The sequence below is a fragment of the Globicephala melas genome, chromosome 21 (genome assembly GCF_963455315.2).
Source record: "Globicephala melas chromosome 21, mGloMel1.2, whole genome shotgun sequence".
Classification (NCBI taxonomy): Eukaryota; Metazoa; Chordata; class Mammalia; order Artiodactyla; family Delphinidae; genus Globicephala; species Globicephala melas.
In genome coordinates, this window is record NC_083334.1 from 6535060 (window position 1) to 6656955 (window position 121896).

The 121896-nt window shown below is 45.3% G+C and overlaps 1 protein-coding gene across 2 annotated transcripts; it reads left to right on the forward strand.

Annotated features, from left to right (window-relative positions):
• The first annotated feature begins 58766 nt into the window (after positions 1-58766).
• On the forward strand, positions 58767-116221 carry ANGPT2 (angiopoietin 2). 2 transcript variants are annotated; one of them, XM_030830184.2, is made up of 9 exons: positions 58767-59624; positions 87988-88143; positions 91333-91454; positions 96237-96469; positions 98399-98529; positions 103634-103735; positions 104289-104455; positions 108824-108954; positions 112157-116221. In XM_030830184.2, exons 1-9 carry the CDS (start codon positions 59337-59339, stop codon positions 112315-112317), a joined length of 1491 nt encoding a protein of 496 aa, XP_030686044.1. In that variant the 5' UTR covers positions 58767-59336; the 3' UTR covers positions 112318-116221. The 2 variants fall into 2 exon arrangements, with proteins under 2 accessions (XP_030686044.1, XP_030686051.1); XM_030830191.2 differs by having other exon boundaries at positions 98402-98529.
• The last annotated feature ends 5675 nt before the right edge of the window (positions 116222-121896 follow it).

Here is a 121896-nt window from a genome sequence, read left to right on the forward strand (position 1 = left end):
TTCTCCCCGTGGGGTACCTTCGTTCACGCTGTCACTTACTCTCAACATCCCTGAGATGCAGGGAGTGGAAAGGGTCATTCCTTTAATTTTTGCAGATGAAGACACTGAGGCAGAAGAGATTTGCTTTGGTTCAACGTGACTCGAGCTGCAAGGAAAAACCCACCATCTGTAAACTCAGTGAATCACTGGGCCACCCTGCCCTGAAGCTGGGGATCAAGAATCTTACTAAAGTTGGATATAGTCACACGTCCTAAAAAGTAGTTGCAGAGGTTGATAACTGAAACAATACCGAAAGGAATACAGTAAGCTGAGTGTCCCTGGGCTTTCTGTTACTCAAATCCACTCCTGTCTTTTCCTCCTTAACGGCAAGGCGTGGTGGTTTTTTGGGTGCTGACCTCTGCAGGGCCATGTGTTCAAGATAGGGGTCCCTTCCCAGCCCAAGGGGAAGACTCAGGCTGGGTCCAGGCCAACCACAGGGATCCCCTTTCCCTTTCGAAGGACAGGGTCAAGCGTGGGCTGGACCCGATCCCGGCCAGTGGGACCTGAGAGTGAGCCTGCTGGGGGCAGTTTTTCCTCACCTACTAACATAAGCAACTTTGTCTTGTCGACAAAGGACACCCAGAATTCCTGAAGCCACCCGAGGACCCTGGACACCCTGAGAACAAGCAAGTGGGAAGAGGGGAAGCCCTGGATCCCAGATAACAAATGCTTCTAAGCCACTGGCCTGACCAAACTGGGAATTGGCCTCCTCTTGTCCTTTTAATGTCAGGGGAAAAAAAAAAATCTTCATTTTTAAGCTACTCTTTGTTGAGGTTTTTGTTTGCAGAAGCCCAAGCAACCGAATGCTGCAGTTCTCATGACCCTGCCCCTTACCAGAGGTGAGAGTTTGCTGTATATTTTTCTAAATTCTGTACAACACACATATACTTGGGATACAGTTTTTCTTGATCAAGGATGTATCTTGGTACACAGAAGAGCAGTAACTCAAACCTGTTTTAATCCAGCAGAAAGGACGTAAGTGAGCCTTTCTCATGTTTAGAATGAGCCTTCGGAAGCTAATCGGATGCTTCCTTCTTCTCCCGCCCACATTTATTGAACACTTACTCTCTACCAGGCACGTGCAAAGTGCCAGGAAGCAAAGCTGATTGAGATGCAGTCCTTGACTTCAGTTTAAAGCACATACTGCGAAAGTCAATAAATGAAAACGCTTCCCTTTATTTATTTATTCAGCTTGCAATCAGAGGAAGTAAAGAATTACAAGGATCTGATTCTTCACTCAAAATAATTGAGACTAGGTGCGTGCTGACTTTCTGATCCTAAGTAAAATAATTTCTGGGGAAGTTTAATCAAGATTTAGTTTACTTAAAATTAAATTTAGGAATTTATCCTCCAAATACACTCCCCGATGTATGTAAGGACATGTGTGTAGAGGAGTTCATTGCCACAGAAACAGCGATGATTGGCAGGTTTTTTATAAATATAATAGGACACCTGATTCTTCTTACTGCTGAGTTTTAGTTAAAACCTTCCGCTTACTGAAATGAGTTAAATATGGGATACTCCCCCAATACTCCCTTTACTGTCCTCAGTCCCCGTGCTTTTGCTTCCTGGGTCCTCGTGACTGATGGGCCTCAGATGTACCAGTGCAGCCTTACCCTGGAGCCCAGGCTCTGCTCTGAAGGCACAGATCATAAAATTGCTTTGCTACTGCCCTTGACCTTGCCTTAAGGGTTCTGACTGCGGCAGTCAACTTTCCTGTCTAGCAAAGCATCATTCTGTCCCCACGGGTACGTTGTAAACAATGAGAATTGTGAGGCTGCGAGCAGCCCAGGTTAACAGAGCGGCCGAGGGAGCTCTACACGCCCTCTGACACGTACCTCCATCCAGCTTCCCCCCGACAGGCCTGCTTTCACTGCAAGCCTTTTGGTACAACAATGCATGGCCATTTGCTCTAACCCCTAATTTCATTTCAAGCTTTTCGACACACATACACCTGCCACCAACTGCCAGGAAAAGGAGTCTGGGCGGGGCATGTGGGCATTATTACAGGGTGATGGAGGGTGGTGTGTTATTGTTTCCCTCTAAGGTGACCTCAGAAACCAGGTTTATCCATGTGGACTTAGAAGGTTCTGGCTAAAAATGATTAAAAGACAAGTTAAAAAAATCATAACTCATATCACTGTAAAAGGAACATTTAAGATGTGTTCATTTTATTTAACTCTGACAGACGCTATACTGGTTCAAAGGAGAAACAGATAACACATTTATAGATTAGAAATACTGAAATGAAGTTGCACATGGGCCAAAATATTGGCTTTTCCGTGGGGTAGGGGGATATTCCCTTCACCAGACAGATTTCACTTCTAGCCCACAGACAAGAATCGTGTGCACTGACAGTAGGTCTTTACGGCCTAGGGTTGTGAAACAGCTCAAAGGCAATGAAAGCTGGAAGCAGACAACCTGGGGATGGTGTGGGGTGCGTGGGCTATGAAGTGTAGTTTTCCAGTGAGGCTCAACTTTTTCCCCACAGAGCCCAGGACGCTTGTTTACCAAAGGAGATCGTGGAAGGAAGGAGGATCAAGTGGAATTTACTGACAGCTCTGGACTAAAGGAGCCTCCAAAGTAACAGGCCAGGCCAGGAGTCTGGGTGAATCTGGGGTGCAGCTCCCACTTTTCTCTGTGAGTGGCGGCATAAGATGATCATCACGCAGATGTGTATGTGGATGCAGGTGTACATACATGACAGGGAGGCAGCCGGAAGGAGGCAGAAATCTCTCTCTGTCATGAGATCTTCGTTTGAACCCTTGGTTGCAGAGGATCAGTACTACTGAAGGGTCTCAGTTAAGGCCAAAGAGCCACTGGCTCTGCTTTATAGAACGTGGCCTTTGCGTTTGTGCCTTCATTAAAAAAGCTATACTGACTTAACAGGTTAGCTCAGAACCTTCCAGCCTCTTCACACAGAAGTCAGTCAAGGGGGACCACACTGTTTACAGAGCAAAGCTGAGGGGAACCGCCCCCTGCCAACCCTGTGCTTCTAGCTTCAGTGACCCCCGGGTATTCGTCCCCGACCCAGACGTCTCCCCACCCTGAACCCCAAACAGGGGAGGGTGCTGACGGTTCATTTACTCCGGACGTGGGTGTTAGAGTTCACTAGCGATTCTGCTTTTCCCCCTGGGGAGAGTGCACCTTGAGTGTTAGTTTCCGCAGGTAGTTTTGAGCCATATGGGGAAAAGGAGGTACACATCCTTCACTGTGGAATTCTCATGGCAAACTATTTCCCGTGTTTGGGACCCGCAGCTCAGGGAGGCTGGCTTCTTCTGTTTTGCCTGAGATCACACACCACAGATTTGAGGGGCCAGGCCCCAAAGCCCTGGCCCTTCCCAGAACTTCACATGATCTCTGCTCCTTGTGGCAACAGAGGGACAGGAATACCCAGCTGTGAAATGATGCCACACCTCTTCAGAGCTAAGACGCACTCTCCCACATTTTAGCAACCATAACCTAAGGACGGGGCTGACACCGCACCATGGGGTGTGGTTCCGATTGGCCAAATGTACCACAGAACTCTCTAATTTGTGCCTTGGTGTTTTTCAATTCCCTGTGCTTAGGGTGGTTATACAAATCTATGTATGTTAAAACTTATCTGTACACCAAAAAGCCTCAATTTTTACGGTTAACTTAAAAGACAGAATAACAGTTAAGAAGTACGCTTTTTTAGCATTATGTTTGTCTACATCTCATTTTTCTTTCAAGGACAATTTAAGTGCTTCGTCTGTGGAGGCTTTTCTGAAGGGCACTGCTCTAAAATCCTATCAAGTGCAGACTGGTCCACTGAACTGGAACTCAGCACGTACCAGTGGCCATAATCCAGTGGTGCAGAGAGGCCAGGCTCGCAGTGACGACAGTCAATAGGGCATCTGTAGCTGCTGTGGCTGCGGAGGTTTCGAGGGAGAGAAAATGCGTGACTGATGTGATGGTTAACGTGTCAGCTTGGCGGGGGGGGGGGGGGGGGGGCGGGGGCTCAGGGATGCCCAGAGGGCTGGTGAAACATGATTTCTGGGTGTGTATGTGAGGATGTCTCTGAAACTTCCAAGGCTTTAAGGGTCTAAATAGAACAAAAAGGCAAGGGAAGGGTGAATTTGTTTTCTCTGCTTGAGCTGGGCCATCGGAGCTCCTGGCATTGGGCCTTTGGACCTGGGCTGAACCTTCCTGGTTCTCCGGGCTGCAGACAGCAGGTCCTGCGAGTTCTCAGCCCCCGGAATCATGCGAGCCCACTCCTATAATCCATCTCCTCCTGCATGTCTCCGTGTGTGTATCTGTCTCTCGAGAACCCTTGTGAACACAGCTGAGTCAAGGAGGAGTGGGGCGGGCCAGGCAGAAGGATGCCTGCCGGAGGAGACGCGTCACATGGGAGGGTGATTCTGGGATCTTTTCCTTCATACTTTTCAATAATAAAAAGGTGACCACGTAGTTAAGAGAGCTGAAGATGCCCACCCCAGAAGACGTGGCTCACCCGCTCCCACGGAGCACACGCAGTGCCTGGCCCTGTCGCAGGGTCCAGGTAGGAGGCTGAGCTGGTGAAGTGTCCCCTCGGTGTGAGGACAGCTGCACCCGTGTCCCACGTGGCCTTGCACTTCATTGCTGAGCCCAGAGATGCACATGAGAGGGCCTGGGAGGAGAGAGGGGGCAGAGCCAGACCACGAGCCACGGTGGATGCTTTAGCTTAGCTGGGTACCTTCTGGCTGGGGGGCTGTCACAGAAGACAGCAGGGACCGTGAGTGCCGGGAAGGATCCTGGAGATGGCCTCAGCCACGGCTCAGCTCGCCTTCACAGATGAGGAACCCGAGGCCCAGGAGACGAAGTTCCTTATCTGACATCACAGCAGAGCTTGCCTGCACTGCCTAAGGTACAAATCCCTGGAACCGCTGCCCGCTACCCTACAGTCAGGGCTGGGTCCATGACGTAACCTGTTTATTCGTTTGTCTGACGGTCAGGCTACGTTACCAGGATACAGCAACGTAAGGACACAGTGTCTGCTTCCCCAGGACGTCCTAGAAATCACAGCAGGACAGGACACGTCACCTCATGGGATGGGAAACGAGAGCCGGGCAGGCTTCCCGGAGGCGGCATGTGATTTGGAGATGGGACAGGAGGATATTTGCTCAGGGAGGGGCGTGTGGGGCGGCGGTGTCTGGGATCGCACACGCTGGCACGAACAGCTCCAGATCACTGGGGGGTGAAGCGCACGGGACCAAGGGCCTGGTGGGGGAACCACCGTGACCAAAGCTCATGTTAAAAGCCTGTAAGTCTGTACCAAGGTGAGGAGGCTGAGTAAGCAGGCACCAGACGGATCGTGATTCTACTGCATGACGTATGGGTCACGGGGAGCCATGAGAACCGTGGGCACATCAGGGCACGAAATCCAGATGTTAGGAAGAGCATGCTGCAGACGGTACAGAGGGGCTGAGATCAGAGACAGACGACACCAAGGAAAGGACGGCAGTGATTTCAGCAAGAAATGAAGTCAGGTAGGGCACGGGGAGTGGGAAGGGCATGGATTCTAGATGCAATGAACCTGTTTCAAGCTTCCTATTACTATGTGGGGTTAACAGACCCATGCACGCGTTTGTAGGGGTGCTCAGCTGTTGAGGTTCTAAAGGTTCCAATAAATAATGCCTCTCTTTCTCCCCACCCCAGGTTCAATACCAGCCGGGAGACAGACACAGGTGTCTAACAGAGATCAAACCCATTTTCATCATTCATAAAGCCGGCTGGACACCTGGGCCTTAGACCTGCGGTGCGGTGAGTTTGCTGGCCCTGCCCAGAAGGAGGTACCCACAGGGCCGCAGCTGGCACTGGACCAACTGCAGGGGCTGTCAGCGTGCCCCGCTCCTCTCTGCAAACCCTGCAGTGTGAGAAGCTGGTCTTCCTCTCCTGGGGGTGGGGGGCGGCAGAGAAGGGGAGGCGACAAGAGACCATGGGAACACATAGGGCTCCTCTCTGACACCCACCCAGAAGGCAAATCTCTGAAACAGTGACTTGAGTGGCTCTCACTGTAACTCCCCCAGGCAGCTGGCCCCAGTGAAACCGCTAGCTCTGGAGGATACATCTCAGAAAACAGATCCTAGTGCTGTTTCAAAGTAGAAAAAGGTAGACCCAAAGGCAACCGTTTGGAAACACAAAATATAGTTAGAAGTTTCACCTCCTAAAAATGTCACTGCCAGGCTTCCCTGGTGGTGCAGTGGTTGAGAACCTGCCTGCCAATGCAGGGGACACAGGTTCGAGCCCTGGTCTGGGAAGTTCCCACATGCTGCGGAGCAACTAAGCCCATGCGCCACAACTACTGAAGCCCACATGTCTAGAGCCCGTGCTCCGCAACAAGAGAAGCCATCGCAGTGAGAAGCCTGTGCACCGCAACGAAGACCCAATGCAGACAAAAATAAAAATTAAAAAAAATAAAAATGTCAATGCCTACACTTGACCACATTAGGGGGACTGACTAGATCACAGGGAAAGTGAGCTGCCTGTGCCTGAGAAAGAACAAATGATGTCTGTCTGTGGTCCTGGGAAATTTTTACAAAGCCAAAGAAGCAAACGGAACACACCTTTAACAATTCTGATATTTGCCTAAATCCCATAAAGATAAAGACAAGGTCTTCAAATGAGGAAACATGATGATCCCTAAAAGGCTTAAGTTCCCACAATTTTCCATGTAAACCTGTCCTTCTCTCTGCAGCTTCCAGACCCCCCCTCCCCAGCTCGGAACCTCTCACTTCTGACCTTTTGTTTCCGGGCTCCCTGTTACCTCCATGACCTCTCCTGTCCTCTCAGTTCCTAGGACCCCTCTTTCCTGGTGACCTTGTCCACAGCCCCTCACCCGAGCCTCAGCCCCAGGAGCTGCAGACTCTCCTCCCTCCCAGGCGCATGCCCCTGTCCTTCCGGCAGCCACTGCCTTCTCACGGTCACCCCCGTGGTGCCCTCTGCCCCCCGACCCAAGGCTTAACGTCCGTGGTCAGTGGCTGTAATTATCCCCTATGACGCCAGCCTTCACCCCCAAACGCGGTCAAAGCACAGCCCTGGTTAAACCCAGCTGCCAGCTGACCCTGCCCTGCAGCAGCGTAGCTGGAGGACAGCCACCCCGGCGGAGTCCACGCCCGCCCCTAAATGCAGCCGGATGCTGCTGTCCCTCCCCACCCCCCACCCCCGCCCCGTCCCTCTCCTGGCCGGCTGCGTGCACACCTCGGCCCTGCAGCCCGGGATGGGGACGTCATGCCGGACATCCGTGGCTTCCCTGCAGCACGTGGTCCTGAGCGGATCCCGCGGCCCTCCCAGGCCGAGGCCCCGCTCACTGTGGTCCTCCACGTCCTCAGCCCGTGTCTCTGCGCCCCCCCCGCAGCGCGTGGCCCACACTGCCAGCCGTGAATCTGTCTCCTCCGCAGGCCCTCGTGCCGCTGGTGCCCCCGGCAGCTCTCCGCCGCACCTCGCGGGCGCCATCGGGACACTACACGCCCTGGGTTTCTGTCCGCTTCCCCGGCGGCTGCTGCCGCTGGGTGTCTGCCTCCTTCCCGACGCTCCACAGCAAGGGCCGGGCTCAGGGCTCGGTCCTTCTCCCCCCGCACTCACCCCACCCTCGGTGACTCGAGCAGCCGCCGCGCCGAGGGCGCCCCCGCTCCCCTGCAGACCCCAGGCCCAGCTGCCTTCTCTTCGGGGCCCCTGGACGCCGCAGACCCCGTCCCGGCCCCTCCTCCTCGCTCGGGCCTCCACCTGCGCCTTCTCCAGCTCAGCTTTGGCCGGTCCACCCTTCCAGGCACCCCGGCCGGAAGCGTGAGGTCGCCTTGACGCCTGCCACCTCCCATCACGCGATCGGGACGCCTTCAAATACACGCGGACGAGGACATTCTCGGTGCTGTGCTCTCTGCTCCAAGCCCGGCCAACGTCACCTCTTACCTGGACCAACGCCGCGTGCTTCTAAGTCAGACTCGCTTTCCACGCCAGTTAGGGAAGCCAAACTTACCCCTCTGGGGGGATCAGGGCAGCAGTGACCAGACAAAAAGGATTCCAAACAAGGGCAGCGCTCAGGGTGGGCGGGAGCCCGGAGAGAGTCCCAGCGGGTGGCAGGGCCTTCAGCCAGCCTGAAGGAGCAGGAAATGGAGAAGCACCGAGAGGAGACCGAGCATCCCAGGGGTGGGAAAGAGGGAGACATGGTGGGCAGGGGGGTGGGGCAGCGGAGCAGAGGACAGGCCGGCAGAGGACGGGCAGGGGCTGCTAGAGCAGATCCTCAGCTGAGGGAGACGGGGGTCTAGGAGTCCGGAATAGAATCTGCAGAGGATGCGTCAGAAAGGGCAGGTTCTTCTAAAAACAGCTACCATATGACCCAGCAATCCCACTACTGGGCATACACCCTGAGAAAACCATCATTCAAACAGAGTCATGTACCACAATGTTCACTGCAGCTCTATTTACAACAGCCAGGACATGGAAGCAACCTAAGTGTCCATCGACAGATGAATGGATAAAGAGGATGTGGCACATATGTACAATGGACTATTACTCAGCCATAAAAAGGAATGAAACTGAGTTATTTGTAGTGAGGTCTAGAAACTGTCATACAGAGTGAAGTAAGTCAGAAAGAGAAAGACAAATACCATATGCTAACACATATATATGGAATCTAAAAAAAAAAAGTGGTTCTGACGAACCTAGGGGCAGGAGAGGAATAAAGACGCAGACGTAGAGAATGGACTTGAGGACACGGGGAGGGGGAAGGGTAAGCTGGGACGAAGTGAGAGAGTGGCATGGACATATATACACTACCAAACGTAAAATAGATAGCTAGTGGGAAGCAGCCACATAGCACAGGGAGATCAGCTCGGTGCTTTGTGACCACCTAGAGGGGAGGGATAGGGAGGGTGGGAGGGAGATGCAAGAGAGAGGGGATATGGGGATATATGTATATGTATAGCTGATTCATTTTGTTATACAAAGTGTTATACTTTGTTATACACCAGAAACTAACGCAACATTGTAAAGCAATTATACTCCAATAAAGATGTTAAAAAAAAAAAGGGCAGGTTCTGGTGTGGAAGGTGCAGAGTGGGTGAGGGTCTGGATGAAGCGTCACAGAGCAGAGAAGTCAGTGACTCTAAGGTAGATCTCAGGAGACAAGAACTATCGATCGCAGCGTGCAGAGGATCGCAGAGGAAAGGGGAGCTCCTGATTAATTCTCTAGTCGGGCGATCCTAAGGGCAGTGATTCCACTGGGAGAACTGGGCGGCACCGGGGAGCCGGCGGGAGGGTGAGGGCTCGGTTCTAGGTACGCGGAATCGGACGGGGTGGCGCGTCACCACGTCGGGGGCTGGGAGGACGGTTCTGGAAGGTAGCTCACAACTGGAGAGCTGGTCCAGCAGCCACCTGAACGGCGGGGACAGCAGAGCCGCGAGGGGATGGGATCGTTTCCTGCTTTAGCTGGAAGTTCAGAAGTTTGAGGTTTGGATGTTGTAATTTGTAACACTGTTAGTGAAACACTTTTAAGGAGGACTAGAAAGGGTTTTTGTAAGGAAAACCCATGTCTCATGTTCTCAGATTTGGGGAACTGGGCTAAGAGATACCTTAAATGACCTCAGGAACGTAAGAAATGGGTTCTGTTGATTCCAGGCCGGCGAGACCCACGCGGAAGCTGATAAAAATCCTTCCTTCGGCTGGAAATGGTCTTAGAGGGCTGTATTTTCTAAGCAGATGATGTTAGTTTTTTGTTTTTTATCATGAAGAAAGAAGAAAGTCTTAAACCAGGGAGCTGGAAAGATGGAAGGTAGGAGCTTTCCCCTCTCTGGTTAGTTTTGTCATCACTGAGAGGAATCTGATTTAAGGAAGATTATGGCTTTGGCCAAATGTTGAACTAGTAAGGCTGTAGAGACCAGCTAACTGCGTACCATGAGCCTTGACCTTAAACTCTGGGAGCGCTGGGACACAGAAGATTTAGGGTATGTGAGGATAGTGTGTTCGAACCAGTAACCGAGAAGACGGTTTGAAAGGGTTAAGAAAAAGGTCAAAACCCGTGAATAAACACACCTAATTGTAATGAACAATTTCTTAGTTTCATTTCACCAGGGCTAGCGTTCCCCAAACCCCGTGACAGCAGAGCACAGAGCAGCCCTCGTTAGAGTAATTTTCCTGTAGGGTCTCGTATGTAGTTGTTCTGCCCTGTAATATATCTGCTTGTTTTACTATTAACATGTTTTAAATTACTTCTCAGTGAGTAAACATAACAAACACGAGAAAGACGGGGCACAGGGCTCCGTGTAAAGAGCACAGTTGCAGTAACACCTACAAGTGGTATAGTTCTCAAAGCTGCTCACGTTTACGACGAAAGACTCCAACACGAAAAGGATTATTCGAGTCCACCTTTTCATCTGACTGGTAAGCAGAGCAAGGTAGGTGCACGGGACTGCATTTGAGTAAACTAAATGGGTGTGGAACGACGGGCCCAGGACCCTGATTCCCAGGTCCCCACTGGGGTGGCGCCCGGGCTGCGGGGGAGGAAGACGACGGGGATAAAACAAGGACACCCCCACCCCCACCCCCGTCAGATCCTTCTCTGCCACCGAAGCCTCGACCCTGAGCTTCAGTCTGTGCAGCCTGGGCGACTCCAGGGCTGCCCGGGGGTGGGAACAGGAGCCCACGGCCATGGAGTTAAGGTGCTCAGAAGAGTGTCTGGCAGAAGATGCCTTCACCCTGGCTGGATTCTCAGCAGCTTTCAAGATGTCCCCGCCCTGCTCTGAACCTCCTGTCATGTCCCCTTGGCCCTGGGACCCGTCACCCCTGGTTTTCTCCCTGGGCTCGTCCCGTCTGGGCTTGTCCTCCCCACCGGGCCATTAGGTCCCGAGGACGGCTCACAGCCCAGGCAGTTAGAGCTCTCCTGGCAACAGATGGCCAGCGATTCACTTCTGTCCTCGCTGCTGACCTTCCCTGAGCTCTGGGACCAGAGCAGCGCCCCCACCCAACTCTCTCTCTGAATGACTTACAGGCGCTATACACTGCACACGTCAAACCTAACTTAACTCAGGTCTTCATTCCCCAGCCCGGTCCCATCAGATAACAGCGAACAGTGACTCAGAGCCTACTGTGCGCAGCCCCTCCAAGCGCTTGATGTGAATGAGCTCACTGAAGCCTTGTCACTGTTTCCAGTTCACAGATGAAAATAAGGTGCAGAGGGTACAGGGTCACACAATTAGCAAGTGAAGGAGCCTTGGAGTCTAACCCAGGCAAGCAGCGTTTGTGACAGTTACATCCCACGGCTTTCAGAATCTCAGGGGACGGAACCAGGAGCCATCCTGGACCTCTCTCATCCCCTCACTTTCTGTATCCAGCTCATCACAAGCCTTGTGGGTTGTAGCATTCCAAGTCCAATCATTCATCTTCACCACCACCATGAGCATCCTAGTAGAGCTTCAATAATTTCTGTTCCAGGTGACTGAAATAGCCCACGAGCTGGGTCAGGCATGCACCCCTGCATCCTTGTCACTCACCATTTTTCTTTTTTAAAACTGAGGTATTCAATGCATACAGTTAAGTCCACAAAGTACACTAATCTTAAGTCACAGCCTAAGTTTTTACGTGCGCATCTACCTGTTTAACCACGGCCACCAAGGTGGTGGTCTCCAGGCCTCAGGGGGCTGCCCCGTGCCCACCGCAGAGAACTCTGCCCCTGCTGCCTCCACGGGCATAACCTCTGTTCTGAGCCCTGTCATCATGGATGCTTCCCGTCTGCGACGTGACCACAACAGTGGACGCATGTGGCGCACACTCTTGTTTCTGGCTTCTTTTGCTCAACACGCTGTGTACACACACACACACACACACACACACACACACACTCCCTCCTTCTCTCTCTCTCTCTCTCTCTCTCTCTCAAACCCTCCAACAGCTTCCCATTACTTGGAGCAAAACCCAAAACTCCTAAATGCCTTCCATGGACCAGCCCCTACTTCTACCTGCAGCTGAATCTCCACCCTCCGCCCCGCCTCTGTTCCGTCACACCAGTCTCCTGCCAGCCTCCTTCTGGCCACGGGGCCTTTAAACACGCTGCTCTGTCCTAAATGTCTTATAAATACTAACTTTTAGAACACATACAGACAGCCAACAGGCACATGAAAAGATGCTCAATGTCGCTAATTATTAGAGAAATGCAAATCAAAACTACAGTGAGGTATCACCTCACACTGATCAGAATGGCCATCATTAAAAAGGCTACAAATCATAAATGCTGGAGAGGCTGTGGAGAAAAGGGAACTCTCCTACACTGCTGGTGGGAATGTAAATTGATACAGCCACTATGGAGAACAGTATGGGGGTTCCTTAAAAAACTAAAAATAGAGCTACCATATGACCCAGAAATCCCACTCCTGGGCTTATATCTGGAGAAGACTCTAGTTTGAAAAGATACATGCGCCCCAGTGTTCACTGCATCACTATTTACAATAGCCATGTAAATAGCCATGGAAACAAGCTAAGTGTCCATCGACAGATGAATGGATAAAGAAGATGTGGTACATATATACAATGGAATAGTAGCCATAAAAAAGAATGAAATAATGCCATTTGCAGCAACATGGATGGACCTAGAGATTATCATACTAAGTGAAGTCAGACAGAGAAAGACAAATATCATATGATATCACTTATATGTGGAATCTAAAAAAATGATACAAATGAACTTATTTACAAAACAGAAACAGACTCACAGCCGTAGAAAACAAACTTACGGTTACCAAAGGGGAAAGGGGGAGGATAAATCAGGAGGTTGGGATTAACAGATACACACTACTATATATAAAACAAGTAAACAACAAGGACCTACTGTACAGCACAGGGAACTCTACTCAGTATCTTGTAATAACCTATAATAAGAAAAGAATCTAAAAAAGAATATATAACTGAATCACTTTGCTGTGCACCTGAAACTAATACAACATTGTAAATCAACTATACTCCAATAAAAAAAATACTTTCGATCCTCATAAAAATGTGATGAGGTAGATATTATTATTATTCCTCATTTTCTATACGAGAAACCGAAGACGTGGAGAGAAAGTAAGTTGCCTGGGGTCACAAAGCTAACAGGTATGGAGCTGCTGGACCATCCACCGGCCCTCGGGGCCACACTGCTCCCCCTCGAGCTCCCCCAGGATGCGCGTACCTGTCACTCCAGGCGAGGTGCCTGGCCCAGGGGAGGCTCTCAATGAACAGCTGCATGAATGAATGGGCGTCAGCTCTTACTTTCAGATGACACAGCCCAGGTACCTTGTAGCTTACTGGTGGCCATGCGTGTGTGTGTGTGTGTACGTGTGTATAGGTACATGTGTATGTATTTATAATGCTGCAGGGGCACATTTTGTTGTTTTTGTGTGAGATGCCACTTGGAAGCTGAAGCTATAAAACTAGCCACGAGGCGACAGCTTTGCTACGAACTCACTTCTATGGGACACGTCCCCAGGCTCTGCTGCACAAGTCTGCGGACGTCTAACGTAACGCCTCTCCCATATATGTCATCTTCCTTCCGTTCCTGTTTCTCTTACTCAGTCACTCAGTCTTAAGACTTCGGGAACACCTCTGATTTCTCTCTCTACCTGCAACAACTCCTGTGTCACCTCCGTGCAGTGCCTGTCCCCGGAGGCCAAGGGACACGGGGAGGCCAGAGCAGGCCGGGCTCCAGGAAGAACCGGCTGCCAGTGAGGCTCTCGAGCGGCCTCGCGTGAGACCTGAAATCTCTGAAGTCAGCTTCTGCAAGTGTGAACGGTCATCCTGTCTACCTAGCAGAAACGCTGGAAGGCAGGGAGAAAGTCGAGCCAGCACAACGCCTGGCTCCCAAGGAGCTGCTAACAAACGCCAGCTGTCGCTCTACCACCTTAGTTCAGGCCCTGCTTCCTCTCTGGATGGTGTGTCCCCGGGAGCAGGACGCCTAGGAGTTCGGTGGGCATAACTGGCCGGCTAGTGGTCCCGTTCGTGGAGATTAGGGAGGCAGCGGTTGTTCAAACGGACAACTGAGATATTAAATGGTAATCCACGTTTGCTGAGCATTTACATACAGGACATTTGTTAAACTATTCCAGCTGTGTCCCGCAAAGCATCCCATTTTAATTGCTACAAAAATCCTGGGAGGCAGAGACCATCATGAGCCACATTCCACAGTCGGAAAACTGGGGTTCTGAGGAACGTGGCCAAGGTGCCGCGCCGGCAGGTGGAGGGACGGACATCCAAACCAGACGCGTCGTAACAGACAGAGTTCTTCACTGCATGAATGCCCTTCGCCACACCATGTACTGCTTTAAATGACACCCCTGCACCACCCAGGGAGGACCAGCAACCTCGGAAGCCCAGAGTAGGGCCGTCGTTTCACACCCATCAGTCCTTGTGATAGGAATTATCTGAGGATGCTCAGGTCTTCTATTCTAGAGCCATCTTTGTCCTTCAGATAAGTCGGAAATCATGAAATTTCCCTAGTCCAACCTGGAGCTTGATTTCCTTGCTAACGTGGGATTGGGATTTACGAAGATCGCACGCGGAGTCCCAGCTTCTCATCCCGAGGCCAGGTGACGTCTCTGTCCTTGCCCTTCTCACCGTCACACAGGAGCCTAAGAGAGTGCCTGGTACCCGACGGGCCCGCACAGCGCAAGGGCGGGGCAGGGAGCTGCCCGGGGTGCCGTGAGGGAGACGGAGGCAACTGGGGCTCGGAGCCTGCGCTCCAAGAAAATCACACCACCCCCGGGGGGTTAGAACAAGATCCATGTCCTTAAGGAACCTCGCGTTGCCCAACGTGCTGAGCGCATGGCGGAGAACGCAGTCTGCACGTGAGACGGCTGCCACGCCCTGTGCACGCGATTCCCCACGTCTGACTGGGGACGGGTGCAGTTCCTATCGGTGGGGTGAGACGACCTGGTGGCTAGTCACCCTCACGTCTGCGTCGATTTGGGAGAAGTGGAAGCAGGCAGCTGTAACAGTCTGGCAACGGGGAGATCAGAGCACCACCAAGCAAGGAGACTGAAGACCAGTAAAAACGGCGCGAATGCCTTCAGGAATCCTTAGGGTTCTTGGCAGAAAAAGCCTCGGGCAGAAGCGTGTGTTGCCAGGCATGCAGTATGGTTTCTATAAATCTCCGTTGGTTTTTGAAATTTTAGCATTATTTTCTATCCTTTTCCAGCTTTATTGAGATACAGCTGATACGCAATCAGCAGAGGTTTTCACACTACAATGTTTTAGAAAAACAGTTGAGAGAAATTCCGAAGAATTTAAACAAAAAAACCAAAACAAACAAACAAACAAACAAAAGAGAGACGAGGGTAGAGGAGAGGCATATACAGAAACCCTTGGTGTTGGCGCACCTGGCCCTGGCAGAGACGGGTGACATCTCTCGGTTGTGAAACTCCCAGTAAACATAAAATCCGAAAAGATGAAAGGAAAGGCACACCCAGCGTGAAGGCTCCACTTTCCGAAGACATTTTCCGCAAATTCTCATTTTGTGCAGACCGAGAAATAAAGTGCCCAAGGAGAATCACCCCGGCTTAGCTTTCCCCAGAGTTACACACGAATGAGCCTTCCTGTCTGCCCCTCACAACAGACCGTGGTTTAAGCAAAGGCAGAGGCATTTCCCCCTCACTTTTACTGAATTAAGACGACCGACACTGGAGCTCGGCGCATGCCAAACTTGGATTTTTTCAAAGCGTCATTTGAGTTTTCAAAGCTACATAAGTGATGGGAACATAATCGTCTAGGGAATCCACAACTAACTTTTTAAAAAGTCATAAATCTGGATTTCATGCCTCATAGTTTTCAACAACTGCAAGAAATAGGTCAAAGCTTGGAACACGGTGGGTTCCTTCCCTCCCGTGTCTGAGGGCTGGCTGCCCCGGGCCTGCTCCACACGCTTTAGTGGCGACCACATCGGCTTTCAAGCTGTACTTGGTTCTGAATTGCTTTTCATTGCTCTAACGCTCATTTAAAAGAAAAAAAATTGTACGGGGCAGTCTAACTCGGGCTGCGTGGTAGCATCACTTGGGGAGCTTTAAAATACTACTGCAAGGGCTTCACCCCATGGCAATCAGGTCAGAGCACCTGGCGGGTGGAGGCCTTGGCCTCAGGAAGTTTTAAAGCCCCCTGGGTGACTCTGGTGGGCTGCTGGGCTGAGACAGGATCATAACCCTGGTTCTTAAACTGGCCTGCATCCTACAGACCACCTGGGGAGTTTAAAAAATACCAGTGCCCGGGTCCCAATCCAGACATTCTGATTTCACTAAAGAGCTGTGGCCTGGGTAGCAGGAGTTGAAAAAAACACACACACCCCCCCCCAGGTGATCCTAATGGGTGAGAAGCACCGTATTATAATCCCAGAGGCTCTGCAGAGTGGGCGGCTTCACCCTGGACGGGCCCGTGTGCAGTTCCAGCGGCCACAGGCCGAGAAACATCTGTACTAAATGCATAGCAAGTGGGCACTAGTCGCCCTGCGTTGACCCATCGCTCAAAGAGGAATAAAATACGGTCCACGACTCAAAAAGCTTGAAGGAGGAGGCGGGAGAAATCCTGACATTAAAGCAGTTCAGCCAGTGCGATGTCCATTCCAAGGCAAATCAGCACCCGCCCAGAGATGAGCTTCCTTCTGCAGAGCTCTGTCCTCCGCTCTCGCTGGGCTGTTCTCTCTGGGTCGTCCTTCCTCTCCTGCCCAGGCGTCCTCAGGCCCGGGAGCCAGGCTCTCTGCCGGCAGCAGGCACGGTCTGGGGCTGGTCGGTCAGGGGTCCAGGGCTCTGAGCTGCTGCCCCAGCCTGGCAGGTAGGCCCGCCCTCCCTGCAGCTCCGGCCAGCCCTCACCTCCCGGGACTGCCCGACCAGGGCTGGTATCCACCTGGCTGGCCCTCCTCGTCCAGAGCCCGGCCGAAGCCCAGCTTCTTGCGGGCATACTTGGTTGCTTCCCTGCCAAGCGCATCCTGGACGGGACCCAGCTTTGTGACATGGGCCTCCTGGTTTCCCATGGCTGTCAGTCCTTTTTTGGGGTTTGTTTTGGTCTCCACGTTTTCTCCCCCCCCGAGGTAGCTGCGTGCCATGCTGCCGCTCCCTGTGGGGACAGAAGAGGTGTTTGCTTCTGTCCCCTCCCTGGGGTTGACCATCACTGGCCGTCTGACTAGGGAAGTCCTCTAACTAGAGCACCATGGCGTTTTCATAGAAAGTGACCGTGGCACCTGACGCAGGTCAGGTGTTTTAATGAAGCTTTTATTCAAAGCCATATTTTGGATTGAGATTTATGAAATGACCTACTGTGAATTTTATTTTTAGGTCAACTTATATCCACCATTCATTCTTAGTTCACTTTAAAATCCACTATTGTGAGTTTGCAGGTTTGAGTGGAGATGGATTTGTTTTCTCAAAAGGTCCCTTCCCCTCTTCTTTGAGGGTTGCTAGATGGTTTAGGTATTTTATTCCACATACAGATAAATGAAAGAACTTTGTCATTTGCAGGCTTCAAAAACCTATCTTTCCTTATGCTTACCATCAGGCATATTCTTCAGAGTATGAGAGAATATAGCAGCTTCCAGAATCTTGGAGTGCTATTGGATTTAGCAATTTGTGGGCTGCCGACAGGCACCAGTGAACTTACCAAATATTTAAAACCTTGCTTACACATTTTTTCCTATTAAAATAAAACTTACCAATCTAGATTTATTTTTTTACAAAGCAAATTAACATTTTTTATTTTATGGAAACAATTTAATTCCCAATGCTTAAAAATGAAACACGACTTCTCTATATCCTTCGAATGACGGCACAGGCCAGTGTCCACAGACCCCTTCCCTTCCAAGACACAACGTGGAAGGCAAACGTCTCCCTTCAGAGGCCAGCAGGCGCGGTCCAGCTGCTCAAAGCATAAGAGGATTGTTTCAGAAGATACTAGGGGTTTGCTGCGTTACGCCGGGGGTTTAAGCATTGTTCACATCTGTGATTTATTTGCTGCTGAGTCTCTGGTCAGAAATGCAACCCGGGCCGTAACATCTTTCTGATGATCTGCCTTGTTGTGTGGTTTCTGGGAACAAGTCACAGCAAAAGGCCAGGGGCCCCCTGCTCTTAAGTTTCAAAACAATTATCCCTGGGCTAAACAAGTTCTTCTTCAATGGATGTGAAGCCCCCAGTGGCGTAGGGGCCTAGGGAGGGAGGAGAAGAAGGGCAACTGAGAAACTCACAGGAAGGAGAGATCCCTTCAGGATGTCAACAGTTGGAAAAAGGGATAACAAATGTCCCAAACATGATGATGGTTCTAGATTTTAGGAGCCCAGGAAGAACGGGGGGCTGGGTGCCGGGAGGCCGGGCTTCCTTCTGGTTCTCTGCTCACAGCCGGCCGCAGGGTCATAATCCCGACGCTTCACCTGACCCTGCATTCCTTACGGGGGAGGGGGGCGTAAGCATGACAAGGAGTGATCGGCTTTCCAGGAAACAGCACAAGGGGCTGCAGCTGGTGGAACGACTTCTCCAGGCTTAGTTCTCACGTATAACGTGGGGCGATGGTGCCGGATAAGTTCCTAATTCTCTCTCGTGTGGCTGTTTTGGATTCGATGGTTCCTTCTGATCGACTTCTTTGCTGTTACTCCTTTGTACTTATAGCGACTCATTTCATCCCCCAGCTAATTCCAAAAGCTTCTACTGCACTTAAGTTTATAATTCTCAGAAGTTCTGTCCGGATTACAAAAATGTGCTGGGGAATTCAGGTGTTCACTGGAACGTTCCATCGTACTGTAACCCACTCAAGCTAATAGTCCTGGAGGTTTATTACAGAATTATTTTTTTTCCCTTAAATTCATCACTTGGGTACTGGAGTCCCTACACAGACCAGATTTGAACGGTCTTGTTTCTGCTGCTCTTTCAAAGGCTTTGCTTTTGGCTAAAACACTGCGGGCTAGTGGGCGCACACATCCGCTGGCCTTGGGAAGAGCTGTCACTGGGAAGCACAGTATGGCAGCCATGCGATGCCTGTGGCGCCTGCCACTGCGTGTGCGGGTGCAGCGGCAGGCAGTGGGGACGGCTGAGCTGGGGGGCCGGTCCAAGGACCAGGACGCCCAGGTCTCCAGCCCAATCATTACAAAAAGCCCACTGACTTCAATGGAGATTGAATACGAATACCTTATCACCCTGCTTTTAGTGTCCAGCAGAATCACCTGCATACGGAATAGTGACTGCGCCAAGTTCAGGAAGGAGAGTGACTCGGGACTGCGCCAAGTTCAGGAAGGAGAGTGACTCGGGACGGGTTCAGAGTTACCGGCAGCCTACTTCCCATCTGTTTGTTGGAAACCCAGCCCAACCTTGTAAATAAGTCATATCTATGTAACTTACTGAAGGTGGGAGATGTTTCCATGCCCAACCCCCCCCCCCCGGCCCAACCCCCCCCCCCCCCGCCGATGTCTTCACCATCAATTACATCTCACAATGCAAACGTCCCTGGCGCAGGGCACATGCTGCCTTAAATTCACGTGAACGCGTAAACCACCAACGGTCTCATTTTCTGGCAATGCGTACGTGCTTTATTTATTCTTTTATGATTAGCTTTTTAAAAATGGACTCTATTGAGGTATAATTTACAAAGGATAAAATGTTCCCAGCTTGGACGCACAGAGTCTGATGCTTTTGACAGGCGTACACACCCATGCAATCACAGCTCCATCAGGGTGGGCGTGTTCGCGTCATCCCCAATGTCCCCTGTGTCCCTTTGCATTCCTTGCTGCCCCCATCCCTGGACCACCACGGGCCAGCGGACTAGTGTGGCCTGTCCTTGAAGGTCACGGAAAGGGAAGGACACGGCCCACGCGCTGTGACCGCCTTCGTTGGCTCGGCACAAGTGTTTGAGATTCAACCACGTTGCTGTTTGCTCCTTTTTACGGTCGTATTTATTGTTGTGCTGTTGGATGAACATACCATAGTTTTCATGCATTCACCAGCTGATGGACATCTGGGTTTTTCCAGCTATTAGATATTATGAATAAGGCTGCTATGAACAGTTACAAATCTTTTTGTTGACAGATGCTTTCCTTTCTCTTGGGTAAATACCTAGAAGTGAAATTCCTGGGTCATTTGCTAGGTATACATTGAACTTTAGTAGGAAACTGCTGAACAGTTCTCTACAGTGTTTTACGCTCCTGTCAGCGAAGTATGAGTTCTAGTTGCTCTGCGTCTTCGCTGTAACTTGGCATTTTAGTTTTGGCGTTAATTTGTCCGTAGTGGGTGAGTGTGGCCATAGCTCACTGTGGTTTTAATTTGCATTTCCCAGATGACCGATAACGTTCAGCATCTTTTCATGTGCTTTCTTTGTCATGGATGTAACTTCTTTTGTGAGGTTCTGTTCTTACAGCTTGCCCATTTTTAAGAAATTGGATAGGCTTTAAGAATTCTTTATACATTCTGAATACAAGTTCCTTTTCAAAAACATGGACTATGAATGTTTCTTCCCTGTCTGGAGCTTGCCTTTTCATTTTCTTAATGGTGTCTTTCAAAGAACATAACTTCTCATTTTCATGAAGTCCAACTTATCAATTTTCCTTTTATGGTCAGTGCTTGTGCTTGGGTTTGTGTCCCAAGAAATACACAACCCAAAGGTCATGAAGATTTTCTCCTACATTGTTTTCTAGAAGTGTTTTCAACCAGTATTTTTTGACGGAAGTGTAAGGTATGGAAACCTCACTAGAGACCAGACATGGAACGGGGAAGAGGAGGGAAAAAATAAGAAGAAGGATGAGAAATTTGGTGACAAAACAGAGCTGGCCCTCTTGATAAGCAAACATATTAATGGGATCATGAAAATAAGCACAGTCCTATAAACCCCAAGACCTCACAGAAACAGGCGTATCCTAAAGGAGAATCAGGAGGCAGTAGGCACTTATCACTTTCTGATTTTTCTTCCTTTAAAAAAAAATGTAGAGTGAATTCATTCCCGGGGAAACTGGGAGAACACAGGCTGCAGGCTATTGCTTGGGAAGTGCCACAGCTGCCTCGGCTCATAACACACTCGATACACACAAATATATATAAACATATACACGCATAAACATATACACACAAATATATATACATATACATGCATAAACATATACACACTCGATACACAAATATATACAAACATATACACGCATAAACATATACACACTCGATACACACAAATATATACAAACATATACACGCATAAACATATACACACTCGATACACACAAATATATACAAACATATACACGCATAAACATGTACACACTCGATACACACAAATATATACAAACATATACACGCATAAACATATACACACTCGACACACACAAATATATACAAACATATACATGCATAAGATTTATTTTTTTACTTCAAGACCGTGCTTGCTGGGCCATATTTAGCTTACCGCTTGTCTTAAAATAATCAAAATGGAATAGATTCCAACAGCACAAACAAGTCTCCTCGAGAGGGTAGTGAGAGGTCAGCCCCAGGGGCAGAGTTGGGCCAAGTGGTGACTAAGAGGGAGGGAGATAAGATCTGTCTACAAATACCTGGAGGCTGTAAACAACAAACGAGTTCACAACAAAGGCGGCCCAGGAATTCGCTGTGCCTTCAGGAAAGGAAGCAGACAGGCAGGGGAGCCTTCCCACTGGCGCGCGTAAGCCCGGCCCTCCTCCCCCAACCCCCGCCCTCCCGGCCATTCTCCCCAGCTCCCTGGTGCTCTTCATCCCCTTTGCAGGGCCACCATCTAGATCATGGTTTCACATGGCATGTGGCTGTCAGGCCACCTCCCATCAGGGCTCTCAGATCTAACTTCATCTGCCTTCACTCCACTGCCCAGAAATCCTCACAAGAACTGTGGAGACCACGTTCCTCTCTGGCTCCAAACGCTGCAGATAAAAGTATAAGGACCTTGGCAGCGACCTTGGTTTGGTCTTCAGGCCTCTACCATGTGGCCCCTGGAGACCTTCCATCCTTCCCAACAAGCACCTGTCCTGAATCTCTCTGCTCAAGGAGACTGGCCTTCCAGACCTCGACCCGTATAGCACCCACTGCCCTGTCACCCCCTTCCAATCGGATTCAGTTTTAACCCAAGATATTATAGGTGTCTTCAACATATGATGCAGGGGATTAAAAAAAAGAAAGCAAATATGTGGACCTTGCTTTCAAGAAGCTCATAATCTAGCAGTAAGAGACATACATAAACAATTAATTATAATCAATTAATTAATTATATATGAATTATCCTTTTTATACTATAGTATTTATACCGGTTATATGAAAACAATACTGTAAAACCATAACAGAGGGTGAAATTAATTTTTCCTGGAAGGTCTGGGGACTGCTTCCCAGAAAGGCTTGTCCCAGGATAATTAGGAAAAGGATGTGTGTGTGCGTGTGCGTGTGTGCGTGTGGTGTGATGGGGGATGCTGATGGTGTGGCCTGGCAGGGGAGAGATGGACACACACAGCTTGGTGTCAGGCATGGTAGTGGGTCCCGGGTAGCCAGCTGGCATTGAGGGGCAGGGAGGCAATGGATGGTGGGAAGATGGGCTGAGAACAAGTGTTGGGAAAGGTCTTGAATGCCTTGTTGCAGAGTTTGAACTTGATCTTGCAGGCAAAGGTAAGTCACCTGAAATGTAACATGACGAGATCTGTGTTTTCCAGAGACGCATCTATAAGGACAGAAAGCAGCGACAGCGGAAGTGGAGGGAGAAGGCGTCTGGAAGACACAGCTGGCGTGCCCTGCAGCCCCCGGGGGTTAAAGACGACTCCCGGGTTTCTGGTGTGTGTGGCTTGCAGGGCTACAGATGCAGTTCCGGGAGCCCCTCCTTCCCGGGGGACGCAAGTCCACGTCTCTTCCTCGTCACCTCTTAATGGCCATTTTCTCTCTCTCTGCGTGGGCGCATTCAGCATTTATGGACTGACACTCCCTGCTTTTCTCTCACCTCAAGGTTTGCTCATCCAACTGTGTTAACAAGCACCGTGCTGCACTTTTTCCAGGTGATGCCTCTGTTCAGCAGTGTAGCCAAGGTGGAGATTAAGTCTTAGCAACACACCCACCTTTAGGTGGGGGGTCTGTAGCTGTAAAAGCAACCAAAAAGCATCTTGGGGGTGGGGTGGGCTTCCAGACCTTTCCACATTGCCTCAGAGCATTTTTGGAATTATCTTATGTAACTCTTGCATCGTTTATCGATCCAAACAATGTTAAAAAGAAAAAAAAAACTGTATTTATACAAACTCAGAGGCGTGTATTACTTTCATTTCATAGTAATATTGTTTTGTTCAGTGTTATTCAGTCAATGAAGAGAAAAAAAACCCACCTAACCAAAAGAAGTCTTTCCACGCAGAACCATAAAGTTTCTGCCTTGTCACATTTAGTGTCAGGCGAGTGTAAAAGCAGGAGGTGAGACATTGCAAGCCCAGACCTTCCTGCGGGACGGAGGATTTGAGGTCCCGCTCAGTGCAAGCAGGATGTGCACGTCAGGGTGATGTCCACGATGCTGCGGTCTCGTAAACGTGCCCAAGGCGGCAGGCTTGCAGACTTCAAAAGGAGGTACTGCCTGGGTTGGAAGGCGAGCCAAAGACCTTAACAGACACCCCATCAAAGATGGTCCTCAGATGGCAAAGGAGCATATGAAAAGATGCTCCGCATGGTGTGTCATCAGAAAAATGCAAACTAAAACAACAGTGAGGTAGCACTGCACGCCCATTCGCATGACCGAAATCCAGGCAAATCCTTGTCACCAAATGCTGACAGGGGTACGGGGCAACAGGAACTCTCACTCACTGCTGGTGGGAACGTGAAATGGTGCAGTCACTTTGAGAGACAGTTTGCTGGTTTCTCATCAAACTAAACACACTCTTACTGTCCAGTCCAGCAATCACACGCCTCGGTATTGATCCAAAGGAATGGAAAACTTATGTCCACGCGAAAACCTGCACACGAATGCTTGTAGCATTTGGCGTTCATAATCGCCAAAATTTGGAAGCCATAATATCCTTCAGTGGTGAGTGGATAAGTAAACTGGGGTACCTCCACACAATGGAATATTATCCAGCACTAAAAATAGATGTGCTATCAAGCCATGAGAAGACACGGAAGAACCTTAAATGCATACTTCTGTGTGAAGGAAGCCAATGTGAAAAGGCTATATACTGTATGATTCCAGCTCTGTGATATTTTGGAAATGCAAAACTATGGAGAGAGTGAAAAGATCAGGGGTTTCCAGGAGTTGGTAGGGGAGTGAATAGGTGGAGCACAGAGGTTTTTAGGGAAGTGAAACTACTCTGCACGATACTATAATGATGGATACACGTATCCAAACCCATAGGATGTACAACACCAAGAGCAAACCCTAATGTGAACTATGGGCTCTGGGGGATGAGATGTGTCAATGGAGGGCCATCAGTTGTAACAAACGTACCCTGGTGGGGATGCTGTTAACAGGGGGAGTCTGTGTGTGTATGGGGACAGGGGGTGTATGGGAAACCTCTGTACCTTCCCCTCAATTTTGCTCTGAACCTAAAATTACTCTTAAAAAGAGTCTTAGTTAAAAACAAAAAGAGGAGCGGCACAGCTGCTTCTGGGAGGGGTACCACTTGGTTAGCACCTGCCCCTTTTCAAAGCCCCCTGTCCCACTGTGTCTCTGCATCTTTCTGAGGTGTCTTTGAATGGATAGCGCATCTGTAACTGTCCGAATTTAGCAGAGGGCTGAGGCCCAGGCCACACAAGTTAGAGAAGGACTGGGGATCACCGGCAGGAATCCTGACTCCCAGGCATTCTCTGGGGAACCCGCCCTGCACTCCTTGCGAAGTTGCCCTGGAAGCAGCACCTGGCTTGTCAGTGCACCAGCGAGTTTTCATAAAGCTGAGCTCTTGCCAGGGTGGCTGCAGCTTCTGCATGTTTTAAAACACCATCCCGGCCTGATCTTTCAGAAAAGGGTGGGAAATTAAACCTAAAGATTTCTGTGTCGACACAAACTCAGCTCAAGTCATTCCTATAAGGTGTTTTTTTTTGTTTGCTTTGTTTTTTAATTTATTTTTGGCTGTGTTGGGTCTTCGTTTCGGTGCGAGGGCTTTCTCTAGTTGTGGCAAGCGGGGGCCACTCTTCAACGCGGTGCGCGGGCCTCTCACTGTCGCGGCCTCTCTTGTTGCGGAGCACAGGTTCCAGATGTGCAGGCTCAGTAGCTGTGGCTCACGGGCCCAGCTGCTCCGCGGCATGTGGGATCTTCCCAGACCAGGGCTCGAACCCGTGTCCCCTGCATTGGCAGGCAGATTCTCAACCACTGCGCCACCAGGGAAGCCCTCCTATAAGGTTTTAATACTAGGAATCAAATTGCTATCTAGCTTCTGCTATTAAATGTTTACTAAACAATAGCAAATAGAACATGAATCCACAATGCTTTTCATCTTTATTCATCTCAAATCCATTCCCCTGACCAAGGGCTGCTTTTGAAATAGCAGTAGCATTGAGGTAAATGTTTGTTTCACTTTGTTTTCCCTTATGTTGTACATAGGTAGCTACCAAAAATGCATATATACAAATGTATAAGGAGAGAATTCCCCCCTTCTTTATTTACTTAAGTCTTGACAGCGGATATATGTTTTTTAAAGTATACAATCTCTAATTGAATCTCTATGCAATTTCCTATACCCATCCAGTCCCACTGCTTAAAAAATACCAAAATGAAGATAAAAAGTAAATCCAGGGGAAAACTACCAGGAGACTATTTCCAACAACAGATGACTCAACGAGCACCTGAGAATTTGTTGTACTTGTATGTGCCGAGGTTCTGAACTTCCTGTTTCAATAAAATACCAAACAAGTTGTGTTTCCTTTATAAATAAGCTATTACATCAAGCCCTGTTCCTATAATTTCAGGTTTTTGTCTCCATTCCAACATTTTCTTTGGCAAATGTAGAAACATTCTAATTAAAGTGGAGAGGAAAACAAGCATCATTCATCACGATAAGAATAATGCACAAAAGCACATCCTCGTTTTTTCATTCTTTCGCGAAGTTATGCTGCACTTTGAACAGTGTGGGACTGGCGTCATGCAGTCCCAGGCTAATTCCCAGGTAATGACTTGAAGCAAGCCTGAGTCACTGGAGAATGGAATTAATTCCAAAGGTATCAATAATTCCTGTCACAAGCTTAACATTCTCTTAAAAATATCCTTCCGGGCCGAAGAGGAAGGCATTCCTTTAGGTAATCACGTAACAACATCAAGGTTTTCTTTTTAAGATTCCGAGATTAGAAGAGGCCTTCCTATTTATAACCACGCAAGCCCAAGTTGAAAGGAATATTCTCATTTCCCAGGAGTCTTTAAGTGTTCACGTTTATCAAAACTTTTAAAAGCCAGATATTCGCTCTAAGAAGTACCATCTAAATAGGTGCAATGCTTTTTAAAATGCATGGTTGGGTCACAATTAGGATCTTCTCACTGCTTTCCTGCTTCTCCCCAGTTAAGTAGGGTGTCTGTGTGTGTGTGCGCGCGTGAGAACACCTGTGTACACATGTATGCCTTTTATGCAAATGAGAGCCAAAGCTCCTTTTCTTTTAATTTAAAAGCACTGTATTTTGGAAAGTCAAAATCTGAACTGCACCCAAGGGGAAGCTGCAGTTCCGGTGTGACTGCAATAAGAAACGATCAAGTTCTTATTGCAATAAGAAACTGGAAAGTTCGAGGCTTTTCCACTCCCATCTGTTGCCAACCCTTTTCAGATTCCAGTTTCCTATTCTTGGGTTACAACAGGCAAGGGAAAGCCCACCTGCTCACTCTGCACCCACTCTGTACCCTCCTTCCCTGGGGGATGTGCCGTGGCAGCAACATACAAGGTACAGGTGTCCCTCCGCCTCTGCCTGCAGACCCAAAGCTAAACGCGGTGCAGACCTGCGCGCTTCAGCTGGGAGAGCCGCAGAACCAGGGTCTGGCCTGCCCTAAAGCACCGAGAGCGCGGACCTCTGCAGGCAGAGTCCTTCTGGGGGCCGTGCCCTCCACTCCTCCGCTTCCTTTGCGTGGCCGCTTGCCCGAGCGCTGCGCGCGGGAGGGGCCTGGCCGACAGTGCTCACTGCTGACCCACGAGCTTTTCAAGGTGAGGGGCCCGGACGCCTTTCCTCTGCTGTTTGGGGCTGGCGCCAGGCTGTCTCTGGGGTGGAGAGTTTCTGCTTTGCTCGCTCTCTCCCGGCCCCTCTTCCCTTTCTGAGCCCTGCCCCGATGGTGGCTTCCCAAAGGCTGGAGCCGGCACTGCTTCCCTGGCGAGTACAGACTCTCCAACCCAGAACCCCGGCCCCGGGCAGGAACACGCCAATTCTCCCGGTGACCCGCTGCCTTCATGTACCTTCCTCCTGCCCCTCCGTAAACTCCGTGTGTGGGACGTTCTCGCTGGGGGACTCAGGGGCAAATACAAGCACACCTTGCAACTGTAACACCAAAGATCACTTATCGCCATAAAAAGATAAGAAAAATTTGGGCTTCCCTGTTGGCACTGGCCAATTCAGGGGACACGGGTTCGAGCCCTGGTCCGGGAAGATCCCACATGCCGAGGAGCAACTAAGCCCGTGCGCCACAACTACTGAGCCTGTGCTCTAGAGCCTGTGAGCCACAACTACTGAGCCTGCGAGCCACAACTGCTGAAGCCCGCGCGCCTAGAGCCCGTGCTCCGCAACAAGAGAAGACGCCGCAATGAGAAGCCCGCGCACCTCAACGAAGAGCAGCCCCCGCTCACTTGAGAAAGCCCGCGCGCAGCAGCCAAGACCCAACTCAGCCAAAACATAAACAAATTTTAAAAATAAATAAATAATACAAATTTGAAATACTGTGAGAATTACCAAAATGTGGCACGGAGACATGAAGTGAGCAAATGTTGGAAAAATGGTGCCAACAGACTTGCTCGACGCAGGGCGGCCACAAACCCTCAGTTTGTAAGAAATTCAGTATCTGCGAAGTCCAATCAAACGAGGTGTGCCTGTACACACGTGCAGACGTGCTAAGCGCGCGTTGGCTGGAAAAGGACCGCATTCCCTGCCAACGTGACTGTTGATTATTCAGCCCGCGCTGACCACCGTTTGCTACGTGTGAGACTCTCCGAAGGTGCTGGGGGCAGAAAGACCAAAAGCAAGAACTTGCCCTCGGAAGCGCTCCTTCCTGCTAAATGCAGGGCGAGCACCCACCTCTTGGGGGGGCGGGGGGGGGGAGGCGGGTTCACGAAGCGAAGCACGGCTCGCTTAGGGAAGCGGTGAGTTCGGAAGTAGCGCAGCGCAGTCAGAGTCTCAGGCGAGCGGGACTGACGATCCTGAAGGACACGCTGCCGGACCCAGACAAACCAGGAAGAGAGACGAGCCCCTTCTGCTTCGCCCCCTCCCCCTTCCAGGTGCCCCAGCTCCCAGAGACAATCCAGGCAGAGAACAGGGCAGCATCCCGGCCGGCGGGGGAGCGCCGGGAGGGAGTGAGCTCTGGCCTGGGGCCGTTTCCTGTACTTCATCCCTGGTATCTCAGTGCTGAGGGGCACGTGCCACCGGCACGTAAAGTCCACCTTACGTGTCAGGTTTACCACCTGTGAACAAAAGTGACCAATCCCTTCTCTAAGAGTCTGTATTCCGCACTGGACTGGAAGGAGGCCCCTCCAGATGTGTAACGAGGCCCAGGAAGACGACGGCAGGAAACGCCGCGTCCTGCCTCTGTTTCCTTTCCTCAGTGTTTTCTCCCTATTGATGGTGATGATGGTAAAGATAACCTTTGCGGAGCGTTTATGGGCACCCGGCACGCCGCCCGGGACCAAAGTTAGCACAGTGACTCGTCCACTTGGTTCTCAGAGCAGGTGTGATCGTGGCCTCACCAAGGTGCAGGGAGGTGACGGCACGTGCTGATCCGCCCGGGAACTGAGAGGACTGTGTCCAGCCGTGGGGCACCCAACCCGGTGCTCCCGGCCACCGTCACCTTCTGGGGGGCGGTTCGCTCCCTGCCTGTCCTCTGGGGCGGGGGTGTGCGCGGAGGTCTAGAGGATTCTCTCAGGTCCCCTGCTGATTTAATTTACCTATGGGACCAACTGTAAAGCTATGTCTTACCATAGCATCTACATGAGGGTCTTTGTGTTCATCCTTTGCTTTTGTTCCCTCCAGCTCTGTTGAGGAATAACTGGCAAACGACAGCTGTATACACTGAGCTTGTGTGACGCGAGATGCTCTGTGTACGTACACGTTGAAACAACCACCGCAGGAAGCTGCTTAACACACCCACCTCCTAGCAGTGACCTTTCTGTGGGCGGTGGGAACACCGAAGATCTACCGCTCGTTCATTTTCCACCCTTCTCCATCGCCTGGGCTGGGCCTCGGCCGTTTCACGGTTGATAGTGATCATCGCCCACTGCGCTGTATCACCCTCCAGAGACTAGGAATCCCAGCACACGAGGCACTTGTTAGGCCTGGATCTGGCTGGGTTGTGTCAGTTCTAGACTGTTGGCATCTGCCGTGTTCCAGGCTCCGCGCTGGTCGCTGGGCATACGCGTCAAACACTCCAGTCCACGGCCCCATCCGCAGGCAGGCTCTTCTGTGCGCCTGCCCCCTCCCGCCGGCTACTCCCTCGTCCGTCCTCAGTCACGGGGTCACTACTGTTCCAAGGCCTGGACCTCCCTGTCTGTCATGAGCAGTGGGGCCGACCGTCCTGGATGTGGAGTTGCTTCCCTCAACGGGCAGGTACCTTCGCCTCCTCTACCGTGTGTAACCCATGAGGATGCGGTGCAGAGGGCTGCCCGTGAGGCTCTCCGGAGCTGCCTGAGCTACAGCGGGAGAGCTCACTGCGTCCTTCCCCTGACCTCCCAGGCGAGGAAACTCAACCCCAAGGCGATGAAGGACTTGGGAAAGGGCACAGGCCCAGTTAGAGGCAGAGCTAAGATCTGAGCCCAATAAAACTATCAAAGTACCTTCCAACCTCCTCTTCATTTAGGTTAAAAATATGTCGCTCGCGGCTTACCCCCTTCAGTATAACACAGCAGAAGCGGCACTCGGGGAGCGTATGCTAACAGCATGTGAAAAACTGTGTCTGGAAGGACACAAAAATGTTATTTCTCTTTGTAAAAGAGGAAAAAGAAAAGAAACCTTCCCATTTGACCATTGTTTCAAAATCAGTTGGACATAAGCAGTGGTGCTTGTTTCTCGGTAATGCCCTAGGAGTTGCCTGGAGGGGCTCGGAGTGAGTCGGTAGGGCCACAAGGAAGGGTCTGCACGATCCTTTGGGAGTGGGGCCCTCTCTCAGGGCCGGATCGCAGTGAAAGCGATAACGTTCTGTAACTGTAACTCCCCTCGTAAGGAGGTATTCTGGGTAAAACACTGGTCGTCCCCTGGCTCTCACTGCTCTGCGGATTTGCTTTGGTGAATTTTCTTAAGACAAACCGTCCTTTACAAGAACCCCTCCCCAGGATCCTGCACAGGGAATGTGCCCGACCAGGTCCACGCAGAGCACATGGCTGGGGGGCCATGGGGACATGCCCGGCACTGAGCCCCGCTGCGCGTGGCCTCACCCCGGCTCTCCTCATCTCCTGCTGGTCACAGCACCGACTCAAGAAAACGGGGGCCCCGGGATGAGGGTGCTGTGAAGCCGGCCGGGGCCCATCACCTCTCTTCTCTCCAGAGCTCCTGTTTGCCCGCAGACAGACTGCAGAGCAGCCCGGATGCTCCGGACCAGGAGCCGCATTCGCAGAAGAAGCAAGAAACGGAGCCTGCTTTGATCAGATGACTACAATGTTAGCAGAGAAAAACCTTCATGGGGGAAAGGCGATCTTCTCCACTCGAGAAGCCCTCAGTGGCAATTCCACAGCACCGCACAGGCTCTGTAAACATATACTGATAACATTCCCCACACTGGGTTTATAAAGGTGCCCCAGACCTCCTCTCAGTCTGAGCAAAGACAGAAATCCTCAGTGAAAAATAGCGTCTGAACCGCAGCCTTGAGGCAGCCATTTGAGAACAATAAAGCCCTAAAAAACCAAAACACAAGACAAAACAAGACAAAAGAAAAACAAGGGTCTAGATCACTTTAAAAGTAAATAAGTACAGCCTAAACATTATAGATTGACTTTGACTTAAAAAGAGGAAAGAGAAACTGACTACTGCAGGGAAACCGTTATATCTTCGAGTTAAAAGCAAATGAGACGACAGCAAATCTTCACATCCACGGTACGGAGCCCAGTGTAAACCAGAAGCAAGAGTGGGCAGGGGGTTTCTCAGCAGATGTTCCCTTCCGCGGCTGCTGGGCTGGCGGCTCTGTGGTGGGGTTCAGAGCCCTGAGAAGGGGTCACTGCTCCTCCTGTTGGGCCACCAACCAAGGTCTGAGCATAGACCAAGCCCCTTCCTCTCCTGGGACTCAGTTTCCTTACCTGCAAGCTGAGAGGGCAGCTCAAGGACTCTGATACTGAGAGGGTCCTCTTGGGATTTACGAGCATCGAGTCAGAGTCCTGGGCTATTTCCTTTTGAAATGACTTTAAATATCTGAGGCTTTGATGTCCCACCACTCACCAGGTTCTCACCACCCTCCAGGAGCTGCACAGGTGCTTTCAAATGTCTCTTTAATCCTCACACCAACCCTGTGTGTTGGGGGTTATCATACCCGTTTAACAGATGGAGAAACCGAGGCTCTGAGGAAACTTAACTTGTTTCTAGGAAGTACTAACATCTGCTTTTCTACCCGGCTACATTGGACTCCAAACCAGTGCCCACCTCCCGATGCAGGTAACCACCTTGTCTGAAAAATCACAGAAAAATTCTGTGATAACCGGCAAATTCAGGATCGCTGTTGCCTTCAGGGAGGGAGGGAGGAGAATGGAATGGGGGGATATAAAGGGAGCTCTAACTTTGTAATATTTTGTAAAATTTGCAATATTTTATTTATGAAAAGCAAACAAATAATGGAAGCAATGGCAATAGAATATTAAAATTTGATCAAGCTGAGTGGTGGGGACATTTATAGTCTACTATTTTATTTCTATAAGCTTGAAATACTTCACCAAATGTATGTATAAAGGAAAAAATTACTAACAAGACTCTGGTAGAGGTTCACAGTTTTCTGTTCTCAGTTCGCCTCATAGAATTTCCCCCTTCTGTCCCGCAGGCTTCACCTGGCATTTTATTTTGAAAAACTTCAAACATCCAGGGAAGTTGAAAGAATTTTACCGTGAACACAATTTACCCACTACCTAGATACAGACATATAATAAGTTTCCTATCCTTCTTTTGCATTTCAATAAACATAGAGTTTGCCACGGATCAAAATGAAGAATTCTATGGGTTTTAGACAAAGTTGCCACTAGTCGAATTTGAATGCCCTTGTATTCAAACCCAAAGCAGAAGCTATGAGTCTCTTCGTGTTATTTCTGTGAAATTCAACCATCAAACTTCACCAGTGATGCTGAAGCAGGAGGTGTCAGGATTATTTGCTTCTCTAAGGGCCATATGTCCTGGAACGCAGTGTTTATCTATAGCTTATTACCCAGCTGACAAAGCACGCTGGAAGAGAGACCCCAAGGAGGTTTCTAAAGGGCTCTTAAAATACTATTGTGTTTAAGGACATTTAGGAATTTTTAAAACCTAGAGGATGGGAGAGAAAAATACCTGTTGGTCTAACCATTCATCCCACACCGGGGTTGATTTCAGTGGGGAAATTTCCATTATCAGTGCATATACTGACCTCAGGGGCCAGGAGAGAGGAATCTCTGTTACCAGGGTCTGTTCCTCGACGTTTGCTAACGTGTAAACAGCGCGGGAGAGCAAGATCCTAGTGATCGAACAGCCCAGCGTTCAGCCGCCACGAAGCCCACAGCACAGCGAGCCCAGCTACTGTCAGCTGCAGGCACGCAGCCGACCAGAGTGGTTGACAGTCGGTCACGGCGCCGAGTGAGGTGGCCGCGGGGCAGGAAGGCTCAGGTCTGAGGCCGGTCTCCACTGCCCCAGGAGGGTCAGAGTGGCCGCAGGCAGCTCGGGCTCCCTCCTCTACGAGGCGGAGTTCATCCTAATACCCGCCTCACAGAATTACTGTAGGAGCTGAATCAGCGAACACGGGGCGGCGATGAACTTTGGGAACTCTCAACTGCTCTTCGGGGGCTTCCCTGGCCGTCCGGTGGTTAGGACTCGACACTTCAACTGCCAGGGGCCCAGGTTCGATCCCTGGTCGGGGAACTAAGATCCCATAAGCCGTGTGGTCCAGCCAAAAAAAAAAAAAAAGAACAGGCAGTCTTTCACAGAAGATAGCCTTGAGAGATCTTTTCTATCAGTACCTTTAAGAGATCACGACCTGCTCATTGGAACCTCACAGCTCTGACGCCAAATCCTTTCTGTAGGCTCCTCTAGTTCGCTTTGTCATGCTTCTGTGATAACTTACTGCTTGTGACAACGCCTCAACACAGATTGGCACCCGACAAGCCACATGAGGAAAACTGGTTTTAGAGCCACATTCCAGATTAAGCTCTTTGTCAATCTGAACCCAGAAGCTGATAGATTCTCCAGTGGCTGGGGGCCAACTGGACTTGAGTTTGAGAAAGACCCCACCTCTTCCTCTTCCCACCCAGGATGTCTTGTTCTTTGTGGTCACTGCTTTGTCTTCGGCTGCACTGGCTTACAAAACTTTTCAGAAAACATAAACCGAATGTTTTTCACTCTCTCCATGCCTGAAACGATTGCAAGCTGATAACATTTAAGACAATGTCATTCCCCTCCGCTCCTTCCACTACTGACCTTTTTGCTCTATGTTTCATTCTTATTTCTGTGTGTAATGATGATACAGTCGGGACCTTAAGCTTTTTACTTACTGTCGTAACATACTCGCATGCTATTGAAAACCCTCTGCAAAAATAATTTTTCAAACTCTGCATAATTTACAGTCATTCTTCTGGTAATGAACGCTTGTTCCTCACTGCCTGACTTTTTGCTGTTCTAAAGAATTTTCTAATGCAGAAAGTTTTAAAATGAGGGTAGCATTTGAAATTCAGTAGAACAAGATAACTCATAGGGACCACATGTGTCTTTTTAATGCACGTCTTTCAGGTATTTTAAAGTAAAAATATTTATGAATGGAAACTTCTCTTGAATTATTTTCATTTCATTAAGCATATATACAGAGAATTATCCAATATATACTGCTGCATCATCACACCTTGGTTTTATGACAAATAAGATATAGAAGCATTCAAGTGCTGTACACTGACTTAAGAATTAATAAATCCTTGATACTCTGCATGTAATTTATTTAGCTAGAACACACACGACAGCAACATTTGAAAAGTCACTGAGGATAAATGGGTTTTTAATGTGTTCTCATCGGACACCTTAGCAGAGCATCGCAACCAGAAGACACGCAAAGCGCATGGCACATAGTAGGTACTCAAAGGAAGTTTCCCTTCCTTTCCCTCCCCCACGAACTCGTCTTCCTGAAAACAAAACTTTGTTGTTCAGGATTTCATCATTTCCAGATGCCTGCTCTTCAAATGACACCCAGAGCAATACACACTGATGTCACAAAGCCTGGAATGTCTGGTGGGAAACCAGCAGCAGGTGACCTCACTGGATACTAAGATCCTGTTTTCATGTCAATATCCTTAGTAATAAAATATGAGGAAAGAGAGGAAGTATAGCATGTAAGTGTTCCTCACTCACCATCCCAGCCTCAATTTACGTGGAAAAAGATTCCTATAAACTGAGGTGTCAGTGATTCAAGAAGGAGAAGAAAGAAAAAAGAAAAGAAATCCTTAATAAGTGAAAAAACATCATTAAATATACCTCTGTGTCACTAACATTTCTCTAATGTCGGTCGCTATAGAACGAACCTGCCCTCCTGAGACTGGCAGGAAGACAGATGTCTGGGGAAAATTCTTGTAAATGTATCTAGGTAGTTTGATGACTTTTATACTCCAATTTTTACATATTGATTATTTAAGAAAAATCTGCCTGGAAAAGCAAAAATCTGGTTTCAGTGATTGCCCTTTCATTCTTTCAACGTTGTCATTTCTGTCCCTTTATCCTTTTGATCATTTTTTCTGATGTCCTATAAGTAACAGACGATGACAAACTATGTGAAGTCTCCCACTGGAGTCTCTTCCACTAGAACTGGGATTCCTGCCCTCGCAGTATGGTGCTAGCAGGTGGTGCAAGGCATGACTCTGGACCGAAAACAGCTGGGGGAGATGGGCAGAAATAGTAACCATGGGCCCAAGGCCCGGCCAAGGCTCACCAGTGTCCTGGGAAGGCCAGTAACCAGGAACGTCTCAAGCATGGGGACCAATGCGTGATTGTGCTCAGCGTCTATCCGGGGCAGTGAGAGGGCAGGGCTCAGGGTGTGCCTACTGTCGTAAGCAATCCGGTGCCGGCCCACACTGAGCCATTCCACCCCGCAAACGACGGAGCCCTCCCTTGGGGCGGGTGTGCTCCTACCCGCAGGGAGCTGATCTTCCAACCACAAGGCCTGTGCTCCCAGGGACATTCTCACGAATGCAACTTTCTTTTCAGAGTTCTCCTTTTCTAAACCGTTTTTTCTTTTCCTTTCTTTCTTTTTTTTTTTTAAAGTTTAAGTGAATTCAGTTCTTGCTCCAATAAAGGTTGCTGCCCTTTATAGACTGACAGCTTCGTGCTTGGCCCAAACCGCCTCCTGGCTCCCAAGTACACGGTTGGCCTGGGAGCTGCCGATACAGCCGTCTCCCCGTGGAGGTGAAGGTGAGGGGCCCACATGCCTCCCCTGGTGGAGGCCAGTCTGCTCAGGACCGGCCCTGAGCTGGTCGGCACCCCCCTCACTGCCATGGACATGCCTCTTGCTCTGTCCCCCCATAGCCTCCCTCACTCAGCAAAGTGGAAATTCTTCCTTCACCTCTGTTTCCCAAAATGGCCAGACTTTGGGGAGCTTGAGACAGAATGGTTCAGAGATAACCCAGACGGCAGGGAGCCTGAACTCTGTGCACCTGTCCCCGGAAGGCCTTTGTCAAGTGGGCTAGACACACGTCAGTCAGAGGACGCTCACCTGCTCAGAGCTCGCACTTGGCACAAGTTACATCATCGGCTCAGGTGACAAGGTGAAGCAGCCCCGCCGTATGCTCCTGGGCATGGCTAACTCGCAGCCCGCTGACTCGCCTGTGTCTGGGTTCTCCGGACAGGAGCTCCACAAGCACTCGCCTTCTTTCTCATGGACCAAAGCCCCCTTGCAAGCAAAAACGCCTTCTTACAGAGGAGCCCTGTAAGGGCTCCTGTAAGCCCTTACAGGAGCTCTGTAAGGGCTTATCAGAGGAGCCCTGTAAGGGCTTATCACTGGGGGATTTTTAAGACCACAGTGAACCACCCAAGTCCCAAGACTGCTATCCTCCTGAAAAATCACCAAGTGATACGCAACCACACACAATGTGTGCCAAGAGCTGTAATCAGATTCCTCACAATCAGAACCTGGAAACGCCTCAAAAGCCCATCAGTCACTAGATGGGAAACAAATAACGCTCTGCATCTTGGGTGCAGTGGCGATCACACAACCGTGCGGCTGCCAGAAGTCGTCGACGAGGCCCTGGAAGTGGTGAATCGCACTGCGTGGAAGTCAGACCCCGATAAAGCTGGGAGAGAAGAAATCACGAGCGGAAACCACCACCCAAATCTAAACCAGAAGGAGATCTTGTGATAGCGAAGTCGGAGGACGTCCAGCTGAAACCCCACGTGGCCGAGGTAGGAGTCAGTTCAGAGGGCCCTGCATCTGCCAGACTCCAGTGAGTCATTTTTCCTCCCAGATTGTTTCATAAAAGAAAGGGGCATAGTACAGACTTCTGGTCTCCACAGCTCGGACCACCAGAGATGCTCAGGCCCGCTCACACCCCATCCACGTGTGTCATTGACAACCCAAACCACTGGGAACCTGCACAGGCGTCCTGGCTCCTGGCTGATGAAGAGCGCCGGGTGTGCAGGCCCCGGCTCCCTGCTCCCGGAGCCCTGACTCTCGGAGTATTTCCTTCAGATGCGGGTCACCACAAGAGGCTTCCAGCCAGGATGCCCGGGTCACGGGAGGCTGTGGGACAAAGGAGGTGCGCCACGGTAGGCAAAGCCAGTTATGGGGCTCGGAAGGCATGTTGCCAAACCTCTTATCTCTCAGCCCATCCTAAACAGCACTGCCAGACGAGCTCACTACTTCGTGCTCATGGCTTTTCCAAGGCCCCGCTGCCCCACAGACATGAACGGCCCGCATCTTCCTTCTCCAGATTTATCTCTGTCCCTAGGCCCACGCTGGGGGGCTCATGGTTTCCTATCTCTACCCTGAACTTCTCTTCCTGTTCACCTTAATTCTGCATTCTCTCCCAGAACACAAAACAAATTGTGTGCGGACTTCTAAACCCTAGGACTGGCACAGAGACGCTCAGTAACTTTGCTCAGAAACTGGAGGTACCTTTGTGTTTTTTTTAATTTGCCCTGCAACTCCCCTGGCATAATCGATCATAAAGACTAAAATACAGACTGAGGTTTTCAGCCACCAGGCTTCATTCTATAAAAAGGAGAAAACAGCAGTGAACTGTAATTTCCCTCTCTTTTTATGGGCAGTACAGAGAGGGACACGTAAGTGTGCAGAAGAGTCCACGCAGAATGATGGGGGTGAAAGCGACACCTAAGGCCACAGATAAACTTCAATGAAAGAAGAAAAAACGAGAGTGTTCTCTCGTATCGTAACACTGAGAAAGGCAACCTTGAGGTGGAGGGGAAGGGAAAGCTTCCAGGACTTTAGGGCTAAGATATCGTGATTACATGTCTTATTTACCTGAGGTGCAAACGTGGGTGGACGGAGGCCCTGTAAGGCCCCAAGCCGGAGGGGAGAGTGTCCGCGTGAGGGCGCGCCTCTGGCTGGGGGGGGACAACAGTCAGATTCGACTTCCCGAAGCGCTCACCCAAAGGGCCTCATTTAAACAGGAAACCGGCGGGGCGACCGCAGGCCACGCTGCCGGGGGTGGGCACAGCCCACCACGTCACGCGCACTGTGGTTGCCCGGCGTCTGTGTGGTTAAACCCAGGCCTCCTTCCCCGTGGAGTCCCAGGCAGGGCGAAGACCCCTCTGTGCGTGGCCGAGAAGTCATTCATTTGCCACAGAGACATTGTGTACTAGTTCGGACATGCTAGAAAATAGTTTCACCCCCAGTCCTCAAAACTGAACCGCTGGAGGGTCGTTCGTGTCTATAACGTATCACTCTCCTGTGCTGTCAAGAATGCTGGAACTGGGGTGGGGTGATGGGGGGCTATCTACTAATTCTTGGGACCCATTAGTCAAATTTGCCAGTTAGACTCCACAGGAACCTTTCTATATTTTAGCTGGGCTTTCAGACTCTTAGGCACTTCTGAGATTGTCCTCGGCTCCCTATTTGTTAATCAAGAGTGGGGTAACTGTGTAACTGGGGGACACCGTTTGACCCAACCTGCTGAGCGGGAGAACGTGTTTGCCTTCAGGGGCTGCCCCACGTAGCCACTTCTTGTCAGAATATGAGTGCATTTGGAGAATGCAGCAGGACAGGACCATTTTATTGTAAAGTCACTACGAACTGCTTCGGGTATTGTCAAATGCTGGAAAAGACTACGTGAAGCTGTAGCCAGCACTGAGAGATGCTCTGTAAGATAACCTTTAACAAAATCTCCTCCCCCAGTTGTAATGGGTTAGAAGGAACTGTGTCCTAGCAATACGTTTATGGTAGATTTGGATGTATCAGTACATGCAGACAAAAAGGCCTGGGATAAGTAGAGATTAAAATAAAAAAGCACTAGGCCGGTAAGAGTTCTTTTAACAACAATCTCCATCTGCTGTGTCTCCTTTTAAATTAGTTGAAATATTTTTGTGGGTGACTTTGTTTGCACTAACTTCCAACTTTTTATGGTTCACTAAACCCTGGATTGTGATAGGAATACAAACATTTAGGAGGAGGAGGAATTCACATCGCAGATGAACTTGAGAGCTCCTTCCTACCAGAGGTTCCAAATCCGCAGTATTATTTTAAAGTGTGTATTGATTCTGAATTCAGTTTGTAATTTTAACGACAAATCCAACATGCAGATCTGAGGGTTTCAATTACAGACAAGCCTGGGAATTGGCAAGAGTTTCCGAGAAGTGACCGCGGCAGGAAGCCCAGGAGGGTTTGAAGGTGATCAGAGGCAGTGTATGGACAGCAAGTCTTGCAGGAAAACCAACATATCCATTAGACTGGTGATAATTTCAAAGTAGAAACAAGTTTATACCATGAACCTCGAGAGCCACCAAAACAAAGTGCACCCGCGTCAAGGTGGTAAAAACTCAAAATTTAGAACAGAAGCTACGTACAAAGTGCCAAAGACGACGATGCTAAAAACAAGAAGACCAAGCAACCTGACAGCCACCTAGAGGAAACAGGACCTGGAGACACTGATGCTGTACGCATGGGCCTCTGGGGTCAGGTTGGCCTAGGGGCCTCTTCCACAGAGGAGCCCGCCTCAGCAGACTCTATTTCTACGACGTAGGAAGGACCACTGCGTCCAGACGGCCTCACTTCTTCCTTTCTTACCCATTCCTAGTGTCCCCCAGCCGGCTTCCCGCTCTGCCTGCTCCTTGCAGGTCCTTTTCCGGGCACCCACCAAGTGCCTCACACCCGTCCTTCACACAGGTGTCTCACCTGAGATACCGGTGATCACACGCTACAAATCGGCACCTACCGCCACCATTTTCTATTCCTCTCACCAGCTTCTTTTTATTGTAAGGATTTACCATTCTGGACATCATATATGTATGTGTGTGTATTTTTTTTTTTAACATCTTGATTGGAGTGTAATTGCTTTACAATGGTGTATTGGTTTCTGCTGTATAACAAAGTGAATCAGCTATACGTATACATATATCCCCATATCCCCTCCCTCTTGCGTCTCCCTCCCACCCTCCCTATCCCCCCTCTAGGTGGTCACAAAGCACCGAGCTGATCTCCAGGTGCTATGCAGCTGCTTCCCACTAGCTATCGATTTTACAGTTGGTAGTGTATGTATGTCCATGCCGCTTACTTTGTGTGTGTATTTCTATTCATTTATCTGTTCCGCTGCTCTAGTGTTAACACAACGCCCCAGGACGGCAGGGATTTCGTGTGTTTTGTTTATCGCTCTAGAACCAGGGCCCGGTGGGTGCATGTTCCACGTTCAGTACACATGCGTGCATGTTTGTGTGTACCAGTTAACACCCAAGGAAGATCTTCCATGGGACACTCTGTCAGTTGTCCTTGGCCTCAATCCTTTCTCCTTGAACCCCGCTCAACCAGATTCCCGGGGGGGGGGCCCAGTCATCAGCCGGCGCTGTGCTAGGCAGGGCGGGGTGTGCAGAGGTGAGAGTAGCATTTTCCCCGAGGAGCTTTAGTTGAACTACACAGCCGGACCATATGGGCCCAAACGCCTGGCTGTGCCCGTGAGCGCAGCCCTTCAGAGGCGAGGGCGAGTTCTCCCCAAGGACTGTGACCCTGGAGAAGACTTCGTGGGAAAAAAGGAGAGCCTTGAGGGGTGGGACGGCTTTGGAAGCAGAGAATGACCTCATGTGGACAAATGTTCTAGAAGAAAGAGCAGTAGAGGAGCAAAGGCCGAGAGACGGGTGGGCCATGATTTCCTGGAAACACAGTGTTTGTGATGGGAAAGAAGTAGAGAATTAGAAGGCGGCAGGGCCCGGATGACAGGGACCCCGACCACGGGGTCCCTGGATGGGGAGAAGGCAGGGCATGGGCAGCACGGACATGGGGACAGAGGCAGGCATCAGAGCTGCGGCTCCTGTGTCTAGCGTGAGTTCACAGTATTCACTGCATTATTAAAAACAAACGAAGAATCCTAAAATCCAAAGATAAAGGAAGGCCGTGCACGGAGCAATGAAGTCAAGGACTGTGATTAATCCAACTCTGAGCATCGGCGGGTAAGTGAGTAAATACACACACAGATTGGTTATTTGCTTTGGAGTCAGACTTGGGTTTGAACTTAGCTCTGCAAGGTCGCTGAACTTCGCTAAGCTTCAGTTTCCTCAGCTGTTAAACGGGGCCCGGAAGAGTTATTATGAGGATTGAGAGACAGACCATGGAAGTAAAGTGGCTGAAAAACAACCAGTAACAGCATCTATGGAGCACTTTGTTACATACAAGGCACCACTCCAAGTGCTTTACATACTCAAAAAAATCACAGCTGCCACGTATGCTTCTCGGCACACTGACGCTGGATGTGATGGTGGAGATGTCCGCACGGGACCCCCTCCCTCCCGCTCAGACCCCGTCCCGGCAATCACGGAGCCCAGGGCTGGAGGCTGCCCAAGGCCAGTGGGCGTCGGATCGGAGCCAATGCCGGCCAAGTACTAAACATTCAACCATACACAGTGAGGGTGTTTTCTTCCTGAACCTTCCCTTCCTGTAAGAATGTCTCGTAAGAACTGTTCGAACCCATTGCTCTGTTTTCACACGGGATCCTGATGTGTGTTACATGCTAATGATCAAAGAGAAAACCAAAGGAACGACAGGGAGTGATCGCTTTTATCCCTAAACTGTGCTCTTTGGGGTTCTATTCATGCGTTCTGCTCAATTGCCTTTCTTGGTCCCATGGTTACAAACAGTACCGGGTCATTAGATTTCGGGACAGCAAGTACTACTGTCGGCAACTGTACCCCCTCCTTAAACACGAATGAGAGTAACGCAGCTGTGGACCGTGAGGGAATGACTATATTCACACTCAACGTACAGAGGTATCACACGTGCAGGTGTGCCACAGTGGGTAGTGTCACGCCCTCTGGGGAAGTCACTTTGCCTTCCTGCATCCCTGTTTTCTATCTGCAAACGAGGGCTCTTTCTCAGTCTCTCTCCAGCTCCGGGATTCTTTCGGTTTAATGTGATAAGGGGCCATAAGCTGAAACACGGAAGTGCCAGTCCTTGATACCAGTTCACGTTTGAATTATCGCACGACTAACAGAGTGAAGTATTGGCGGGCATCGCGTCATTTCAGTAGGACAGGGGACCCTTTTCTGTGGTTGGCTGGTATCTGAGCACCTTGTTTGCTGGGACAGCCCCCATCTCGTGAGTCTTGGTGGGACGTAGTGCCGCCCGCCCACCGTGGAGTCTGAAGATGCCAGATTCTCACTTGCCCAGCTCACTTGGCTGCTAGGGTCCAGGTAACCAGCCAGCCACCTAGGGGCTGGAATCTGATGCCAGTGACCCAGAGAAGCAGGCACGGGGCGAGGCTCTTGGCGGGGGCAGAACGACCCAGCTCGGAGTTGGTGCTGCTGGTTGGTGCTGGCCGCACATCTGTGGCTCCTGCTTGGGTAGCGGGGAAGTGACACCTCCCCGGGCCAGTCTGCGTGGGAGCTGACTGTGGCTTCAGCTACACAGCCTCATTACTATTGTTATTATTTTTAGAACTACCCAGTATTTTTTCAAAACATCCCATTTTTACACAAAGCAGAAAGTATCAGTTTCCCTCACTTATAACGAAGAACGCTTTCGGCAACGGCTGGTGACGTGTGCTTTGGGGACATAAAGAGCTGGCGGGTACCCTTTGCTTATTTTGCTAAAACCATCCCATTATCTTATTTTCTCAGTCAGGATAATAGGCGAACCGCTTGGCAAGAAGTGCTGAATTAAGAGGTGAATTTCACACTCACAGTAACAACAAAAGTACATACAAAGTGTCCAAAATCTACCTGTTAATTATATGCACAGCTCTTTTCATAAAGAAACCCAAGAGGAATATTTTACTTGCTGCCAACGTTAGGACAGAGGGGTTTCAACACCTGAAGTCAGACCCATGGGCAGGCTGACTGCTGTCATGTGTCAAGGGGATGATCCAAGATGTCGCATCAATGAAGGCCATCTTTCTCTGATAATTAGATGGGGAATGGGCTGAGGAAGGGCTCTAATCTATGGACCAGACACGGCGCCCCATGTTATCAATGGCACTGAATTCTCCAGATCACTTTGCCGCTCATCCCATGGAACAGAGGCAGAGGGCAGGGGCTGCATGTGAGTAAGACTGAGGCGGACAAGGGTCTGGAGGAAACGAAAGAGGTCCTTCTACCCTTGGAGGCAGCTCCATCTGGGGCAGGTCCTAGTGACTGAGGCATCCCCGGTCCACTAGAGTCTTGGAATTCTGTCGTGGTGTGAAACATCCCAGACCCATCACCCAACTCCCATGCTGGTTCTTGGAGGGCTGGCCCTCTGCTAGGATTCCTGGGTCATTTCTGCTTAAAACCCATGGACTTGGCCCCGTGAAGCAGCTCCAGGAATAATCAAGTCTATGGGCCAGAGAAGCCAAACTCTACTCCTGACACCTAACCCGCCTCAAATGAGCTAGAATTAGAATTTGAACCATACGAGGCGTCATCTGTCTTTTCTGTTCATCTTCCCGGCTTCCCCTGAGAAGCCACACGTCTCCTCAGGCCCTGAAATGAGCCCAAGTTTGTCACACTGAGAACCTCTCAGATGGGTCTGTTTACCCTGAACTCTCCCTCTCTGTGGATGACAGAGCTTTTGAAATTGTTAGCGTCCCCGGGTTGCAGATGCCCAAAGTATATACATCTTGCATGCAGGGTTTTGGTTCCTGACTGAATTACATTAATTCTATTCTTTCTATTTTCTCCCACCTATATTGGCAGTTTGGTAGTAATGAACTAGTCTATTCTGGAAAAGAAGGGGAAAAACTCCAATTACATGTGAGATTTTTAGATTGTGTTTATAAAATGATCCAGAAGTATTTTTCTCTTTTAATCGTTAAAGCACTTAATAATATTCTAAAAAAAGGCCTAGAAAAGTTGGAAAGTAGCTCTTATGTTCTGAAAACAGTAATATTTTAAGCCCTAAACAAGCACATTATAGAAAGGGGTTTCCCAGAGTTTTATGCTTCAAGCCTTTTATTGTTTTCTCACTTTTCTTTTGCCAACTCAAATGTTGTTTAGAACTGATATTGGATAGCGAACAGCTGCAGGTCCTGGCTGAGTGTTTTCCTAGAAATACCACTTTGGGAAAGAATTTCCACCCTTTTCCCTCTCCCATGAGCCTTCAGAGTGGCCCAAACTTATTCTTCTCCAAGATCCTGGCCCAAAAGTATATCAGGACAGTCGAGCGTCTGGGAAGCAATGCCAGGGTAGTACCCTTTAGCTGTTGGTGAAAGGAGAGGCCACTTCTGATGTACCCAGAAGGTGAGTGAGGGTCTCCCCACCACGGCAGGAAAACCCTCATTTCCAATTCAGAAATAGGAGATAGTCTGCGTCTCATGGGAGGGTTCTCACGCAAAGGAGACCTTGGTGACACCCCATCTTGGGCTGGTTTGGCTTGTTTGTACAGCTACTTTGACAGCAGGTGGAAGACACAGATTCTGGAATAATTAGGCTCTGGATCACTCAGATCCTGCAAAGAAAATTCACGAGAGTCAACCTAGGCTCTTTCTAGACTATTAAGAGAATCGAGAATTCCTTAATTTGTGTGTTGTGTTTTTTTTTTCTTACAACTAGCACAGTCTTTCGTATTTGTTGAATTGAATAAAAGGAAAAACACTGAAAAGTGATAGGATTATAATAATATTATTGTGTTTAGTCACCTACTAAACTGCAATTTTATAGCAGCTGTTGAAAAGAAGCTCTAGAAATGTTTTCAAACACATGGACACCAAGGGGGAAAAAAGGGGTGGTGGTGGGATGCATTGGGAGATTGGGATTGACATGTATACACTAATATGTATAAAATAGATAATAAGAACCTGCTGCATAAATTCAAATAAAAAGATAGAAATGCTTTTTTTAAAAAAAAATAAATTTATTTATTTACTTTTGGCTGCTTTGGGTCTTCGTTGCTGCGCGCGGGCTTTCTCTAGGTGCAGCGAGTGGGGGCTACCCTTCGTTGCGGTGCGTGGGCTTCTCATTGCGGTGGCTTCTCTTGTTGCGGAGCACGGGCTCTAGGCGCGTGGGCTTCAGTAGTTGTGGCTTGAGGGCTTCAGTAATTGTGGCTTGCGGGCTCCAGAGCACAGGCTCAGTAGCTGTGGCACACGGGCTTAGTTGCTCCGCGGCATGTGGGATCTTCCTGGACCGGGGCTCGAACCCATGTCCCCGGCATTGGCAGGCGGATTCTTAACCACTGTGTCACCAGGGAAGCCCAACAGAAATGTTTTGAACAGGGGCAGCAAGGTAAGCACATAGTCTTAAAAGGCATCCTGAAGGACAACACTTGCTTTTCGATGTTAGCTCTAGTACGTTTATTAGACACTCAGTCATGCTCTGTGCATGCAGAATCTGTGAATGGGCTTATTGGGGCCAATTTACTCTGTATCAGGTGCTGTGCGTGTGATAATTTAATTCAATGTGGAGGTGTTTACCTGCATTTTTAGAGGCTTCATTCATATGCAACAGGCTCCAGAGGAAATGAGGTGATAGGACAGAGGTCCCATGAAAAAACTCCAGCGGGACCTCAGTTTAAAGAACAGAAGGCTGCAGATAAGGCGGCCATGGCGCAAGCACTGCAGATGGTCTGAGGGAAAGGCATCCAGCTACTTAGAAAAGACTCAGCCCAAGGACTGGCACCAACCTCCCAGCATCCAGGCCGCCTCCCCTGCAACAGGACAGCAGGATGGCTGGGACGGAGGGGAGAATCCTGCACCTCGTCCAGAGTGGGACCCACTGGCAGGACCCTTGGCTCGGTGGGGAGGGAGGCCTATCACAACAGGCAGCTGAGACAGAGAATCTGCAGGATGGGGGCGTGGCTCAGATCTCATCTTTATAGGCTGTTGTCTTTGGGCAGGTGTGGCTGGGGTGAATGCACAGATGCCATGTTGAAACAGCAGCAGCAACTGAAGGAGGCATGGCCTCGGGCTTCAATGAGTTCACGGTCAGTGCGGGTAATGAGCCATTGTCAAGGAGCCTCACTGTATCACCAGTGTGGACAGATAAGCGGCCTTCCTAAGGGTGGCATCCAACATTCTTCCTGCAGACTCGAGGGAGGATTCCTCTAGGAAGTGGCACTGGGCCTCCAGGAAGGAGGACAGCCTTACATAAGGGCGGATGCAATTAAAGAGCCTTAGGATTTCTAAGAAATTGTTTTACTGTTGCAAAATGAAGCTTTGCATGGTTACCACCATATTACAATATCTGGGCTGCCTGGATTTTCCTCCCTGTTAGATTAAATAGCAAAGCCAAGCCACCAAATACTTAACAGTGTTTGGTGAAGGCTGCAAGGCAGCAACAGATTTTAATTCCCTTTCCGGTAATATTTTTTTGGGAGCTAGGGCAGGTGTAACCAAGTACCACAAACTGAGCGGCTTAAACAACCAAAACTTATTCTGTAACAGTTCTAGAGCCTGGAAGTCCAAGATCAAGGTGTCTGTCCCAGCTTCCGGTGGCGGCCGGCAACCTTTGGTGGTTCTTGGTGGGCAGAAGCATCACCCTGATTTCTGCTTTCATCTTCACACGGTGTTCTCCCCATGGATATGTCTGTCTCCAAATTTCCCCTTTTCATAAGGACACCAGTCGTATTAGATCGGGGCCTATCCTGCTCCGGTATGACCTCATTTTATCTAATTACATTTCCAATGACCCTATTTCCAAATAAGGCCAGATTCAGAGATACCGGGAGTTAGAACTTCAGTCAATGAATTTTTCGGGGACACAATTCAACCATAACAAAGACTCTCAAAGCAGTGACAGATTTACAAAAACTTACATGCTACTAATTATATCTTGCAGATTTTTATTTCAATCACTTGCAACATCTCAATGACACTATGAAGTACCTTTTTACTGACCAGACTGGGCTGCTTTCTTTATTTACTATCTCTTCCAGAGCAGAAATCTAGAGAATAGCACAATATGCCAGAATCCACAGAACTGGCACCACTGAAACTCCAAGGGTCAAGGTGGAGGGAGGCTACTTAGCTATTTAATTTTATCTAGAAAAACCTAGACTGTTAAGATTTACGCAATTTACAAAGCTGTTCTTTTTCATTATTTTCATATACTACTTAATGTTAGTTAAGATTATTTAACAAAACTGGCACTAATATTGATCATGAAAACAGGTCTTGCTGCTTCCAGCCCAGATCACTCTCTTGGGCTTCAGACCTACGTGTACAACGGCAAAACTCCACCTGGGTGTTACACACCAATTAAAACTGGGATTGTACAAAGGTGTATCCGTCACCTCCCTGTCTGAGCTCTGTGTCACCAGGCAGCCAGCTGCCAGCATCATCCATCTCTTACTCCTTTATCCAGGCTTGTTATTATCCTGTTGGTCAGTCACTGGAATTTTTGAATCTGTAGCTTGGTGTCTTTCATCATTTAGGGACAATGTTTAGCCACTGTCCCTTCACATACCGTCTGCCCTGTTCTCTCTCTGTCCTCCTCCTGGAGTTTGGTTAGACCTTCTCACTCCATCCTTCAGGTTCCTCCCCTTCCTTCCTAGTCCCCATCTCCTTGTGATGCTGCTGTTCTCAGGAGACTTCTTTTGATTTATCTTTTAGCTCAGTGAGTCTCTCTTCATATGTGTCTAATGTTCTGTTAAACATGATCTTTGGGCTTCCCTGGTGGTGCGGTGGCTGGGAGTCCACCTGCCGATGCGGGGGACATGGGGTCGTGCCCCGGTCCGGGAGGATCCCGCATGCCACGGAGCAGCTGGGCCTGTGAGCCATGGCTGCTGAGCTTGTGCATCCAGAGCCTGTGCTCCACAACGGGAGAGGCCACAGCGGTGAGAGGCCCGCATACCGCAAAAAACAAAAACAAACCATGATGTTTGAATTTTAAATTACAATTATTGTATTTTTTTCTTTAAGTTTCTTTTAAAATCTACAAGATTTTTTTTACTTTAGTTTTCTGCCTCTTTTAGGTATTTACAAAATTTAATTTTATATCTTTAAGCATGGTGTTATGAGTTGCATTGGGACCCTCCAAAAGATATAAGTCCTAACTTCCAGCACCTCAGAATGTGACCTTGTTTGGAAACAGAACCGATGCAGATGTAACTAGTTAAGGTGAGGTCATAATGGCATAGGGTGGGGCCCTAGTCCAACCTGACTGGTGTCTTTACAGGAAGAGGGACATGTAAGGACACACAGACACATGCACAGGAGGACGTCATGTGGTGATGAAGGCAGAGAATGGAAAGGTGCAGCTGAAAGCTAAGGAATGCCGAAGATTGCCAGCAGACCACCAGAAGCCAGGAAGGGCAAGGAAGGACTCCCCTGACAGGCTCCAGAGGGAGCATGGCCCTGCCAACGCCCTCATTTCAGACTTCCAGCTTCCAGTACTGTGCGATAATACATTCCTGTTGCTTTAGGCCTCCCAGCTTGTGGAACAGTCTGCCCACCATACCCACAGGTGGATGCAGACATCCACAGATTCAACCAGTTAAAAATATTCAGGCAATAAAAATACAAGAAAGTTCGGAAAAGCAAGACTTGAATTTGTTGTGTACTGGGAACTGTTTATGTAGCATTGACACTGTATTCGGTAATATAAGGAACCTAGAGATGACTGAAAGTATCTAGAGATGACTGAAAGTATGTGGGAGGATGCATGCAGGTTATGTTCAAATACTATGCTGTTTTATACAAGGGACTGGAGCGTACACAGATTGTGGTGTCTGCAGCGGGTCCTGGGACCACTCTCCCGTGGATACCAAGGGATGACTGTATTTACGGCAGCCCTAAGAGACAAATACAGTAAGGATCCTTATTTTATAAAATGTGGTCAACAGCTTCCAATCACGAAGCTCTTGCCCGTCTCTTTTTGCTATTCTTTCTGCTGACACTTGCTAGCGATACGTTTTCCTGTATGCTCATTTAGTCTGTCTACGAGTTGCTCATTTTCCTTGGGAGATTATCTGTAAGAATTTGAGACCTATGGTGAAGGTGCATTCTTTTAGAAACGATTCACGTTTGCCATGGAACTGGGAGACGGGGAGGAGTTAACAGCACCAGCTGGGGACCACTTTAGAAAAATGCTCCAGGGCTGCAGGTTCTTTCCGACCATCTCATTTTTACTGTAAAACTAAGGGTGAGCTCGTGGCTACAATCCCCAGGGGCGGTCCCCCACCTCCAACCCCGTTCTACTTAACATCAGGTGCGCCTCTGTTCTGTTTTCTTGCATCCTTTGCAGAGGTGGGGTGGACAGGTTTACTCCTGCTTCCCCGGGTGCTGCGGGTGGAGCCCTCTGGGGTCTCAGGGTTATGGAAGGAAGTCTCTCCGACTCTCCACCATGTAGGGCCCTGGCCTCTGGCTCCTCTCCCCACCCACTGAGGCCTGGGTTTGCCAGCTGTTTACCGTCCCACTTGATGCACTTGGTTCCTCCCTCCACTTAGATTCAAGCCTGATGTCTTTTTATCATCTTATCATTAAACTGATGCTGTTAAAGTGATTTTGAAATTATTTTACCCAGAATTTTTAGTTAAGTGGAAGAATCAACCCCAATACCAGACCAACCCCATCACTGGAACCTGCATGGCCAGTCAACCTGGTGCCGCTGACTCTCCCTCTCACACACCCTTGGCCCTGGGCTGATGTTCTAGTTCAGGCACCTGAGTCACCACGTAGTTTCTCCCCAGGTCTCCCTCCAACCTCACTCTGCACGGCTCTCCAGGGGCCTCTCAATAGCAGGCTAGTCTACTCCCGCGGGGGAAAGTCCAAATGCCTAAGCAGATGCTTTGGAGCTAGTTCCAGTGGGGTCTCCAGGGTTCCTGCCTTCCCTGGCTCTCTGCTGAATTACAGAGTGAATTTCCCATCCGTTCCATGGTCTCCTATTTACTGCACTAGCTTTCCACTGCCTGGAATGTAATTTCCTTCACTTCTAGTCTCTTTATTTTGAGGGAGGGACGAGAAGGCTCTTTTTAAATAAGTGAGGCATTTAGGTCTAGACAATCACTGAAAGTAGTTCTGGCTGTTCACTCCATCCAGGAGCCTTCCCCATGGGGCACTCTTGCCCGGTACCACCCAGGATCACCACGGAGGTGTCACGGCACTGCCCCTGCGTGTTGGGAAGTAGATCTACCTCATTAAGACTCTATCAACTTGCTAAGAACAGGGTCAGGTCTCTAACCTCATCCTTTACAGAGATGGACAGCACAGACCTCTACTTCTTCTACTGTTGGAATGGTATGGTTTCACTCATTTGGGTAGCAACCTGATCGCCAGATGATAGAGAAACAGCTTCTGGCTCTGTGTGTGCTAAACAAATGCTTAAAAGTATTTTTCACTGAGCGTGTGTGTGTATGTGTGTGTGTGTGTGTGTGTGCGTGCGCGCGTGCATGCATGCACAGTAGGTGTTTAATGTCTGGTGTGGTCTTCTTTTGCACTAAAATTATAATGAAAGCATTCAGGGTTGTGTATTATCAGTATTGCTACTGATTTATGTCCTAACTTGCCTATCATTTGTATTAATGACTTTAATAACAACATGGATAATTTTGCCTGTTACCTGTTATGAGGCCAGCAGAGGGAGCAGGTGAGTAGTACAAGCAGATTTGATGTGTATTTTATAGGTATTATCTCTAGCAGCTTTTTGTTAATTTTTATTGTAGTCAAGCAAGACTTTCTGACCTATAAAATTAAAAAGGTCACTGAAAGATACATCAGGATTTTGGGGAAAGGGAAATAATATATATATATTTTTCTGTAAATATTCTACTAGAATAGTTTTAGGGCTTTAAAACCTATTGTTGAAATTATTTTTCTTGAGGGAAACAGATGCCAGGAACTAGGTATCTCAATCCTGCTATAAACGTCCTCTCTTCACAGGCTTTGTACGGCTTACTTCCTTGCGTTTTTTCTTTTGTATCAGTCTTTCTTTGAATTTAGACCCCTTCCTTAAAATGAAACACTTTGGAAAGTACAGTTCATTATTAAAGGAGTACCAAAGAAATTGCTTGAGATAGGGGTTAAGAGGAAAACATAGAGCATATACACATGAGATTATTAGGAAAGACTTAAATCATCCGGTCGATACCATAATTAGATTCACGGAGGAACGAGAATGGCGGGGAGTAGTTTTATACACTTGAATGCAAACATCACTTCCTTTTATGCATAACTATTTCTTATAATTCTTCAAAAATGACTTTTAGGAAAAAAAATGACTGTTAGTACAAATAACTCCATAATCAAGCCTAATTTCCCACAGGAAGATCTTTTATATCAAGTCAGTTGGACAGACAGGAATACCAAAAGGGGGTCATGTGCTTTTGCTTTTTTTTACTTCTTTGACATAAGCGATTTTATTTATGTTAACCTATAACCAAGAGAGATAATATATCTTAATGGAAATAACACACATGACATTTTTATCTCTCTTATTTTAAAAGGTTTCTCAATAATTAAGATAAAATTTTTATAAATTTAGATTACACAAAGATTAATCTAGATGGCATTAGGCCACTTTCAAGAGAAAATTCATTCTGAGAGGAATTTGGATGGTTCTTTAGTAGAATGGTTATGACAAAGAGACTAGACACATTTTTCACAAGCAGCAGGATTTGAATTCTCTACAACTTTGCTGAAATGAATTTAGGAACATTTAATATAAAATTATAACTCATAAGCCCAGCTCAAAATCTCTGATGACTAACACAATAGTGTTAGTCAAAGGAAAGATATTATTGACTTTTCGTTGGTCATGGGCAAAACAGTAATCACTGACATCAATCCACTGAAAGAGAATGTTTAGCATTTTTTTTTCTGTGTACGGGCAGAAAACAGGACACAGAATTACTGGCAAAAATATTATCAGGCTAATGCACTCATCTATTGTTTTAGAATTTCATCCACTGCCTTTTTAAAGTTATGACTTGTATCTTGACCTTTTAGGCATTTTTTTGATGGAAAGATAAAATAGTCCACAAAAATATTGGATGAAAATATTTAAAAATCAAACGGCATTTACGATAACTTCATGTTACCACGAGAAATATATAAACTAAAATATTCCTAAAAATTCAGGGAATTCATGATGAAATCTTAAAGAAAAATAGTAACTTGGATATTTCCCAAGTTTCTAGCAAATAAAAAGATTTTTGGCTTGTCAAAGTCCTTAAGGTTACATATTGTATACAATGTGGCTTTACAAAACAAACTTTCTTGAGCAGATACTGTGCTGGTTCATGGCCGTACAAACTGTAAAAGATTCAGGAATCTTTTAGGTTTCCTTTAAAAAAACAAAACAAGACAAAACTGTCTTCTCTAAATGTCTTTCAGACATAATGTCACAATAAACACTCAGATAAGTTAAAATGAATATTTGGTACCTTTTTAATTAAACTAACCTAAATAAGAATGACAGCCAATAACCTAAATAAGAATGACAAATGAAGATTTTTCTCCATATTAACTCTGATTCTTCCATCAGTACTAACCCCTGACACGTATATTCCTATGGTTCCCTGTCAAGCAGAAGTTACGCAGCTGCGAGAAGGAAGATAATTGTCCCAGATAAGGCGATGGTATCTAGGCCTCTGCCCTTTACTGCCCGGCACTTATTCTGTCTGCTCCGAGAATGAAAACACGAGGGTCATGCAGGGGAAATGGCTGTTTCCCAGGAAAGGAAATTGCCTGAAAACACATCTGGCAAAGGCTTTTTCTCCTCCTCTGGCAGGCAGACACTTATTTTAACAAAATATACATTTCCTCACCTCCTGTAAAGGTGAATTCTATGGAGCCAATGCCCTCCCCTAAGTGGACGACAATTTTCCTCTAAATAGAACGGGCCAGCTATTTTATGGCAAACGCTATGTGTGTTTAATTGCAACTAGCACAGGGAACTGTGCTAACCTAGGCATCATACATCATTTCAGAAACTATGTATTCTCAGAGGTATATCACACTCTTGTAGCCAGCTACAACAGATGAAATTAAAGAGGCAAAGAAAGAAAAAAACTGTCAACGCCAGAAAATCAGAAAGGTGGCAAGCATGGATATATAAAGCACAACTAATGCAGTCAGACAGGAGGCTGGATTTCCAGAGATCCCGTCCTCAGGGAGCTCAATCTGGCTTCAAGTCTGCATTGCTGTGTGCACTTCTGAGCGGACTATCCCGCTCACATATGCCACGGGTCCAGGATACTGAAGCGGGCATGTGGTGGCCCAGCTCAGGTGACCAAAGGCCACCAAAGGTCTGGCAGTGAAATGGGTTCTGTCTCCGGGGTGTGTGTGTGTGCAGCACAGAGGCGACAGCCAGCGTCTCCAAAGAAAGTTGATCTTTGCCACGGTAAAAGCGGGGTAAAGAAACCCACTGCTTTCAATTCTCCTTAAATCCATGAATGTAAAAGAAAGGCACAAGCAAGTCTGACGGAATCCTTGTCATCTTGCCTCACGGAGCCGTGGTTTCCACGTCCATCGTAGGGGCAAGGCTTACCTTCCACGGCTACACGTGTGTGTGTTGATATTTACGCTTTTACTCTTTTTCCTGTTTTTACAGTAACTTTAAGGGGCTTTCTCTTTGGTACTGTTTTCAAATCCCACGGCTGGGGACTATCCTTCTCAGCCCGCCAGACTCAGGGTTTAATACCGGTTCCACACGGTCAGTAGCTCTGGGGAGAGGCCGCACCAACTCTTCTGCAGAACGGCTCCAGACGCCACCTGCGGTTCTTCAGGTTCAGTTCGACAAACATCAGAATGCAGTGGAAAGGGCTCTTCTGTGAATCACCACGGAGGGAGCCTGCTTTCGGAAGCTGAAATACTCATTTTTTCCTTTTCCTTTCCCCTTCCCCTCTTCCTTCCTCCCTCCCTCCTTTGCCTTTCTTTCCTTTTCGCCCATGGTGGCTGCTGCTTCTTCAGCTCTCATTAATTGCTGCCCACAGTTCGGAAAAAAAAAAAAAAAGGAGTAAGAATAACTTCTTCTTTAGCAACAATTTTATGTCCAGTGAACTTCCTAATGGTTTCCCCGTGCACTGCACACTAAGTTGTAAACATGTTGATCTAATTTAGCCAATTTTAAAGAGGCCGGAACAGGGAGGCAGATGAGTGAGATGCCTCTAAACCCCCGCCAGCCCCAGCCTGCCAGGGGCCTGGAGCCCCAAGTAGCCCGACGGTCTGAAAACGGCCAAAACCCAAGAGCGCCCCAGCCTCACCTCGTGGGGTATTTTGGCACTGAGGGCTCCTCCTACATCAACACAGCACTTTCCAGAACTTAAGCCCGTGCCGGCCCTAGAGCTGGCCCCAATCACTGTCTCCAAGGCCTGCGGCCAGTGGTGGCAGGACGGCGGTCACTGCGCTGCGAGATGGTGACCGGGCAGGTGTGAGACCGAGTCCGGGGACGTGCCCAGATGCGATGCAGAAAGACCCTGGCACAGAACGTCAATAGATGCGGGAGACCAGCGTGCCTCTCCAAGCACGTCTGAGTGGTGACCCCGTCTTTTCCAATTAGCTACGGGCTTTCAACGGGGACAGCTGCCACGATGCTGGCTCCTCAGAAGGCAGGAACGCCCTCAGCCCCGCCTCCCCGGGCCAGCCGGTCCACCTGCATCGCCTCCTTCGTCCAGCCGTAGACGTATTCCGGTAGATACTGAGTATTAAACTGGCTCCCTGGAAAGAGCAGAAGCCACGCAGGCCTCCCCAAATCCCGTTCGGGGCTCCAGGCCTCGGGGGCTGCCCCACTTTGCACTGCTTTACAGCTGGCACCATATCTTGGTTTCTGGTGTCCAGGGCCGCCCTTACACAGAGAGAGCCTCACAGGTGGCTCTGGGTGACCTGGAGCCTCCGGAAGGTTGGGGTCAGTTGGATGCCGTGATCCAGACAGAAGTGGACGCACGTCGACATCTGACCTACATTTTGGGGGCCAGGACCAGTGGGAGATGCGTGGGCTTTCGCCACCCGTTAAGCCTTCTGTTCAATAGGGCACCGAAGCAGAGGGGCCTTCGTCCAAGTTCTCTGTAAGGCTGACCTCTTTCTTTCCGGGAACAGGGTCCCGTGGCCTTTTTGGTACCATCAAATGAAGATTTACCTCACGACGGCAAAGCGTCAAAGGAGAACTTGAGGCCGCGCGTGCTAAGGTGACTAAATGGGAGCCTCCGAAATTTCAGCCGATGACATACAGTACGGGGGAGAAAACAAACGTTATTAAGAAAATAAACAGCACCACACACAGCTGTTCGGCAGAGCTGTTTGGACAAAAAAAAAAAAAAAAAAAAAAAATTGGTTGGGCAGGAAGGCAGCTTTGGGGAAAGCTGTGATAATATTTCTCGTTTTACAGCCCCATCTGCCTTTAGCGGTCCTGTCAGCAAGTCACTGAACGAAACTCAAGATTCTCTTTGAAACTGAACAGCTCTGAGAACCACAGTCAAGGCTGTGTTTAGCCTCCATCCCTAGGCCTGGATGGAAGCGGCCTGCAGCTGCTGGTTGCCTGGCGCTTAGGAAACAAACAAGTGTGGGGGCGGGCCCGTAACCGAGGTGGGGCAGTCTCCCCGCCCGTCTGCCCTCGGAGCCCCCGCTCTGCCCCGTCTGGGGTCTCCCGCTGGTTCTCCCACGTTGGCCACAGCGGACTGGCGCATCTCCTCTGTGCTTCCTCAGTGACGCCTCGTTTCGGCCCCGTGCCCAGCCCTGACTACGGAAGGCATCGGCTTGTGCTTGGGGCCCTGCCCGCGCTGGCCCTGCACAGGTGGGATGTGCACCCTGGGGTCAGTTCTCCTAGTGCATCTGCCTCGTCTTACAGTTTAGATCCAGATTCGAAGTGGCACCGTCTTTGTGGTCAAACGTTCCTGCCCCTTCCCTAAGTCCCTTTTCCTTGGCCTGTCTCACACTCCTCAACTCTTGAAGAAGCCGGGCGGTGCTCGAGACATGGGAGGCTCCCTGTTTACACCGGCTGTGCCTTGAGAGTGGCCTTGCAACCATGTCACAGCCCCTGGCGACTCCCTCTGGTTGGCCGACTACAGCCCGTGGTCCCTTTGGAACGGCCTGTGAGCTAAGAATGGTTTTCACATTTTTAAAAGGCTGACAAAAATCCAGACACTATTTCATGATGTCAAAATTATAATAAATTCAAATTTCAGTGTCCACGAATAAAACTCTGTTGGAACACAGCCACCTCCCATCGTTTGTGGACTGTCTCCAGCTGCTTTTACGCTATGACGGCAGACTCGAGTCGTTGTGACAGAGCCCGTGTGGCCCGCAAACCTGAAATATTTACTATCTGACCCTTTACAGAGAACGTCTACCAAGCCCTGGTCTAGCTAGAGCCTCCCCCCAACTCCTGGGTAAGAATTCCCATTTAGGGGCTTCCCTGGTGGCGCAGTGGTTGAGAATCTGCCTGCTAATGCAGGGGACACGGGTTCAAGCCCTGGTCTGGGAGGATCCCACATGCCGCGGAGCAACTAGGCCCGTGAGCCACAACTACTGAGCCTGCGCGTCTGGAGCCTGTGCTACTCAACAAGAGAGGCCGCAATAGTGAGAGGCCGGCACACCGCGAAGAACAGTGGCCCCCGGTTGCCACAAATGGAGATAGCCCTCGCACAGAAACAAAGACCCAACACAGCAAAAATAAATTAATTAATAAACTCCTACCCCCAACACACACACACACAAATCCTATTACAAATCTGGAAAGAATACATCATCACATTTAGCACATAGATTATCCGGTGTCTATTAGTAGAGTATTTAAAAAAAAAAAAAAGAATTCCCATTTAGGTGCCTCCAAAGAGCACTGCTCACCACACATCTGGCCTTGAGAGGATGGGTCAGGAACATCCTAGCCAACTGCCTGCAGGACCAGTGCCCTTGGAGGCGATGCTGCCTTCCTGCTGGGTGTTCTCACCACAGCCCGTTGGTGAGGGGGTCTCCCTCCCTCTATTTGCTTATCTATGTCTGACACTCTGTCATGTTCCCCAGTACCCAGAAGACAAGGAGTATTTGTGGTACACGCTCTTCCTGTGGCTTCTTTTTAAACCACCATATCTGCCTGGGAGGCAGATGGATGATTTTTTAAACCACATATGCAATACTAATGCCTAATACTATGCGCTTTCAAACGAGGAAGAGACTTAGAAGAAAAAAGGCGCACCCCATGTTTCTGCTTCATGTTCAGCCAGAGAATAACACAGTCATAATATCGGATGGTGCAAGAGCTGATTTTCATGTAATGGGAAGTGCTGATAAAGAAAGGAAAGCAGTATTCCTAAGTAACATGCATTATTCCATATCATTGTAACCCTAAAGGTGCTACTGAGAAAGAATCATCTCATTTCACAAGTAGGGACATTGAGGCTTAGAGAAGTTAAGCATTTGCTTCAGATCTCAGTGAATCAGGGTTCTAACACTGGTCCCGTCTTCAAATCCTACATGCGTCCGCCTACAGTTAGCAGTCTGAACGAGTATATCTTCTTCAATTCGTTCCTTTAGTGGAAACCATGTGCCAGAATCAGGTTCTAGCTTTTCTGAGCCACTGAGCCCTTTGAGAGTCTGGGGAAGTCTACAAACCCCTTCTCAGAAAATGACACGGGCTGTTTTATTTGGAGATTAAATCACAGGATCTTGGGATAGATCAAATGACAATGTAGTGCTGAGTGCACGTAATAGCTTGAGATATCGTAATAAAAACATCTGCAATTCCTATTTGTGAGAAAGCCATAGCTACTGACCACTGTTGTTTCTGACCTATTCACAGCTAAAAGAAGGGCTATATTTCAGTGAGACTTCAGTGAAAAATAAAGATGTCTTTTCCTGTCAAAGTTCGTGGACCCCAGGAATTCTGTCCGGGGACCTTGGGTCAAGAACCCGTGCTCTGGAGGTAACCTCGGAGCCAGGCCGTGCACAGGAGGGACGTTTTTAAAGGTACAATTATTAGGTCTCTTGAAACAATTCACTATACAAATCTCAGTCATCCAAGAATTAAAATCATAAAGTCCCCTGAAATCTGATCTTGCACGATTAGACTGACCCTGGCTTTATGGATGGATGAGGTCCATCAGGTCAGTGCTGAACAGGCTGCCGCTGCCTGGAGAGAAACCTTGTGCACTGAGGCGTTAAGAGACCACCGCAAGGGCTCCAAGCCGTCCCCCCGCCCCCGCCGGCCGCCTCCTTGCACAAGCTGGCTGGTGAGTAAGCACACTGTCAATCTTCGAAGCGTTAAGCTTTAGCCATTGAAGGAAGTACCCTGGAGGGTTTATGGAGCCACAGAATTGAAACAGAAAAATCTTGGGAGTTAATGCAACCCTTGAATTTGACAGATGAGGACTTTATAGCTTAACTAAAAAGAAGTGATTTGCCTGAGTCCAACACTGAGCGGGACTGATGTAATTGATCCTGGATAATGTGTTACAAAATGACGGGATTTGAGCAAATCCTGACCTAAGGAAGGAGAAGTTTAGGTATGCCTCTCTCAGCCTCCTCTTATTTAAATTCTGATTTCTCCGTGGATTATAATTTAGCGGGCCATTAATCAGTCCAGTATATTTTAAGTTTACTTTGAATACTGAAGTGGATATTTTGCTTAAAAGATGAAATGTCAGAGCTCAGAAACTGACTTTCCTAACACGATTTAATAAAGCGAGAGGTTGCTATCCCACTGTTTTAAGATGAAAGTTTTGCATACTTGGCTAATGGTTCACAAATCAAGTAATACCCATGAAACTGTTCTCCCTATGAAAAGGCAAAGCGTTTACCAGAGCGAGACCTCTTCCTCTTTGTTTGTCATAACAAAAATAAACCAAAGTCCTGACATATTTGTAGTATTTTTATTCCTAAAGGAAAAAACAGGAACTTTCATTGTACTTTAAAGTGATTGCCCCAGATATTTTACCAGCTTAGCACTGTAAAATCAGTTTCAGACACAAGAGACCGACAAGCTCTCTCTAGGAAATACTCAATTAGGGTGGTGCCTCTGAAATACCCAGGGGTCCTGTAACTGATCGCTTTTTCCCAGAGGGTTTCTGCAGCATACAGTCCTGGTTGGACAGTACACATCAGGCAGAGATTTTTTCTGTGGCCTGGCTAGTGACCCCCCTACAGGAAGATAACGGACAAGCCGGGAGGGCGGAGCAGCCAGCTACACATGTCTGGCTGCTGTTATCAACTTATCATATAAGGAAAGGAAAGTGATTGATTCGGATCCTGACACCGCAGAATCTGGGGGAAGAGAGACAAAGGAGCATTGAGGCTGATCTGTAAGGCGAATGCAGCCCTCACGAGGGAGGATTATCCTTCCTCCTGCGATCTGACAGTTTGCTGCGGGACCGGGGAGAAGACGGCACTAGAAATCAAGGTCACTGCTGGGAAAGGAGGGAAGAGGAGACTTTCACTGATGGACCCTGAGCCATGGCCGCAGAGCCCCGTGTCTGAGAGGGCAGCTTAGCGCCCGGGAGTCTCATGCGCCTTGAAGTTTGCTGAGCTGGTGGTTTATTACCGACAGAAAGAAAGAATGTGGCAGCTTGTTTTCTTTACTCTGAGCTGTGATCTGCTCCTAGCCGCAGCCTATAGCAACTTTCGGAAGAGCATGGACAGCATCGGGAAGAGGCAGTATCAGGTTCAGCACGGCTCCTGCAGCTACACGTTCCTCCTGCCGGAGATGGACAACTGCCGCTCGCCCTCCAGCGCCTACGTGCCCAACGCCGTGCAGCGGGATGCGCCGCTCGACTACGACGACTCCGTGCAGAGGCTCCAGCTGCTGGAGAACATCATGGAGAACAACACCCAGTGGCTCATGAAGGTAGGGAGCCACCACTCCCTCGTGCACAGCTCCGACCGGCTCGGGCTGAACAGCCAGCCTGGCGGGGCGGGAAGGGGGGCGATGAGCGCGGGAGAGAGCTGGTGGCTGACGCCTCTGAATGAGCTGCCACTTGCTGTAGTCTGTCCTGCCGCGTAAAGTGGTCGGGGGTGAAAAGTGACAAGGATTACTGGAAGGGAGTGCCAGGATCAATGGAGGGAAGTCTCTAAAGTCAGGACTCCTTATGCACGGAGGAAGCGCACTTCTCTGCACAACGTGTAGGCTGTTTTGTTTGTGCAAGTACTTTCAACTCGGTGATATCCTTTACCAGGGACGTTATAGAACCGGTTGCAGGCACGGGAGGGAAGCTGTGAGCAAGGGCAGAGACGGAGCCAGGAAAAACGTGACAATCACGTTAGTTACTGATCCATAACGGATGGAGTGAAGTGCTTTACCAATTTCCTGAATTTATTTACTAAAATAGGCTGGGGCTCTTGGTAAACAAGAGGAAATTAAATAAAGCAGACCTTCCATCTCTCAGAACCTGGGGGGCTTTATCCCGAGGGTTTGTCATTTGTCTGTAGGGGTGGGTTTTCCAAGCGTCCGAGGGGATTGGGCGCTGCGGCCCCTTCAGTTCCACCACGGGCTTTGAAGGTGAGCCCTCGTGGGGCAGGCGTGCAGGGCATTTTGCTGCAGTTACGTCGTGACAAGACAGTCGTGTTCGCAGGGTTACCATGATCCCACTGTTTCAGGCTTTTTATAGAGAGTTTAACTCAAATAGGACACTGAAAGCTCAGTTTTGCTTTTACAAGCCATCGTTTTCACACGTAAAGCTATTTATACAAACCCCCAAATCACCCTGGAATTTTGCTTGATGTGGACTCGATATATATTCTGCAGGAGGTCTAGACAAATTGCAAGAAATAGATTAATCATTAACTATTACAATGACATCACATCACAGCGCTTACACAGCAGAGAACGTGACGGTTTAAAGCCATATGGGAACTTTAACAACAAGCTGATTCCCCTCATTCAAAACTTTGCCCCTGTCTTTCATTTCACCATAAACCTTCTGTCAGGACACCTTATCTTAATCTCAGAATAGATCTTGGCTCCGAATCTGTGTTTCTCATTAGCTCTCCTACCTTCAGAGAGGAAATGACCAAGTTATTACTCTGGTCCTGAGCTGAGATGAATGAAAGCCCTCGGCACTGCATTCAGTGTAAAAAGAGGGGTCGCTTCAAATCAAAGAACAGAAAACAACAAATACGCATCAAAAAGACTCGCCCTGTAATATGAAACTCGTCAGTCGCATCTGTAAGCACTATCCCTTCTGAGCAAATTCTCCAGTAATTTCTTTCTTTTCCTAAGAAGTCCCCTGTGGTGCTTTTAAAAATCTCCTAAAATTCATAGATGTGCAAATAATATTGTTAAGCTTAAAAAGTATGCAGCAACACAGGTTCGAATATTTGGAAGACAAACTGTATCCTCAACAGCTGCTCACTCTGACTTCCCATTTCTCCGAGTTGTCATGCCCCCCATGGCACGGTTAATGCCAGGGCTGACGGCCACGGTGAGAGATGAAAGACACGTCATTCGTAGTAAACATTCTAATCTGCCCGACTGGTAAGTCGTCTCGTAAAATAAACAGTCGAGGAACAAAGAAGAATGTTTTGCCAAATCAAGACCGCTAAATTGTATTTGCTTAATGAAGCCCACATTAGGTATACCTGAAACTCCATATACAGAGCTCGTATTTCTTTCCTAGATAAGTAACCCCCTTCTTTTCCATCTCTGAGATGCTGTTTAAAGAAGGAAAAGGACAAGGAATTCTACATGAGGTGACCAACATTTCTTCCTTTCCAGGTTCAATCAGTAAATATTTGAACAGTAGCACAATGGTATTTCTGAATTCTTTCTTTAGCCATCTAGCTAAATGTCACCAAGAATGACTTCATGTTTATCTTTTCACGGGCTCAGCACCTGTCCTGTGGGCCTCTTGGGAAACGTGCACCTGAGAAAGTCAGTTTGTGCTCTCACTTGGCTTACTGGCCTCTGGTTTGGGAATGAAAGCAAAAAAGCAAACATGAAACCCACCTAAAGTGATTCAATGTAACCTCTCTGCTTGTTTTTTATCCCTGTGTTTTGTCACCTGTGATAATAAACACTGCTTTTCTCATAAGGGAGAAAATAATATATAATGGGATGATAGATAAGCCACAATGATCAACATCACAATCAAACCCCTATTGATAGATTATGACAGAAAGAAAAAGCACCATTCTGTGTTTTGCATATTTCCTTTTCTTTAGGGCTGCTTTTTATGATTCCGTATTTCCTTTCTCTCCCTGATCAACACTAAAAATGAGAGGGAAAAAAAAAACACAAAACACTTTTAAGGTTTTAAGAAAACTTGTCAAGAAGGAAAATAAGACCAAGTTTCTGGTTAACCTCAGGGTAGATGAGACGCATTTCAGCGTCTCAGTGGTTAGCATCCGTCAGGAGCCTGGACTAAGAAAGCTGTTTCGCACATCATCAAAAGATGCCACTCTGCCCCTTTAGTCTGCCAGGCAGAGGAAGTGTCAGAATTCTGAATGAGCGCAGAGGGACATGAATGGAGCAATACAGGGAAGGCTCACTTTCTGGTTAGCGGTTAAACAAGGACAAGATAAATCGTGATAGTTAGGACACCAAATACACCACAATGACCTAAAAAACACTATAGGTCACGTTCCCTTGCCAATCCTGCAACTATTCCAAACCCCTGCCCCCGTGACAGTAAACACACTTTATTAAAACTGACAAATAACTTAGCAAAATGGATTGTATCTTGCTAGGAGACCAGATTATTTTTTCCCCCGATCAGAAGAAACAGGGAAAGGAAATAAACAGTTATTTCACACTGATGAATACTTTAAAGTTATCAACTGCGAAGTCTATTGTGCTTTAAAACAGTGTTTTGAAAAATAAAGCTAATGCCTGTTAAGTGGATGTAAACATTTCCTCGTAATCCTACTTATTATTTTTTTTAACGACAGAAGCACAGGCTGGGAGCTGTAAACCTGAATTGAGATCCTTTACTTTCTTTAAAATTAATAATACTATATCCTTTTAATAAAGTAGGAGAAGTATTCATCAGCTGATGTATAGGGAACAATCCAGTTTTGCTCCTAAAAACAAAACTGTTGTCAATGGGAAAAACTGATGGTGAGAAGCTCAGATGAACTCAGACTGTCAGCCCCTTCCCTACCCCTGCCAGGGACTGATTGTGTGTGTGTGTGTGTGTGTGTGTGTGTGTGTGTGTGTGTGTGTGTGTGCGCGCGCGTGTGTGTGTGGTGGCAAAACACTCCTTAGCTGTATATCCAAACAAACAAACCAGAGCTTGGTTCAAAAAAGGAAAGAAAAAACTTCCCACTGTATCCACAGCCGATGTTCTACTACAGTATTGGAATAAACCCACCATTCCTGTACTGCCTTGCTGTCTCCTGAATCATGAAACATGATTGTGTTTAGTGTTAGAAGCAAATTCTGTGCATTCAGATAGGCTGATTAAACCTTCTATTTAAGACTGCAAGAAGATGATTACTATTGTTTAATTATCTATTAATATCATTATTGTAAGGAAGGCAGAGATGATTAAAGTTTCCCTGTGGTAGGAGAAGTACACATATTTAAGGTTGGAAAATGCAAGTTTAATATACTGATGTACGATGTATAGTACAATATGTGCGTACTACATATATTATATAAGATATGCATATACTATATATAGTTTATATTATATATATATAGTATATATACAGTATTTGTTTTCCATGGTCAAGTGGCCTCTGCTTACTGAACGGGGCTGTCTGACATCCCGTTAACTCTGCAGGTGTCACACTGTGGGGAGATGAAGACTTGCCTGCAATCACGAAGTAGGAAGTGGGCTTGTGCATACACCTTCCATCATATCTGACTTTCTGTTTAGACACTAGATAATCCATAGAGTCTCCTTACTGTATTTTGAAAATTGGTTGATTTTAACCAATATGGTCCTCTACAGTTTACAAACAGGTTGTACTCCAGGAGTTTATCTGTAAGCCAGTTCCTGTACTATATGGAACTTGAAGAGGATACTAATCTTATAAATGGTGATCAGATGCTCAAGCTGGCCCATTTTTTTTATGGATTAAAATAGTGCTTATTTTAATCCATAAAATAACTGAAACTCTGTATATCTGTCATTTAAGAACAACAGTTCCAATCAACCCTACCACTATATGGATAACTTAACAATAACATAAAAATATGAGAGTAATATATGGGCCATGTAAAATTACAAAGTCAAACCTTTAAAACAGTAGAAAATAGGATGTAAATTCTCCTTCCCCTTAAACTTCAGCCCCTTTCTTCAAGATGAACACTTAGAGATGTATACTAGCCCTTTACTGTGACAAATTTAATATCAAAATGAACGAATTTCCTTCTTCTTAAAACCTGTACAGTGGTATTATACAGTGATCAGAATCTTTTTCTTTTTTTTTTTTTTTTTTGGCTCACAAGTGACATGAAAAGAGGTTGAAAGAAAGATTTTATTTAGGGGAAAAGAGCAAAATTTGGAAGACTAAGGAAAAGGAGAATATGGATTAAAGGGGTGTGTGTATGTATTAGAGAGAAAAGGAGACATGGGGGGGAGGGAGAAAAAGGAGAGACTACCTGTGATGGAATCCATCACCTATCAACACAGGAAAGGGGGCAGTAAATGGGATGGCTATTTTGACAAAAAGGAGGTGGCTTATATTGTTCCATATTCTGGACACCAAATGGTACCAGGGCCTGGACAGCTGTGGGTTTCCTGGGTTGAGATCAAGAGGGTATAGGCATGAATCATGGACATGCACAGATTGTTTCCAGATCAGATGCTCATAGTTTGCAGAGCATCTATATTACTTACTGATAATGACAACTCATCAAACTATTCTCTCTGTTATAGTAACTATACACATATATGCTTATAATAATTATACATACTTATTATAAATGTATACAAAAAGTATATGTTATATAACATTATACACATCTATACCTATAAAATATAATTCATGAGTCATATACATATATGTCATATATATACTAAATACTGTCGATTGTGTAGTACTGTAGTATGTATTTATTGAAAAAAATCTGAGTATAAGAGGACCCGTGCAGTTCAAACTCATGTTGTTCAAGGGTCCACTGTGTATGTGTGTGTGTGTGTGTGTGTGTGTGTGTATTTTTTTTCTCTTTTCACTACATCCTTCTTTGACTTGAAGGAATATTTTTCTTCTAAATTTTTCTAGAACTTTTCTGATAAAAAGAGAGCCACTCAACTTTCCAGTGACACTTTTATCACTAAAGCAATAGTAGTAAATGGGGGATGGCAATCAAGTGGCACTGAATAATTTTAAAGCGCTTTCCATACCTTACCTCATTTAGTCCCAGAAACACCTCTAGAACACAGACATGGTGGATATAATCCCACCTATTTTAAAATCACTCATGAACACGGGTCAGGGAATATCAGTGTGCTCTGCAGTGTAGGAGTCTTGCATGGGTCCCAGAGAGGAAAAACAAACACGGAAAAGCACGCACATCCCTCCTCTGACAAAGAGCAGACTTTTCCATGGGGCTGGAAAGACCGCAGAAAATCACTGGGAGAAGTGTGAGTGAATGTGAATATCGCGTTATTTCTTAGCTCATTAACATAAATGAGTGAACACTGCTCTACCCCTCCCACTCCTTTTGGGGTGTTTCCAGTTCAGGGCAGGCGTCACTGAAGTTCATTTATTTGTTCAACAAATATTTACTGAAGGCCCATGTGTGCCCAGGCAGTGCTCTAAGTGCTTGGGGCGAAGACAAAGACTAGGGTCCGCCCTGGTGGGGATACGCGGCATTACACCACCACATCCTGTTGGAACACGTGGGTCAGAAGGTGATAAGCGCCCCACAGAACATCGGGTGAAACGAGACAGACGAGCGGGTGCAGGAGATGGGAGTGTTGGAGGGTGAGGGGAGAGGGGAGCAGTGCCAGACAGTGTGGTCACTCCGCTGAAACCTCTTTTACAAAAGGACAATCAATTGAAAGCACGTGAGAATGGTCATTTTTCCTGATCACCAAAGTCATCAGTAATAGGTGGGTACTGCAGAAGTAACACATATACAGAACACCCATTAAGAATATTATGTGTAATTCTAGCATTCTGAAGTAAGCACCTTACTACTCAGTACATAAATACGCCTGTACAGGGAGGACTATTTTAAAAACATGCTGGATATACTATAACATTATATACACCTATACCTATCTGATAACTTTTATCTATTTTATTAACAATAAAAAAAGAAGAGGGTCTGAGAGGTTAAGTAACTTGGTTGACATCCCAGGTCAGTAACAGAGGCAACTGCCACCACCTGTGAGTCCTGTCTTAGGACAAGCACAGGTGTTCTGGGGCACAACCAGGTTGCGGACAACCTGGTCATCAGGTAACATTCGCAATCCTTCCTATGTGGGGTTGGTGCCAAAGCTGCAAAGAAAAAAAAAAAAAAAAGCAATCGGGAATATCCTGTGTGTAAAGTAATCACATGAAATTCCACTCTGTAGTTCAGAAGAGTAACAGCAAACTATATCATAACCAAGAGAAAGTATACAAATTCTCACAAACCATACATACAGTAACAACCCTTCTCTGGAAGTTGACTGAGGGTGACAGCCTGAATTTCCCAGTACCACCTGAAAGTCTAGGCAAATAAAATTCAGTCCCAGGAAAGTAACGTGTGACCTGCCCTACCCTCTATTTGATTTTAAAAAACAACTAGGGTGTATCTCTCACTTAGCATTCTACAAATAGATATAAACAAAAATACCTTGACGTCATGCTGTTAATGTTTAAAATGAGAAAGTAATGTCAAGCTCAACAATCTGATGTAAGTTTTTGATTACAGTAAAAAAAAAAATTCATGGTACTGTTTCAGAATAAAACTTTCAACATTTATCAGGATTAAAATGACTGTTTTATATACGGTTTGAAAATAAAGGGATGAGCTCTCCTCAGCCACCTGAACTGAAAGTCAGGTGTGCTAGCTGTCTGTCTTTAAATTAATATTTTAATTAGATATTTTGCCCATGAAATCACCTTTCTTTCTTATCCTAATCTTGGCATGCACCGCTGACAAAAGATGTTAAATGCACTAGAAATCTCTGAGAAGTGGGCCTGATCCTTTTACCATCATCACCCTTTCAACCAGCTAAAACCATTATCCTGGCAATTCAACTAGAACCTAATGAAAACCTCTGAAGGACCTGCCTGGGGGTGGGGGTGGGGTACCTGGCCGGTAATTACTTTCCTCCAAAATCAGCCTCATTCCTTCCTTTCAGCACCCTTTTACCCGGCTGAGAATTACTTTCAGAATCTTTCTATCAACCTGACAACTCAACACTACCAAGTATTCACTTCCAATGTTTAATACTTAAAAAACCAGCAACCGGGGCTTCCCTGGTGGCGCAGTGGTTGAGAGTCTGCCTGCCGATGCAGGGGACACGGGTTCGTGCCCCGGTCTGGGAGGATCCCACGTGCCGCGGAGCGGCTGGGCCCGTGAGCCATGGCCGCTGAGCCTGCGCGTCCGGAGCCTGTGCTCCGCAACGGGAGAGGCCACGGCAGTGAGAGGCCCGCGTACCGCAAAAAAAAAAAAAAAAAAAAAAAAAACCAGCAACCAAGCAGACTAAGTGTATACATTAAGAATATAACCTGTCATTTAAAAAATAGGTGACTTTATATTTTTTCATGGACAATAGTGATTTTTAAGGGAAGAGAGATTCAGATACAGAGGTCTTGGGAAATACACTCTTTTATTGTGTTGACACAGTTTCCTAGAGTTTCCCATGGCTGTGTGTGTGAATATTCACAATAGTTGCTGGTCTTTCAGGTAGAGAATATTAATCAAGCCTTGAAAGGAAGCAAGCGCTCAACCTCTCCATTCCTCGGTTTTGTTACATTCTATCTAGACCATATTAACACTTTCTCACTTGAGAAAGTGCTGGTCTTCTTGATGTGAGAGGGACTATTCCACCGGGGTGACTTAATCTACGGATTAGCCTGCTGCCAAAACCTGCCACCGACATCTCCCCATCTTAAGATAAGTACTCAGGACATACGTATTAGCACCTTCATCATGACAGCTCCAGCAAATTGCGGGGATGAAGGTTAAACCGAATTGTGGGTCAGCCTCTGTATGTCGCTAATTAACATTTAGGAACGGTCTGAGCATGCTTCACACGGGAGACTTCCACTCTGGCCGCCAGAAGCACACCTTGGTGGTTGGGTTCAATAGCAAAGTTGTCTAATGTCATGAACCCTCAGGAAGCAGGCCACGCTCTTTGGTATATAACCTGCTGAGTCATGTGGGACTTGATAAGGACAGTTAGTCTGACAGTCTTCCTACACCAGGAGCTGCCCCCTTCCCTCTGTCTGAGGAGCCTCTGGGGCCCTCAAGACCACCACCCTGAAGGAAAAGGATAGAGGTGAAAAAACCTGAGACCATTCCAGGGGTTTCATTTCTGGCCCAGGGCAGCCCCAGGAATTGAGCCAAACTAGAGCAAAGGGAATGATGTGTTCCTGCTCTCCTGAGCTTGGAATAAAGGGGTTCTATACCAAAAGAAGAGATCTCCTGGACACACTTGGTCAGATTCCAAGGAATCTAAATCTAAAAGAAACCGTGTTTACGCGTGAAGTCCATGCCATCACTGTTAACAAGCGTGCCTTTGGGCGGGCTTGTTATTTTCCTGCGTCTCTGCATCTCCATGAAACAACTATATAGCCAGGGAGAGCTGGCTAGGTTAACTGGTGCAGTCTGAAGCTACAGAATGCAAGCTTTTCATTTCATTTGTTCCTCCTTATATGTAGCAAATGATAGTTTTATAAAAAAGACTGAATTGTGTAGAGCAGTCTTTTAGGTTCACAGCCAAAGTGAGGGGAAGGTACAGAGATCTCCTACATGCTCCCTACTGCCCCCCACATATAAAGCCTCCTCGTTATCAATGACCCCACCAGATGGTACATTTGTTATAATCGACGAACACACCATCACCCAGGGTCCACAGCTGATAATTAGGGTTCACGCTTGGTGGTGTACATTCGATGGGTCTGGACAAATGTATAAGGACATCATTGTATCCACTATTACAGAACCATGCAGAGTAGTCTCACTGCCCTAAAAATCCTCTGTGCTCTGCCTCTTCATCCCCACCTCCTCCAACCACTGACAACCACGAATCTTTTTACTGTCTCCATAGTTTTGTCTCTTCCGGAATGTGGTATCGTTGCAACCACACAGTATGTAGCCTTTTCAAATTGCCTTCTTTCACTTAGTAAATGACTTTTTTTTTAAGCATGATTAACTGTACATTTGTTTAGTGACCCCTTACCTTGATTATTCAACTAAGTCATTAACCAGCTAAAACCCTCACAGTGTACCTTCAGAAACGTAAGGTTTTCCTACCCACAGCAGGGACCTCAGGGGATTATTACGTGTTTCAAATAGGATGATGAATGCACAAGTGTGCTGGAAACTGTAAGATGTCACAGTACTCAGGGACTGTCATTATAATTAATTTTAATAATGATACCAGAAACATACTTATCAAGTTCTGTACTATTATCTCACAAGAAAGATTGTAACTCCACTCAGTCTTATCAGGTTAAATGATCTGACTGTATACCTCAAGGCACATCTTCACTCTGTAAGACAATGAACTTCCTTTCAACATGGAAAAGGACAGCTGCTAAGTGTGCTTGTAAAAGGTCCTGATTATAACAGGTGACTGAGTACCTCTCTGTAGAAACACTCAGCTCCAAAATCGTACGTGGCATCTTCTCCTAAACCACCCTACTTGTGCCCCCTTGTGCTTGCAGGTAATGCCATGAGCCCATTAAAACACTCAGACTTTACGGTTAAACTTATTATTATCACTTCAGCTTTCAGTAAGCTACGAGCAACGTTACTCTTCCGTACGTTCTGTTTTTATAGAAGACAATGGCAGGAACTATATGAATATTAAACAGTGGGTGGTCTGGGGTTAACTAGTCAACCTGCACATCTTGGTAGAAAAGATTCAAAATTCCTAAGAGGTATCGGTTCCTCTGGGCTCCTGCAAGCATTTTCTCTGCCATTAGATCTGTAGAATCAACAAGATATTATCAACTCTTGTTTATTTGCTGGATAATTATAAACATTAGTCTGAAGATAATTCAAGAATTCTTTTGAGTTTTATTAACTACTATCTAGTCTTTGGAATCTTGAAAAATGATTACATACAGATGTAGCTTCAAATTTCTCTAAGCAAAATGGTCTTCTTAATGGGAAATACTTGTACAAAAATGCTGCTGGAGAGAAGATATTTTGCTGAGTAACATAAAATAATCAGATTCCGACCACAAGCCAATTATCTATGTTGAACATTTGGCTTTTGTGTATGAAATTCCTTATTATTTTTAGCTACTAAGGAATAGGTTCTTAAATTTCCTAAAAAAGTAAAATAAAATAAACTTATTCAGTCTTAATTCAAGAAAGTATTAGTAACAGGAATTCCTGACCCGAACTGGTTTTAACTTAACTTCAACAGTGAAATGCTCTTAAAAGCAGTGATGGTTGGGATAATTATATTACAAATTAAAGAATCAACATTAATCAGAACACCACCCCCTCAAAAACAATTGTTCATTTTGGGATGTGTAATTAATTGTCCATATTTTCCAATATGGTTCCCTTCTCGGTTATGACAAGCACAATAAATCTATATGTGCTTTCCCTCTAATTGGACGATGTTTAATATGTATCGTTTATTTATTGCTACGTGATTAGCCTGCCCTATGCCATTTAGGTTTTACAGTTGTAATCTGATAGTATGCTACTTTTCCTTTCCCTTCTTCACCTGAAATACCACTACCATTAAAATAAATGGTCTCTGGATGAGGGGAAAAAAAGGATAAAAATATCTGGTGAATAAACAACTCTCTCTACTTATTTGGGACCCTTTCTCTCTCCATTTCAATTTTAAGTGATTCAAAATCCTAAACCGGGAACACAGGTCAACCACAGCAGCTGTGGAGATAACCCAGCACCACTCCCTCACCTTTTCCCAAACAAGGGGGGGCTTTCGACTCTACTTTGACACCAGTGTACTTTGCTGGTTTCTTTAAAAAGTCTATAGACTTCTTGCAAAAAGGATACTGTTCATATGACAGCAGTCACGAGAGTTCAAAACAGAGAAAGCCTCTTTCTCCCCTTTGTCGTGGTGTAGTTGTTACTGTAAAGTGACAGAGGCAGGATGCCGCCGGTTGTCAGGATAGCAGCTGGTATTAACCAGGTGCACATGATCTGGTGACATCAGCTCGTTTAATCTCGCGACAGTCTACTGAAGGTAGATACCCTGTTCTTTTTTGAAGAAACTCAAGCTCAGAGTGGTATCAGATGGCAGAAAGTCAGCAATACTAGGATAATTTCTTTATTTCCGAGCTTCTTATAATAACACATCTTTTTGCGTGGAGCACTTCACGGTGGCCCCCTAACACCTGCCATTCTGATACTATACACAACGGTCACACCCTGAGTGTGTCCACCGCCAGGAGGAAGAACAAATTCTGGAAATTGTGAGAAGACCAACTTGGGTTGATGTTATTGTTTTCACTGACCCCGGGGAAGGCTGAAAAGTGTTGAGATGTTGAGTGACTTGCTAGCTTCCAGAGATGTGAGGTTGCAGAGCAGGGATTTAAACCCACGTCTGTCCTGTTTCCGAGCACTGTTCCACCTCCTTCCAGCTCTGCTTTCTCACTCTCAGGACTGGAACCGAGGCTGATACACAGAACAGTCTCACCCGGATGATTCGAGCCTCCATAGGAGGGCGACGCTGCACAACTGGCAGCTGCCGTCCTGTGGCATCTCGGGACACAGCAAGATGGCGGCTGCTGAGTGTGCAGACAGCGGCGCACACGTGTCTCCGTTTTCAGACGTAGGGCGGGATTCATGAATAAGCAAGTGAATGAGAAACTGAAATGTAACTCTTCCCAGGACAGCCCTGTCGGAGTAAGGGACGGGCAAAATAAGAAGCTTGGAAGAGCAGGAACTCAGTCCATTCACCCATACACCTCTGCTCCCCCAAACACTTGACTGGACCAGGTCAGCCCTTGCTTTTCATTTACTCAGACGCTGGCTTAGACATGCCTCAGACTCTGAGCTGGCTCTGTTTCACGGAATCCAGCACTTTCTTCTTTTTTGAGGTATAACTTAGAATAAAATTAACAAATCCGAAGCGTGTACCTTGATGATAGAGGTACACACCTGTGTAATGGCCACCAGGTGGCTCCCTCCTGCCCCTCCCACCCTATAGCCCCTCCTCTCAAGGCTGGCCTCTATTCTGCCCTCTGCCACTACAGGTTAATTTTGCTACGTTTTGTACTTCACGTAATTGGAATACAGTATGTATTCTCTTTGAGTCTTTCTTAAAAATTATTATTTCTGTGATTCATCCATGTTGTTGTGTGTATTAAAATGTGCCCTTTTCCACTACTGTGTAGTGTTTCATTGTAGGAGCGTGACACAACTTACGTGCCCACCGCACTACTGTAGATGGATACTTCCGTTCTTTTAGGGAAGCTGACACTTCTCAACTGGACAAACCCAAGTATTGTGTATTGTCTTTCTTGTATCTTTGGAACCTGTACAGTTGGATTGACTTAAAGCTTCCTTGAACGACTTCCAAGACTAATCTACCTTCTAATGAAACCTGCTCTTCAGAAAATATTCCATACGTTGCAGAGTGGTCTTGGTGTTTATTCCTGAGGTGCTCAGAAAGGACTTCTGAGGAGTATTTTAAGTACTGCTCAAACATAATTCCGTCAAGGTTACAATGGGAGGCTAACAAAGAGATAATTAAATAGTACAGCAGACACCTGAGGAAAGAAGGAGCCGTATAAACATTCAATGGAAAAGAAAGCCTGGACATAAAATACAGGCCTGACCAGTACGACCTGCCATTCCCTCTGGCCTTGCCTTCGCCTCTCCCTTGACAACACCTTCTTTTCCAGCATCAGAGAGAGACGGTGCGAAACAAAAGCATTTTCCAGATTGGCGCTTGCTTTGGGAGCACCAGGAGTTTTCCTTTCTCAAATCTTTCTAAATGGTATTACACTTTAACACATATGACTTACGGTCATTGCTATGAAAACCCATTAGGTGTTACTTTCTGCATCATGGGGCATGTCAGCTCCTCTCTCCACGTGGGCGGCCTGATCTTGCTTCCTGAGCAGTTATGGGGACCACCAAGACCACAGCAACGGGGCCATGAAGAACCAAGAGATGCTTCCCTGAGGTCGGCCGGAGTTGAGCTAGTGGACCCCAGGGAGAAGGATTAAGATGAGGGTTCATACCCCAGTTCTGAGTTTCCCACTGTCATTTTCAGGAGATTTCCAAGGCTAGCATGGACTTTTCCCCCCAAAGCCAATCACATTCCTGGAGACCAATGGTTTAGGGGTTCAGGAACAATTAAAAGAGGTCTACACATACCACCTGAACGTGCTGCGATGCAGGATAGGCGTTTCGGGAAAAAACCTTCACTTAAGTTCTATCTTTGGCCTCCTTAAGCCAAAATGCTCCTAGAGTCACTCCAGGAGAGGGCCAAGATTCCAGTGGAGCCAACCACTCATAATCTGAGTCCCAAACAGCTGCCAGAACTCCAGTGTAGGTCCTTCCACCGAGGGGACTCAACAAAGACGCTAAGCCACAAAGTTTAAGCTGGCGTGTGGACCACGTTAATTTGAAACCAGATTTCCACGACTGAGGGAAGCTTTCAAGAATTCACTACCGCTGATCAAATTAAACCGGCCTGTAGGCGTCAAGACCAAATCACAGCAGTGACCACAGTGATTTCTGGTTAAAAATGGGGGTAGGATGACTCATATTTTGATTGAAACAAACAAGCGAACCCTGACAACAGGGAAACTTCTGCCGCCGCTCCCTGCTCTCCGAGCCCTCGCGCCTCACTCCCACTTCCTACGTGAGCCCTCGCCCCTCGTTCCCATCTCCTGTATGAGCCCTCACTCCCCAGCTGCACGTGCACGTGAGCTTGTCGTGCCCACTGATTGCTCAGTGACACGTGGATCTGAAGTGACTCGTGTGAACGAGTGTCACGGGACTCTGAAAAAGACAAGGTGCTATGCTGCACTCTCACACACCACCCCTCAGAAAGCACTGGCTGATATAAATACACGACCCCCTAAAGATGAAGCAAAGTGAGTCAGCCATCCTCCGGTGGCTCAGAGCGATGCTGTGGCCCCTCCTCTCACTGACAGAGAAATCTCTCTTAAAATGATTATTTTTTTTCCCCTTCAAATTGTGAGTAAAAATTCAACATTGCAGAAGAAAAAGTCCATCCTGAATGACATGCTTTTTATAACTCATGGCAGCGGAGTGAAAGGGGATAGGAATTTTCCACTAGCTTCCATTGGAATGGACGTGCATGCAAGGCAGCAGGGTTAGGGAGACGGGGCAGACCTACAGAACTGAAACTAATTATGGGAAAATGACTCAAGTCCCTCGTACTTTTACCACAAGCGTTTGAAGAATCACACTGAACATTTGGTGTTCAAGTAAGCTGGGCTTCTCCGTGCGCCATAAAACTAGTTCAACTTTGAACGAATGAGGGTGGCAAGCGTGCAAACTGTAAATTACACGCAGAAATGGACCACGTTACTTTTGTGAGACTGGCACGCATTCGGTACTTGCACTACACCACCAACAACACATCGGCCTGAGGCAGCCACGCCGTCCACAGAACACACGCACCGTGTGCTCTAAGAAGCTTTCTCCCCCAGTGCACGGTGCTTACAGAAGTTGTTAGCCTGAAAGCGGACACCGGGCCGAACGACAAGCTTGCGAGAAGCGTGGCTGTTTTTCTGAATGGTTTCTGAGGTTGGGAAACTATTCAAGTACACGTCTTGATCAAGATCTTATATGATTTACTAAGTCTTTTTGATTTACTGGTTTTCCAATAAATATTATCAAATCATAGGGCAATTAAAGGCAGTATCTGGATTGGGCTTACACCCTACCAAACGCAAGGGTCCATACAGGATGTTCTAAAACTCAAGTAACCCCAAATACTTATGGACTCTGTTTGCCAGTTAGGCACTGCCCAGCTCCTCAAACTTCGGAACTGGGTCGGACACTGCCACCCCCATTTTAAGTTCCATGCTGACTCTTGCAGCGCTCTTGCTTTTAACAACAGCAAACCACTAGAAACCCAGCTTTGCCCAGTGGCACCATCTAAGAGTGTTGAAACTGAGCTACTTTGGGCTACTAATTCTTCCAGTAGCTGACAGATGTTAAATATTGCGGGATTTCCCTTGAATATCTGAACTGTCCCGTGTTCTTAGGAGTTTGCTGCAGGGACCTGGGGAGGCTTGGCACACAGCTTGGGAACCCTGATTCACTTGTCCCATTTGATTTTCAGACGAACGTAGCACAGAATGCATTTATATACTCATTTTACCAATGAGAAACCTGAGGTTAAAAAAGCTGACCTGGTAGCTAGTAAGTATGCAGCTGAGCTAGGATTCACACCCAGGTGTGTCCGAGTCCCAAAACCTGTGGCATAATGATGGCCCTACTACAGCTTCAAAAATCACACATGTCACTTCTCTCCAACCTGAATCCAACACAAAGCTACTTTATTCAAGTTTTTATAATGCTGCTGAAAAGCAAGAGCTGCTTGAATTGGAATAACTCTAAATACAATGAAGTTCAATAGATTAATTCATTTATTTTACTTTTCTCAGAGCAATTTTGTATTCATCCCAATGGGTAGCACAGCTATTCAAAGGATAAATCATTTTCTTCCTATACTTGAAGTCACTGAACTCCATCAAAATGCAACCCATGACTCAGACATTTATTTATTTATTATTTATTTTTAGACTAATGGGAACTGCATGAATTCTTTCTCGGTCTTCCGAGAGCAAATGCCGTTTATGCTTGACCCGGAAAGAACTGAGCTTCGGAACGTTAAATTACTAATTTACCTAACTGAGTACTTTTAACCCTCTTTGGGCAGCTGGAACAGTTTAATCTACACTCTCTGCAGACAGTCACTTTAAAACCACTTTTTCAAAGTTCATGTCTTTAGGCAGTACTTAGGTACAACCAGAGGAAAGATGCAGACAGAGGTAAATAAAATCACTCATAGTAACTAGGGTTGTAGTGTCACGGCAAAAGTTATCAAACATTTCATTTTTAATACCCTTGCCATTAAAAAAATTTTTATTGAGGTCTAAAACACAAGAAGTGTATACAGTGTACTAACCTTAAGTTGACAGCCTCGTGAACTTTTAAAATATGAATTTGTGTAACTAGCGCTGGGATCTAGATATAAAACATTTCCCGCACCCAGAAGGTCCCCTCATGCCCCTTCCCCATGAATAATCTCTCTTGCACACGCCTAAACACCTCCCAGCCAGAAACCATTATTCTGACTTCTGTCACTGCCCACAGGTTTGGTCCACTCTTGACCTTGATATAAACGGGATCATACAGGAGGTGCTCTTTTGCATGGGTTCCTTTTGCTCCACAGGCTGCCCGCGACGTGTTTAATTGTACCACTGATCTGTTATTTAAAACAACTGAGATGTAGTGCACTAACATATCAAACCAGTCCCCATGGGGCAATATTTACAAGTCAAAATAATAGTCTATTGTGAGACAGAAAGCAGTGAAAAGTGCTCACAAAGGAATATTATTTAGCAGTTTCAATTTGGTATCATATGCTTGGCCACAAAACATTCCCAATCCTCATGATTTGGGCAGCTCGACAGGTTTTATATTGAGCAAGTTAGTATGTAAGACAGGTTCATTTTATGACAAGGTGTAAATCTATATGGGTGCCTATTTATTTATTTTAAAAATTTATTTACTTATTTATTTTCGGCTGCGTTGGGTCTTTGTTGCCGTGAACATGGGCTTTCTCTAGTTGCGGCGAGTGCGGGCTACTCTTCGTTGTGGTGCACGGGCTTCTCACTGCGGTGGCTTCTCTTGTTGCAGAGCACCGGCTCTAGGCGCACGGGCTTCAGTAGTTGTGGCGCACACGGGCTCAGTAGTTGCTCCGCGGCATGTGGGATCTTCCCGGACCGGGGATCAAATCCGTGTCCCCTGCATTGGCAGGTGGATTCTTAACCACTGAGCCACCAGGGAAGTCCCTGGGTGTCTATTTAAATGGATTCCTTCTCAGAGTGAAATTTTATTCAAAAATTAGGATGATAAGTAACTAACCATGTAGAAATATAATAATGTGCATTTAAAGTGACATCTTCACTTTATGGCCAAACTTTGCATCTCTATCCTTACTTAAGCACTGGAGAGAAAGTGACTTCCCTACACATGAATGACATGCCACTGAAACAAACGACTGAAATAAACTGCCTCTAAAAATGAGTCAGAAACAACACCGTCCCTAGAACTGGTATTGCGTAAAGAGAAGACTGATACAACATACATTTTGTAGCAAGACACTCTTATTTTGGGTCTGGAGGTCTTGGAAGACGTAATTAGAAGGTCACTGATTTGTCCAAAGTCATCATCACTATTTGCAGCTCCCGGTGGAGGTTCTCTTCTTGTGGGACCAAACTTCAGCCGTCCGCAGCTCTGAGGGCCTGCGAGCCACAGCCAGATGGGGGACATGTGTAAAGCTTCCCCATGGCCTTCCAAAGTGAACTGCAGTCCCAGCTGGACTAGCAAAATATTTCATCGGTGAACAGTAAATACTGTGATATATACTTGATACAGTCATCAAATTTCAGATCAAGAAATAAAGATGAGTTATAATTAGTAAAAAAAAAAAAAAAAGCTGTACTATTCTATTTGCCGCTTAGTTTGGTCACTGAATATTGTTCTGCTTTTGTTGCATTGTTTTCGATTAGAAAAAAATTTTTTTTTCTGTTGATCAGGTTTAAAATAAGTGTTAAAATGCTCAAAAATGCATTACAGCTTTAAAGAGGAATCTGCAAAACAGCCTAATTAAACAAATAACCTGTATTTCTAATGTGAGTTTAAAAAGAGGACTGATCACTTTTAAGTTTCTTTGCTTTTGCAAAGCGTAGGCAAGTAATACGATTCCTTAAAGTATGCGCACACAGGCCACTGAATTATGTAAATAAATATAAAAATATGAAAACTTTTATAGCTTTAAACCCTTGAGAGGACTGAACCAGAGGTCAAATTAGAGATAATCTAATATATTAGAAGAGGTAAACTCTCCCTCCTTAATGCTTCAGAAAAGCACGCACTTTAGCTGCTATACAATCATAAAATTAAAAAGGCGGCAGCTACAGCTTTATGAACATGAAAAGCAAAATGAACACACTTGTCTAAATATTTCCCAGCGCTGTTACTGCAGCAAGTCTGACCAGAGCGTGATGCTGAATGAAGCTCTCCATTTCCTCACCACACACAAGGCACCGTCACACACACTCGGCTCTTAGAAATGTCAGTCAGTGGAGAGAGCATACACATACATGTTGTATCCATTTATTCAAGTCCACTGTAAAGTAGACAGAATGGTTTTGGGGCAAGAGAACATGAACAGTTCAAAAGAGAAGAGAGCTACCAGCCGTACCGAGAAAATACCGTAAGAACACATTTTCGCGGATGGTGGGTCAGGAGTACACCGTCATATACAAGGGATGGAATACTTGATCGCTGTTTTCATGCAAATCAATCTAGTGTACTTTGGGCACCCTCCAGTAGTATCCTCGAGGTCTCTCCGTTGGAATTCTCTCCACCTTTTGCTAGCAGAGGAGATAAAGCAGCAGAGGGGCTTGGCTGGAGTCTGTTCTGCTGTGCGGCGCTCAGCAGGGCGTGCAAGGCCCAGTTCTGACATTTCTCAAGCATTCCCATCTGCATTCCCAACGCCTCCCCCCATTCTTTTAAAGAAACAACACAAGCTTCCTGGCTTCCTTATAAAAAACTAGTTTGTCTTGAAAGTATCTTCAAGACAAAAATCATTTAAATTCTTTAAGTCTCTTCCCTTTCATAGCCATCTAGTATAGTAATCATGACAGTGTACCTTTATTTCACATTAAAAAGAGAAAAAAAAAAAAAAAGAGAGAGAGAGAAAAAAATCTGCTTTTGCTCCAAAGATGATCACACTATCTTGTCCCTAGAAATCTACCCAGGATTTTTGCAAACCCACAGAATACAGAAAGAGCAGAAATGGGACAGGCATAAATAACCTTTGTGATCTGAATACTTCATCACAGAAGTGAAAAAGTAACATTGTTAACACTTGGTAGCAAAGTTTTCGGGTAAGCACAGGTACACCAGTGCAGTGGTAAGAGTCCTGGACTGGGCATTGGGTCACCAGGGTTTTAATTTTCACTCCGCTACCAGCTAACACTGTGATCCAGGTCCTAGAACCCTCATCCACATAATGAGAAAGTTCAGCAATGTTACTGATTTCCAAAGCCTTCCTCCCCACCCAGCTTCTGAAGGTCTGTCACCCCACAGCCAGGTGACAATGGATGGATATATCTGTATCTACATTTATCTCCACAACTGAGGACATATGTATGTCCATGAATATACACATAATGTTTCAAAAGATTCTGCCTGCCGCAGAAAGACACTGAAATAATTTACTTACCTTATTTTTTTCTCGGTGCACCTTAATTTCAGACAGGCAAGAACACTTTAGTTTCATTAAAAAAGAAATCCTCGGTATACTGTAATCTAAATTAATCAAATCTCGTTCCCAGAGCTGAATTTCAACGGCTCCCATTGTAATAACTGACAATTCAGTTCCTTTTATAAACGAGAGAACAGTCGTATGTTCCCTTTCTACCTCTGTAGGAAGCATCACTTGCATGTCCTAGGCTGAGAACAAATATCCCAGGCACCAGACCAATGCAGCAGTCCGCAGAATGTCCTCTGTGCCGTCGGGCATTTGCGGAGGGTGAAGGACGTTCTCCCAACTGCTTTGGCCTCTGCTAAGCTCATGTTTCACCTTCTGCATATGGCGATCGGTGACCGTGGCCTCGGTTTTGTCTCCGGCTCCACCCTTTCTCCAATCTGTTATAAACACTGACACTTTCAGGAGAGCTGCTTTCACGGCCGCTCTCTCAGCAACGTTACCAAACTGCACATGCCAGGGCTTTAACCCAATGATCCCACACGACCTGGGGCCTGGAGCCGCTCACCTTGGCCTCACCTCCCATCACAGCACAGTCAGGTCCACGGGGCCGCGGGTGAGGCTGTGAGTGCTCCGACCTGGGGTTTCTGCTCTGTGAATGAGGCCCGGGGTCGCCCCCTGCTCCCAGGGAACACGTGGAGACATGGCCAGTCCTCTGGGCCCTCCTCTGCCAGCCAGTCCCACAGGGAGCAGCCAGTGGGCTTCAGTTCCCCGGACGCCCACTTCCCGCCTGACCCCCAGCCATGGGGACGCCGGTGCACCCGCGGGCCCCTGGGGCACAGCACGCAGCTGGGGAGCTGATGCCGGGGTCGCCCTGCCCCGCGAAGGATGGGAGTGCGCTCTCTCTTGCCCCAGGCGGAAGGTTCTGAAACACATTTCCTACGGATCCTCAGAAGGTCCTGTGGGATTTCTCACCAAGGCCACAGCGGTGGTCAAGGGTGTCCACAGCGTGTGTGCCGGCCTCCTCCACCCAGCTTCCCTCGCTTGTCCCCCTAGGCTGCTCCCTGGGACCACTTCCTAAGTAAACTTCCTGCATGTGTGCCTTTGTCTCGGGCTCCGCTTTGGGGGAAACCCAAGCTAAGGCAGCATGAGAATCAAAGGAGATTAAACATATACATATAGATACACATGGGAAGATGGATAAGGTATAGATGTAGATACAGATAGGCATTTTACAGGTGTCAATTGCTATAACCAGCCTTGCTGCATATAAGTGTATATATGACCTAACAGCATCGGCTGCATTTTATTTGCTCCTTGACTTACAAGTATCTGTGAGTGCTGTGACCCAGAGCTCTAGCAGGTACTTGGGTAAATTCGTATGTACGTTAAGAGCCCTCCTAAGAGCTGTATCTTGTGTAAAGCATGACCCCTCTTCCTGTATGAAATGCCCAAACAAATTTATGTTGCTATAGCAGCCTCATTATGCCTGCATACATTTAAAAGGGATGCTACTGATGAAAAGTGGCCTTTTTATCGGTAGGAAATGACTGGAACATTTGAGGGGAAAAATACATTTTCTCCTTAGATTTTGGAGTGATGGTAAGGGCAACATACAAAGAGGCAAAGAGATAGTGTATGTGATAAAAAAAAACCATTAAATAATGAAAAGGAATATACAGTTACACCCACAGATAAAAGCAAAGACATATGACTTGATGGAGCACAGATATACTGGTGAACTCAGATTATTTACAACTTTATCTGTCCCGGGGGACAAGCTATGAACTTCAGTGCAGCAGCAACTAGTGACTACGGCGCTATGCCTTATAACGTCTTCCAAGTTTACAGTCAGCACAGGGCACACTTTTAGTCTCTCTGTACTAGTGAAAATAGGAACGGGGTTATCTAGACACAGGATCAGATAACAGAATGTCGTTCACAAATGATAAATAGAAAAAAGTGAAAACTAGGTCAGAACAAATTAGTTATAGGAAGTGCTTGAATGATCCTCTGTGGGGTGGGGTCCATGTAGTTACGGAGGACAGAAGCAGGTGTGCTTGTTAACCACCCAGAAAACCTGTGCTGTCAGGGCCTTGCTTCCCTTGATATCCCGTCTGCCGGACCCTGGAGAGGACAGAAAGTGCCAGAATGGAAGGCAAGTGGCTTTGATACGGGCTCTTCTGGGAGACATGAACTCAAGTACGGCATCAATACAAAGAGGACAGGGAAAGAGTCCCCAGCCCATGGGGCATTTGAGCATCATCTCCAAAATGTGGAGCAATGCATTTGCCCCTAGTCCCCTGCAAGGTTTGAGATGACAAAGGTTTGCCTGAGACGTGCATCTCCCAGTCTTTCCCCCTTTAACATCTGCATCTCTCCTTAAACACTGCTGAGGACACAACTGCTTGGACAGTCAAATGTCCAGATTAGTAAACACAACACAACAAAACAAAACAAAACAAAACCTTATATGGAGGGAGAAGAAAGCCCAGTTTTGCCACTTTTCTGTCTGAAGACCTCCAAAGATGTTTTGTTTCCTCATGACAGGGAAGCAAGAACATTAGGTCATAAGCCTTCCAAACAGAATATCCCTTGATTTAACGACCTTGCATTCACGTTTCCAAACTCATTATCGGAGCAAATGCTTTGCTCCTTGTTACTAGTGCGGATGGCTGGAGAGTGGCTTCAGGATTGCTGTATCCCAAGCAAAGAAGAACGTAAGCCTGTAGTATTAGGAGGTTTAAAAAATCAATGAGACAAAAAAGAAATGTTTTTGATATCAAATCGCAACACACAAGGACGTGGGGCTCTTTGAAGAGAGCGGGCAATGGTGTAGCACCTGACTGCAGAAAGGGCAAGGCCTCCTGGCAAAGGAGATGCAGACAAAGGCCGGAGGGATGAAGCAGCCTACGTGGTCTGGCACATCCAGGAGGCAGGTGAGCACAGGATGTGAGGCAAGGAGATCGCAGGGCACAGGCCAGGAAGGGTGTGTGCTGCGCTTTGCCTCACAGGAGCAGGTGCAGCGCAGTATGTGAGCTGCAGGGGGATGAAGCTACACCGATGCCCTGACCCTCAGGTGGGATGGAGGCAGAGTTAGGGGCTGCGTCACCACCCAGAAGACAAAGGAGGGCAGACCTTGGTGGGAAGAAGGGATCAAGTCAGAGGGATTAGTGAGGTAGGAAAAAACAGCTTTTTTGGGGGGGGTGTGAGTAGAAGAGACAACAGTTATAGTATCTTGTTTCCAAATTGAAATGCTATAGAATAAAATGTTTCCAGTGAAACCTCAAGTTGTTTGTTAACTTCCTAGGGAAATTAGGTTATTCAGATGGACAAAACCTAATGAACTAAAAAGGCATCAGGACACAGAGCTTTGTTGAAGTAGAAGTGATCTCTCAACCAGGATCTATATAGTTGGTAAGGGACCAACACCAAAATCTCGAAGTTAGGGATGATTTTTGTATACTATCTATGTTCTCAACCAGGATCTATATAGTTGGTAAGGGACCAACACCAAAATCTCGAAGTTAGGGATGATTTTTGTATACTACCTATGTTTTCCTTTCCCCAGCCAATTCTGAGATTACTTTCCTTTTGGTACAAAAAGTGATGATGATAATCTTGGTGAAAAGGAAGATGGCCAGGGAAACATTTTAGGGTGTAATCAATCTGCCACAGTTGCTTCGTAAATGGACTTATTTTTCCTGTCAAATTATTTTTCCAAATGTTTGCGGAGTAATGAAAAACCTCAGGACATATCTTACATTGAAAAAAATATATATGTCTATGTTGTGTTAAAATATCTTCTTCTGGCTGCTTGAATTTCAATGTGTTGCCAACTTTTAAAAGATGGTGTTTAGGGTGTAATTCTTTTTAGCGAATAAAAAAATAACATCAAGGGAGAATCTATGCAACTATAAGCATAGCAATAGCCTTACGAGGTTCATTTAAGTTTGGATAATCCATCTGAACGCGAAGGAAACAGAAACAGCTCAAGGACCCACACATGGAAGCGTGCTTGGACCATTAATTAAGACGAGGACAAAATGAACGTCCACACAATTCTTTCTAACTTGTAACGGGAACCTTTCCGAGGCACTTGGACCCACAAATGAGAATCGCTGCCTAATCATCTTCAGACATGAGGGCAATGTCAAACATTCCTTCAAAATATGAGTATGCGAAGCCACCCATGTGAAACGAGACAGAACCATATCCCTCCCTGGGGAGGCTCAAGTGTCTTGGAACTGTTTTGATAAGAGTGGCTAAGCGCAAACAGCAAGGACGGGAAACGTTTGCAGGAGGAGAGTGGGAGCAGGGCGCTGCCAGCGAGAGGAAAGGCCTCATTTGCTTCGTATTCTTTCTTGTACTAAGACCTCCTTATACTAGAGTGAACTTTCATTGGGTCGATTTCTATATTGCTGGGTTTCAGTTGCAGACAATTAAATACAGGAGATACTAAACAGAAAGACGTTTTTAGGCAACAAACTAGAAAAGAACTACTTTGTCAACTTCAAGAGTTGGGGGAATTTCAAAGCACATGCATCCGTGTGTATCAGCCAAACTGGCTTCATTTCTATATTTGGTCTTATGCTCAGGCACATGCCGTGATTTAGGGAAAGCCTGCATTAAATGGGAAATTTTCACACTACGTAATGAATGTTCAGAGTCTTTCTCTCTAAAAATTACTACTAGTCTTTGGGGTGAAAACTACCCATTTGTCATGTCCCAGGAGATAAAAATCGTCACTGGTAGTCTTCAAATCTAGGCTTTTCTATTAGTAAAAATGCCCCCCCCCCGCATTCCTTAACTGTGTGGTAGGTGGTCTATCTTTTTCTTTAAGGCACTGAGAAGCTTGGACATTGGAAGGCACGCTCACATCAATTTTGGGATGTACCACTTTGGGCTGTTAAAAGGCAGGAAGTGCGGTGTGCCCTCTGGGTTGAACTACCAGTCTGCTCCAGGCACCCCAGCCCAGAAGTGCCCATGTGAGACTGGGCACCTGTGGTCCATGGAAAGAGATGAACACAGTAACTGAGACATGGAAGCAACCAACAAACATCAACTAGAGTTATTGTGGTTGTTACTGCTGCTACCGTTTCTGGGATTAAGTACGTTCTTAATTCTTAGAGTACTCAACTGTCATATCACCCATCTCTCTTAAAACCTTAATTTAGGGCTTCCCTGGTGGCGCAGTGGTTGAGGGTCTGCCTGCCGATGCAGGGGACGCGGGTTCGTGCCCCGGTCCGGGAAGATCCCACATGCCGCGGAGCGGCTGGGCCCGTGAGCCATGGCCGCTGAGCCTGCGCGTCCGGAGCCTGTGCTCCGCAACGGGAGAGGCCACTGCGGTGAGAGGGCCGCGTACCGCAACAACAACAACAACAAAAACCTTAGTTTAATTTCGCTGCGTAGCTAGTTAATAAAAGGGTAACAAGGGTTACCCTTGTGTGAAAGCACAGATCTTGTTGAGAATCAACGCAAAGTATCTAATACTTGATATTCCTGTTTGTGTTTTACTTTTCTCTCAAAGACTTCAGTTAGTTAGCAATTGGGTCAGTATCATATAGGATTTTACTTTTTTTAGTTGTATATATTATATAAAGAAACTATATATGTATGTACTATATATAATATCTATATACACACATCATGTGTATACACAGATCTGTAACTTGCTTCAGTGTAAGATTAACCTCCTCTCTGCAACATACCATACACATATACTTTCACACACACGTAACTCGTACACAGACTTTGTCATCCTAAAAAGCTGAAAAAATAGTGACTTAAAAAGCATTTATATTCTACTGTTTTCAAGCTTAGAGAAAGATATGGCCATAAAGTTTAGAAATTTTATTTTAAAAAATTAGGTCTTTTATGTCTTAAAGTTCTTGAGTCTAATTTTAAATTGGAACTTGACTTTAAAATGTCAAATTATAAACAATCCTCTCATGTGTCTTATTGATTGTAACCACATTTGACTCATTAGTTCTACAGTCGGGGTTGAGGATGATGAAGGATTCATTTTCCCCTTCTAGTTATGCGATTTAGAGCGAAACAAGATAGAACCGTTTTTATTTAGCCCTTAAGTACTCAAATCAACGAGAAGATTAAGACTACTAGTTTGTAACTTACTACTTCAGAGTATGTACTTAAACCAAACCCCAGCTTAAGTATATCTTTAATCGTTCGAAACTTCCCAGAATAAGTCTTTCTAAATATTATCTTTGCTGGGTGTTAAGAGTAACTAAGACAACTCTTCTGGATGACTTACATAGCTTTAACTTTAACCTCAAAAATTCCATTATTCCCATGGTAGTGAGAGAGAGAAAGAGAGAGGGAAAGAGGGAGCAGACAGGGAGGGAGGGAGGGAGGGAAGGAGAAATTACAAACTTCTATCCATGAGCTGTTTTATATCATGTATTTAAATTGTAAAAAGTTACAATTTTTAAAAGGCGGGGGAAAGGAAAAAGGAAAGAATGAATTAAGAAAGAAAGACCACAACTGCCAAAAGGCCTGAGCTAGTTAGTACTAGCTAGTTAATAAAAGGGTAACAAGGGTTATCACACTTCAGATTATACGAAGTCTATATTACACATGTTTGTTGGACTGCCAAGGAGTAGTACCTGATTTGTTTTCCTACGGTGGTCTTTTCTATTTTGACCACTTCTCATATTGAGAAGTAAAGGCTTCAACTACAAGATTTTACAAATTATCAGGATTCTAGTAATTGTCAGGTTTCATGCTATATTTGATCTGCTCAAACCAAGGGAGAACCAGGGGGTGACTGAACCATCAAGATAACCAGCGCGGAGGGAGATGGGCAGTGCGTGGGATGGAGGCGATGCAAACCAGCATGGAAACAGTAACCCTACAGCTCTCACACTAACCCCGACCCTGCACCACCACTCCAGACACAGTGTGTAAGCTGGACCAACAAAGAAGCCCTTGACGGTCGGGGGAAACTCGACCCTGGCCGTTCCATTTTCTCACTCTTATAGGCAGAAGCATAGAATTACTCAGGGGTTAACACTTCAGGAGAAATAAGGTTTGATGACTAGCTCTATGAATGGTTTCTCTGCAGAGAATGATGAGTTGTAAAGGAAGGCACTATAAGCAGATTTTGTTTTTAAATAAGCAGTTTGATGATCAACTTTCAATTATCCAATTTAATAAAAAAATTTTTTTGAGTTATAACTATATGAAAAAGAAATGAAAATAAAAATAAGGTTTCTGTCCTCATGACCTTATAGTTTAGACCAATGACTGGAATTGTGGCTCCCATGATTGGATCATTAAGAAAAACAAAGAAAGGAAATGAAATTTTAAGTACCTAGAGTTATACATGCACAATGCCTCTAAAAGCAGAGCTTAATTAATCCTTAAAACACTCCTCTGACCAAACCGAAACCCTATTATATATACGAGGACACTGTGGCCCTCCCCAAAGTTGAACAACTTACCTAGAGTCCAAGGAAAATAGGGGAGCAGGTGTGCACAGCCTGAAGCCCACATGTTCCTTCCCACACACCTGGCTGGCCTGCATTTGTATTCTTTTTTTAATTAATTAATTTATTTTTGGCTGCATTGGGTCTTCATCGCAGCGCGTGGGCTTTCTCTAGTTGCGGCGAGCGGGGGCTACTCTTCGTTGTGGTGCGCGGGCTTCTCATTACGGTGGCTTCTCTTGTTGCGGAGCACGGGCTCTAGGCGTGCGGGCTTCAGTAGTTGTGGCTTGCGGGCTCAGTAGTTGTGGCACACGGGCTTAGCTGCTCCGCGGCATGTGGGATCTTCCCGGACCAGGGATCGAACCCGTGTCCCCTGCATTGGCAGGTGGCTTCTTAACCACTGCGCCACCAGGGAAGTCCCTGCATTTGTACTTAACTGTATATTTTTACTGCCAAAGACATAGGCACCTATACCCATGGCAATGAATTAGCTTGTTGACGCTCTTACACGTAAGCGAGTGTTAAAATGAACAGGCATGCCCTCGGTCCATGGGAGAAGAACCAATCCTGATGGTCACGTGAGATAATGAATAGACTAAACTAGGATTAAGTCTGCCTGATAGAGAAAATGACGAAACCGTGAAAAATGCACACGTTAGGAGAACTTAACAGGTCTAATGTGTGATGATCTCAGTAAGAGGGAAGGTAGGGGGGTGGTCGCTGCAGAATGTGGCCCTGAGTTACAGGGAAAATCCAAAGGTGCATCCCTCCTCATACTCTATCTTAGAGAGTCTTCTGAAGCCCGTATTTTGAGAAACCGCAAGTCTAGAAAGTGGTAGAAATAGTGATGCTTCTTTGTACCAGATTTTCATTTCCTGCGTAACGTGGATGCAACACAGCGAAATCCTGGTGGCCCTTCCTGCTGCACGGCATGGCCATCCGCCCACCTCTGAGCTGTGGTTTGACCACCTCCCTTGCCTGTGTGCACTTCTAGGGCTGTCTAAACCGTCTGTCTCCCACACATGCTGTTACTGGGCTGCCAGATTTTGAATCAACATAAAATCACACTGTCTTTTACTGCTAGTGATAAGAAAAACCCAGCAAGATGGCAAAGTCAGAGCAAGGCACAAGCCTTCCAAGAGGTGCTTTAAAAGACAAGGGAAACTAATTAGGAATAAGGTTTCTGATCATTCGACTCATGACCGTCTCCCTGACACTTGTTCTTTTCTAGCTTGAGAATTACATCCAGGACAACATGAAGAAAGAAATGGTGGAGATACAACAGAACGCAGTGCAGAACCAGACCGCTGTGATGATAGAAATAGGAACCAACCTGCTAAATCAAACCGCAGAGCAGACCCGGAAGTTAACTGATGTCGAAGCCCAAGTAAGTAGTGAAATAGGAAACAGAGAATGGCCCAGCCAGACAAATACTAGCACAAAATCGTTACCTAATGAAACAAGGGAAAAGCAGAGGAAGCGCGAGGAGAGCAGAAAAAAGGATGAATTGATGAGAAATTAAGAATTTGTGTCTAGACAGAAATTTAAAATCAGGAAATATATTTTCATTTTTACTACTGAAGTTACATTACCTTTATTCTACTGAGGACGTACAAACCATTTTCATGTTATTCATACGTGACTACAAGAGAGATGTTCCTCTGCCTCACTGGTATTTTCTGGACTTGAGGTAAACTTTCCATTTCTGAGCCCTTCGCTTTTTTGTGCATCTGAGACACGAAAAGCACTGAGGCAGAGTGCTAGAAGCTTTGTGCTTAACCCTAACTCTTGAGTTAAGATGAAAGCTAAGACTCACAGAACTGCCAAAACAATCTGTGGTGTGTGTTTGTACAATTTGTGGTGTGAATTTATAGAGAGAGAAGCAAAGAGAAGAGTAAGAAGAAGTGGTTGAGGCACAGAGAGTGTTTAGCCATCAGCCCAGAGCCTTGAGTTCCATGATTAACTGGATGCACGAATCTCCACAAGGCACTAGACTTCCCCGGCCTCCGAGGTTGTGACTGTGAAATGGGGGGACTGGCCAGGTGACTGACTGCCAAGTTCCCTTTTAGCTTTAAGATTCCACGAGCTATCAATTAATAGTAGTAGGAAAGAAGAATATGAAATACGAAAATATTAGAAGAATAACAGCAAAACATTAAAACAAAATTCACCTGGAGCCATGCTGAATGACAAACAATACGTGACCCAATAAGAAGAGTCCGGGTGGGGAAAAAGTGCTGCTGGGGGGATTTACGGAGATGCTTCAAGTTCAAGCTTTGTCATCGGTGAAATGGCCTTCTGGGTCCTAACCCTAGCTTCTTTATAGTCTTGTGAAGTTAGTATCTTCCTACCCTGAGTTATAAATAATTCTCAAAAAAAACCAACGTAGATTTAATTGTAAACGATCTCCATGACATATTATTCTTATGTCTACTTAAGCTAAAAGACCAAGAAATGCCAAACATCAGTCAGGAGGGGATAAGAAATAAGGGAAACGATAAGCCTTCCAACTGTAATAAGCCCACGTTGAGAAGGGCACCAGCATTCTTTCATTGTCTCTCTGAGAACTACTGGATAAGGTAGAGAGAACAGCAGGCGGGTGGTAGGAGAATAACAGATTTTTATCTGAATATAGAATAAGAAGTTATTTGCTTACCACATCTTTCCATAACATCAGAGCAGTTTAGGACAAATATAAATATCTTACACAACAGGTCACAAGGTACTGAAAATTGTAATCCCCAGAGGTCATAAAATCCAAAAAGGAGAAGACACAAAAATCTAAAAGTAAATGTATCAATATATCCATTGTCAATTGTTAGAATAAATTAGTAATGCTTAGGTCACATCCCACCTTTGGGTAGTAAAACTGATGAGCAATTAAGCCCTTCAAAAAGTTGTCCTGGAAGTATACCATTGCCTATGGTTCAGATAAGAGAAATAAAAAAGTATAAGATACAGAGCAATGATGTAAATCTTTGCCATCCTGTGTTGTTAGGCTTACTAGCATTTAATGAGGTTTTGTTGGGTCACATGATATAAAAAATCTATTGTGAAACTAGATATCACCTGATCCAGGATTACAGGAAAATAGGAAGATGGCTGGAAAGAAAACAGCCTATAATGTCCAACTGAACACATTAAGACGGCGGAGCCCAAGCAAGGACATCAAGGGACCGAATTATGTACCAACTTACTTAAGGCATCTGCTGCGTAGTTACTATGTGAAATGGGTTAAATCCAAACATGAAAATTTCTGATATGAAGATTCTTCCAGCTTGTCAGGGTGTCAGACTATTAAAACAGACTGTGAGGGGTGGTTGGAGGCCTGAGAACTCAGAGAGAACAGACAACCATGTGAACTAGGTAACTTAGAGTCACCTGCAGCTGGAGGCCTTCGGAAAAGTGATGGAAAACATCGCAACTGGTCCTGGGTGGGTCAGGACCCACACGCCATCCTCCCACCCCTCCCCCACTGAATTCATTTAGAGCTCTTAGGAGCTAAATAAAAGACCGAGTTTCCAGGTCCTTCTATCAATAACCAACACAGACTGTCTGGGCCCAAAGAAAATGTAGGGCAAATCTATATTCCGGGTGTCAACATTAAATCACACCCTGAGGTTGGCCAATGCCTTCTTTCATGCGCAGAAGCGTTCATGGTATGAAGGCATCCAGCTTTGACTAAGGACCAGACCGTCCCTAAACCTGCACGGTGGGGCTGGGCTGCCGCTTCCACGAATGACACAGACCCCGAGCAAACAATGCTTCTTTCAAGGACCCTCATTCTGGGCAACAATTCTGCCTGACACTTACACATGATGTCACATCCTGAGTAACCATGACACAGAGGATGTGAGTCATGGACTCTTCCTGCTAGAACGCAGCCAAACGCGAAAGAATTCATTCTTTAAGTTGTTTGAACACAATGGGAACAGAGATACCACACGTGGTCTATGTCAGAAAGGCCCACAAAGCAAAACTGAGCTCCTACTTCATATTGATGTTCTTGTTTCCTGATGGGTTTACATGATTTTTAAAATAGGAAAAAGAGCAGTGGAAAAGGGGGGGGGGGCGGAAGAAGAAAGAAAGACTAAACAAGTGAATACAAACAAGGAAATGCTGGGCTAAAAATGAGCTACTTTCTTATAGAATGGAAGTATGTGACTTCTGAACACTTTGTCTACTGGCAGATGTGAGAACAGCATTTTGTCTCGAGCAGAGGAAAAGCCTCTCTTCATTTATCAACAACTTCCGATATATTAAATATGACCATTTTATACTCTCAATTATCTCACTGTGTGAAATGGTAAAACATGGCAGAACAAGAAAATGAACATTATTTGACACAAACACCATCGTTCAGAACTATTAAACCCTTTCCAAAATACACGATGAAAAAAATGTTTAACACACTCTGATGCAATCCAGCACAACAAGCCTTTTCTGAAAATGAAAATTATGCCAAATTAAGATGCTTGGGTACGTAAGTAACATTTTAGTTCTGTTTTCCTATAATTTAGGTAACTTTATGTCTAATTAAAAATAATAAATAGGAATTTTATTTTGTTACATTTAGGTATTAAATCAGACAACAAGACTTGAACTTCAGCTTCTGGAACATTCCCTATCTACAAACAAATTGGAAAAACAGATTTTGGATCAGACCAGTGAAATAAACAAACTGCAAGATAAGAACAGGTAATAAAAATACAAAGAAATGTATAATCCAGAACTGTACACTTTCTAGATATGAAAGCCTATTTCATATGACTATTAATTATAAGCGTGGCTTCCAAAATGCTGAATTTCTTAATGTATAGTAGGAGGATCAGAAACCTTGTGAGGGGAAGGTAGGGAGAGGGTTTGGAGAAAAATACTGCAAGGGCATCACCTTCTAAAACAGACTTCAACTTTGTTTTTTAATCCTCTGGCCCCTTAAAGATTCTCTTACACTAATCCTCCGAATTCTACCTCCATATTATGCATGAATCTATGGAAAACTACTGCCAGGGTTGTGCAGTAAAAGTCACACTGGCTGGGGCATTTTGATATTAACTTTGCCAAGTTCTCTGCCTCTGAGGACTTAGTTTATCCCAATGCAAAACGGTCTACAGCAGGAAAACTACACTTTATTGTAAACCAATGCACATTTCATGATGCAGTATTTACTCTTAAAGCATATGATAAAGTAAAAACAAAAGTTAATACTAAATATGGTTATATTAATATCTAAATAAATATTTTAAAAATCCCAAGAAAACCAATACAAAAACTAAGATTATGGATGACCAGTGGGGATGGTTTTCATAGGTTTATTCCAGGAGGGGACATATGAGGATAATTCTATTCACGTTCCAGGTGTGCTTACCTCCTTGTTTCTAATCGGGATATGTACACATGACATGGAGGATGGTCAGACAACAACACACTCTAATTCACAATTAAATAATTCTTTATTCTTAACCAAAAATGACTGTAAGCTTATTGTCTTATAATCATTCTTTCCTGTTAATCAAGAACTAAGCTGAAACAATTCTTCTGTTCTTTGAGTAACAAGTTGGACTCATTATTGATTTAGGGTTTTGAAAAGCAAGTAGATTTTTATTCCAAATATTTTAATGTTTCAAATTTTTCTCTTCTGCAAAATAATAAATAAAATCTGAGACCAATAATTGAGACAAAACAGTCTCTCTAGTTTCATGTTGTTAAAATGGCCTTATTTAATGTTCTTTTGAGTGGGCTGTAGTAATGCTGGATGCCCTGGTACTGGACACGGTCCCCACCTTAGTTTTGTAATTTAGTACGCAAGGATGCTAAAATGATCACTTACGCACGTCAGTTACATTACCCAGGCACCATCTTTGTAAATTTTTGTCAAATTGTATTGCCCTTTGCCTATAAAAGTGTGCATCTTATTCCCAAATCAAGACACACTGCTTAATATTTTCATTTACCACAAGGTGCAAACTTTCCTATACGAAGTCAACTTGAATTGCTGTGAGAAACAACTGACAACTTACACTACGTTTTTTGATCATCCACGATTTGATGAAATTCCTTTGTATGTTAAAGCTTTACAAGGTACAAAATAGTGATTGCAACCACACAGAAATCTGCTGTGTTTTCTGACAATTCTTGCTTAAATGATCCTTCACATTTTTTCCTCCTTAATCCTTCACAATTTTTCCCAGGTTAATTGACATTGGACCAGTAATGTGCTTTTCCAATAATTTCACTCCATTTTTATATGAAATTATATTTGAACATCCCAACATTTTCTCCGTAAAACTACCTTGTCGAATAAACATCTCTAACAAACGAAAATCCTACATGACTTGCAGCACCAGAGCACCACAACTTGGACAGCAGACATCAAACTCAGACTGGAGTTGCATAAGAACTGTTTCTGAATAACCTGCCATAGTGCGGACACTGAAAGGCGTGGCTTTTATCAGCTGACTTATAAAAACCATATGTAACAAATCTAAATCTATACCTGCAGGAAGAATAATCATTTTAGCAGCTGCAGAAATCACGCTCTCTTTTGTCACAAATATGAAATGAAATGGCAATGATAATGGTTTTTTCATCAACAACTGTTAGTGAATACAAATAAGAAAATTGTGTTGATAATTCTACATCTTTCAGTGAGTTTGGCATGCTGTTTTCAGGTGCCTTAAATTTTGACTAGCCTAAGATTTCATCTGCAGGAACAACATTACAAAAATATGTGAATGTGGGCTTCCCTGGTGGCGCAGTGGTTGAGAGTCCGCCTGCCGATGCAGGGGACACGGGTTCGTGCCCCGGTCCGGGAAGATCCCACATGCCGTGGAGCAGCTGGGCCCGTGAGCCATGGCCACTGGGCCTGCACGTCCGGAGCCTGTGCTCCGCAACGGGAGAGGCCACAACAGTGAGAGGCCCGCGTAGCGCAAAAAAAAAAAAAAAAAAAAAAAAAAAAGTGAATGTGCTGCACGTTTGACAAACCACATTTTAAATTATCTTCAATAATTCCCCCAATGTACAATTGTCTTCTTCATGGAACAGTTTTCCAATGAAGTCAAAGTACTTATTAGAGTCAACATTTTTCTGAAAATTGCCACTATAACACTTTTTTTTTTTGTTTTTTTGGGTTTTTTTGCGGTACGTGGGCCTCTCACTGCTGTGGCCTCTCCCGCTGCGGAGCACAGGCTCCGGACGCGCAGGCTCAGCGGCCATGGCTCACGGGCCCAGCCACTCCGCAGCATGTGGGATCTTCCCGGACCGGGGCACGAACCCGTGTCCCCTCCTGCATCGGCAGGCGGACTCCCAACCACTGCGCCACCAGGGAAGCCCCAATATAACACTTTTTGATTCAGCAGCTGAAGTTGAAAATTACTATGCCCTTTTCATCTTATCATCCTTTTTTTTTTCCTTCTAAAATCAGTGATTGATTTAGGGGTTACTTGTACCAGTTCAGTTAAATTGTGATATTGTTATATGATTACTGTTATTGAAAAATGTTGTCATTGATACTGTCCCCTTCTGAAGAGAGGCAATAAAAACTCATAAGAGAAACATGATTCAGCCTTGATGTTTCCACCAACAAGGATATTTCCCCACATTTCTCAACAGACCATGAATTATGTTAATATAAAGTTAAGCTGTACCAAAGTCCAACTGTTATGGTGATGATCAAATTGATCATCCTGTATCAGAAATTCAAATAAGATGCTAAAAAGCAAAGTGTCAGGCAATGCAGGCATTCTCCACCCTGCCCCACCCTCCTCCCATCACCCGTCAACACTGACGGTGGCATTTGCTGCGCTGCACAAAGTTCTTGCTATGAGTTTATGCTCTATTCTCATCTGTTTTATCCCGTTTATTTAATTTCCTTTTATTAAAAAAAAAGAAAAGCTTATTGCAACCCACTAAATTGATCGCACAAGCCAGTAACAGGTCCAGATGAGCATTTTGCAAAACGCTGCTCTGAAATCCGATCTCTGAGACTCTTTACAGCCTTAAACGCAACGATACACGGTGCTGCTTATGACCAGCCTGGTCTGGGATGACCCGATGCTGGGCTCACCTCTTCAGTACCTGCTCGTATTTAACCTTAAGATTAAATCTTTTCGATCAGGATGTGACTGACCTCTGGATTCTACTGGTAGAGGTTTGGGAGAAAGAAACAAATTTTTTTTTTTTCATATCCATCTCACAGTATTCACACTCTCATTCACACTCTGGACCGTGTGATCATCACATCTTTCTTTTATGCCTCTTCATAGAATATTAAAGACAACAAAAGATTGGCTGGATAACAAATTTCAGCAAGATCACTTTGAAGGCAGTATAGATGAGTGATTTTAAAATGTCTGTACATTTTATGTTAATGGTCTAGGTGAAGCACTGTAGGAGTACTTCCTATTGCCTGTACGCTGATGGTCCTAGAAATGATTTTAGGTAGAAAAGAAAAAAATTATGCATTTATTTTTAGGTTACCTTCTGCTTACAGTAAGTCATCTTGGTTTTTAGATCAATGAAAGTGCTACACAAGTTAAAAAAAATAAGTTAGCTGATATCAGTAAAAATATTAAGAAATAATAGTTGAAAAAATGGATATGGTGCAACTGATGAAAGTCGAAAGCAAATGTCTGCATCACGGTAACGGATTATCTCTTGACTTGGTACTTTGACAGTATACTTATTGTCACACACTGGTTTACAATGACTATTGGACTGGGATCAATTTAAGAGCTGCAACTGTATTTCTGATAATAATACTGATTCATACTGACTGTTAATACTCATAGGTAAGACCTGTAACGGGTAGTCTGTCCCTTGGCTGAGCAATGTTGTTTCCAGGGTTAAAGGTTCAGAAAATGTTACTGCCCCCAAAAGGAACAATAGACCCATGGATTATCTGAACTAGAAGGGGTCTCAGAGAGCATCATCTAATCTAACGCCTTCACTATGGATAGCGATTTACTTCTGTAGGTGGACTTTCCCTTAGATAGATATACACCTGAGATCCAAGGAGGGGATGGTCTGCCCCAGGTAACCCAGGGGGTCACGGGCAGAGGCAAGGTTCTCAGCCCGGGGCTCTCCCCACTGATGCACAGGTGTTCCCAAACCAAGGGCACCTTGTCATTGTCCTTTGTCCACTGTCATTCCTCTTCAGCGGAACCACGGTCTTCAAGTGCACTGCATGTGGTAACTTCTAGTTATGAACCTTACATTTTCACTGGGGTACTTTCTCCTCATGTCATATCTATGTCCTCTATCTGATCTCAGCAAGTTTGAGAGCTTCTTCAGGGCCGTGGCAACATCTTGTTACTTTATAACTCCTTTAACACCTTAACAGAGTGCCCTGGAGAAGCAGAAATTCAATAAATATGAACGATTGTATAAGGATTATGAAACTGATTAGCTGTTTACAAAGCACTTGGCTTTGATGGCGATCAGAAAACCCTTCACTAACTAACAATTATTTCCCTTTACAAGTTTCCTGGAAAAGAAAGTTCTAGACATGGAAGACAAGCACATAGTTCAACTTCGGTCAATCAAAGAAGAGAAAGATCAGCTCCAGGTGTTGGTATCCAAGCAAAATTCCATCATTGAAGAGCTAGAAAAACAACTGGTGACGGCCACGGTGAACAACTCAGTTCTCCAAAAGCAGCAACACGACCTGATGGAGACGGTTCATAATTTACTGACTATGATATCGACATCAAACTGTAAGTAAAGTTTACATGCTAGTTTTTCTTCAGTTTTATCTGCCAGTAGTCGACGAACCTTTCAAAATTCTAAAAAAGACTCTCACCTTTCAGAAAAAGCACACTTCTCTTAATATTTCATATGAATGCTTTATAGGGTCTCAGTATGGAATCGATTAAAAAGGAGGAAGAGGGGAAGGGGAATATATATTTATACTAATTATTATGAGGCAAACCAACCCAAACATACTTTTTTGTTCATGGGCTCAGAGAGTCTACTCTTAGTTAGTTCCATTGCTACCTAGATGTTTGGGGCTGGGTAAGTTACTAAACCATAGTGGACATTTTTTTATTTTTTAAGAGGGAGAAACAGTCCTAGTCCCGTAGGGTTGTTGTGAAGATTAAATGAGATAATATCGGTATTTGCAGTAACTGGCATAAGATTGGTACCCAAGAAATGCCAGTTTCCTTCTCTCACCACATCCTTAACTACATCTTGCCTTCCTTATTCCTTTTTGACCTTTCAACTTCTCTTCGATATTAGAGGGAAGAAGGGATGCATCTTCAGTTGTTAATTAGAGACATGATACACAACCTGTGTGGTATTTTTAAGTTTTTTTTTTTCCTTAAACATTGGGTCTAGTTCTTGCTACGGTCTGTTTCAGTGTCCTTTCAACTGTATTCTTTTGACACAGATGCACTTTACATATGATTCATGTAGAGACCCTCTTCACCTCCATAAGAAATTATGTTCTCACATTTTCCTTGACTCAAACAGCTATCCCCACTTTAATTACAGAAACATTTACGCAAAGTCTCTACTTAAACAAGGACGCAAACAAACAAAAACAGTAGCACAACTTTGTGCTAAGGGGCAGGTTTCACACCAGGTGGCCAGCCTGCAGCATGTGCCTTCCAACTAGACTTTCACTCTCTTATAATTAAAAAAAAATCATATATTTTTCTCACATTCAGAAAAAAGGAAAAGACAACTATCTGATGTCTGGTGGGACCAAGACAGTGTGAGGTATTAGCTGGGATGAGCCAAAGTAGAGAAAGTCACGTAGCTCAGATCCTGGTAGAACAAACGAGCACAGGTGAAAGAGCAGCAGGACAGGCTTCGTCTGTGCCGTGTGCTTCCAGCTGGTGTGCAGACGGGAGCCTCCACCTGTGATGCCTGCCCTCGCCACCCGGTCCAGACACCTAGGCTTTCGTCCATCTCTAGAATGACGTACAAATACACACCTGCAAGAATACATACACACAAACACTTTTTCAATGTGGCAAAAAAGGGACTGGAAAGTCTAAACGTTGAGAGCAGAATAAAATTTTGAAAGAATTTCATAGTCCTAGACTTTTTAGACTTAAAAGGAAGAATTTCAAAGACGCAGATAAATAAATGTTAGGTTCCTCTTTAACGCAAGCTATCATGAGACGGTTGCTAAAAATCCGAAGAATACTAAATGTCTTCACCCAGTGGTCTAAAGAAACGTATAAAGACTTGGCCTCAGATACACAGAAAGAAAGGACAGCAATCCACAGCACTGCCTAGATAGGACGTGGCCAGTGGGCTGTGGATGCAGCCACTGTGGAGCCAACTTTATTTTCAGGTACATTCTTTTTTATTCTTCTGTAATAACTTTATCTGATTCTACTCAAGATGGAAGATTTTTTTAAAAGTAATAGTTTCTTTAGGCTGAGTGTGAGGTACTTGCATTACATATAGTTGATGAGAAGAAAAAGGAAGTATGGATTATTGGTAACAATCTTTGAGCGTTAACACGGAACAGGCTGAAGGAGTAACTTTTGAAAGGCTAAAATACTAGCATCTCCCTTTTACTTATTGTAAGAATTCAAATGTAATAAAACTTAGCAAATGAGTGCATCTTGAAATGACATACTTTTATCTTTTCAAGAACTCCTTTTAAAAGCTTTCCTATTTTTAAAAAGCAGCTAAGCACTCCCTCATTGCTAAGGAAGAACAAATCATCTTCAGAGATTGCACGGAAGCATTCAAGTCAGGACTGACCACCAGTGGCATCTACACACTGACGTTCCCTAACTCCACGGAGGAGATCAAGGTAAGGCATTGTCTCCCATTTTCACCTCCCTGGCTTGAAGCAAGTCGTTTTAGAAGTGGAGCAACTGCAGACATAGTTCACACACCCCGGATCCATCCCAGCTCCACTCAGAGCAAAGCAAGAAACACTGACACACGGAAAGGTCTCACCAAGGGCTCCGAGCCCAGCCACTGGGCACAGAACACTGACGATGCACATGAACGATGTAGAAATATCCATCTTATTATATGTGTCTACCTAATATATAAGATAATCTACTCATCGTCTCCTTGCATTTGGCTTAGTCATGCAGAGTGTCAGCTGTCTGCCTTGAAGTGTCAGACTCGCATCATTAACTTCAAAGAAAATGTCTTCCAAAATACCAGAGTTCGAATACCCATAGTTTATGTTTCAATCGTTACTTCAAGCGGCAATCGTATTCCATCCAAAAAACAAAAGGCTTGTTCAACTTGCAACTGAAACAGTCACACAAAATTTCTCTTTGAGACAGCCATGGCAGCTTGATGTGCAGAAGTGATTTATACTCACTTCCATTGCATCAAACAGAAGATAAAAAGACGTGCCCGCAGCAGTAGAGGTTTAATAAGATTAATACTTTTTTTACTGCTTTGTCAGAGACATCCTGAAGTGAACTTGGCTTTTTCCCCCCAAACAGCGAGTGTGTGACCGAGGAACACAGTGACTCCGGCGTGCTCTGCACCAGTTAGTTCATTCCAGGGCACTGGCAGTTTCACCCACTAGTGCTTTTGTACCATCAGTGCAAATGCTGTCACAGCCCCAAATGCCAAGGACATGGTTATGGAGACAGTTCTGACCCTTTGGACTTGCTGCAGGGGGCTCAGGGCTTCCCTGGGTGGGCCATTCATACCCCCATCTGATGGGCTGGAAGACTTAACTCACACCATCAACGAGAGCAGGTCATTTTCTTCCCAAGTACCTGGAGTTTACTTCAAGGTGGAAGCTCGTAAGTGAACCAAGAATCAGAATTTACCGTCAGGAGAAGCCAGTGTACAGCTTAACTCGGTTTTCCTTGGATATTCTGGAAAACTTGCTTTGGGAGATGTTAAGCTTTAGATGAGAAAAAAAAAAAGTCACTTCCCCGGGGAGTATTTCAATGTGGCTTTGATAAGGTAAAACAACATTACATGAGAATCAGTGTGAAGTGTTACAGAACCCTGGGATGATATGCTAAATGCCTGTAAGTATGTTTACGTCCAACTGTAAAGGCAGCTACACACTGAATGAACAGAAACACTTACAGAAAAGGCACTTGACGCTGCATCAAAATGGAGACTTTAAAGGCTCCTGGAAGTATCATCTCTTTGAACTCAGGGTTATCCTCAGTATTTAACATGGTCATAAAGGAAAACACTTTAAAAATACAAACAAGGGCTTAAAGATGTGGAATTTCAAACAGTAACATACACTTGATTTTGAATTTAAAAGATAAATATTCGATGTATCTTGAATAATAGCACAATATTCTTGTGCTATTATTCACGGTAAGACTTTCCAAAGAAATCTTTCGAATTCATTCGTGCTGCTTTAAATCAACCTTGAAAATCAGTTAATGTCCCTAGCACCCTAAAAGCAGTGTATTAAGGGGAGAAAAAACCCACATATTCTGTTGCAGATGAAAAAGTAATGAGCAGACTCTATACGAAGCCCTTCAGTCCCCTGTGCTATCTGGTTCCCATGCCAGCTCTTTGGACGCTGTTGTCTGTCACCAGATGTCCGTCTGTTCTGGGTCTGGAGGTAAGGGGACAGAAGTGACCTGAGCAGGAGAATGGAGAGTAGAGTGGGCTGCTCCCTGATGCAGACCCAGAGGGACTGTGTAATGTTTCCTGCCTCAGCGCCTGTCCCTGCCCCAGCTCGCCGTACCAACCCCAAAGACCTCACTGCCGGGAGAAGAAGATATACAGCTCTGGGGTGATGTGGTCTCAGGCCACGGCTGGAAACATTAGGATTTATATATGCCTTTTACACGTACGCAGTGAAAACAACTCACTGACACAGCCGGGAACAACAATCTTTGAAGCCTCGATGTTTTCATCTCTAACATATATGGTCCAGATGAGTCACCTCTGGATTCCCTTCCAGACTTCAGACTCCATAATTCAATCTGAGGAAGGCCGATAGATCTGGGTGTAAATTCTGACTCTGCCAACGTGTGCCTCTCAGCAAGTCACTGAACCTGCGTGAGGCTCCCGTTTCCTGATCTGCGACGTGACACGATGTCCCCTGTCTTAGAGAGCGGTTTCGGGGTGATGATGGAGATGAGCACCCAGGACAGGGCTCGGTGCTTGCCATCCATTCAACACGCAAGGACTGTGAGACAACCTCTCTGTGGGCCAGGGCACCTGAGCTTGGCCTGCTTCATCTAATTCAAGGAAAGAATGTTCAACAGATCTCTGCGCAGATCTTTCCCAAAGAGGCCTAAATATCATTTCAACCTTATTTTTGAAGAATTCATTAGGTTTTTGTACAAGATAGGCATTGCAAGATGGCATTTATCAGAAGCATTAGGGTTACATTTTTGCTAGTTAGAGACATAAGAGCTTCCTTCCCTACATTTCCCAGGATACCTGACGCCTAATGTCGATCTCTTTGCTCTTTAATCACTTAGTCACCATGGCCTCAGAGCCGAAGCATAACATTTAAATCAAGCGCTATTTGCTGAAAGAAATCAAGCTTTAGAGCGAGATATCAGGTCCCTGGACCACACCATGGTGTGCTCATCAAAAGAATTAACCGTCCTCGGGTTTGCTGTAGCTTAGCAGTGAGGTCATGGGCATTATCTGAGGACTTATGCTTTTCCGACCCTATATAATCTACTTCACCATTTTCATCTGTACCTTCTGGCTACGTGGAGAACTCTACTTGAACACTATCTTGCTCCGGAAGCCTCATGAGCCAACTAACCATGATACTTCGGTGTTTATAAATGCTCTGTTCTTTTTCTTAAGCTGGACAAAGTAATATTAAGAAAACGTTCCCATGATCCCATCATTGTCCCTAATGGGGTGAGAGGATAGTATGGCTCAGACCCCAGCTCTTGGTCTTCACTGATTTGCACAACAAGATGGACTTGTTCTCTGATTTAAATATCAGCAACTGCATCAGGGTGATTCTGACACTGAAGAAGCAAGTATTGGAATGAGGACAGGCTCCCTGAGAACAGTGTGCCGTCCTTTTACCCGCTAGCACGCCTTTTAGGACACAGGGGCGCTAACATGTGTGCACAGGACTGCTCAGATCAATGGAGCTTATTCAGCTAGTTTACTAGACACGTTGACAGAAGTGAGCAGTACGGACCATCTTGTGGACCAGAGGCGAGTGAGAGGCAGTATTATTCATGAACTGATTTCAACGTGGAGCTGCATGGAGGGCCTTCTGACCTATTAACAAAACAGTCAGGTTTCTCTGTTTTCAGAAACATGGGGGAGTAGAAAACACATCACAGAATTAGGAAATTAAAGAGACCTTATTCAAATCCTATATGCTACTTAATAGCTGAATGACTCTGATCAAATTAACCTAACTTTACCAAATCTTTTCTCCTTTCAAACATGCAGAATGATAGTATCACAGCAGAGTTGCCATGAGATTACAGATAATATACGGAAAGTACCTAGCCTGGTGCTTGGAACAGAGTGATGCGTAGCAATGATAACCATAATTAATAATAATAATAACGTCAACACAGAGAGATAATAAGGGGTTATATTAAGCAGATCGATTTCATATGGCTGATTAATTTAAAATGGGGAAATCATCTTATTCTTGATAAATATAATCTTCTTTCATGGAACACGTTTCGAAACATGAGGGTGACTGGGGAAGCGATGACGGGCCGAGCGTCCATCCTGGAGAGAGTCTGGAATGGCGGTGGAGAGCGCACAACAGGAGAAGCAGTGCTGGGTTCCAGCTGCCGCTCTTGGTTCCGCTCGAAACAGGATGGCCAACAAGCGCTTACAATGAAAGGGCGGGTCCAGGTGCACTCTGGGTTCTCCTTCAGCCCCCATTCTCCAGGATTTCGGCTCACAAATGCAGTACAGTTGACGTGTAAACTTACTCTGCCAAAATTATCTCCATTCTTCCCCCCAAAGACCATGGAAGACAACAAAGGAAGAATACTGCTAATTGCTTTTGAACCTTAACTTTCACATTTACTACCTTGTAACCTGTAAGGAAATTCATCTTAACTTTTTGGAAAACGCCTTCGTTCTACTATAATCTCATTATTTAAAACTATTTGTGTAATCTTATTTTCGGGGGTTTTTAATTTCATAATAAAACTCCAGCTGAGTTGAAATTGAGCATGCATGCTCCTAGCCCAAGGAAGAATCCTGTGTAGCGAACAAAGTTTAAACCCACCAAGCCCGTTTAAAAGCAGAAATCAAAAGAGCTGGGAAGAGAAGTAACAGGGGCAGTGAGCAAAGTGCAGAGAAGCATGAAGTCAGGGTCTGTGGGGTGGAGCTGCCAGGCCCCTCAGGTCACACACACACAGCAGGTACACGGGAGCCCCCGGTCCCTTGTTCTGAGGGATGAACCAGGAAACCTGACTTTGATCCCACACATGGAGGAAGCCGAACAGCCCCATGGCATCACAGGAGTCTTGGAAACCCCACAAGGCCAAGAGTCTCCCTTTTATACCACTCTCTGGAGAGTCAGTCGGGACTGGCAACCATCATAAAGGTTTTCAGGGCTGTGAACACGAGGCGATGGATTTCTACAGGCTGGAGATGAGAGGTTTGGGGCCAATCTGCCAACACGTCCCATTCCCAGCGAATCTCTAAGGAACAGCGATCTCAGGGTCAGCTATCGGGGTGGGTCTTTAGCCTAGAACAGATGATGACAAGGTCCTAGTTTCATCGACACATCATGTTATATTACTGTTTATTTTTCATCATCATTTTAAATTCATGGTTTTCAATTTCTTTAAAATCCTCTGCCTCTTGGAAGACCACAAGATTTACCCCAGAGAACCCCATCAGCCCTGGTCTTATTATAAGTATCTCCGTTCATCTCGTTTCTGTTATTTAAGACAAAGACCCAAGTCACGCACATTTCCCAGGCAGTAATTGTGCGTTCCTGTTTGCAGGCTTACTGTGACATGGAAACAGCTGGAGGTGGGTGGACAATTATTCAGCGACGTGAAGATGGCAGTGTTGATTTTCAGAGGACTTGGAAAGAATATAAAATGGTATGAATACTCTTTAAACCATCTGAAAATAATTTTCTTTGCGAAAACTAACTTTGAGAATGTGCAGGAACTTTACCACAAATCTAAAACTAACCAATGACTTTTGATCATTTTTTTAACCAAAGCGTTCTTTTTAACTGGTGTTTCAGTCTCCCCGTTAAAGAATGGTCCTGCTGCCAATGTAATGTAAACTATATATCAAAACAAAGGCATGCGAAAGTTAAGCTTATTTTTAATGGTGCGCTCAGCATTTTTTGGTAAACTGTTTCATCGTGTTTCACACGTCTGTAAACTGAGATGTTTATGATATTGGTGGTTCCCCAAGTCGTTCTAATTATCCCAATACTAATTTCCTTCTGGTAACAGCTTAGTTTCCTAAAACTGACCTTTTAAAAATCTTTCTTATATGGAAGACCCCAAAGTTTCATGGTACGGGAAGGGATTTCTGTTGAATATTGAATGGTTATTCCGTGTTAAGTTGATGGACTATTGATTTCAAATACATGAAGAAAAAAATAAATGAAGTAAGTGAATTTTACAACTTCGATTTCAGGGATTTGGGAACCCTTCAGGCGAACACTGGCTGGGAAATGAGTTTGTTTCACAAGTGACTAATCAGAAACGCTACGTGCTTAAAATACACCTGAAAGACTGGGAAGGGAATGAGGCTTACTCGTTGTACGACCATTTCTATCTCTCAAGCGAAGAACTCAATTACAGGTAAGGAAATTATATGTCACTGAGAAAGTTAAAGGACTTGCTGGGTGATGACTCCAGAAAGTCAGAACCCCATTGTATTAACCAGAATCTAAATTACTCATAGGCTACCTTAAGGGGGAAAAACATCTTGTTTCTTAGAGCTCTTTGCCGCCTTTAGGTAAGTTGCTCTAGTTTCAACATTCGAACTTTAATTTCGACAATATAAGGAAGGCTTCATGAGGACAGAATTTTGCCTGTTGTGTTTGCTGTGTAGCCTCAGGGCACAGGTGAACCCTGTGTGGCAGATAATGGGTCTTTAACAACTGTTTGTAGAACAGGTGAATGTTGTGTCCCTATAAAATGCCATGCCAATACCACAACAGATGTATACCCATGACTATACTGTTTTCTTCCAGAAGGTTTTAAAAGTTAAATCTATCTTTTTGAAGTTTAGACATATTCAACTGTTATGTTCCATCCCAAAGTCAGGATGAGTTGCCAAGTTCAAAAGAGGAAGGATTAGGTGGGCAGTAGGTAGCCAGACCCTCTGCCCTCTGCTATAGGAAGGTCATCTGATTCACAGCACTGCCTCAGTATTTACCTACCTCCTCCCACCCACTGGACACAGCTAATCTTGAATGTTCCAAGAAAAGCACAGGCAATTTTGACTGGGACTTTACTCTTTGGCTCTAAAGCGCCCAGAGAGTAGAGACAGAGCAAAGGGATCTCTACAACCTGCTGTGCCAGGCAAGGGCAGTAGGCACGTGCACCTGTGCTTTACAGGGAGAGGGGCTCAGACGTGCGTGTCGACGGCGGCGCAGAGCAGGGCGATGGGGGGCCTGGTGGCCACACGGGAATTGGTCTGAGAAGGCACAACACAAGGGTTCAGGCACCAACACACCCTGAGGGAGTCTAGAGGGCTCGGACTGGTGGTGTTTGGGGGTTTTGGTGATCATGGAGCACACGTTATGAAACACCAACTCTGAAGTCAGAAATAAACAAGCGAAGTTCCATAGGAACGTCACAGGAGACAGGCGTCAACTGGCCTGCCGTCCCGTCTAAATCCCACTGATGCCCGACTCAGACCCTCTGCTCAACAGAAATTCCAAGATCTGAGTAGTTTGGGAAAAACCCACGATTTCAAAATCCTTGAGCTGGCTTCCTTGGGGAGGCGCGCGATGGACAGCACGAAAAAACGGGCCGAAAGCCAGCTTGCTGACAGCCACCTGAGAACTGCACAATGTCCAGTGTCCTGCTTTATAAACAGTGGACCAAAATTCGGAAGCATGTTTTGAAAACAGATAATGTACGACAAGCTTCGACATGACTTTTAAGAAGTCAGTGAAACAGCCCATCAGCTCTCATTACAGAAAGAGCCGGCTGTCCAGGGTGGACGGGAACTCAGATGAATGAAGAGATAGGTGTTGGGGCCTCACTGCAGCCCAAAGTTGACTCCACAGATCAAAACTTCAATGAATTTTTAGACATGAGTGGTTGGTCATTGTTTGACCTCCAAGCTAAATATTTTTTCAACTGGCAACAGTTAGGAATCTACAACACAGGAATTAAAAAAAAAAAAAAGCACACACAAAAATTAAGGATTAGACTGTTTATATAAGAAGATTTTACAATATGGGTCATTACCCTTGTATGCTGACATTATAAAAGTATTTTAAACTGTGATGGCTCTTAACAGATATTTCCTTTAGAAATGCAATCAATTTTTGGATATGCCATTTTACAAAGCACACAGTTGTTTAAAGCTCAGTTGAATTTACTTGGCAGTATAAAACAGATACTACACTGAAAAAATTATTATCCTAATAAAACATGTCAATGTGATAAGAAAACTGGGATGTGGCTAAAACAATAACTACAGATGTTTCAGAATGCCAATTGTATGTAGCAGCTAAGTTGTTTTTCACTAAAGGAATTTTTTCCCAAATGTAGGAAAACTGAAAAAATATACGTTACAAGAAGGGATAAATGCATCAATAGACTATGATTATTTTTACTAAAACTAAAAACTACTTGTATATTAAACCTTAAGAATTGGTCACTTTTCACAAACATTCTTGCAATTCTATACAAACACTGAGATTTAATTATTAAATGTTGGCGTTACCTCTCCTTTCACTCTACTGTGATGTAAAAGCAATCGGTACCAATTTCAAGTAATTTCAAGAACGTGGCTATTCTTAACAATCAAATTTTACAAGAAGGCAACTTTAAAACAATGGGCCAGACTCCCCTGGTGGCACAGTGGTTAAGAATCCGCCTGACAGTGCAGGGGACACGGGTTCGATCCCTGGTCCAGGAAGATCCCACATGCTGCAGAGCGACTAAGCCCATGCCCCACAACTACTGAGACTGCACTCTAGAGCCCACGAGCCACAACTACTGAAACCCACGCTCCCTAGAGCCTGTGTGGCACAACCACTGAGACTGCGCTCTAGAGCCCACGAGCCACAACTACTGAGCCCACGTGCCACAACTACTGAGCCTGCATGCTGCAACTACTGAAGCCTGCGTACCTAGAGCCCGTGCTCCACAACAAGAGAAGCCACCTCAATGAGAAGCCCACGCACTACAACCAAGAGTAGCCCCCGCTCAGCGCAACTAGAGAAAGCCCACGTGCAGCAGTGAAGACCCAACACAGCCACAAAATAAAAATAAAAAATAAAATAAAACAATGGGCCACACGGCAGAAGGATCTAAAAAGATACAACTTTTCTCACAGAGACTCATAAAACATAGTATTCTCCCTTCTTTTGCTTTGGGGAAATTTAATGCGTTCCAGTAGAACTGAGATTGTTCAAAGGAGACAGGAGAGTTCAAAGGAGGAAAAGCACGGGGAGTAGTTCATTTCAACCCTACCTACGATTAATGAGAAGGGCCTGGACAGAAATTAAAGTGTTTCAAAATCCCAAGGGTGAGCAGAACTTACAGGAAGGCCTTGCAGCAGGTATGCAGAGGCTGTGCTAGGGCCCAGGGTCATTTTTGAAGCATGAGGATAACCCTGAAATTCAGAAATTCGATCAATGCCTGTGATGAGGCTTCCAGAGCTACAGTACTACAAACAAAAATCTGAGTTACCAACACAAACGTTACTCAGGACCAGCGCTTTATGGAACTCACTGGATATGCCCCCGTGCCCCCCTTTTCACAAGTGCCTCCTCGATAACCAAGCGCCCCTGTGAAGGGGCGCAGCAGCGTGGAGCCCTAACGGAGGTGCAGTCCCAGCTGCTGCCAGTCCCAGCTCCACCACTTACAGCACATGGCTGTGGACGAGCTCCCACCTCCGAACCGAACCTTAGCGATCTTACGTGTAAGAGGGGGGTGGCGCCTGCCTCTCGGGGCCGGTCTGGGCATTCCATGCACGGGCCCCGGACAGTGAGTGGCACAGGCGGGTTAGAGACACGCCCCTGGGGAACCTTTCCTCTCAGCTCCACCTTCTGCTCCAGCATGAATTCCAGGAAATCCTATTCCCTCCCAGATAGCTGTTAGCAAATGTGAGCAGGTGTTCCCGAGATGAGCGGCGGCGGCGGCGCTTAAAGTACAGCAGGAGTGTCCCTGGGATGGGGAGACCTCACGCCCCAGGTCTCCGCGCTCCAAGCGCCACACTGTGACATGGAGTTCGACACAGGCACCCGCGTCCCCTGGACCCTGCTCCGAGCTCCGGAGCCTGTCTGCCTGGGGCTCTCCTGGAGTTGGGCTCACAGACCTGCCCCTGCCCTTCTCCCCTCCTCCTTGGCAGGCACAGTGCTGGGGCGAGCCAGACTTCTGCAATCTGCTAAAAGCCTGGGCTATTATCTAGGGTCTAACTTAATAGTACGCTTATTCTTTCTCAATGTCTGGCAGGTTTATTAAAATACTATTCAGAAACAAGGCAAAGCAGCCACAAGGATTGTTTTTCCACACAGTTCTCTAGATTCCTACTTCACATTCAGTGGTCATCCCTTGTTGTCTGCTGTCCTCCCCACACCCACCAGTCATCCTGGATTCTCATTTCTACAAGAGATGGATGACGCCTGGAGACTTGGAAAGAGGATCCCATCACGATGTATTTTCCCCTCTTCTGTTTACCTGAAAGCAGCAGAAAAATAAATGACAGGGCCCCCAAGTCCCCGCTGATGCCTGTGCAAGTGATATGCGTTGAAGCCTTCATGAAAACATTCCTCTTTGCCTAAGGATTTGATGATAAGTTGGTTCCTGTTTATACCAGCGCAAAAACATTTTGTCCAGAGTATGCACTAGTGCACTGAGCAGCATAGCACGTGTTTCTGTAGAATGAAATTCTTCGTTGTAAAAAACTTTCCACTATGATAAATCAACCACCCAAGCCAATTATGTTTTGCCTTTTTTTTTTTTTTCTTTGCATGCTTACAGGATTCACCTTAAAGGACTCACAGGGACAGCCGGCAAAATAAGCAGCATAAGCCAACCAGGAAATGATTTTAGCACAAAGGACGCAGACAACGACAAATGTATTTGCAAATGTTCACAAATGCTCACAGGAGGTGGGATGACGTTTCTCTCTTCCTATTTGTATTGGCAAGAAAGGATTTCATAGAGGGAAAGGTTGGCTCTTTGGACTTCAACCTGTGATTGGTGACAATGTCCCAATTTCATAAATAGACTTACTTGCTCAATACAGGGAAATTTGTTTTTCGCTTTTTCAGACTGTTGAGTTTTACACACGAATGTGATATTGAGCTAGAATTGTCAGCAGGCCAACTGTGTCTCCTCAGGACCTACCCCTGGCAAGGAGAGGGGCCGTGTGATACTCAGCAAGCTCTCTGGAGTTTGTGCTGAGTATCAGATGTTGGCACGATGGTTTAATTCCATTTTGCTTTATTAAAAAGGTTAAAAATTAAAAATGGCTACCGAAACAGGGACATAGATTCATCAGTATAGAAATGTTTCCAATTAATAATTTATTGTTCCAACAAGGATTTTTCAGTTGTCTTTTTTTTAAAAGTATTTCATTAATGTATAGCAAATACTAATAATGCACAGAAAGTAGTTAACCAAGCTCCTTTTCTGTGCATCAAATTCAAATGAATGACTGTCCACTTTAAGGCCTTTATCTTCAGGCTCTTGCCTGCTACCTTTCATGCTAGACCTCTTAAAAACAACACACACAAACAAAAAGAGACCATACCCATAAGCAAATGTGGTATAACAGTCACTTAATGGCCACATGAGTTCTCAGAAACATTTCAGAGTTTAGTGACAGGAACCAACTGTTAGAAAACTTATTCTTCTGATTCCTAAAATTTTAAACGTGGAATAACTAAAACCAGTTAATTGTGATTGAGACCAGGAAAAAGTCGGGCAAATGCTGTGGAGTTAGTTCTTAAAAACACTGAAAGGTTGAAATCAGCAACAAAAATTCTGCCAACAGTGCAGACGAAATGCAGAGGCAAACAGGAAATTGGCAGGGTTTAATTTGTAGAGACCATGAATTGTATCACCAAAAATTCATTCATTACTCACCCAAGAAAACCAGAGGAAAGAGCCGCAGTCAATATATTTTATAAATCCGAGGTACTGCATAAACAAGTAAAGGGTCTAAACTTGTCACGTGTTTGTACTGCAGTTAAGAATCATTTACGGACAAAAGGAAGGATTTATTTATAAAAATAATTTGAAACCCAGTAATTTTCAAGTCTTTAAAATGATACTGAGAGAATTAGGTTCCATTAAGAAAATCAGTCCTATGGTTCCTTAGAGAATATATTTCATGTATAAATAGACGTTGCTAACTTAGCTCTTCCCTATTAGCCATACTTACTTCAGTAATTTTTTCACCAGAGAAAGCTATTATGCTGATTGTGTAAAAGCTGCCTGTCTCTCCCATCCCACCACAGTAATCCTTTTTGAAGCCAACCAGGGGAGGGCGGGGAGGGGAGGGAGCACGCCGAATCCTGCTTCCTGTCTGTCATTCCCACACTGAGCCCAGATGTCCACGCAGAGGGTGGCGGTTTTCAGACCACCCGAATGTCAAGAGCTACTCAAGAGAGTATCAGTGCATTAATAACCAAGGAAACAACATATTTACTTACTCAGATCAAGATTTAGGGCTGAGAGTGGAAGTGGAAAGGAGATCGGGGAGAAGAAACGCAGCCCAAGAGAGACAGCAGAGCGGTCCCAACTGTAGAGGTCAGATTCCCAGCCGTGGTCTGGACCACAGATAAACCAGCATAATGACCAGCTAGATTTTTGCATAGACAGTAAATTCTATAGTTGAGTCAGACAACAGGCTCTGGAATGGACATATCTATAAATCTGCAATATTCTTGAATATTTTGAAGGTTTATGAGTCACACACACAAATGTCTTATCAAATCAACATTAATCTGCATCAACCTAAGTCATGGAGCTGTTACTATCAGGAAACAATTTAGGCACTTGGATGTAATAACGGGTGATCAGAGTTCAGTGTATAAATAATATAATAATTGCATCAGAATACTTTTTAAAGAAATAAAACATGCCCTACCAATACCTGTAACGTTCACATTATTGATTTCTTTTACTAGGTATGGAGAGATCGATAATAGTTATTTTAAAATTCTATATAAATGGCATCATACTGTATGTGTCCTTCCAACCCAATCTTGCAAAGATTTATCTGGATTAATGCTTGTAGACTGAGGGCATTCCTTCCCCTCCCAAACCCAGGGCCTCTAGGTAAGGGTATTAAAAGCCCAAGCCTGGTCCTTCGGGTGTAGGTGTGGATGCCCACTGCTCCGCCGCTGTGCCATGCAGCGGCCTCCCAGATCCCCCACTTTACCTTAGTGCACACACCACTATAGCTCTACATTTCCTTTCTGTCTCTGGGACTTAAACGTTTCCTTTTTATCTAGCTCCACTGAGTACTTAAAATTTGGGGTTACGTTTGAAGCAAAAACATTTTTTAAAAAATAAATTTATTGATTGATTGATTTTTGGTTGTGTTGGGTCTTCGTTGCTGCGCGCGGGCTTTCTCTAGTTGTGGTGCGCAGGCTTCTCACTGCGGTGGCTTCTCTTGTTGCGGAGCACGGGCTCTAGGCACGTGGGCTCCAGCAGTTATGGCTCGTGGGCTCTAGAGCACAGGTTCAGTAGTTGTGGCGCACGGGCTCAGTAGTTGTGGCTCGCGGGCCCTAGAGAGCAGGCTCAGTATTTGTGGCGCACGGGCTTACCTGCTCTGCAGCATCTGGGATCTTCCCGGACCAGGGCCCGAACCCGTGTCCCCTGCATTGGCAGGGGGGGTTCTTAACCACTGCTCCACCAGGGAAGTCCCCAAAAGACATTCTTTGTTAGGCGGAGGGGAGCCTGAAGCAGCCTGGTCCGCCGTGTTGCTGGCACCGGATGGAAGGTGATCCTGGGCCGATGAGAGCCACCCATCGATTCTTCGGGCTCTGACTTTTCCACACTTTCCACTGTCCTGTGGGTCTCCTAGTCACGTCTGTGGGTGACTGGCCCTTCCCCACAGCACAGGGGAAGAGGAGTAAGAAAGCACGTAAAAACATGTGCCCCAGGGGCTACGGTTCCACCAGTATAGAGGTGGAAAACCACACTGCCACCTGCCAGGGTGGCACCCTCCACTCTCAAGAAGGCCCGCACACACCTGCTTAAAATGAGCAGAATGTGACTCTCGGATTAGCCAGTATTTGTAACTCCGCGGTGAGATAGGGCCACCTGGCTCCTAATTCCCTCTGTGTTTCACTTTCACAGGCTGGTGGTTTGATGCCTGTGGTCCTTCCAACCTGAACGGAATGTACTACCCACAGAGGCAGAACACAAATAAGTTCAACGGTATTAAGTGGTACTACTGGAAAGGGTCCGGCTACTCGCTCAAGGCCACAACCATGATGATCCGCCCAGCAGATTTCTAAATGCCTGCGCACACCTGAGGAACAGTGTCTTCCAGTTTTCAAAGACTTCATCCCAAAGCTCTGAAAGACACAGCTGCATGCTGCCGCCCTATCCAGCTCGGACAGACTGCCCACGCTCCAGACTGAGGGGACCCGCGAGCTCCCAGTTAGAGCCCCATCAACGTCACCCCTTAAACCCGCATCACTCAACGAACCGAAGCACAACCCCCAACGAGCCACAGCCTGGCATGGTGACCTGGTAGAATGCCTACGGGAAGATAAATTTAAGCCTGCGAATGAGACTGACAATTTACAGGCTCTGTTGTCACAACCAAGAATGTTATGTGCGAGTCGATCAGTAAATAACTGGAAAACAGAACACTTATGCCATATAGTAGAGATAACCTTGGAACTGCATTCTTCTGAGCACTGTTTATAGACTGTGTAAATATCCATATGTCCTGAATTCAGCACCACTATCATAATTAAAAGGAAGGACCAATTCTCGAAGCCATAAAAATACACTATATATTCAGGGATTTTTACGAGAAGTGGTTATTAGCGGTTTAATATTTGGAGAAGGAAAAACATAGTTAACGCATTCTGACTCCTCCTCTTAGGGGCTTTAAATTTTCATTTTGAGAACAGCATATCTGCATAGGCATTGATAGGTTAGTTTTAAGTTAATGCTCAAATATATATATTTCAAGTTTCTGTGGTGAAGACTTTCAGGATCTCTGAAATTATTAACAGAAACGTGTTCTTTTAGTATATATGAAGATTGTACTATTTTTTTTCAGCCTCGCTGTTAAATATGAAGGGATTTTTAGTAATTAAATATAACTTATTAGGTGAGATGACCGCATTTAACTTTTATGATATTTACAACATTGTAATATGATTCTGAAACAAATGATTGTGCCTTGTGACAAGGAAAATCTTGATTTTTAATGATGAAGAAAATTATACATTTAATTTCATGACAAAGAGGCTTTCCTATCTTTTACTCACTATTCTAATACAAAAGTCTTTTTTCTCTTCTACTACGACGTATTTTAGGGAAGTAGGCTACAATGTAGTTTGTGGTTGAGAAAACCCTTCCATTTAAAACACTTACAAAGCTATACTTCTCAAGCTGGATTCACCCTGGAAGTTATTTACAGGAAAAAATAATTTGCATTAGTAACATTAACTTAAATCTTACTAGAATTAAACCACCAGCAAATTAAAAAAAAAAAAGGTGTTCTGGGGCGCAAAACCAAAATCTGGTATTTATAGCATATTCAAATGTTTACAGAAAATTTGGAGAGCACAGATTTAACCTCAGGACTGCAAAACCTTAAACTCCTAGAGTTTTAACTCCGTTTGAAGTTTTCATTGTACAATTAATACTAATGAACATTTGAGTAATGCTTCATAATTTAGAAGCAATTTCTCATATATTCGCTTTTGAGTCAGCTACTAGGAAGCTTAGAGCCAAATTTGCAGCCAGCATTTACCTGTGTCTGTCTTCACCTTCCACTGTTCTACCACTATTTTTTTCTTTATTCCATTTTTCTTATCTAATTTATTTTATCCCCACACCCCCCTCCTCTTCCCAGCTTAGTTTTATGACGCTCAGGTGTCGCTGAGTCAACTTATGGACTCTGGGCAAGTCAGGCCCTCTGCTTTTCCACCATGCTGCACTTTCCCAACAAATATATTAATGAGAACATAACCTCCCATCCCAGAACAGCTCCTCTTATTACATGTAAGAAGGAGTCATAAGGTTAGCAGAGGTTGAATTTATACACAGCTTTGTATCAAGCTAAAAAACATCTGATAATAAGAAAATATCACCGCCTCAAAAGAAACAATAAATTTCCATGACATCTCAATGACCACATGACAGACACCGAGGTGGGAAAATGATAATACGGGAAAAATTGGCAACAACACAATTTATATTCACTTGCCCATGTAGGCAGATAAGGTGAGTTTCAAAGACAAACCTCACTATGTTATTCAGAGTTACATATACTCTCTCGTGACAGCGAGTGGGGGAGAATTTGAGCTTTTACTTTACACTTCAACTCCTTGCCAGGTATTTCAAACAAAGAGTCCTGCTGAGAGGAATTTTTTCTCTCCTTAAGAAAACATTTATAAAGTCCAGAGCAAATCAAAACAGCAATCTCAAAAATGAAAACAAAAACAACCCAACAACTAGATAACCACAGCGACTGGAGGACAGAGTTCAACTTCTCACTATGTGATAGCCATATGGCATACTCAAACGATTCAAAAACATGGAGACCACTCACAGATTACACATCATCACTTACCTTTCAGGTATTAATCTTTTGAAAGGATAAAACGTGACAAACCAGTTAACATTTGAAAACAAAAGCCAACTTCTGCACAATCCTGCTTCCAACTAAATCTGAAATTACCTACTTATTAATCTTTAAAAAAATTAGAACCTGGAACTTTCCCATTAAGCATCTGAAATACCTGAAAATCAGTAAAGCTGAAGCTGAGTTTCAGGAAAAACATCAAAACAGAAACACCACATCACAATGCTAGCAGGCCACAATTTTTATACCTATCACTTCTATCTCTTTTAACAGTAACAGCATCATTTTTTAAGGCAGTAAGCAATATATAATAGTATCTTCTCAAGAATCTAGTCTTTTTTTCATTTTTGTTTTTCTCAATCCTGAGGACTTGTATAATTAAATTTTTTGAGATTACATTTCTCACAACTTTTTGAGGAATGTTCTCACATTCTCACATTTATTCTCACAAATAGACAAAATGTGTTAAGTTCTGCAAATATGTCTTTTTAGTTATAGGCATAATTGCTCTTGATTTAATAAAAAAATCTTGAGTGTATATCTATGCTAATAATGACTTCCTGAAAACACCAAATTGTATTTACCACCATAAAATAATATGTGACTTACAGGAGCTGCAGGGAAGTAGTCTGACTCTTCAAACGGTTCCTCGGAAATTCAATGACCCATTTCCAAAGACCACAGTACCTATAAGTGAGAGAAGAAGCAGAACATTTTTTATAGACTTATTAGGCTTTTAGTGGACAATAAACCAGTTTGAAGATACAGCAAAACCAAAATAAACAAAAAAACCCTAGCAGTAACTACATACTACATTGATCCGAAGCACATGTATCTTGAACACCAAAGTGCCATCAGAATCTTCAGGTTACAAAAATGTTACAAATATTAATAAACACTTGTTTAAGAAAATGTCTCCTGATGGCTAGAAGTCTGGGTTATTATCCTAGTGAGGATAACCACCCCATTTCTAAACATATGAAATATTACGTCTTCCTAAATTCCAGTTTCCAATTTAAGGAGTCATTATAGACAATCCTTAGTAAATAATACAGAATTTTATTAATTTAAAAAAACCCATGTATTAGGAGAAGATAGATCATAAGCCTAAATTCAAAAAGCAAACCTTTTGGTGTGTAACTTTATTTCTATCATTAGCTAATGTTTTTAGGAGAAGTTCTCCACATCCATGTTTGGAAATCCTTCTCACACTTTGGAAGAGTAAAATGTCTCATAAACAAGCTGTCATCATCATCGTTAGAACCCACACATTTTTAAGTAATCAAAACAATGTTTTCATTTTTAATTCAACATTTGAGATTCTGCACTCATCTCTACTCTATGACCAAACTCCTTGAAAAGCTGTATGTCTCTATGTACCAGTAGAATTGTACAACTAAAATAATCAAGCTGAATTACATAACTCACACTGATCTTTTTATCTGCAATTTCCTTCTTTCCTACATTCAGTAAATCCATTTTTTTTTTTTTTGCCCCTAGATTTGCTATGTAAAACTCAAGGGTTTTTTTGCTGAATTAGCAGGAATGAGGTCTAAGTCTTCCTTTTTGGTAGTTCCTAAAGTTCAGAACCATCTATGGGCTATCAGTCTGAAATATTTCCTTTTTTATATATTAAATCTAATACCCAAAATGAGACAGCAATGTTTTGTTTCTAAGAAAAAGTGAGCATGACAATGGAATAAAGACAAGAACGGAATACAGAATCTGAATGATCATTCTCAGCACTGGCCCAGATCTTACTTTCAATAGATGTCATTTACTTATTCAACAACTACTTCTTTCTGCTCACTAGCCATTCACCTGTGAACAACTTATTGAGAGCCTACCATGAATAAGAGTCCAAACTGGGTCCTGGAAACCCAAACTCAAACCTAGAAGGGTTTACCCTCTTGCAGGAGGCATGGCAGCAACCAAATGCTGGTTCCTCCAAAGCAGGGCTGTGCAAACCTGTGGTAGGAAGCAAACTAACTCGGGCTAGGAAAACCAAGAAAGGGTCCACAGAGGGGCCGACATTTAAACTGAGTAAAAGCCCATCAGGCAAAGAGAGAGACGGTGGGAAGGGGAGAGGGTAAGAATGAGTATTGTACAGAGATAGCAAAAAACACTAATTTGATTGTAATGAAATCATCAAATCAGAAATAGAGTGTAAATTTTTTTGCTTTAGTTCTTTCATTTAGCTAGACTTATCTTTACCTTACTAGAGTGTTCAAAATAGGGAAAATCTACTCTGCAAGATGGCAGTTAAGGCTGCAAGTGTAGTTAAAAATAAAAGGTTAACCTGAGATATTTATCATAATATACGTGATAGAATGAAAATAACTGAGAAGCTATATAAAGCAAGGAATGGGGTTGCATGAATACAGAGGATCAAATCCCATGTGGATAGCCCTTAAAATGAGGGCTGAGTTATTTCAGCATCCACTGCAAATGAATATGATATTTTTGGCATTGTAAAATTATCACTCATAAAACTTGGACCTTGTTGATGAATTTAAATAGGACCCATTTTCTCGCCTTATTATTAGATTAATAGTTAATGATGAGACAGCTCTCCATAATGTAAGACTGACTTTGCAACTACTTTCATACCAGGCAAAATGCAAATGGTTTTCTCTTATTTTATATCCACCTAATCATTCTCCTTGAACAGGGTGAGGAGTGTAACTAGAGTGAACCCAAGCCAGACAAGGGCTCTGAGATTAAATGCAAGTCAAGAATAACATCAAACATAAAGGAGAAAATGAAGCCAACTATGTACACATTAGCAAAGTGAGCATAACTTATTTTCACCATCTCACAAGACTCAACTAAAATGATGGAGCTAAGAGGAATGGGAAAAAAGCCCACTGCAGATAAAAGCTGATGATGTTTTGAAAGTTGCAAAGCAAATGGATAAATGGTAACTGACTTAGAAGAGCAAAGAAACCGCGAGCTTAAACGTCTAGAGAGGGAGTCAGTAGGAAGCATCCAATTCCCTCCGCAGATTCCCAGAAAGGCTGGGAAATTGGGGGTACTAGAAAGCTCTGAAAATGCGGTGTAGAACAGAGTGAAATGGAGAAATCTCCTACCTCCACTCTCCCCCACCCTCCTCTGGAATAAGACAAAAGTAAAGTCAGACGGGCTTTTCTGGGAGCAGCGGTAAGAAGTAGCAGGGAAAACTTCTCCAGCACAGCCCTCACCCCGAGACACAAGCACAGAACTCCATGGCAGGACAAGGGCCTTTCTTTTGTGGAGAAACAAATCACCCCAGGGAAAAAAGACCTACAGATACTGACACGTGGACCTCCCTCTATCAAATACCTCCATCACATCAGAAGATCTATACACTCAGATAAACAGAATTTCCATCAGCTTTTCAGTCCTCAATATTAAACATGACTTTCTACCCATTTGATAAAAGCCTCTAGCATGCAAACAGAGACCAGACCAAACAAAAAGGGGATTACTGGGATCACAGTGATGGGAAGTCCCAGGATAACAGCGGCTCCGTAGACCTAGGGAGAACCAGTCTCACAGGGAGCAGAGCAACAAAGGGGTTCATGGGTGGTGTCTCCAAGAGAAATAAACGGGATTGGAAGATTATCTAATGTGTAGACAGTTTTGGAGAAAAACTACAATACTTTTTAGAAATTCTTGTGGTGAGTTAGTGATAGGTACATAGAAAACTAAGCAATGAAAATGACTGACAATGATAAGCTCAAGAAAAACAAACAAAAATGACCAGAAATGGAATAGAATCATAGTACACTATATGGCTCAGCTCAAACAGCATTCACATAGTCATCCATGTGTGCATGTAAATGTGAACAAGTATGTCTTCATATGCATATATAACATGTTAAACAAAAAGCAAAACCATACTGGGTAGATGGGGAGGGGACGTGTATGTCACAGTGAAAGCTATACAGTCATATTTTAATCTTCCATAGAAGGAAGTCTATAGATAACGTCTAAAAGTGATTTAAAAAAAGCAGAAAAAGCATTTTATTTAGAAATATGAAAATAAAATATCAGAAGGATATTGTAGGAGTGAGAATCTGGGCTGGGAAACAGCAGGGCAGGGAGTGCCATTTCTATTAGAGGCCTCATAAATTACACTTGATTCTGAAAACATTTTGTTTTGGGTAATTGCGCCCTTACGAAAGAATTGCCACAACAGTACAGAAGAGTTCTCATTTACTGGTCACCTAGATTCCTCTATCGTGTGAGTCTCCAACCTTCTATTTCAAAAGTGCTTTGCACCTAGAACCAGTTGTCGATACCTACAAAAACATCTTTGCTGGGCTTGTAACTGGAACTGAGTCAATTCTAGAGTTCAAAATGGGGAGAACTGACAGCTTTAAAAAATACCGAGTTTCCCAATTCATGAACATAGTATCTCTCTCCTTTTATTTAGGTCTTTTAAAATTTCTTTGTCAAGAATTTTGGAGTTTTCAGCATACAAATCCTGCAAATATTCTGTCTGACCTAAAGTAAAATATTTCAGCTTCTGGAGCTGCTAATATAAATGGCATTTAAAAAAATTAGAATTCCACGTGTTCATTGCTAGTACACAGAAATACAACCAAATTTTGTATATTTACCTTGTATCCTGTAACCTTGCTTAACAACTTACTAGCTGTAGTAGCCTTTCTGTAGACTTGTTGATATTTTCTAGGTAGACAATCATGTCTTATGTAAATAGACAGTTTTATTTCTTCCCTTCCCTATCTGTGTGTATATTTTTTTCTTACCTTATTGCACTGGCTAGAACTTCCAATACAACACAGAAGAGGAGCAGTGAGAGCATTAAAGTTGCTTGGACAACTTTGTGAGGCAGATTAATTTGGTTTATTATAATAGCATAAACCCAAATTACTCTTGTTTATAAATTAATGTGTCTATGTAAAGCACAAGGGGTTTTTTTTTGTTTGTTTAAGTAAAAAATGGTCTATTGTTATTTAGTACTGGTGCTGGCTAACTGTCACAAGCTCTTATTAGGTTCTTCAACTCTCTATAGAATAATTAGAACATTCTGAAGGATCAAAAGAACTAAATGCCACTTTCTGGATCAGAACCAATCAAATTAATTTTTTTCTTTAACATTCACTTTTGCTTCTTAATATTTTGAGAAATTTTCCCAAGAAATGTTCTTCAGCTGTCTTAAAAATTAATTAATTCACACAGCATTTAATAAGCAAAAACACTAAACAAGGTACCCTTAATTTTTGGTTTCTCAACAAAAAAAATTAAAGAGAGGGAAAACAACAGTATTTCCATGTACAAGTGGTATGAGAAGATCAGGATAAGCAGAAAGCAACCTGTAAGAGGGATTTTAGGTTGCACTTAAAAAACTGAATGATGATGATTCACTGCTGGTGTTGATAATTACAAATTCAATAGGAAGCTGATTTAACTTACTTGAGAGTATTACTAATCGTGTTGAAACCATTTATTAACATTCACAATGTCTTACTGTAATTGTAATATTGTTTATTCCAAGTTTCTAAATAGCTAGGCTAACCAACCATTATTTTTGGACTTGTCTCCAGACCATACCACCTACCATATATAATTGTTAAATTCAACTGCAGTTTTGGTACTAAGAATACTAGTGAGAACATAGCAGCTAAAGAAAACAATGGTGGGGGGCTCCTTTGTGGGAAAAGTCAACAATATTCTTTGCATACAGAAGACTTCATATTGTATAAAATGCCAACTGAGCGATTAAAATTCAAATCTGATGGTTAGAAACTTGTGACACAGATTTAACCAATGGGAATCCTGTTAATTTCAAACAGATTGAAAGTACACATTATTTTCTCCTTTACTCATTGAAAAGAGATTGGGCTTGTCTTCATCACCCTCTGCCCTTCCACCCTTCCCCACACCAACTGGGGTAAAAAACTTGGTTGTGAGAGTCTGTGGAGGTATAGAAACATATATTCAGCATTTGCAAATTCCTTCTTTCCTATCCAAGAGTAGCAAAAATGGTCCTCACTAATTTTTTTGCTATTTTTAGCTAACAACAGAATTATAAAAATTAAATTATATTTTTCCTGTCAGACCTCATAGACTCTTTGCCTCAGTTATGAGAGTAATTGATTCTCTCAAACAACAAAACTTTAAGAGAATTTGCTAATAGGTCCATTGTTTCGACTTTTTCTAGAGGGAGAATAGCAATCTTTGTGTTTCTTCCACAAACAGACAGTATAATGTACTGGTTAAGAACACAGAACTCAGGCCACTGGGTTAAAGCAACGTCCATCTCTTCATAGTTTTGTGACAAGAAGTCAGTTAACCTTTTTGTCACATGAAAACATTATACATCATCACAGATTACAAAAATATCCGTGTAGTTAATGAAATTGCTGTGGCAATAAAGTTGATTCTAGGTTAAGCTTCAGGAGAAAAAATTGGGGCTATCAAAAGTATAACTTTTAATAACCATACAATAGGGTGCTTAAGTCCTGAACACTGTGGAGCCAGAAAGCAGAGGAGGTCTAGTCTCCCAGAAGGACCAACGTGAACTGGCAAAGTTTCAAGGTAACGATGTTTGTTCCAAAATAAGTATTTCCAACACTTCTCAGAACACCAAGAAATGCGTTCTATAATGCCATCAAGTCATTTTAAAAATACAAAGTCAGTAGTCTCCCTCAGTGAGGCAATTTTCCACGTGATTTTTAAAATTCAGGAGAAATTCACAAAATACACAAGTAACCCTTTTAAAGTGTATGGCTCAGTGGCATTTAGTTTATTCACCATGTTGTGCAACCACTACCTCCTTCTAGTTTTGAAACTATTGCGTCAGCCCAGGAATACACCTCAACCTGCTCTCTGGTCCACCCCGGTAACTACTATCGGCCTCTGTCCAAGGATCTTCCTCTTCCAGATCCATCATAGGAAAGAGACCCCACAGTATGTGATCTTTTGGCTTCTTTCACTTGGCATCGTGCTTTCAAGGTTCACATGCATTATGATTTGAAGGAAGACTAGTGACGGGTGTCAAAAAGTCTTGCCTACTAATATTAGTAAATCAATATCAACTTAGTGCTCACTGGACACTCACTGCCTTCCTCGTCACACAGCTGGGGAGTGGCAAGGCTGGCACCAAAATTCGCTCTCTTAGCCATTAATCTTTTAAAAACACACAAGGTGGGCTTCCCTGGTGGCGCAGTGGTTGGGAGTCCGCCTGCCAATGCAGTGGACGCGGGTTCGTGCCCCGGTCCGGGAGGATCCTACATGCCGCGGAGAGGCTGGGCCCGTG

Excerpts from the sequence above, each read along its gene's own strand:
- ANGPT2 (XM_030830184.2), top strand. The coding sequence starts at position 59,337 with ATGTGGCAGCTTGTTTTCTTTACTCTGAGCTGTGATCTGCTCCTAGCC. Across the intron at positions 59,625-87,987 it reads ACACCCAGTGGCTCATGAAG|CTTGAGAATTACATCCAGGA; the intron begins GTAGGGAGCCAC and ends GTTCTTTTCTAG. Across the intron at positions 108,955-112,156 it reads TTCACAAATGCTCACAGGAG|GCTGGTGGTTTGATGCCTGT; the intron begins GTGGGATGACGT and ends TCACTTTCACAG.